Source organism: Echiichthys vipera (genome assembly GCF_963691815.1).
Source record: "Echiichthys vipera genome assembly, chromosome: 15".
NCBI lineage: Eukaryota > Metazoa > Chordata > Actinopteri > Perciformes > Trachinidae > Echiichthys > Echiichthys vipera.
The window spans coordinates 13792633-13936811 of record NC_139840.1 but is presented as its reverse complement, the minus strand read 5'-3'; the positions used below and the strand labels follow the sequence as shown (position 1 = coordinate 13936811).

At 40.6% G+C, this 144179-nt stretch overlaps 6 protein-coding genes across 8 annotated transcripts; 3 read left to right on the top strand and 3 right to left on the bottom strand.

Annotated features, from left to right (window-relative positions):
• Window positions 1-12944: 12944 nt before the first annotated feature.
• Window positions 12945-21265, bottom strand: dsc2l (desmocollin 2 like). The gene is made up of 16 exons (XM_083927954.1): window positions 21018-21265; window positions 20734-20824; window positions 20383-20591; window positions 20187-20285; window positions 19698-19853; window positions 19158-19302; window positions 18904-19058; window positions 18633-18767; window positions 18323-18508; window positions 17933-18180; window positions 17635-17777; window positions 16740-16961; window positions 15358-15579; window positions 14967-15082; window positions 14495-14818; window positions 12945-14094 (listed from the first exon to the last, which is right to left on the bottom strand). The coding sequence occupies exons 1-16, from the start codon at window positions 21072-21074 to the stop codon at window positions 13897-13899; spliced, it is 2706 nt and encodes a 901-aa protein (XP_083784080.1). The 5' UTR covers window positions 21075-21265; the 3' UTR covers window positions 12945-13896.
• Window positions 21266-25864: 4599 nt separating this feature from the next.
• dsg2l (desmoglein 2 like) lies at window positions 25865-36467 on the top strand. The gene is made up of 14 exons (XM_083928376.1): window positions 25865-26073; window positions 26625-26747; window positions 27896-28051; window positions 28161-28302; window positions 28396-28559; window positions 28835-28969; window positions 29077-29262; window positions 29388-29665; window positions 29785-29927; window positions 30014-30235; window positions 30815-31045; window positions 31353-31480; window positions 31600-31935; window positions 32029-36467. Exons 1-14 carry the CDS (start codon window positions 26020-26022, stop codon window positions 33049-33051), a joined length of 3321 nt encoding a protein of 1106 aa, XP_083784502.1. The 5' UTR covers window positions 25865-26019; the 3' UTR covers window positions 33052-36467.
• Window positions 36468-38363: 1896 nt separating this feature from the next.
• On the bottom strand, window positions 38364-42421 carry LOC310957796 (tubulin beta-2A chain). The gene is made up of 4 exons (XM_083928529.1): window positions 42281-42421; window positions 41792-41900; window positions 40492-40602; window positions 38364-39748 (listed from the first exon to the last, which is right to left on the bottom strand). Exons 1-4 carry the CDS (start codon window positions 42335-42337, stop codon window positions 38664-38666), a joined length of 1362 nt encoding a protein of 453 aa, XP_083784655.1. The 5' UTR covers window positions 42338-42421; the 3' UTR covers window positions 38364-38663.
• Window positions 42422-46631: 4210 nt separating this feature from the next.
• Window positions 46632-81266, bottom strand: LOC310957674 (solute carrier family 22 member 23-like). The gene is made up of 10 exons (XM_083928353.1): window positions 80625-81266; window positions 73742-73845; window positions 73456-73610; window positions 61488-61656; window positions 59690-59817; window positions 56193-56295; window positions 55152-55387; window positions 53266-53298; window positions 51863-51986; window positions 46632-51114 (listed from the first exon to the last, which is right to left on the bottom strand). The coding sequence occupies exons 1-10, from the start codon at window positions 81060-81062 to the stop codon at window positions 49554-49556; spliced, it is 3051 nt and encodes a 1016-aa protein (XP_083784479.1). The 5' UTR covers window positions 81063-81266; the 3' UTR covers window positions 46632-49553.
• A 7601-nt stretch (window positions 81267-88867) lies between these two features.
• On the top strand, window positions 88868-106832 carry dspa (desmoplakin a). Its single transcript, XM_083928930.1, has 24 exons — window positions 88868-89216; window positions 90454-90538; window positions 90766-90884; window positions 91158-91299; window positions 93622-93747; window positions 93918-93977; window positions 94078-94245; window positions 94794-94898; window positions 94991-95086; window positions 95181-95306; window positions 95557-95709; window positions 95893-96047; window positions 96296-96422; window positions 96604-96787; window positions 96897-97048; window positions 97219-97400; window positions 97579-97717; window positions 99175-99368; window positions 99507-99669; window positions 99972-100055; window positions 100183-100290; window positions 100531-100629; window positions 100814-102586; window positions 103066-106832. The coding sequence occupies exons 1-24, from the start codon at window positions 88981-88983 to the stop codon at window positions 106285-106287; spliced, it is 7998 nt and encodes a 2665-aa protein (XP_083785056.1). The 5' UTR covers window positions 88868-88980; the 3' UTR covers window positions 106288-106832.
• Window positions 106833-108258: 1426 nt separating this feature from the next.
• LOC310957736 (tensin-3-like) lies at window positions 108259-142175 on the top strand. 3 transcript variants are annotated; one of them, XM_083928436.1, is made up of 27 exons: window positions 108259-108560; window positions 116920-117087; window positions 117461-117511; window positions 117911-118033; window positions 118433-118497; window positions 119847-119930; window positions 120742-120854; window positions 121356-121416; window positions 121606-121681; window positions 121779-121908; window positions 122147-122212; window positions 123240-123335; window positions 128237-129442; window positions 132479-132636; window positions 132729-132861; window positions 132999-133082; window positions 135175-135307; window positions 136209-136768; window positions 136876-136962; window positions 137064-137195; window positions 138785-138880; window positions 139344-139421; window positions 139589-139666; window positions 139885-140053; window positions 140142-140210; window positions 140403-140432; window positions 140563-142175. In XM_083928436.1, exons 2-27 carry the CDS (start codon window positions 116935-116937, stop codon window positions 140705-140707), a joined length of 4176 nt encoding a protein of 1391 aa, XP_083784562.1. In that variant the 5' UTR covers window positions 108259-108560; window positions 116920-116934; the 3' UTR covers window positions 140708-142175. The 3 variants fall into 3 exon arrangements, with proteins under 3 accessions (XP_083784562.1, XP_083784561.1, XP_083784563.1); XM_083928435.1 differs by having other exon boundaries at window positions 123240-123341; XM_083928437.1 differs by lacking the exon at window positions 128237-129442 and having other exon boundaries at window positions 123240-123341.
• Window positions 142176-144179: the final 2004 nt, after the last annotated feature.

Sequence of the window (144179 nt, the reverse complement as noted above, 5' to 3'; positions counted from 1 at the left end):
GATGAAAAAGTCATACCCACAACGGCGCATTACAATGCAGCAGCATCTCAGCAGCCACAAGTTAAAGTGGTTTCAGGCTCTGATAATGTATGAGACAATAATGATAATGTTGGGATAATGTAATCATGAGGCCTATAGAAATGACAGAGACAGACTTCGATGTAGGGGAGTCGAAGACACACAGCGGACAACAAAACAATGATCAAAAACCTTGATAACCAGGCATAAAGGCATATGAATAACCTCCATGTTCCATGTAAACATCATATCCCCAAATTAGATTTCACTCATAACCAGAAGTGTGCATGAAAAAAAACATTTATTACACAAGTATGTTTCACCAAAAGCTCTCAGCTGGTTAGAGAGGCACTTTTCAGCAGCCCTCTGTATGCCCATCCTGATCTTGTGACTCATGCACATGAACTCCTGTTTTTGTTAGAAGATAGCATTCACACACACCTTCGCTCACTGGCAAACACACGCACACTATCACACAGTTCTCACTTAAGGGTGAACTTATTAAGCCTGAGGGTAGGTGTAATCACACTCAACCTTCATCTTCCCTATTCTCCATTGCTATGGCTACTTGCTGCCTATGGACTGAGTCACCGTATGCCAATGCTGCCATCACCCAGGGACTTCTCAATCCATTAGCTGGATAATTCCACAGAGACACAAACATAATTTATAAAGTTCCAAAGAGATACATGTGCAGGCTAGCATACTGCCTTGATTTTCCATTTACTCTTTCATGGAATTGTATATAAGCTCACATTAAGGTCTCTTCCCAAAGTTATGAAATAATAATTATTCAGATGAATAATTAACTCTTACTACCACCGGCACCCCAATCCCCTTGGTTTTTTTTTAGAGAATCAGGGGTAGATGCACCTCAGCAAGTTTTTCTAGTCATAAATCTGAAATACAAATTAATTAATTAATAGATAACTTTGTAAAAGTGTATAAAGGCTTCAGTTATTATGATGGAAATGTCTGATGCCTATTGCCATGCTCTATTACGTTCTTGCAGCAATTTTGTTTATTGTTGGTAACATTCATTACACAGATTTGGTGCTAGATTTTTACCACTCTAGAACTGATCAAAGCAATAATTGATAAAATCAATAAGATCTGAAATCCTCCCCAAATACCACATTAAGACACTTTCTACAAGATCTCCAAATTAAACTTTTTTTTGGGCGATTGGATGGTGAGCACTGGAAACTGCTCAGAAAACCCCTTGTTGTTGATATACTTAGGAACACCATACATCCTCTGAATGCCCTAGGTCTTAGTTTGGGGTTGTAAAGGTTCATGAGGCTGTGATTATCCTAGAGGTCACAAAATGTCATTTTATACAGTGAGGTCAAGTTTCAAAAAATGGTCTCACTGCAATGACTTGGCCACTATTGGGACATCACCACAAATTAATACAATTGAATTCACTCCGTTTTGGGACCCCAGCAAGCAGAAATATTCAAATACATAGTTTAAGAACAGGCAGAAAAAAATAACACATTTTCACTGCATTAGAAAAACTGGGTCCCTCGACAAAATTTTGCCAAAATTGGAGCGTCCCCTTCCCGACAAGCTAGATGGACATAGTTGGTAGCAATGGATTCTTCAGTCGAGTTATATATTATACCAATATCTTGGTATCTCTAGCTTTTGAATTTAAGCTGCTTTAGTCTCTGGAAAACAGTATGACAGCAAGGCCTGCTGTCTGAAGTCAGAGGTGAAGGTTATCCCGTGTTCTTTAGATGATCAGTATTTTCAAGGGGTACTATAGAGAATGCATTACGTGCTCTTCTAATTAAATATGGAATGTTATATTCAGGTATATAACTGTAGGTACACTTGCATGCTATCTGAAAGCTGAAAGCAGCAGAGCTATTAGGGCTTTATCTATTTTCTGCTGGCAACAGCTGGGACCATTAGTCTCCATGTTATTAATGGTAAAGGTTTTACCTCATGAATATACTGTCCGCAACTGGGAATATAATATTTGTCGCCATACAACCCTCAAGCTGTATTTATAGAAGCCGTTTCCACCGTAATGTTGATGACAAACATGTTTTATCTCTCTGGTATGCCAGCCTGTGATCGAGATAAGGACTTTACAAAATGCTTGTGTAAATATTTAAACTGCTAAGTTGTCTTTTCACCACTGAATTACTGTAGATGTATTTGAGTCATGTTTAGTTTCATTTATGTTGGCGTGAACAGCTCTAAATTAGCTTGAATGTGAACTAATTTGCAAAATTTGTTTCAATGTGGATTGTGACGTACATGTTTTGTTGGTCGCATTATCTCGCCCTCTTCAAGTCCACTGACCTGCTGGTGGCTCTATCCTTCTTCATTCATGTTGTGTGGACAAATGTTGCTCAGACCCGCAGGACTTCATTTCAATTCTAGTGGCTAGAGATCTAGAGATGTCAAGCTAAAATACTAGACATGAAATCTATAATATTTGAAACGGTCCTCACCAGAAATATGACGTTCAGTTTAACAAGGTAGAGTACCAAAGTACAATAGGTAGTACGGTGACATCCTTATAGTGTTGAGCTTTGGGTACATGGATGAGTGTATAAAACACTGAATTATACTGCTTTTCTTTAAACTAGATGGCTATTTAAACATTTTTAGTTGACCATTCTTAACTTTACATTATTTTGTCATAATCACAGTCGTTTCCTACGTTTAAAAAAGGACTATTATTTGCCTAACATTCTTCCACACTCATGCGTTGTTTTAGAAGGCACTTTTTTTCCTGATTAGGTATAAGGACTTTAAATATCTTCAGTTTGATGTAATGATGCATGAAAACATGGCATCTTAGGTTTAAACATGATAAGACCATTTGACTTTAAAAAGAATGACTCTGGAATACAGCTGTCTCTGTATCTTCAACAACGGTATGTGACTTACAACATATTTCCTTTTTTTAATTTTAACCTCTGCCTTTAACTATTTAATATGCACTAACAATAAAGCAATGCAATTGCAATTCTTCTCATGGATTCAATCATTTAACAGCATTATATCAGGGCTGTGTGATCTATGTGAGTTATGGAAGGGGTTATGGAGGTCGCTGATAAGAAATGTTATCACACTAGCTGTCATCTGTGGCAGCAATTTGCTGTGGGCCCTGTTAGCAATTAATCACAGACGTCCAGTAATGCATTCATTTGATCTAGGAGGGATTCATCATGCTGGAGAGTGACCCTTGAAAGACCAAACCCCCCAGGTGTTGGTCATTCTTGGATTTGCAGGATGTATGGGGGGCTCCTCCAGTCAATACCAATTAATCACTATGCACATATTAAATGAGTCAGTGCCAAGAGTGAATTTAAATGTTTTACCTTAACAATGTGAAGAAATAATTGTATCAAGGTGATGAATTGTGTAGCTGGAAATGCAACACATTACACATTATGTTAGATTTTGAGTCAAATATTTCAATTTGACATGACAGTATAGTACAACATTATTGGACAACTGAAATATTGATAGGGCTCCTCAAAAAAAGACAAGTCTTTTCAAATTCTGTAAAAAGGCCACACAGAGAGGTCCTGTTTATTGTCCGCTCTAGACACACTATCAAGTGGATTTTCTTTTGAACATTGCAACAATTCATTCCACATCTTTGGAATGGCTGATGATGTGGCTTTGATTTGACCTCTTGGAGAGGAGGAAAGGTCAGAGGAAAGGAATGACTGCCAAATGTACTTGCATCGATTTATCTTCCTCTGCCATTCCTTTACCTGCCACTCACAAAAGATGGAGTGATTTCTGGGATGTTGGGGTGGCAATCGATTAAGAGAAGAAGAAAAGGTTGTTTTGGCGGGGGTTCAGTTTGTACATTCTTGATTCCATTCCTCGCCTCGTCTCCTCGTGTCTAAGTCCCGCCCACAGGAGATGCGAGCAGAGGAGATGAGTTGAGGCAACAGACGTTTAACAAAATGAGACGGAGCTGTCACTCTAAAGCGACATCAGTTTAATATGACGTGTGTGTGCATGTGTGAGTGTGTGTGTGTGTGTGTGTGTGTGTGTGTGTGTGTGTGTGTGTGTGTGTGTGTGTGTGTGTGTGTGTATGTGTGTGTGGCCTATTATTGTGTGAAACACTACAAATGGTGGCATGAAATGTAGACCTACTTTACAAATAAAGCAAGCTATGTATATGTGAAATTATAATTGAGTGATATAGGGCCTATATAATATAGAAATAGGAAATGCCCCAGGAAAAAAGGAGCCTTTATTCAAAGGGAAAGGCATAGCGAGTAGAGTTATGTTTTCTCAACCCTTTAAAATGGACGTTGTTCTCCAATAGTTCTAACTCAATTTCAGGTTCTTCTGAACATTAATCCAGGAAGAGGGGCCAGCATATTTAAACTTATTTTTGCATCGGTCCTCATTAACCTTGGGGACCAACATCTGAAGACTATTGTGTGAGCGAAGGCCATACTAGTTTGGGTTTTTACGGGTTTTTTATGTATGTACTCAGAAAAGTACATTTTCAGTCATGTTTTTGTATTGATGGTCTTATTGACTAACTTAGTTGAATCAGATCGGATACCTATCTGATATATCACCTGATTGGCTGCCGGTTGCCTGCAAATGCAAGTCAAGTGAACTCAATGGAGAACAGCAGATATGTGTGCATTTATGCTACTTTTGAGATATCGTCTCAAACCCTGTGTTTTCCACAATCCACATCATCATTTGCTGGTCTTTTTGTGCTCATCTCGCTATCCACAGGCTGTGGTTTTATGTACCAAGCTTCCTGATAGGACCATGTTGATCCAAGTCTGACAGCAAATCAATAAATTGTATTCCCTTAGCATCAGTGTTGGTGGATATAAAAAATGTCTTTTGAGCTCAGTCTTAGAACATGAAAGGGATCAACATGTAAGGAGTGTCGGTGTGATTTAACTTCTCCAGACTTTGGTATAAATAAACAACAAAGTGGTCACAGGGCTTACTAGGAGATTTGCTCCTGTGCAGTATTGGATTATTCGCTGCCATCGTGTTTATATTTATTCAAAGATAATGAAGTTTTATTCTTTTGTGTGCTCTTACACTTGCAGTGTATTCATTTCTGACGTATTTTTTCCCTACTTGTCATGTTATTTGCAGAGACTATAGAATTAGCACATATTTAAAAGTATAGCCGAAAATAGTGCCCCCCTAAAAATGGTGATGTTTACGTTTAGTCCAATAATCCTTGTTTTTGATTTTTAATCTGAATGTTTACTCATGGCTTAAAAATTTAAGAAGTATCCTCATCAATGTTAAAATTTTCTGTTATGGCCATTGAGCTCAGGGGACTAAGAGGGCAGAGATTTGGTTGCACACTTTGTATCTAGAGCTTCAACCCTAACTCAGCTTGTTTTGACACTGTAGGTGTCAAAACATTCCCTGAAGTCGAATGTGCAGCGGGCCAATTAAATTCCTCACTAAGACTGTGTGGTTATCAGGGCATAACCCCTGTGTAAGGCTGAGTTTTGTAGTCTTCTCAAGTGTCTCTCTGCAGCCTAGCAAGAGGCTGGAAGTGAGGCAAAAGCAGTAGCTCACACAGAAGGTGGTCTGATCAGCCTTGTACTGAGGATCTTCACCACAGGGGTTACACACATTGGTTAAGAGCCAGACTGAGCCTCCGTCTTTGACTCCCAAACAAAATGTATGATCGTTCTACTTAATGTTGTGAAAGGCTGCAGTTTTGAATATGTGATTGTAACATGTAGGGTTCTCATGTGAACCGATAGCGGTATCTCGAATTCGGTACTGGCTCTGAATTGTACCTATTTTTTGGTACTTTAGGTATTCATCCAACAACATTTGTTCTTTATTTAGAACATTCTATATGCTACAAAAAATATAAGCTCTACCAACCTTCTTCTCCCTCCCCAAACCTGTCCCCACAGCTTCTAGCCTGTCAGTCTGTCACCAGGGCAGAGAAAACACTGTTGTGTGAGGAAGTGTAACCACATTACCACTAATTATATCGCCATTATATTATAGCAAGCGTTGCCCGCATAGAGGCACCATGTTCTTTTGGTATGTGTCCACATGGGGTTGTTGCATGTGAGCGGTTGCCCCGCAACATGCTCGATGGACTGGTCACTAGCAGTCATCAATTTCTTCTCAATGATCAATGACAAACTGAGAAATCACCTCCTACTACACCCTCCTGCACCCGATTGGAAAGACACTTCACTTGTTGGCTGCTTGCTCCTGGATTTCAAAACAGACCGACATGGCGACTGTTTTGGAAATTGTATCTGATATTACCATTCACCAAAATGTGTTTCTGAAAAAAAAAATAATTAAGAAATGAGCTATGCTGTTGCTGAATCTGTTTTAATTTTAGAACAACACTTAGTTTGAAATATTTTTGGACGTTTCATAAGGCGGCAGGTTTTGCTAGACATTTGTTAGTTGCATAAAGTAGCCTGGGCTTCAACAAATGAGGAGAGGGCAGCTCATCGCCAGGTCGCTCAAAACTCACTGCCACGGGGCGGCCGGTGGAACAGTGGTTAGGCATCATGCTTTGGCTTAAATTTAGTAAGTCGGTTTGGTTGAAGTCTGTGAGGGCTAGCTTAAAAAAAGTCAACGTTGACCTTTGGTTTCACGCAGGACCAGACAGCGGTCTTGTGGGTGAAAGTCCTTTTTGTATTTGACCCATCCACCACCCGGACTCCCTTCCTATATGCAGACTTTAGTACTTTATACCATGTCACCTGACTTCTTCCTTTACAAACGTAAATGTGGGTCGTAATAAGCCGCTTGCACTATTAAACTATATGGCTTTGGTGAGGATTGTCTGCACACCACCCTGAACTTCCTTCTCTCTTTTCCATCTACCTGTTAACGCCCTCCTCAGCCTCTCTAACACCGTCTATCTCTTTCTTTCTATTCAAGCAACTCACACTCTGCTGATCCTTGCATGTTCAGCTATCAAGTTCAAGCAGTTTGGCTGTTAAATTCTAGCAGTTTGTGAATCATGACAGTATGATTTTGCAGAGGGCTCACTTTGATTATGAGTAGTACAGAGAAAAACCCTTTGTCAGGTCTTCTGTTTCTGTTATGACGTTTAATGTAACGGGGCCACTGTGCTAATATGTGGCACTTCTGACGAGCAGCAATGTCACACTGAGGCTTTTAGTCAGACAGAAACTCAACGTTCTTTATTCTCCGAAGGTTGTCTGGCACCAACAGCACCCTTTTGAGATTGCAGCAATTGTCTGTAATCATTTTGGTTGCTGTTTTTTTTTAAGTGTTTTCATTAAACGGATTGCTGTGCAGTGCGTTTACATACAATAGTTGCAGAAGTGATTTCAACCAGCAAGACCACGATAAGCTGTGAATTTCTTTCAATACATTTTTCAAAGCATGACCACCTAACCCTTATTGCCATCTGTATTGTATGCCTCAGATGGATTAACAATGATGAATGGAAGCTGTGCTTTATGTATGATTTCCATGCGTTCGATGTCTGCTGTTGCCCCCTGACTGCTTATTCATTGCACTTCAACACTTCTGTTCAAAGGAGACAAACACAAACGGATCTAAAAATAAGTCAGTCTAATGTGGTTCAGAGGTGTGAATGTGGGGCATGAATGAACTCAGAAGTGGTCAACCTCAGCCATTTATTCGATACAGTAACGACTCTGAGGCTTTTCTCTTACTTGATAGTGAAGCTCAAGTTTGATGAATGTAGCTGGTGGTCCTCCGCCAATGTCACATTTTCAATAGGCGATGTAAGATAAACGTCAAACCTCCATCCTGCCATGTTTGGTGCTTTCCTATATTTTTTGCCATTACAGTAACAGGAGGGGAGGGGAGGGGGGGGTCTCCAACAGTTTCATGTTATTGTAATTTTAAAACAATTCACCAGTAAGTCTATGCTTAGACCATGTGTCACTCACGTCCTTATGTTCACACATTTCTACAAAAAAAACCTGTTAGTAACTAATCAAACAACCACAACAGTTCTAAATATACCATTTACATCCTGTGACATAATGCTTGGTATATGTAATGTAATGTTGTTTGTATTATTGTTTACCTGCATGAGTTTTTTAACTATACCTTCACTAGTATTCTAAAGTATGTTCGTTATATGTGGTCCCTGTCAAATAAATAAAATAATATCCACATGGACATGCCATTTAAATCCAGGGAGAATAACGATGTATTTATTCACCAGGGTCAGTCCACTCATGAGCCTTTTGGAGAAAAAAAATGATATCTCTGATATCTAAGAGATAACGATCTGATGTCGATGTTGGCAAAACTCACCATAAAATCATGATTTTAGAAAGTAGTAAATCAGCTTGAAAAGTAAAGAAAATGAAAACTCTATCCGCATCTTACAAAAAAAAATCGAAATAGGAAATATATTGCAAATTAATATTTAGACTGTGTGTTTTATATAATAGTCGTGGATGTGTTGCATGGAATGCCTTAATTCAACATTTGTACTGTATTCTTTAGACTGTTTATCACTTAAATCCTTTTGACTAATTAAGACCCAGATGTATCACTGAGGCTTCCCACTGCCAAACAGATTTCTCTAATTAATATGTAAGCTGCACATTTCAGTTGAGTGTGAAAGATATGGACGACAACTCCAGGAAGAAGCACAATACCTCAAACAAACGATGTAACAAGGAAGCTCTTGCATAGTTAATGTAAAGCACATTCTGTCAAATGGTACCTCAGGAGTAGGTGTTATAATGACAGTTCAAGAGGGCACTGATATGGTGAACAGAAATATATATAATGTTCATGGTAATAGCCTTAGAAATTAAATTATACTCTTTGTTATCCAGTGTCTGATTACTATGACTTACTTAACATACATTATATACACTATTCCATTTAAATGACAAAATGCGATGTAATTGTGGTGAAGCGTAAAGTATCACAAAGCTTTACAGATAAGGGTAAATGTTTGAATTATTAAAATTCAAAGAACAAGTTTTAAATAATCCATCATCTTGGCAGATTCAGCCCATAAATTAGCGCCCTATCCTTGAGATATGGTCAACTCCAATCTCACTTTAGTTATAATGAGCGCAGGGGTGCAATGGGAAGCCTGATCATGACGGATAAGGGACGCCAAATATCAGTAAAGGGGACTGAAAGAGCACACGATAACTGTCTGGCATATGCCACGTTGGAGCATAAAAAACAGCTCCTGCCACAAATTGTCTCATCACTTCACTTTAACTGGGATGTCGTGACTTCACAGCTTAATTCAAGTGATTTCAGGTGTTGGTTACACATGTGATGGGGAGAGGAAGTGTCTTGACTGAAATCAGCCACCTTCTATAAATACCCCCGCAGCCCCACCAGCAGCCCCGCCGGCAGCCTATGTTAAACTCAGAGGTAAGAGTGACACCTACTGGCACTGACCGTGATAACATCTTGTGTTTAGAACACGGAACATGCAAATGAATCATATGAAATTAGAGACATGTAAATCATTTGAAACAATGCATGATTGCAGTCAGTTTCATGAATACATAACAATAATTGTATTAAGTCATGTTGCATGCAGAAACACACATATACAGTGATTTAATTAAATACAAATGAACCTAATTTCCATACTGTATTTGACCTGGATGGTATTTTCCCAAGACACACATTGAAGAAATGACTTAGTCATGCGCATTCATAGCAACTAAAATATCTCGCACATATCATAAACCCTGGGGCTGAAGTCTACAGGGGGTTAAGAAGTTTCTCCGCTCCACGTTCTTGGCAGCTGAAGGCACTACTCCATATTGAACTCAGATGGAGCCAAGTGTCCTCAGACTCTGAAAACAGCCTATCTGGAGAGATTGTTTTCGCAGTATGCCTAGAACTAATTACAAGCAATAAATTAATTTCACGCTACTGCTTTAGAATTAATTGCATCTTTACAGAAGTGACTGGAAGTGGTGGCTCAAGCAGCTCTGATAACGGTGGACACACAAAGTGGTCTATTGAATTATGTGGCTTATCAGTGCCATAGCTTAGGGATGCACTTGATAATCCTCAAAGAAATGATCTAAAACTCATGTTTGTTGTTGTTTTAATTGCTGCGAAGGTATTTTTGTCATGCAGCTCCCATGGCACACACACACAGACACACACACCATATGTTAGGACAGCTGAGCATGTTTTGTACATTAGGCCTTTACAGAAATGTTTTTTTCTGTCTTTTTACTGTCAGTATACAGTAGAACTGCATGATAAATATATTTTTTAGCATTATTGCAATGTTGACTTACGCAATACACAAATTGTGAAAGATACGTTCTAATAGTTGAAAGAGAGTATCAGTATGAAAACAGAACTCTAAAATCTAACTGGTGCCTTTTGTGTGGGGCTGAAAGGTTTGGAAAAAATATTAAATGCGATTATTTTTGGCTGATATTGCAATTATGCTGTATTTGAGGGAATGATCATTCTTGAATAATTATGTTATCGAAAAATATATTAAAATGATCATGGCGTTATTTTTTTCAATTATTCTTTAAGGATTTGTACCAAACAAAGCGTTTGTAGAACAACAATGCCACAATACTTTTACCTAATACCTAATACCTTTAACAAATATTGCGCCTAGTCACTAATCTATACTGTGATGTTAAATAAATTCTACTAAATTGCTCAGCCATCCTTTTGTGTCAATCTGTTCAATAAAATGAATAAATAAAATAATAAGAAAATCATTATATTTTAGCAGTATACAGAAAGCAGCAGAAACACACTAAAAATACTTTAATATCTGTTTTATTTTTCACTAGTAATATCATTATCGCATACTGTCCTCAGCCCCTGTATACAGCAGCGAAAGAGTAGGGCCAAATAAAGCATCTGCTACCAGCATGTCAAACTCTTTCCTCCCTAGTACTCAGTTTGGACGTCCATGATACATTTCACACCTGTTGAATGGTACACGTCTATAAATAAACGGTTTCAAAGGAGTTTTGCCGTTCAAGTAAGGTTTTAATGCTGTGTCATCACTGTGACCAGGTTGTTGGTAACAACACAAGAGAGAGCTTATACTCTATTACTGCACTATAGTTCTGTTTACGTCTGCTCATTACACACATGTATCATGTCTGACCTCATCTGAATCCGATCACTGTCCACTTATATCTTTTCTGCACTACAGTTCTGTTTATACCTGTTTCAACAGTCTACTGCATGTTTACATTGTTTACATCATATACACCCGCTCACATGTCTGCTTACATCTGATACACACATGTCTTTCTACATCTCACGCCGACGATGTTCTCCGTATCTAACCTGTACTAACACACTAACATCCTGACACTTATTCTACCTGTACTAACACACTAACATCCTGATACTTATTCTACCTGTACTAACACACTAACATCCTGACACTTATTCTAACCTGTACTAACACACTAACATCCTGACACTTATTCTAACCTGTACTAACACACTAACATCCTGACACTTACTCTTCTCTTACACTTTATTCTTGTGTTAGGTTAAAATGTTTTTGTATAATTGCACTGTCGTTATTTGCTGCTCTGTGTGCCCTGAATTGCCCCCCGGGGACAAATAATGTTTTTTGAATTGAATTGAATTGAAGAGCATGAACTCTCATATCTACAACATGTTAAAATATCTGGTCCATGGTAACCAATCATGAATACATTACATGAAACGCTTCAGCAATGTGTTTCCAGCTTGTCATTGCAGATTTCTGGAATACCAGTTATACACAGAAGCTTTTATTTCTGCAGAGGCTAGTAATTAAAAAGAAAAGAAAACTGTTTAATGGTAAAATTGGGTTCATATGCTACTGTCTGTGCTTGGAGCGCCTTATTCCGATATTTGGGCTGAACTGCTTATGTTCATTATTTTGAGTTAAGTGACTTTTCAGGATTCTCCTAATTGGCCCCGGTGGGATTTTGAGCAAAATCCCTTGATGTTCCCATCTCGTTCACAACCTCCCATAATTGTGACAGTATTGTTGTAATCTGTGCAGATAATATTGTTGTATTTTTTACAAGATCCCAGTGTTTGATCATACTGAGAGACCAGTTTCATTCCAAGATTTAATTTCCTTATTTTTTCCCTGCTCTCTGCTGTCATCTTTGATAATCATCACCACAATCACATGCCATGTGGTCCTTTCTACACATTCTAATTATTTTTTCCAGTTGCAGATCTGTAATTCATCATACTGATGAATAATCTGCATGTTATTTCCTCAAAATCGGGTTAATTGATTACGGGTATCAATGCTTTTTTTGTATTATCTAGCCTGTAAATTAAAAATCCATAACCAGCCTAAGCACAATAACATCAATAACTCATGGTTTTAATACATTTGTTATACTGTATTATTTATTCATGGAGGTCTGTGCATAATGTAGCTAAGCTTGTTATCTACATAATCTCAACATTTTAAATATGTTATCAATAATTCATTAATAGTGAAGTTGAATAGGAGACTATAGTAAATTTCCTGTTCTTCTGGAAAATCTGCATCAAAGATGAATGTATTTAACTGTAACTGTAAAAAAATAATAATAGATCAGTCGTTGTGTAGCTAAACTACAGGGAAAACAGTACTGATGGCATGGATACATTTTCGTAATTACAGGAAAGGCAGTGATAGTGTTTGTGTGCAACAACTTATCTGCAGAAGACTAAATGTTAGCTAAGTGCCACACCCAGTAAATCATTCACCAGAGTACACAGAGACTAGGCACAATGAACAACTGTTTGGCAGAAAGCTAGAACAGAATGTTACAACACAAAGTACATTCAAAACAGTACGAGGATGCATTTTTAGTTAACTTTAAAATACCTGTTCAATAGCACTTTCATTTAAAATCACATTGAATTAGACTGATACTTATAAGTATCATATAAATATAAGTGTATATAAAAACACCAAGTTCACCAAGAGAAACATCTTTAATGACCATGCAAAATTACAGCTTCAACAACTTAATATATACATACAAAGGAATGTCAAGATTCCCTTTTTAATTAGCAGGTTTTTCCGATCCGTTCAGCTTTTCTTGTGTCTGGTCAGTCTTGTATTCAAACAGTTGCAGGCAGTGTCAGCAACAATTCACTCATCACATTCACGCCCTTGTGCTGGCTTTCACAGGATTACTGGCAGTATGTTGCAACAACCTCAATGACACACAGGGCTGAAAATACGCCCAATCAACAGTCAATAGCTGCACAGGAATGTGTTTGCACAGATAATTACTGTGTTATTTGGAAAACCAGTGGAAGACATTCTAAACATGTATTTTGAAACAAAGTATTTTCATGGGAAATATTAAAAAAGGCAGTTTTATTATTGTCTTATTTCATTAAGGTATTGTTTTTTTCTTCAAAAATATATCAAAACCTTTTAAATTTAACAAGCAATTTGAACTCAGCCACACAAATGCAAAATTGTATCATTTACGGTAAACACAGTAACACCACAAATTCCCAAAGCTGTTACTCATACAGTAGATAAAAAAAAACCTGCAGCCCTTACTGCATATATCAATACAACTACCATTATGGACCAGCAATACCAGCCCCCTGTGACCTTCTACAAGGAGGAGCTGGTATAGCTGATGGATGAATGAAAAACCAAGGCTCTAAAGGCAAACAAAACACAACACAAAGCATGTACAACTGGCTGCATCTGCATAGTTTTCAGTGCAAAAGACGTTAACCAAAAAGTAGCAAAGAAAAAAAAACTAACAAAAATACAGCAATTACAGACATGCATACACACACATTGACATCACCTGCTTTTTCTTTTTCTCATTCCTGTTCAGGGGCATGCCATGCATCATGTACAGTGAAAATTAAACGCCATTATTTTTTTAGCATCATTGTTCATGTCTTCCTGCAGACATCACCCAGAGTTTTGAACTTTGGTCCGAGCGTGTTTAGAAAGTCAAGGTTATCGTTGTCACCAAAGTCACTGCAGCATCCCACAGAGCCAGCTGCAGAGCCCACCCCCTCAAACCCGTAGGCGTGGATTACATCATCGGCGTACCGTCCGTCTTCCTCTGTTCCAAAATAGGCCAGCTTCTGCAAGACAAAGTGGAAGGGAGACGAAGCGCGTTATTACTCGTTGTGGACTAAGCCTGAGCGATAGGAGGGGAGATACTACACCACAAGGCTGCTCAGGACATGACTGGCAGTCAGATATTACAGAGAAATAATAACTCTTACCAAGAAGTTGAGCAATAATAAAGTTTACAAAGGATACTATCACGGCATAGAGAACAAGATTATATTACACATGAGAGTTACCTAAGCTCTTACAGATAAAGAAGTTATTAAACCACAGAGAATAGAAGGTGTACACAGCTGGACACATTTAATTCTGCCACTTCCTCCCATTGTTTCTGGCTTCCTTCCACTCCCCATGTTTTTTTTTTAAGTATACAAGCATATAAACTTTTTTTAAACTACAAAACATCATTACCTGGTTTAGATAGTGGCCATTTGTATTCCAGTTGTGAAGGAAGGTGGAGTCCTGGACCATGTATCTGCTGTCATAGCCTGCACTGCTACCCACAAATTGACCTCCCATCTGAGTACCATACTGGTTATTGTACTGGCTAGAATAGTAATCATTTATATCAGTTGTGATGACACCGGATTTTTGCATCCCATTCTCATGTGTGCTTTGGCCTCCGATTGTGCTGGTACTCTTAGTCCCCATCCATCCTTGGTTCACCGTCTGACCCTTAACTGAGCCCTTTGTTGCTTGTTCATTCTCAGTAGGAATAATGATGAGGCTTGAATCCTGTAGAGAAAAACAATAAAACAAAAATGAGCAATCAAGTAACAATTAAATAAATGAAGCACAAGAAAAAAAAGGTTTAAGGATATAAAAATAAGGTCTCTTTACAAGAGTGTGAACCCAGGCAATGCTTTCATTGTTATGTCCTTACCACTTCTTCCCCTGGGGCCTCTGTGTTTGATTTGAGCAAGATTCCACCACTGTCTCCTCCATCGTCAAGTTCCATCTTTTCTCTCTTTGTCGCACAGAAACATGCAAGCAGTATTCCTGCAATAACAAAGCAAGCATGTTGGAAATGCACAAGGAGTGCTCCACATGTGGGAGGCATCACGAGAATGAGCATAATGGCATTATGCACTGTATAATACTACCACATATCTCTGTGCCCAATGTACAATGCATAATTCAGTGACAGGATCTCTAACTTTCAGTTACTCTTCTTGCACTTTTACACATGCATGAGCACAAGATTCCTGTTTCATTATCTACACAGTGTAGCCAACACAATTGTGCTGGCAAGAGTATAGCAGTGGGGGACTCACCGAGCAGTAGGAGGAGGGCCAGAGGCAACAGCATGGCCAGTAAAGCCATTGGCCCCAATGATATAGACCTTGGCTTCGTCAAGCAGACTCCATTCCTACACTGGCAGATCCTCACTGTCGCAGTCTGTGTTTGACCGAAACCCTGCAGATCTGTAATGTCCACGGGAACGTTGTGTATCCCTGTAGGAAGGTCTTTGGCTTGCCGCAACGTAGCTGCTGTGTCTGAGGTGGAAACACATGTAAAAAATAACAATTAATTAAGATTTTCTAAGTTTCTCCAAGAAATAGCAATAATAAATTTGCAGAACACTTTAGACTTAAAGTTAAATTTTCAGGCCTGATTGGAGTACGTGTATGATGTTTTTTAAACAAATACTTTACCTAAATTGTAATTTTGTATCAAAATATTCCCTCTATAATGTAGACTTCCAGCCAAAACAGCCGAAAGCAGCATGAAAAAAATATCGGCTGCCATCACAAATCGAATGCAATTACTTTTACATCCACTTACACAACAGCAAAACAATATCAAAACAGTTGGTATGCAGAATCCTAATTTGAGTATTCATGCACCGCACATGTAGCAAACTCAGCCTCAAGAATCAAAGTGTATATCCCAAACACATACTAGAGCCCATACATCGGTCAGTGAATATTATTGTCTAATATTCAGATATCATACATATCAGCTCATGTCCTAATGACCTTATAAGAAATTGCAGAACAAAAGATACGTTGTAAACACTTTAGAAACAGCATTACATAGTTTGTCCACCAGGGAGCACAAGTAGGGTTTTAAGGGTTTTTCAAAAATAGTACATTTGGCTGAAGTAAGATTTTGAATGTAGGACTGTAGGTAAAATTGGATTTGTAGGGTATATTTATACAGTGCCATTACTTCTTTTACTAAATAAATTATCTCAACAATATATTGGTATTGGCCTCAAAAATGACAAGCTTGTTGCCATGGCCATTGTATGTCAGGTTAGTTTTTGTGTTTGTGGTTTATCTAAAATAGCTTACACTTACACACACACACACACACACACACACATTTTGTCTAAAATATCGGTTCTCAGCCTTTTTTCGTGACCCCTAAATTGATACACATCAGGTCATGGTCATATTTGATAGAAGATATCACTTCACTTCAGATTTTGGTTCTTAGAGATGATTAAGACCAGAATTGTCAACTTGAGGAGGCACACATGATCAGAATAGTCATTCTTATGACTCTTACTCACATGGGGCTCACTTCCTACAAGGTGACAAACTATTCCCCATTTTTCTGGGGACCCCTGGGGGACTCCTGGTTGGGAAGAAGATCGATCTAAAAGACACTCTATAACAAATGTAGATCAAATACAAATACATCCACTTACCATTAAATCTTGTCAAAGACCATTTTCCATCATGATCGGGCGGCAAACTAAAGCTGAAGGGGGAGGAAAAGGGGTCCAGGTCGTTGTCTTCAGCCACAACCAGCACAGAGCCGAGCTCTCCCTCCTTCTCACACACAACCAGTTCGCTGGTGGGGAGCGTTGGTACGTTGTCGTTGACATCCTCCACCACAATAATGACTGTTCCTGTTCCTGTCTTGGAGCCTGAAATACATTTTTAATACATTAGTATTTATGAAAAACGAAAGTGGGTATGACGACACTGAGATAAAACTAGATAAACCAAGTTAGTCACATTCATCACTCAGGTGTGAATTATCAGAAAATTAAAAAACTACTGGATCTTGGATCTTGTATGTAAGCCCAATTTTCACCCTCACAGCAGAAGACTGTGAGTCATTATTAATGACTTGTCACATCACATTGGGACTGCTGTTCTCAGCTGAGACATGCTCTTTGTTCAGACAGATACTGGTGAGGGTGGAGCTGGTGTTCTTCATAACTTTCGTCAAGTGTGTAGTCTGTTGATTCACCATCCAGCCTACACACTTTCCCAAACCAGTTCTTGGTGACAGTCTGATGTTAACTGTATTTGCCAAACCCAATGGAGCCAAAATTAGTTTATAAAACAAGTGATAAATGTGAGTAAATAATTAGTCAAGAGTGCAGTGTTTAAGCTAATGAGTTCAGTCAAAATGGTTATAAGATTCAGTAGAATTATGAAAGCACAGATCTACTTGAGCTTAAGCTACTATACCTGTGCAATAAAAGTATGTTTGTATGAGTCATAATAGCATCTTGGGGTCTGTATGGAGTCCATGGCTTATAAATGTCATGGAAAAGGAAATCTGCATCATATACAGTCCAAGAAACTTACTAGCATCAACAGCCTTCATGGTGATGTTGTAAATTCCATCCTGGACGAACTGTGACTCTCTATCAATTGTGTTTGCCACCCTCAGCTCTCCATTATTTCTGTCGACATTGATCCAGGAGGCTGGATCTGTGAGCTTGGTATACCTGAGAGAGGGTAGAAGAAGTGCTTGTGTATTAGGAGCTAAATCTTCAGTTCAGCAGTGAAAGTCTGCCCTCCAGTGTTTAAGAGAAGTAACAGTAAAGTTGTGATGGGGTCTTGAGCATAAGCTGCTGTGTCTAAAAACAGTATGATTGCTTACTTGATGCCGTTGCTGCTCTTTGTTTCAGGATCCAGAGCTATGTAACTTCCTATCAGCGTGCCATTCGGTGTGTTCTCTTTGACCGTGAAACGGATGGTAGGAGCGGAGAATTCTGGACCCTCATCTTCATTGATGACATTGACATCCACAGGAATTGAAAGCCATTGGGCCTTGGCACCAATCAGCTCAGCCTTATTCTGTGCCATAACCTGAAGCTTCACATTTTGGTTCTTCTCATAATCTAAGGGCTGGAAAATCAGGGAGGGAGTGTTTTCTAAATACAAATCTGCTGACCAGATATAGGCTTTGACTTTCTGTAAGTCTCTTTATCATATAATAATAATAACAATAATAATAATAATAATAATAATGATGAAAAATCTCACGCACCTTTGAGACATACAGAAGTCCATCGTTTGTTTTGGGGTCTGCATCGATTCTGAAATTTCCATTCTCATTTCCTTTAGTGATAACAAATTTTGAAATCCAATTTGGTGTGTTCACTAAATCCTTATCTTCAACTGGAATTCGGAGGATAAGTTTTTCATTTTCGTTTTCTTTGACATCGACTGCATACTACAGGAAATAAAGTGTTACTTAAATCAGACAACCAATCTTTTAGCAAAACAAGACTTGATGGAAATACATCTGTGGTTTTCACAGAATTTCACAAAACATTAAGTAATTATTTATGACTTACAGATGTTTTTGTGAAAGTTGGTGCGTTGTCGTTGATATCACCCACAGCGATGGTTGCCGTTCCTGTGTTGTGGAGACCACTTACTGCACCGTCCATGTCTTTGATTTGTACTGTCACCAAGTACTTGTCTTTTACCTAAAGAAAAAATGTGAAGAAAAAAAAAAAGGTACATAACATGTAAAGATGAGGAAAGAGACAAAGATGACGCATTTGTGAGATCTAATTGTCATATTTCGGAGTAAATAATGAATACAATGGCACTAGTGCTCACCTCTCTGTCCAGGGTGTTGGTTACCGTGGTGATGACACCTGTGTTTGGGTTGATGGCAAACAGGTCTAATCCTGTCAAGAGACTATACTTGATCTTGACATGGAGGCTTCCTACTTGGTCTCTGTCTGTACCATTAACCTTCCCCACCGCTGTCCCTGTGGTGTGAGACATAATCACCAAGTTTTAATATCACCCACACTGAAGACCAAATATCGCAGGATTACTGGTGTGTATTTTGCGTTTATGTAATTCACCTGCAATGCTTTGCTCGGGCACAGTATATTGTAGTCGGTCTTTGAATGTTGGCGCATTGTCGTTCACATCATCTACATCTATTTGGATGTCCAAAGGGTCGTCTGTCTCTCTGTTTGTGTTTCTGTCGAAAACTCTGGTCGTCAACTATGATGAAAAAAGTCCATTTAACACTCAAAAATACAAAGCAGTGCAAAGCGTATCATAAGGTTTCATTTCTTTTCAATGTCAGATTAGTCATTTAGAAGCCTTTCAAACGATGTACTGCAAAGTCTACTATGAATTACTCCATTTAAGGGGTTAAATCTGTATAATGAACTTTTTGTATCACACAAGAGCCAGATCTGATATTCAATTAATCGCTTAAATCGATTTCCAAGCAAAAATTCCAAATATTACTGCACCTAGTTCGAAGTTCTCAATGAATACTTTGAGCTTTAGAAAATTTATGACATTTAAAAAGAAAAGTTCCTGACATTAGGGCGATTGATCTGTTCTTGGAGAAAAAAAAAATCATAATTGCTGCCCGGTTTCACACTCACAACAAACTTTGGGAACTCCTCACGATCGACTGGCTTGTGCACAATCAACATCCCAGAATCACTGTCAAGAGAGAACACTCCCACCGGATGCTGATTGACACCAGGTCCACTGAGGGTGTAGTACACTTTGTGTTTTGCTTCAGAGTCCGATACAATCTACAACAGGAAAAAGGATGAAAAAATTAACCATGATAACACTATTAGACAGATTTCAACAGACAACATCATAGCGCAAGTATATCAACATGAAAAGAAAGGAATCCCTGCATAAAGTCAGATGGCAGTACTGTAATTAATAGGTGTGTCTGGGTGTGTGAATCACATAGCTAATCTGTGGGGGGGGGGGACCGTGAGAAAAGAGGCAATTGCAACAAGAGGGAAAGCAATTTAATTTATATTGCAAATTCTGCGATAAAGACTGCAAATTCACCTGTAAACCTTATTTACACTAAAATGCTATAGTAGCATATACAGTAGTTTCAAGATTACCTTTTCAATCTCTTTCGGATAAGGCCCATTATCATTTTCCAATATGTTGAAGGGTGGAGGACTCCAACGTCTCTTAAAGCGCTTTAAGATGTCGGTGGGCTGTGACATGCAAACAGATCAGGAATGTAAAAATAAAAAAAACATTCTGACATGTACAAACCTGCTATAAATACTTTACAATCATACATGAGCGTACCTTTTTTTCTGATATTGTAGTGTGGACAAGGTGAACTACCATCTCACTTTCCGGTCCACTGTTGTCCCGAGCCCAAACAGAAAATGTCCGCTCTCCCGTTGCCACGGACACATCCGTTAACGCTTCTAGTTCTCCATTGCTCGTTACTGTGAAACTTGGGTCTTCCGAAGTGAAGGTGATCGCCTTAGTGACGCAGTCAGCGACTTCAACTGAAAACCGATAAAGAGGGGGAAAAAAGGTGAACAGGCGCCTATAGAACAAAAGTCAATACTGGAGGTAATTGGAGCTGTAATGAAAAAAAAAGTTCGATAAAGACTTGATAAAGACATTGTGAGTGTGGTAGGCATATACCTGTTGTGATTTTGTATCCAGGTGGAATAGACTGTGGCACTTTTATATACACAGAGCTCGGGAAAAAGCACGAATCCACACGGGACAGGGTCTACGGGAGAAAGTCAAATAGCCTTACCGGACCAAAGGTTGTTACCTCTTTCATGTTAATGACATTTAAAAAAAAACTCATGCAGGCTACAGACAAAAAGTTAACACGCTAACACGGTTGACTACGTTTGTGTCGATAAATAGTGTTGTATTTCTAAAGAGCAAAACAGCAAACAAAAACTGGAAGTACTTACCAGCCCCAAGAAGACGGCGAAAATTAAAACATTCGCCATTTTTTGAAAAGTTCTCATGGACTACTTGTCAGTAGGGACAAGCTGAAGTCCGCCGACACCAAGTAGTCACAAGGAGCGACGGGAGGTGGACTCGCGTCGGCGTTAAAAGTTCAAAAGAATAAACGGGTCTGTTCGTGCACTTGTGCTCTGCATGGGGGACGGACAGGCTTTACTCCGAGCCGCGCTCTCTGTCGCTACTGGCAGTGAGTCAACACGGACACACCTTAGCTGCCACACCCGAGCCTCCCCGGTAAGATCCGCAGGCGAAACCACCTTCGGGTTGTGCTCAGTGCTATTGTACTGAACACGCCAACTTGTAAAAAGTTTGCATTTATATTTATATATATATATATTTGTTCCGCCAGCAGGGGGGAATATTGCTTTCACATGAGTTCATCTGAAGTCATTCTGTCGTGAACGTTAGAATGTTGCAAGACATCAGAGCAAAGCTATAATTTCTCATGGGATTACATTGTTGTACCATACGGCAGAGTTCTTCAACAGGGGGTCCGGACCCTCCCAGGGGGTCATCAGAGTTTATACATGGGTCCGCCAAATTGTTTGATAATCTTTCTTTCTTTCTTTCTTCTTTTTTTTTTATTATGTCTTAAAATATGCAACTTATTATTAGCAAAGATGCATTTGTGGGGGGAAAAATACAATTATACAACCTTGATGATAGGCTTACTGGCTGGTCGTCACTAAGGTAGCCATGCACAGATACACTTTTGCTGAAGGATTCAATGTGCCTTCCTAATGTATGTTTTGCATTAACATATGATCATTTTAATATCTTAGTATTGTATGCGCTGTAAAAAGGTGTGTGTGTGTGCGTGCGTGTGTGTTGGCTTTAGGCCATGCTGTAAGGCCCGATTGAACATGCAAGTCAATTCATACAATTTTTGCATAGGGGTCTCTGCTTCATCTCTTTAAAACAAAAACGTTGAAGACCCCTACCATACAAGATACAAATGCCTAAAAAGCATTATAGGCTATTTTCTTGCTAATATATTGATTTTAATGTGGAGCAGGTGCTTCTAGTAGTGTAAGCTACAGAGGTTTAGGTAAAGTGTTCATGTTTTGGATTTTTTTTTTTTCATTATCCTTGTTATGATTACTTGTTTGTTTGTCTCCTTGTTTTTCTCATCTACACAGAGATTGACCCCTGCATGCCCCTCCTTTTTCCTCTGTGGCTCCACTGAAGCATTCTGGTAGGAGGAATAGAAACTGCGCTCCTCACTCAACGCCACAGGAATGTGCTGAATGAAGCCTGGCATGTGGGAGGCTCTGCTCCCACAGCGATGCTCTCACTATCTCTGTAAACTGCTGATAAAAGTGAGAGTGGTCAGACCCAGCAACACTGGGCCTGTGTCCTTTAAAAAATGTCCCATTGAGGGTCAACTGTAATGGTGTAGACATTGTTTATAAGTGCATAGGGAAGTCAGACTATGTGAGGCTGCAACAGGAAAGGTGAGAAAAATGTCAGGAAGACAGTGCTGCTGTGAGTCATGGGCGTGGACATAAAGGGCTTGGTGCTGGGAGTCTTACAACAGTAAATGCAAAACAGACTCAGCAGAATACCCTCCTGTGTTGCTCCCAAAATGAAAGTGAATTATGGTTGTACCCAGGCTTCACTGTGTGTATAGAGTACACAGACTTAAGTATGTATGAACGGATAAACTCATTATGTTTCTGCATATTCTATTGGTGCCAGGATGTCTGACCTCTTCCTCCCGCACTTTCCACTCATTGTGGGCTACTTTGTTAAAAATCTGTCACTACAGTCGGAATTAGGTTCTGTAAATACCCAAAGCATTACTCAGTGGACTTTCTGCTAAATAGCACTGTTTTAGGAAAGCAAAAGTCGCTGTTTGACTTTCAAAGATAGCAGTCTGTTTTTGGTCTTTTGAACACGTCTATTTATCATTGCCATTTTCTTCCCAGGTATTATTAATACATATTGTATACATCAATATGATGTTGCAAAATCTAGTTTTGGAAAAAAAAAACACCTGAATGATGACAAAAAAACCCGTCTGTGCTGCCAGGATGCAACCTAAATGCCAGACAGGCTCATACAATGTTTTCAGATTACAAATCTAGGAGTTGCAAAGGCAAAGACGTTCCAGTTGTTCATCAGCGTGACATGTATATGTATGTGTGTGTGTATATATATATATACTTTTTTTTTTCACCTCATACAACTACTCCACCCTTCTCTCCGCACCTATTGAACGAGTGCCAGTGAGAGTCAGGGTGGAGCACTCACGTCATATTCAATGGTTAGTATTCGGGTGTGACAAGTTGCTCAGTGGTGTTTCTAGAGAATGAGGTGATTAATAGCTGTCTGATTATTAGTGTGTCATTTTTAATACTGGTCACATTGAAACGTATGACATTTTTTCTACTACGACGGCCCTGCAATAACTACATGAAGGTTATGTGTTCAAGTCTTTTATATTCACCTTCATTGCTTTTGAATTGCACTGAGATATAACGAGAGGTGTTTTTACCCTCCTTTATATTAATGGAGTTGACAAGATATAAGAAGAGCTCTCACTATTACACAATACAATTTGCATACATTTACATTATAACCTTCATGAAGGTAAGATTTAATACAGAGCAGTGATATTAGATCAGTTTTAGGGAGGTGTACTTAAACATGAAACTAGGTGTAATTTACCATATAGAAATCTGGATTCTGTACATTATATTTTATTTATTTAGCTCTCAAGAAAATGTGCATGTATCTACTGAAAGTTGTCATAAGGTAATGTTTTAATATAGACTGTTACATTGCATGATTTCCTTGCTAATATACTACGCCTTTACCCTTAACATATACAGCTATTGGTCAGTCAAAATGACCATTACATACCCACCAATGACAAGCAGGTTTTTAGGGGCAATGTTGTTGTTGAATGAGTGTTTCTCAGGACACCTGAAATGTGGTTTGGTCAGTCAAAGTGGACAGACATGACACACCCAGCTCATGTGACATGACTCGCTGAGCTGCATTATCTTGATCCTAATCACGCAAGGGATTATTCAAAATTCTTTAGTCTTTTAATATTGTAATTACCTCTATTACATCTGTGTTAAACTGATAACTTCTAGACTGTGGTTAAGAAAGTTGGTACACACACAGTGCAAGGGAGCTAGAGTATCTATTTTTCTTAGGTCTAACTTTTTATCATGAGTTTGTCTTACGTAATATGGTACTATCGAAACCACCCATTCACCTACCGCGATTAAGAAAGCCGACAAAGAATAAATTATCACTCCAAAAGCTCACTGTGAGTAAAAACATTGGAGAATTACAGTGAAATATGAACTTTTCTGTCGGACAGATACATCATAATTCCTTTGAAACTAATGGCTTAAGTAGACAAGATAAACCCAAGGCTGTGTTTTCTCCCCTACACACCTTTTGACCCTGAGACGCATAGGTTTAATGGATCCTGGCAACAGTCCCACCCCCTTCTCTGTTTCTCTGTTAAACAAACTCACCAACGCCTACATGCACACACTCGCCCACAGTTCAGTGTGCAGGTGAATGCCTCTTAGTGCTGCACTCTTTGAGAATTTCACAGGCACAGGTGAAGTTTTACAGATGAGTGAGAAAGTTAGTCTTAAGGGACTCCAATTTGATTTGATTTTTTTCGTCACATTTTAACTACATATCAAAATCATAAATAGAATCAAATAACATGCTGCAAAGTCAATGTGGTAACTTATAGTTAAGCATTGTTTTTATACATAAAAACATTATTTCACACATTGCCACTCCAGGTATTATTAAAAGCATGTCTGTTGGGTTTGGAGGCATTTTTTCGCCTATTTTGAGTAATTTTCTCCCAGGCCAGGCTGCCTTTATGTCTTGTTTGGGCAAAAAACAGGGTGTACACAGTGGTGTAAAGTAAGAAAGTACTTTAAAGCTCATTGAACACTTGTAAACATTATAAATGTGTCCCAGTTCATTTTCCTCTTGCAGTATATGTTACAACAGCATGGCTTCATTGTAGGCGGGGACGTCATCACTTAACAAAGTATGATGTCCAGACAACAACACGAGGGGGGCCGGTTTCAAATCTCCCCACTCTGGGACCCCGTTTCAGAAGATACCGCTTTCAGGCTCCGATAACGCCACCGCCGTATGAATGGTCAGCCCAAAACAATCCAAAGGTTGCGCACTTACAGGAAAACACGTCTCTGTGTGGATGGGCCCTTAGTGTCCTCAGTTCCCAAACGCTAGAGTTGTTAAAAGGAAAGTTGATGTAACACTGATAGACATGCTGCTGTCACAGCTTCTTTGGAACGTGTTGCAGGCGTTTAATTCAAAATGAGTAAATATTTGCAAAAAAACAAACAAGTTTTTCAGTTTGAACGTTAAACATTTTGTCTTTGTAGGTTGGAAAGGATTTGCAAATCATTGTATTGTGTTTTTATTTTCGTTTTACACAACGTCCCAACTTCATTGGAATTTGGGGTTGTAGAATCCCAGAACAATAATAAAATGTAAATTATTCTGAAATGGACCATTCTGCATAACAAGTTATTTTACTTTTGGTACTTGAAGTAGACCATGATTCCAATCATTTTGTAGGCTGCTTAAATACATTTTGGACTTCTACTTGTTACAGAGTACTTCTACACTTTGTGATTGCTACTTTTGCTTAAGTACAAGGTCTGAGCAGGCCTACTTCTTACCTCTGACTGCACGCACATTAGTCTACAGCTATGCACACAATAGACATCACCACCTCCTTTCTCCGCCTGCCTGTTATCAACAGCCTGCGAGCAATGAAACGGAGAGGGGAACCGCCTATCGCTGTAAAAGTTCTTCCTCCCCTCAGAAGGGTCAAAGTCTGTCCGTGCGAAACCAACGCTAGACCACAGACAGACTCAACTCCATTCCACTTCATCAGGATCGTTAACAACGCTTTTATTTTTCAAGCCGATGGCTCCACTGCTTAAATCCTGCCTTTTTATTTTACTGGCGTACTTCCTAACGGTAAGTAAACGATCCAACATACAGTTAGATGTTCATTGTCGTGTGTGGAATGTCGGGTTTTCAACAGGTGTGGCCCTTTCCCCCTATAACTAAAGTAAAGTCGGAAGTGCTGCCAAAGATGCGAAAGAAAACAATGAAAAATGCGTGTTTACAAGGACACTTTGTGACACAATTGTGCTGGATGTTCACGGAAACGCTCTTTCTTTATTCCCTCTCGCTGAAAGCAGCGTCCCATCTTGATTTCCCTGAAACACGGAACATCGGAGGAGGTTCTTCGCGTTTTGGAAGTTTAGATTGTAGTCAACTATGGATGATGACATTAAACATGATCCAATTATGTGGACTTTTCAAAGTCTATTACTGTATCTATTACATGTATTTAAAACATGTTTGACACACCACGTTTTACTGACATGATAAAATGATCCACTTGCTTTGAGCACACGTTTATCTTTGGAGCTTCAGGAGCAACAATAACATGATCTATGCTTTTGTAAGTATTACACATTAATAATGTTCAGGGTTTTCCCTCCCTGTTGGGTTACCTGCAGCTTGTTCCTGTGGGGGCAGAAGGAAAAGGGCCTGTGTTACAGAGACAGAAGAGAGAATGGATCGTAGCTCCCAGGCAGCTGAAGGAGAACCATGATTACACTGGCTTGCCATTTATTGCTAAGGTGTGTATTTTTTTTTTCAATTTCTAAAACACTGTGTTAAAACTGAATATCCATATTCTTCATTTAAATCGTGTTTCCACAGTCATGCATATTTCATGCAGGCACTGCTAAATTTAATCCCTTACAATAATTGCACCATTGTCAAATAAATTGATTGTATTTCCCACATCACTGGTTTTATCCTCAGGCAACCTTTTGTTGTTTTGCTCACAGCCTAGACTTGAGTATGTGTGAGAACAGCTCCACAGACACTGGCAAACTTCCATGTTCATCATGAGTCACTTCAAAAAGTGATGATGAATTCCGCCTTGATGTTTAGCCACACACTCACCTGTTTGTTTTTAAATCTCATCTAGTTTCATGTCACAGCTAGATATTGTTTAATGTTTTAGGATAGGAGCCATGCTGTGACCGTTGGATATCATTTAATGAGCTTGCTGTTTCGGTTGTTCTGATCAGAGCTAAAACTTTTTGAATGCCATATTTCAGTTAAGTATACAAATCATCGGTGGCGGAAGAAGCATTCAAATCATTTAAAGTAGCAATATCACAGTATAAAAAAAGTATCAAAGGTAAGTACTCCTAATACATGAGTAACTACTGTCTGTGTTATAGTTTTATATTCATGTATCATTATTACCCATGTATTTTTATGTAAGTGGTGCATTAGTGTTGTACTGCAGGTGGTCTATGGAGCTAATTGTAACTACTTCACATCTTTGTGATAGTTTAATCCATAACACAATCATATTTTAAAAAACTGATCATATATTTAGTGTAAAATCTAGTAACTGTAGCTCCTAAATAAATGAAGTGAAATGAAATGTATATTATTTACGTCTGAAATGTAGTGAAGCCTAAGTATAAAGTAAAATACAATGGAAACTGTCAAGTGTAGTACAAATACTTCAAAGTGAGGACCTGAGTAAATATACTCAGTTACTTCCCGCCACTGTATATCAGGCCACATGCTGACATTCACACGAGCTGAATAGCATTCATTTAAAATGGCGGCTCATATCATCTCATATTTAGTTTGTAATAAAAACTTAAATGAATAAGCTACCTTTACACTTTTCTGTATAATTTGAAGGTCTTCGATTTTCAGGTCCGGTGGATTAATATTTTTTTTTGTTTGTTTTTTTCAGATTCGCTCTGATAAGGAGAACTTTACAAAGATATTGTATTATCTAACGGGGCCTGGTGTTGACCAGCCCCCTGTAGGAATATTTGGTGTCGATCGTAACACTGGCTTTGTGAAAATATTTTCCATTCTTGACCGAGAGACGACCCCCTTCTATCATGTAAGAGAGAACATCCTGTTTGTAAAATCAGAAGCATTTACAGTCATACCCCCACGTTTTGCATTTTGGAAATGGTAGATAATGATAGTTTTGATGTTTCTTTTTGTAGTTACTAGGTGTGGCAAAAAACACAGACGGGACCAACGCTGAAAAGGATATTGACCTTAAAATTACTGTTTTGGATGAGAATGACTGCCCACCAATCATTAAAGTACAGCAAGTCGGATATGTCAATGAATCAAGTGCTGCAGGTATTTCAAGACAAGTATATTTGTGGAGGGAAAATGTATTTACCTGCACTCAATGAACTGATATATTATTCCATTCCCTTTGGTGATTTCTAGGTACTGTTGTGATGAAAATCATAGCTACGGATGCCGATGAAGAGAACACAATCCGATCCCAGATTTACTACCGCATTGTGGAGCACAGTAGCACAGCAGGGATGTTCTTCATCAACTCTCAGACTGGAGAGGTCATGGTTCGACAGAACACTCTAGATAGGGAGGTGAGGCACTTTACTGACCTGAAGTTCGTCTCTTGTTGTCAACCAGTTCTATTTGTTTAAAAAACGTTCTCAGTTTAAATCAGTTTGAGTCCGTTTAGAATTATAATTATATATTTTCCAGCATAAACATAATTCCCTGTCACGGTTGAATCACAGTCAATGAGAAATAAGAATTATGTGTATTTTTTTTAAAGTTATGTTAGTCAACCAGTTTTACTTTTTAAACCTAGAATGTATTAATCAGTGCATTATATATCTGATTCATTTTTCTTCAGAGACAAGATACATATACTTTGACTATACAAGCCTCAGACATGGGTGGACAATCCGGAGGATTGTCAGGAACTGGAGATATTCAGATCAAACTTCTGGACATAAATGACAATATTCCAACACTGGAAAAAGAATCGGTGGGTGTGACACAGTTGCAACAACGGAAACCTCTACTTTTTTTTTTTAATTGGCTTTCATAATTATGTTATTCTAAAGCAACTTTTTGTGTGTGTTTTGTTTGCAGTACGAAGGGAGTGTACAGGAAAACACTGTCAATGTGGAAGTAATGAGGATCAGTGCCGTTGACATGGATCTGATTCACACTGAAAACTGGATGGCCGTGTACCAAATCATTTCAGGGAATGAGGCAGGCTATTTTAGTATCACTACTGATTCCAAGACCAATGAAGGAATTATCATGATTAACAAGGTAAAAGAGTGTGTTTTCATTCTGATGGACTACATTTATGAACAGTGTGATTCAATGAGCAGAAAAAACACAACTACGAAAGCTAATGTGAACTGCATATCCTGTGCATTGTCCTTGAATCTCAGGCCTTGGACTATGAGGAACTTAAGATGCTCAACCTGGAAGTGGCTGTTTCCAACAAAGCAGCGTACAATTTTGGCAGTGGGGTCCAGACCAAGCCCATAATCCCAAAAGGCTACCCTGTTAAAATCAATGTGATCAATCAGAAGGAAGGCCCCCGATTCCAGCCAAATGTTAAGGTGGTGACTCTCTCGGAGGACCACACTTCTGTCTCCATTAACAAAGTAATTGCCACCTATGCTGCTATTGACAGTGACACGCTGAAGACAGCCACTAACGTAAGGTAAGACCACATAGTGAAAGATGTCACTAATCAGCAGATGTATAGATATATGTATTTTATTTCATTTTACATATACCTTGTTTTTTTGTCCTCACATATATGGATATTTATATTTACAGGTATGCTAAAATCAAAGACGATGACAACTGGTTGATTATTGATGAAAAGACAGCAGAAATCAAGCTGAATAAACTGCCTGACAGAGAGTCTACGTTCTTGATCAATGGAACATATTATGCCAAAATTATTTGCATCAGCAATGGTGAGTTCTGTAAATGTGACCGTAATCATTATTCTCCAGTGGACTGTGCAGGTTTCATTTTAATCTATCTTTCGATTGGCTTTCAGACATTCCCTCAAAAACCGCCACAGGAACCATAGCCATCCAAGTGGAGGACTTCAATGATCACTGTCCGAAACTGACCACTACAACTCATACCATGTGCCTCGAGGATAATGTGATTTACGCCACAGCCGTAGACGGAGACGAGTTCCCAAATTCTGCACCATTTGAGTTCACTGTGATTGAGGGGAGCAGCAAGGGGAAATGGACAGTGGAACATCTTAATGGTTAGAAAAATTACGACTTGGCAAACTTCCAGCAAATTAGCTTTAAATGGGTGTTCAGCCTTAGTGTTCTTTACATCAAAGGTTTACATTAAACAGGGAAGATTTAAAAAACATTCTGCATTAAGCTCTAGTTTTAACTCCAAAATGTTTGATTTCTAAAAACTTGCAAGCAGATTGTGATCATTTGAGTGCTGTTTATATTTAATTTGCTTCAGAATACATTTCTGTAAACAACAAAAACCTGTTATGTTGTTGCAAATACAATGTATACAAGCTCCAAAAAAATTAGACATGCTTTTATACTGTACTCCGCATAGATGTTCTAGTTTCAGGGCACTTCTATTGTGCATGTTTAATCCCTGGCAAGGTTTACTGAGATAGTCAAATCAAATGGAACCATCGTTGATTTTATTGGCCTCGTCTCTGCTTTTCCTGCCATGACAAGTCAGCCATAAAAAAACAGGCCCATCTTGGTTTCATCACTTCTGTATAAAGAAAGGAAGCATTACTAATACATTCAAAAGAAATTTTATGAGTCGTGTATCACTTTTTTAAAATGTGGGTCTCATCTTTCTTCAGAAACCACCGCCATTCTGCGAGACCAAGCCAACTTGTGGCCAGGCACGTACAAAGTGGCAGTGGAGGTCAAAGACCAGCAGGGGAAGTCATGTGATGAGGTTCAGATGATGGACATAGTTGTGTGTACTTGCAATGAGGTCACTAAAACTTGTACGGCGCGTAATGTAAAGACTGCCGATTTTGGAGCTTCAGGTATCCTGCTAATGCTCCTGGGACTGCTGCTGCTGCTGTGTGAGTGTTATTTATTTCCTGTCTCTTCGTTGTTGGTTATTTTGATAAGAATCAGTATCCTTTTTACAAGGTTGCCGAATCAAACATGACATGTTGTGTCATGCTTGGAAAAAAAGAGTGGGTGGATCAAACTGACCGTTTTGAAAGAGTAATGACGCTATCATACATTAATAAATTATTTGTTATGTTTACCCATGAGTTTAACCCCTCTGTTGAATGAATGCTTAATTGATTGATGGTTAGACTTTATTTCACCTCTCCACAAAAATACTTTCTGTTGACGTATTGTAAAACGTGTATATTTCAGTGCTACCCCTTCTGCTGCTGTTCTGCCTTTGTGGAGGTGTAGCAGCCATTGGAGATTTCAAGGCCATTCCATTTGATACGAAACAACAACTCATCTCCTATCACACTGAGGGACAGGGAGAAGACAAGGTACTTTGATCAGGATACAGTAACAATGCAGTTATTAGATACATTTCTTTTTCAAAATGTGTAAACCAAATTGGCCTTAAATGCTGCATCCCTGATGGGATCTGACATTTTTCACGCAGGAAGTTCCTCTGCTACATGCCCCAACGGAAGTTGATGGTGGCGCAACACATATAAAAAACATCAACACCTATGAGGGAAAGGGCTACCTGGGAGGAGAAGTCGGAGGTGGAGCAGCTGGAGGAGCAGGCTTTGCCGGTGGTCTAAACACCTCCACTTTTACAGCTGAGGACATGCACCTATACAACCACTATAATCAATCCAGTGGACAGCTAGGGATGGGCTACATGGATGCTGGGATGATGACAGGACAAGAACATCTCTTCTCCCGATACAGGGATGGGGTCTTTGATGGGATGGCTCTATCTGATCAGTTTCTTGGGGAGTATTATTTAAGTGTAAGTACAAAAACACCACATCCAGCATCAAAGTCTAATGATTTACAAAGAAAGGATAACATTTTGAATAATTCTGGTTCTATTTATTTGCAGAAGTCTGACCATGCTGCCCAACAATCCCAGCAGAAGGATGCATTGCTGGTCTATGACTATGAGGGTCAGGAGTCCCTGGCAGGTTCTGTAGGTTGCTGCAGCCTTCTTGAAAGTGATAATGACCTTGCATTCCTCAATGACCTTGGGCCTAAATTCAAAACCCTGGCAGAGATTTGTCATGGGTCAACCTTGGTGACAGCATCTGTGGATGCAGGGGTTTCTATCTCTCCACCCAGACCAGTGTCTCCTGTCTGGCCCTCTACCTCCACCCACACACACGTCCGTACTAACACAGAAACAATCAGGGACAGGGACCACGTCAATATCAACACCTTCAACACCCTCAACACCTCCAATGTAGGGTCTGGATCCTCTACCATAGTACAGGAGGAGCAAATCACAGAGAGAGCCCAGGGTTCAGCCACCATTCCCATGGTACATGTCCAAGACAAGGTTGTGATTCCCAGTCAGACGATGCTCATTCAGCAGCCCACTATGTACTATGCTGCCACACCCATGTATGTAGTCGAGCCCAACTCCCAAATGGTGCTTGTGGCAGGGGGCACCCAGCAGGCAGTGGGTCAAGTAGGCCAAGTTGGGTTAGGTCAGGGGCTGGTGCAGGTTGGTGGCCTACAAGGTTCTCAGGGGTTGGTCCTTGTAGATAGGCAAGTAGGAATGGGTGGAGTGACAGGGCAGGTAGCACAAGGCTTTTCACAAGGAACCCTCTCCAGACAAGTGTTGGTGGTGGAGAACGGGTCCTCAGGTGGAGCGCAGGGTGCACACTTAGCACAGGGCATTGTTCAGACAGGACGTGGGTCGGCAGAGAAGGGTTTAGAGGTCAGAGGCCCTGGTTTGAAGGTTCAAACTCAGAGCTTTTCACTGGCATCTAGTGGTTCTACACCTTCAAATGAGGACTTTGCTCTGACAGCCACACCCAAAGTGCAAGGAAGCCAGAGAGTTGTTGTGCAACGTAAGAAAGTCTCAGTCACTGAAAGAAATGTTGAATCTAGTACAAGAGCGTAGAGCAGCACTGTCACACTTGTTTTGATATATACTGAAATACATTTCAGAATACTAATATAAACTGCAGTATATAAATACATATACGTTTATATGATCACTAGATTGTGATATATTGTGGTAAAACTGTTAAAAAAGATTAAGAGATTAACTAAGTCTGCTTGGCTAAGATTACAATACTGTGTCCTCATCTAGTGATAACACTACTGTACATGACTATCATGGCCATAAAAGGCATTGGATTTCCATATCAATGCTATATAGGAAATTGTACTTGCTAAAATGAGGCTCTGTCAACATTAGTTGAAAGTGTATACTTTCTGGGGAAAAGCTGACGATTCTAAGGCATTATATGACTTCTGTCGTTACACCCCAGCCAAAAGAAAACCATGGCAACTGTAATTTTGCTTTTTCTCTAGTTCCAGGAATGACTAATAGGCACCAAGTGACAGCCCTAAAAGCACTATATTTATTTCAGGTACAAAACTAGAATGGCTTCTGGGCAGGAACACTAAAAGTAAACGTAACAGAACTAAATAAAAATACAACTCTCTGACTTTATCTTCAAACCAAACAGAAACTGGAGAAGGCAGAGAACAAACAAAAACCGCCCCTACTGTACATCTCTGATTGCAGCTATGTAAGTGTCAGCTAGGGATAAAACAGTTAGTTTGATCAACCCTGGTAAAATTCCAGATGGTTACGTTTCCAAATTTTAATTATCATTAAAGCCATATTTGATTACCACACTTTGAAAAACTCATGGTAAATACTGTCCAGCATCAGCCAAACTTAGTAACAGTCTCCCAGAAGCAGGCTCAGCAACAAATGGATTGTTTTGCTTCAATGAGAATATGGCAGACATGGTGACAGTGCTTGACTACAGAGAATGCTAAGCCTCCTTTAAAAGGATACAGTAAACTCACTGCTGACGCGTCCTATTTCTTCCCTGATAATGCCGAAATTATGTTGTGTTGAAATTGGCAGAAGGAGAGGTAGTTAGCTGTTACCTATTAGCAGCTGGTGGGCACTGGGCCACAGAGTCCTCAGCTGATTTGTCGATTTTGTTGAGGTGGTCATTTTTCCTTGATATTTGTGCTGATAGAGCTAACAGCTAACGCAGCTAAATTCACAGCGGTACTGAAAGTACATGACGTATTAAATACATCAGTGTTTATATTTGACCAAATTTCTGTGAGAAAGATGAAAGTAAACTGATACATTTACTGCAGTTCTGTTCTGAAGTACACTGCTATGTATTGTACACAAACAATATAAAACTTGGTGACATGATTTCAACTTGTGTTGAACATTCCAGCTTATTTAAACAATACCGTGATAATACTGATAAACCGTGATCATTTTATCACTGTACCGGTGAAATTAATTTTTTTACATCCCTTCTAACATCTCTAGTGTCAGATAGATTATTATCTATTTATGTGCGCCTAGCATCTCACAGAATTATCATAATGGATGCAGAAAATTAGTTTTAAAAGCCAAATATCACCTGGAAAGTAATCGTGTCATCGTTAGGTATTAATACTTTTATTAAACCCTTGCAGTTATGCTTTGATCACTATGTGCTGGGGAGAAGTTACATCTTACTTATTGCGCTTCTAGCTTAAAACAAAACAATGCATAGAGCAGAGTAGAATCCTGATCTGTATTCACATCTCAATAGTCATGTCTAAATGACTCTAATATACCTTAGTCATTAGTCTTGAGGAGCACAATTGTTTGCAGAGGTAGCTGCTGACCTTCTTACTTAGTTATACTGTAACTAATCAGGACATGTTATATGGGTGGCCACTGCTTGAAACATAGATAAATGCTGTTTGTACTGCAGAACTGATGAAAGCACCGCCTGCAGATGAGGCATTTGAATGATTTACTATAGTGAAGGGAGTATATTGTTTTTCATCAATTGACAATATTATCAGCACAGACTATAAATCAGAGAATACTATTTTTTGTTTCACTGTTTCACTCTTTTCTACCGAATATCTACTTCAAAAGATCTATGTGCCAAATCTGTAAAAAAAAAAAAAAAGGTGTACAATATTTTTTTTCCAAATGTATATTTTGCCATAATTATCAGATATGCTTTTAATATGTTGTTGTTTTTTTTATTGCATGTGTGCATGTGTTTGGCAAAGGTAACATAATTTGTGTATGTGGATAGACAGAGTAATAAAGCATGACCTTGCCAAGCACTGAAAACATTTGGTGGAGTGACACTGTTTGATATTGCTGTTCTTTCTATTGATCTGTCCCTTTTTTATGCTTTCAAATGTGTTGTAACAAATGCATGAGAGGGGCAGATGACTACATGTTTGGATGATTCCCATCACATTGTTATAGTTTGAAAGGGCAATTTTTACTGATGCAATGTTTTCAGGAAGGGCATCATTACAATAAAACTGAAATACGTGCCAAAGTATACTTGTAAAGTGCACTTTTTTAAAGGGTTTGATAAATTGATATGGTATTTTGTTAGCAAATACTGTAAAGGTAGCATCCATATTTGTATTTAATATAATACTAATATTAAGAGTACTCTAGACTCTGATGTGTAATATCAGTGAAAGTTGAATTGAAAATGTTGTCTTGGTGGAATGTGAATGTATACAACAACCCTTCCGGCCCACTGAATGTGGAGTTGACAGGTTAAAATACCTAAAATCCTCTAAACCCACAGCACATTTCTGCATGTCATTTAAGGCCTTCAGTCAGTGAGGTTTCAAGAGGATTTTGCTTCAAGCTTTTCCAAGCAGACAATTGCATGCCTCTGTTGAACGGCTACAACTGGTTTCTTTGTAGCTGAAGAAAAGATTAGAAAGGCCAGGAAAGAGTCAGTCATGCTTAATGCAAACAAAGAAGAGAAAGTAGAAGATCAGGTTTTATAATGGATTAGTATACAGGTCATTTACGATGTAGGTAAAGTCTGAAAATGGCCAAAGAGTGACCTAAAAGGCAAATTTTCCAACTTAGTTTAGGTACTTTTTTTTTTTTTTGCATTCAGGGATAAAGTCAACAGAAGAGGCTTCTGAGTGCTGTGATGTTATCTGCAGGATGACCCACAAGAGTCTAAAAACATGTTCTACCACTATCTCAGATATCAAACAACCAGCCATATGGTGCGAAGAAGGGGGTGAGGTACGGGTTTGATGATGCATAGGTGGAGTTGTGTGCTGTATGTAAACAGTATTTACTGCAGTATTTTCACACATCTTCATAATATCTACGGAAAGAAAAAATGCCACTGTTGTAATCAAGGTGTTAGTGTATCTTGGGCTTAGTATTTGATAAAGCAAGAAAGAGGAGGTAGATTGTTATCTTACTGTCACAAAGGTATGTATCCTTGTTGGCAAATACATTCAAAGATACCGTAGTTGTCCTTTGAGTTGGGAAAAGTTAATAATGAGTCTGGATGCACTAGGACCTGGTTCTCACGATGCTTATTAAAAAATAAAAGAAGATTCAATCTGTTTGTCTGGTTGCTCTCTCTTATCTTCTTTTTCTAATTCAGAATAACCCCGTTGTCTCTGCTGTACCAGTACCACTTTTTTCCTTTCCCTAAGCTTTATAGACTGATTCAACAATTTAAAGTTTTGCTTGTGTCAGTTAAGAATATGCAGAAATACGTTGCATAGCCTCATTGAGGTGGTCTGACTGACAGCTTGTAACTGATCAGACCTGTAACTCTTACTTCTACCTTGCTCTTTACTTCCAATTTACTCTTACCAAAATACCCAAACTCTGTTTGTCATGAGTTTTTCTCTTTGGCTCAAGGCAAAAATTCACAGCTCCACTACTCTGTCTGGATTTTGCTCTTTTGGCCATCAGTCATGTCAAAGCAGATGTTTCTCATCAGATGTCGAATGGAAAATTCTTTCTTTGACGGCTGTGACTGGGGTGTGGCTAGAAGTGTAACATATTTCAAACTCAAAATCCTGTCAGAGTATTTCAACCGCCAGTTTCTGCCCTAACTAGCTGAAATGCAGCTTGTAATCATGCGTCTTGTCAAGAAGCCAAAACATCATATCAGCAAGTTTCATCATGCTATGGTGTGCGTTCATTCTTAGTAAGGTCACTGATTAATGCATGTTGGGAAATTCTGCTGTACGTTCTCTGCATGCTCGGTAAAGACTTATTTATTTACTGTTCCCTGGCACCTCCTTGGGTGCTTGGCAGCAAAAAAACATGATCTTGAGAAAATGAAATGTATGTTTGGCCATAGAGCTAAATGTGTGTCACAAGTCAGGGCGTTAAAGGCACTGTTCTTATATATTCAGAACATTAATATGGCAGCAAACAAATATCTGTTATGTAGAGATAAAGTGAAGTAATGGAATCCTGAACAGAGAATTCAGCCACTCTCCCTCCCTTTTTTTGTTTTGATATCCGGTCTGGCTGCGCGTGCATGTGAGTGCATTGTGCATAGGTCTCAAATTGTTGGTATTTGATGAGATGGGAAACAGTCAATGAGAACCGTGAGAAGGCCACTGTATTTCCTGTAGAGCACCTTTAAAGATCCCCTCCAGACACGTATTAAGACATATCCTACATAGTCTGCTTGGAATAATGATGTGTTTTTTTTCTGCATAAAAAAAGTATATTTTCCATGATAAAATCCTTGAAAAGGCACCAACTCCCTCTACTAATCCTAATCTATGCATATGCAAATTTAGTTCATTTTGGAAAGTTTTACTGCTAGAAACAAAATGTCTTCTACTTCACTGCAAGCACCTTCTCACTGCAATCCCACTTGTATAACATATTTTTGAGTAGAGGGGGACTTAAAAAAATTAAATGTATTTATCACAATTATATTCCTCTTATCTTTATTTCCTAATAATTTTGTATTTACTGCATGGACAATTGTATGTGGGATTGACTAAAAAAAATACAGTTCTCTTGTTTATTGAAATGAAGGAGCATGTCAGTGCAGCTGTGAGGTTCATTGATGGGGTTTTCATAGTTTCTGGATGACAATGGAGGTCTATAGCACAAATGAATGAGCTATATCAGGCTTTGGCTACACATACCTGATAGTACAGGTAGCATCCCTTTTTTGTTGGTTTTATCTGTTCATGGGATTTGTTGACAATTGGAAAATTATAGAACATCACTCACTGTAACAAAAGGATGCCTCATGCATAGCATATTTATGTGGTATTAGGTCACATATTACAACTAAAACAAGGACCTAAATTGCATTAAATGAAGAGAAAGTTTGCCCTTCACCACCTGTGTAACTAATAAAAACATGACATGAAGTATTGACCGGACTGGATATTTTATTTGAGACTTGAGACAGTGAATGCATGTTGAAGTAAATGTTACAAAATTGTTTCACAAGACTTCTTAGTTTTTGACACTTGCAAAGCATGATTTTGAAAACCAATTAATATAGTACTTGCACACTTTTACCACACCCCTCATGATCTTTGTCAGTGTAAGCCACATCTATATGCAATACAATTTGAGCTAAACAGCTATATTTCATCATGATCTGCACAATGCAATATGTAGTTGAACACCTGCAGCATACTTCTTGCACCGTCCAACAATAATAAATATTTTAGGAGTGTCATGTCAGTGATTAACGATCAGTGGCGAACATCATGACGGACATCTTCCTCATCCTCTATTTCATCTTCTTCATATTCGCCCATCTCATCGGCGGTGGCATCCTGGTACTGCTGATACTCAGACACAAGGTCGTTCATGTTGCTCTCGGCCTCAGTGAACTCCATCTCATCCATTCCCTCGCCGGTGTACCAGTGGAGGAAGGCCTTGCGGCGGAACATGGCTGTGAACTGCTCAGAGATCCTCCTGAACAGCTCCTGGATGGCCGTGCTGTTGCCAATAAAGGTGGCGGACATTTTGAGGCCACGGGGAGGGATGTCGCAAACGGCGGTCTTGACGTTGTTGGGAATCCATTCGACAAAGTAGCTGCTGTTTTTGTTCTGCACACTCAACATCTGCTCATCCACTTCCTTCATTGACATACGGCCACGGAAGATGGCTGCCACAGTGAGGTAGCGTCCGTGACGGGGGTCGCAGGCTGCCATCATGTTCTTGGCGTCAAACATTTGCTGTGTGAGCTCTGGCACGGAAAGGGCACGGTACTGCTGACTACCCCTGCTTGTTAGGGGAGCAAAGCCCGGCATGAAGAAATGCAAACGGGGGAAGGGCACCATGTTAACAGCCAGCTTACGGAGGTCAGCGTTGAGTTGGCCAGGGAAGCGGAGACAGGTAGTCACCCCACTCATGGTGGCTGACACCAAGTGGTTAAGGTCTCCATAGGTAGGTGTAGTTAGCTTCAGGGTGCGGAAGCAAATATCATACAGGGCCTCATTGTCAATGCTGAAGGTCTCATCTGTGTTCTCCACGAGCTGGTGGACAGAGAGAGTGGCGTTGTAGGGCTCCACCACAGTGTCCGACACCTTTGGGGAAGGCATGACGCTGAAGGTGTTCATGATACGGTCAGGGTACTCCTCGCGGATTTTGCTAATGAGTAGCGTACCCATTCCTGAACCTGTGCCTCCACCCAGTGAGTGGGTGAGCTGAAAACCTTGGAGGCAGTCGCAGTTCTCAGACTCCTTCCTCACTACGTCCAGTACCGAGTCCACCAGCTCAGCTCCCTCGGTGTAGTGACCCTTGGCCCAGTTGTTTCCCGCTCCACTTTGACCTGCATGATGCATGTAATGTTAGGAGAAAAATCATGTAGGACATTGGTGCATTTAGCTCAAAGCATTCGTATTCCTAAGTAAAGCCTGACAGAGCCGCTAGCATGGCTGTGGAGTCTTAGTGTTTACAACCTGGCAACCCTAAAGTTGTTCTTCTTCATGTCTCATTACTGATCTATAAAGCATTAATAAACCATGTATTAACCATTAATAAAGCCATTTGTTACAGCATATTCATGACAACCTTTGAAAAGTATTCCTTGTTAGAAACAGCTGCTCAAATACCTTAAGTTATTTATTATAAAAGAGAAATCCAAAAATTCAACACATGAAACCCTTGGTAAATGCGCATTAGTTCTTTAGCTCTTTTAAGATCGCAGAATGTAGATGCTATCAAACTTAAATTCTATAACGGAGAGTCAGGCTGTGATGGAGTTTATTGGCCTCTTTATCTTCACTTGGGAGTAGCACTGCAGCATCGGCTCCTGGTAGATTTCTTTTTTGCTGAGTCACCACGAGAGCTGTCTCTGTCTGACTCAGCTGCACATGGACAATGCATCAGACTACTGGCACATTGCTGAGACGCTGCAGAAGCTTCGTGCTGGAAATGCACATTACTGTACATTGCTCTCAGGTGAAACTGAGCACAGCTTGACAGGAAATGACAGCAGCTGCTGACAGACACACATTGTATGTTTAGTCGGTTCAGGGTGAGTGGTGACAACATGATTAATTATCCACTCACCAAAGACAAAGTTGTCAGGCCTGAATAGCTGTCCAAATGGACCGGAGCGAACAGAATCCATGGTTCCTGGCTCCAGATCGACCAGAATGGCACGAGGGACGTATTTGCTGCCTTTGGACGAAAAAAAAAGAGTGTAGAGAGACGAAGGGAGGTAATGGATGGAAGGGTGGAGTAGGATATCGACAGTCTCATTGTGCATGATGTCAAAACATTTGTAGTGTATCTTGTAACCTGTATGATTATTTTATCCAAGTATTCTGATCTAAAAGGATATTAATACAGCAGCACCATATGCCGATGCAATCTTTTAGGTAAACAGGATACTACAGCCTGTCCATCAAGCTGGTCTAAATATTTAAGGACAGCACACCTTCTATTTTTACTTTATCCCTCCCTCTTCATCTGTAACCCTTCTTGCAAGGTGCAATGCTGCACTGCTTATTCTGGACCTGTGGGATTTTCAAATTGATGAGCTCTGCAGAGCACATTGAAACAAAACCTCCCCTAACCTGCTTTTTCTCTTGTTTTGCCTACGTATGTCTTGAAGTTACTTGCTCCTGTTAACATTTGCCAGTCTATTCTCTGTATTTTTTTTTAAGAGAAATTTATTCATGGGATGCCAAGTCAATAAACCATCAATAGAGACCCAGTAGGTGACACTGCCAGCATGCAATATGGAAACAAAGGATCAATAAGGCTTGTAGCTAGGAAATAGATTAGTGGTAGACAGTAATAGTGAATATGCTGTTCAGGCCTATACGCGCCTCCTGCACTGCAGACTTTTTCATTTATGCAAATCCACTGAGCGATCTCAATCCTGTCTTGAGACCTGCACTGACGTGTCCTTCTCTGACATATAGCTGCATGATTCCTGAACATCCTGTTTTATGCACAGCAGCTGTGGGGAATGACACACATTTGGAATGACCTTCAACATGCCATGGCGAGAAAAATCAGAGATGAGGTGCAATGTGGGTTTAGGGTCAGCTATACAAAGACTGCAGATACCTGTGCTCCCTATAGAGAAAGAAAGAGAGAAGGTGAGAAACAGAGGGGGAGAGAGAGAGATATTTTAGCAGATTCACTGTGCTATTTTTCCCTTCCCTCTGCATAGTGGAACCTACTTTGCCCTTACAGCTAGTGACATGAGCATACTGTAGCATTTAAATGAAGTCTGTCTGTGTAGCATATGGTCATGCAAGAACACTAAGCAACAGAAACAAAGCTTTGTGTAGTGGTGAATTATTCAGATGCAAACATGGTCTATTTAAAACAAACTTTTTTTTTCTTTTTTTTTTACCTGATGCTTCATTGTAGTAGACATTTATCCTCTCCAGCTGCAGGTCACTGTCACCTTGGTAACTCCCGGTGGGGTCGATGCCATGCTCATCACTTATCACCTCCCAGAACTAAAGATGGGACGAACATAATCATATGAACTTCAGTTGTAGAGGTCATTTAGCAACATAGCATGGTGTGAAAACGAGTTAAAGGGCGTGCGTCAGGCCTCATTGCGCATCTGTTTGGTGACAAAAGGACACGCAGCAGCATGGAGGCCACAGCACTGCACTGCCCTGCTGAACTGCACCCATATAAACAATTAATAATCTCAACATTAAAAAAAAAGAAATATATATATATATATTTGTATATGCACAGAATATGCTAAACTAATTATTAGAATGACTCAAAAAATACATCCCTGAAAAAAGAACACAAGGCTTGTGCGCATTAAAATTACAACGACGTTCATTCCCTCCTTTCCTAAATTGAAGGGCAATATTCATACCTTCGCCCCAATCTGATTCCCACACTGTCCAGCCTGAATGTGAACGATTTCCCTCATGGTGCGCTGCGGATGCGGGCAGAGAGCGTCCTATCTCGACTTCACCGGCGTTCAGTCTTCAGTCTCTTGCCGCTGTGTTTCTCAAAAATCAGCACTTGCCTCATTTCTAGGGAGAGTGTTGAGCCGGCGAGATAGATAAACGTGCTGCTGGTCAGATGACGTCACACACAGCGCAGCATCCCCAATATCCCAGTCAGCCAATGCGAGCGCTCAGGTTTGATGCAGTGGGCTAGAGGATCATGCCGCATCATCCTTTCTGACATCACCCTGGCCCATGCAGGGGAAATGTGTCGAACTTAATACCGAAGGCTGCAGTTCTACATGTACTGCCGATTCAATGAGGACTGTGTAAATACAATGTTCAGCAGCAACTATACGTGTATTTGCCTGTTGTTTAAAGCTCCAGATTGAATAATTAAATATTTTGATTAGGGATTTTATAAAATATATACTGAGAGATGTTCATGTTGTAGTCTGAGTAATGCAGATGCTCCTATAAATTAAGAAAATGTTTCAGACAGGGCCGGATTAACTCGCTGGGGGGCCTAGGGGGCAAAAATGAGCCTTGGGCCTCCATTGAGCCCCCGGTCTCACTCATTACATTATTGATACATTAGTGATGCGCAAGCTGAGGAAGCTGTAAAATACACACACACAGACACACACGCACACACACACACAGGGAAAACCTGGGAGAAAAACCGAGCTGCTGCCCGCTGCACGGGCGAATAGCAGTAGCTGGGTAAAATTGGCATGTTACAAAACTGTCTTCTTGTGGCTCCTGGCTCTACACTGTGGCTAGACTGTTTGTTTGTCTCTTATTTTATGGGGATAAAATCTGTTTCTGATCGTCTATCCCACATCTCCCCTTCATGTAACATTCACTTGCACTCAGACATAAGAGTTCTGCTATTGTAAATATTCGACCAGCCACAAATCTTTAGGCTATTTAATAGATTGTCCACTGCAGCATATTTTAGGGGTGGTAGCTCCCACCTTATGTCACCCTGGTAGATCTGCCACTGCAGCAAAAAAAAAAAGTTTACATTTTCTTTTTCCTCCAGAGGGGCAGCTAAGGCGAAGAGGGCTGTTGCTGTGGCAACTTTAGCCCAACCTTGTGCATGTCCCTGCAACCACACATTCCCCAGCCCATTTTGTCCGGAGTCGCAGAAACCAACCAGTATTTCAATCAGGGGAGACAAGTGAATGGAGAAAACACAACTGTTTATTATAACAGATGCTATGTAACTCTAAAGGGAGATCTGTAATCAAGGAGTGTCTGCACTGAGCAGCAGCAAGATAAATCCCCCCATGGAGTCTAGACACTGGGGGTGGTGGCTGATGATTCTACTGAGATTCATGAAGCTGTGATGTGACTCTGAAATGACAGTTGACATAACATTAAAATAAACATATGAGATAGGGATACTGTTACAATCTGGCCTGAAAATGCACTCTCTAAAGTACAGGACTGCTTCACACCGACAAACTGGGACATATTCGAACACCAGGACCTGGAAACATTCACAGGAACGGTACTGGACTATATCAAGTTCTGCATCTTAAACTTACTGTGGACAAAAACATTTGTGTTTTCTCAAAAATGTAACCCTGGATGTCCAGCCAGGACGCAAGCTCCTCAGAGCCCGCGATGCTGCCTTCAGGTCAGATGAAAGAGCTCTGTACAGGGCTGCTCGAGCCAATCTGAAGAGAGGAATTAGAAAAGCCAAGACAGACCATAAGAAGAGCATGGAGTCACACCAGTCCAGCAATAACACACGGGAGGTATGGCGGGGCAATCAAGGTATAACAAACTACAGAGGCTTTGCGGCGAAGACAGAAGACCAAAGTGCACCGCTGGCAGAGGAGCTAAACTGCTTCTTTTCCCACTTTAAGTCATCAAAACAGCAGCATTCATCCGCTTCAGCCCTGCTCCCACCCTCACCTGGCTCCTGCACTACTCCACTCACTGTAAGGAAGCACAATGTCAGACGGGGCACACAGCACCAACTTAGCCCCCCTGTACATCAATTGTGAATGTGTTGAGAGGGTCCACACTTTCCAGATTCTCGGAACCTCATCTCTGCTGACATCTCCTGGACGGACAACATCACAGTGGTCATCAAGAAGGCTCAGCAGCGGTTGCACTTCCTGAGGGTACTCAGGAAGCATAACCTGGACTCCAACCTGCTGCTGACCTTCTACCCCTCGTCCATTGATAGACTGCTGACATACTGCATTAAAGAGAGAGGCTTCAGAGGGTAAGGCAGCACAGAAGATCTTTGGTGTCCTCTCCCCTCCCTAATGAACGTTTACTCCTCCCGCTGCCTCAGCAGGGCAAAAAAACATAATCAAGGACAGCTCCCATCCTGCATCTGTCCTGTGTAACCTGCTGCCCTCAGGGAGGCGCTACAGATGCGGCAGCACAAAGACAAACAGACTCAAGAACAGTTTCTTTCCCAAAGCCATAACCACCCTAAACTCACACATGCACTGACTTCATAGCCTAACCCTGTTCCTCCGGGCTTCCCTCTATCCACCTACTTTGCAATTTGTCTTCAATATGAGCAATATTCAATATTGTTTTTCAAAATTTTCAATTTTCAATATGTGCAATATATTGTATATAGGAATATTTTATTCTTTTAATATACTTGTATACAGCACCACATAACTCTGCACCTTTGCTCAATTTTATGTCTTATTTTTTATTTTTTTATACCTCCATACATGTCTGTACCGAGTAGGAGCTGATTTTAATCTCATTGTACTGTGTATAGTGACAATAAAAGGCATTCTGATTCTGATTCTGAAATAATAAGATTTCAACAGATGCGGCAGCAGGATGATAGGCTAACAACGTAGGTGTCAAGGTGCTATTGGGTAGATGTGAACAGGTGTGACCATGACTGACAACCCTAGACAATGGCAGTAAAGAAATGCTGAGTGAGCATGCATGAGAGGAATGAATGACATGATTTATGAGAAAGAAACTACAGGTCTAAGGCTGACCTCATGCTATAGGTTCATTTCTACACTGCTACGCTGCTCCAGATTTGCTGTATGTTAGTTGTGATCCTTTGATCAACCCATTTGACCTTACAAATGTGTAGTTATGTACCAACCACATACAGCAGTGGTTGGTGCATAAAGGATGCCCCTGAGGTCTGGGGCTCTGCTCTGTTGGTAATCCAGCCTATAAAACCATATTGGATGACTAAAATAAAAGTTAAATAGAAAACAGTCATAACAGTTTTTTATTCTATCAAAGTTACTTCTTTTTTATAGATATACGCCCTACATCAATGGCGAATGTGTTGAGAGGGTCCACACCTTCCGGATTCATGTACTTTGTACTTTGCACATCTCAAGAACTATTTATCTGATCTACTTTAAACTTGGCGGGTCTTTTGCTGGAGACCCAAAGAAATGCATCGTCGTATGTGGTGCAATTTGGCCACATGGTGGTTCTATGAAAATTAACTTTATGGCATGTAACTTTTGAACCGTAAGTCCCAGAGAGTCCACACAGATCTTTCCATATAAGCCATCAATTTTCCAACATTCTGAATTGTGTCCAAATAGTTTTTTTTGGCTACTACTCCTACAAATTTTCAGCAACTGTCACTAAATTTGGTACAGAACATGTCTGAACCGAACCAGAAAATGTTGCTTTTTCAGGTTGTTGATGTTCCATATCATTTTGTTATAGCTGGTCCTCAAAGTTTGCTCAAATGCTGTGGGCAGGGCTTATATTACAAAAATGTCACATCTCCTGAACACTTTGTGCTATTGCAACCATGTATAGTGGGCATGTGTAGATGCTATGTCTGCTTAACCATGACAAATTTGGTGCGATTTGGCAAACTGAAAAGGATGAAATCTCTGGCTGTTAATGTACACAGTAGATGTATGACTTTCAGATTTCAGAAGAAATTTTCATCCAAAAGTTCACACTGGGCAGGTGTATTGCAGTGTACCCAAAGGAGTGCGAAGTCCATTCAGATGAGCTGTTCTCAAGAACACTGCAAGCAGCATTTCTGGATCCAAGCAATCGGTCCGCTCCAAACAGGCACACATTCTGGACGGCCAAGTGCTCCAAACAGGCAAGCCCTTTGACAACGCTGCAAGCAGAGACAGGGAGCTGAGCAATCGGCCCCTTCCGAATAGACACACGTTCTGAGCAGGCACGCCTTTAATGGGCACTGCAGTAGTGTTATAAAACAAAGCACTCACTGGTATCCATAGTTGATCAATAAATAGTGGTTTATTTCAACAACAGGTATGGCTTATATACAAGTGCATTATGTCTGTTAAAACAAAACAAAATGACACCAAACAATCGGAAATTATAAATGGTACAATCCATGTTTTTTACATTCATTCAAATCTCCCATGAGGAAATTTTGAGTCGCACAGTTGAGAGAAGCAAAACCTGAAATGTGTACACTGGGGACTTCATGTCTCTGAAAACTGTATCTCAGTTCAAAACTATTCATCAGTCCACGTTATGATCTATGATCCTTAATCTTAGTGATGCTGCTGGGCATTGCTCCACACATTTGCTATTTACAAAGGCATAGCCCAGTTGTTGTTTTTTTGTGTTGTTTTTTGCTTTATCACCAATCACTGTCTTCTAGTCCACCCATCGCTGGTGCTAACATTGCTTTGGATTGCTCTGACTGATTATTACTTCAATTTTGACTCCAGATAAATTACTCCCATCAGCACCGTGAAATAGCTGCATGGGAGTTGTGAAAATGGAAGCTACTGATCTTCGAGAAGACACTGATTATATTGTGCTGTCACTGCCCTTACACTGGTGTTGCATGGGGTTTTGGCAATACATTTCTGCAATACGCACACTGAGACAGAGAGACCAACACTCAGACAACGAAGATTCAGAGTAATGTGAACCTACTGATCACTGCAGTCAACCCACTCTTTACTGCAGATATGCAAAGAATTATGTTCAGTGTCAACACCCTTTTCCACAAAGAAGATTACGTGTGGGTCTATTGCAAAACTGAACGTGTCACAAGTATTCAAAATCACACTCCTTTTTCCCTTTTTTTTTTACTGTCGAGACGCCAAGTTCCACCCAGTTTGACATCACATGATTGCAGGGCATTGTGCTTTGAGGCTTAGCAGCATGGCATGTTAGACATTAAATGTTCATAGGAATCTTTGACTAAACAGAAGTCTCTTAACTGGTCAATTAAAAGGTAAATATATCAATCGGATTTCCTACCTAGATTCGAGCTCCATTTGAGGAAAAAAAAAACACAGGCAGGTTTGCTCAACCATTCAGATACCTAAAGATATGTAGCGCCTTTTTCAGTGCACATTTGACTTAGATGAAAGCAAAAGGAGGATTTTGGTGTGTAAAGTACCTGTAAGATTCTTGTACCACAGGATAGTGTGAATAACACAAGTCCGGTTATGTCCTTGACTCCTTAATGAGACCTTAATAGATCACCAGTACCCTCTGGAGAAATGTGCCGAGAGGGTTTTATCACATTTGAAATGACAAGACATCATTATGTTTTACAGTAAAATGTAATCATTATTATTTATCATTGTTATTGTAAACAGTGGTGTATCCGTAATCATACATCTTTCTCCGACAAAGCATGAAGTGTAAAACTACAACAAGTTACACACAAGTCAAGTATAACACTGTCCACGGATGGAAACAGGCTTTGGAAGAGAAAGTGCCTCCATAAGCAAGAGTGTGGCAATTTTGGATAATGAATAGGTTAAATAACAATTTGACCTATATATTCTAAAATATATATATGACGTATTGCATTGTTTTTAAGGTAAACTTAGTTGTGCATGTGAAAGTAGGAACGTACTGACATACATAAACTATTTTAATGCCAGAACATGATTTGGAAAAACACACTGAAGGTTATCGATGCTGTGACAGTTGGCAATCACATTGAACATTTTGTCAACCATTGGTTTCATTTCAAAAATAGATTTTATGTCTTTTTAAGGTTTGCTTTTAAGATTTGTTTTACTGACACGTTCACAATTATTTTCATGCTTTGTCCCAACTGTAGAGAATAAAGTGGCACCACGCTGAGGGGCCACAAATACTGGGAGAATGTAGTATAGCTTTGTACAATAAGGGCACGCCATGGGAGATTATTTAAAATAATACTTTTTAAATTTGAAAAGAAAGACTGAATCAAGCTCAACTACTAATTATGCATTTACTTACAATATCACATTTACAAAGAAGAGCATCTGCATACCATAAATTCCATTGATTGAAATGATTGGAAAAATAAGTTTCTTCAGACCGACAAAATATGGGTCATTCTTTTCTCCAATATCGTTGTCCATACAATGAACCACGTGTTGATGAAAGCAATTTACTGATCTCAATCCCATCTCTCAATCCTAATTCATCAAATGGTGATATAGCTTTTCAGTCTTTTGTTAAATTGAATATATAATTTACTATATTTTGTATTTCTGAACTGTGGAAAAGGATTTATCCGATTCATTTTAATGCATAAACAGTCTATGGCAGGGGACTGCAATAAACAGCACTTCCCCACACAGGCATATTATGTATTCATACTAATTTTTTTGGCACTATGTCTACATGTAATTTTGGTCAGAGTAGTTTTTGGCATAGTGTTAAGAAAAATCACTCCAATTTGGATTGTTAACCTCTGTAACTGCAAAAAGATATGTTGTAACATTCAGGGTTTCTTTGTCCATACAGGTAAGGCGATATTTTTATACAAATATGTTAGACAGACACTACATTTTGAGCAAAAGTACCAGTGATTTGATTTTTTTGTTTTGTTTTTAGCATCATTTTATTTCTCACAAGTCCCCTCAGTGATTGTGGGTTTAATCGTCTCTTTAAAAGAACAGACAGTGATTTCCCATTCATTTACATCAAAGTAGTTTATAGGCTGGTGATTTCCAGTGACATTCAAAAAAAGCAGAAGATTCTGTCACATTGTCACAAACCAGCCTCTGGCCCTCTCTCTCTCTTGCGTGGTCTCATTTATTGGCTAAATGCAGGAAGAGAGGGGGACATTGAGAAACATAGCATCTCTATAAGACTTGTCTACTCAGCTCCAGGTGGGGGAAATCTTCAGCAAGTGCCTGAAGTCTGAGTAGGACAGTTCGTGCCCCCCCTCCCTACCCCCTCCTTGGTTATTCATATGTAGGCTGCTTCCTCACAGGATCATAACGACGCCTTGCCATTGACAGTGTTGTTTTCTGTGCTGGCACTGTCCCTGATAGAAAGGACGCCTGAGTCTATGGGGGAGGAGACGGTGCAGTCAATTAGAGAGGGGGGAGTTGCTTCTGTAGAGCCTGAATCTGTGATCGAAGTTGGTGCTGAACCTACGGCAAGGGAAGCAGCTGAATCTTGCGTAGGCTGAACAGTCAGAGTGTTATATTCCGGAGTGGAGGTGTGCACAATGTCTGTGACAGGGAGAATGGTAGGAATTGGTGCAGTGGTGTTGACAGCATCTATGACGAGGGGAGAGCAAGAGGCCGTTGAGGGTGTCTGGCCTGAGTCAGTGGGTGGAGGAGGAGTGGGCGCAGGGCAAACAGTGACTGGGCTAGGGGGAGTAGGAGAACGAGGGGATATATCATTTACACAGGGAGAGGTAGGATCTAACTGTGGTGGTGGGGGGTCTATGACAGGAATTATGGGGGAGTGTCTAGTGGGAGGAGTAGATGTAGAGTCTTCTACTATTTCTAACTGGATGGGAATGTCAGAGTTTTCGCTAATGGGTGGAGGAGGGTCAGTGGAAATGTTGCAATCTGTTATTGGAACAGGAGAGGGGGTAGGGGGTGGTGGGAGGCTGTCATGCAAAGATGGACTAGGGGAGTCCGCTAAAGTGGCATGAATGTCCTCTAGCAAAGGCGTGTCGAATTCTGGGGCAATACCGTTGAGCTTATTTCCCACAGGGTTGGGGGATTCTAATGTTGAGCTAGGTGGGGGTTCGATGATGGGTGTGGTACAGATTAATAAGGAGGCAGGCACAGTTTGAGGGATGGGGGGAGTGGAACGGTTTATTAAGGGTGAAGGGGTAATGGCTGACTCTTCTGAAGGGGAAGACCCAATGTCATTCATTTCAGGAATGGCAGGATCCATCAGCGGCTCAACAGAATCCAGGACTATTGCTGGAAGTTCTTCGGCATTGGATAAAAGTGGGTCTGTGACGCTTGGGGGTTTGTGTACAGGAGTGGAAGACAGCAGGTGCTCTTTACTGGCATGTAAGATGCCGTCTTTACCCAGCACTGTGATGGGGGCTGTGGACAAAGAGGGAACTGAGACACCGTTGGGGTCTTTAAGCTCAGGCTTGCCAGGGTGCACCTCCATGAACATGGAAGCGGACATGTCTCCAACCGATGGAGCGGTCAAATCAACGGCTGAAGACGCGGTGGAGTCCATGGTGGACACCGCAGTGGCAGCTGCTTCATGGAGCGGCGTGTCATGCACCCTGGTGTAGTCCCTGCTGCTCTCAGATTGAGCCAGCAAGAGGCGCTGTTCTCCAGGTTTCCTCGGGGGAAGGAGCGGTTGACGGGTGTAGCTCTCACCATCAGCCAGGGTCTCGGGGAGGGGCTGGTAGCGCGTCTCAGGCAGCAGGAGAATGCAAATGATGCAGATGAGAGTGCAGCAGGCAAAGATTATGTGGTGAAGAAAATAGCCCTTCTGATTGTGGAGCTCCATGATGGGTGCAGTCAGCATGCCGAAGCCAGCGCTGGCTAGGACCAGGCCCAGCCCACCACCCCTACGATGAGACGGAAAATGTTATCACATGGTAGGATATAGAATTTATCCTCACTCATACCTAAAAACCTCATAAACCTCATATAAACCACCCAAAGAGCAAGCAGTTCGCCACAATTTATGTAAATCAGGATGAACATATTGTCCTGGCCTATCACCGAATAAATTGATGAACAGGGAAGATATCTCTTTTTTTCTTCTTTCGTCTGTTGATGTGTCACTGTCATTTTAGCAAACAGCAGCAGAGAGTGCTGCAGCACCATCAAACGCCCTCTTCTACATTCAGTCCCATCCCTCTCCAGTAATTGCCTCAGTTCACCACCAGAGGCCGCAGGTGGAGCACTATCGGCAGACACACCCCTTACATAACCCCAGATAATGAACATCCAGTGCTGTGTCATATATTCTCAAAGGGGATGGCTAATTTGTACAAGATGTGGATTACATTGACACTGAACCATGAGAGTCTGTTTGATGATTTCAACCATTCCTTGAACAGAAGGTGGAGCAGCTAATCCATCTTGTAGGAACATGTGATGCTATGGTCTGTATTAACTGAATTATAAACTAATCAGAACATTGGAATATGTGTAGAAAGTACACTTCAAATATCTGCAATACTTGTCAACTGTTTGACAATGCACAAACTAGAGCAAACATGAACACAAATAATGTCCCGTATATTGATTCATTCCTCAAGAGTAAAGCACATTTAGAGACATTAAGGCTCAGTGTTTTAGTGGGCCTACCTGATCACAGTGGGAGTGATCTCAGCACAAAAGAAGATGCTCAGGTTGCTGACTGCGTGGGAAGAGAACATGCCGATGATGGAGAAGGCAATGGAGAAGTTCTTATTCAGTGTACCTGAGCTATCTGCAAACAAAGCAGGAGATGCACATATGGAAATTTGTACTTTAGACAACATACATAGAAACGTCAATGGGTTGCCGTGAATTCAAATGGTGAAATTATTAGGATATATGGAAGCCAAGAAAGGCCATAAAATGTGTAATGTTCTTATAAGCAATTGTATACCTAATTGTGAAATTTAACTACCACTGAGTGCTTCATGTTGAAATCTAAATACATCATATAATTTTACAAGTTGTGCAATTTCTAAAAGTGATTTCTGGTTTCATAGATTCAGAATACTCCAGTGTCCAAGTCTTTCAGTCAATCATCTGACTTTCTTTCTTGGATCGTGTGACTGAGAGGATGTAACCTGATAGGAGAGAGGTCTGATTGATTAATTCAGGTTAATTATACTTGGCAGCCCAGCTGTCGAAGTTTGAAATTTTGAATTCTTTTGTCTTAAAGCAATCTGTTTTTTTACCTAAGCTCATTTATTTTGGAATGAAGAGAATGCGAAAGTTGTTGAAATTGTACTCAAACCACATAAAGATGAATTTCAGTGGTAAGGCGTGGCATTTCTGTGCTTCCGTAGAATAACACATAATGTATCACCTCTGTTAAAAATAACATTATATAATATATATATTTAATCTGATTCTGCAGCTGAATGGAGAACAAATGTAAATAAATTATTGACACAAGACACAGATTGTCTGTGCATGTGTATGTATTTCTTCTTCTTCTTCTTCTTTAGAATAAATCATCACAACTAATTGCAAACTGTGAATTTAAAAATATTGACACTATAGACACACACTATATAAGGCATCTAGAAGATGGCATTTAGGGAATCATCGGGAGACTGCTCTGTGATCAGCTCTTGCTTCCCACAGGGAGATTAGTGAGGAGAGAATAAAGAGATGAGAGCAGTGAATGAAGGCTGGTTGTGAGATACCCAGCTCATTAACAAAGAAACAGCTCACCTTCAACACAAAGAGGAAGTGAAAAAGCTAATTACATATAAGACTTCATTATGTGTCTCTGCAGGGCTTGTATACACCCAATAAAAAGCTGCAGGATGACTGTATGCAGCACATTTTCTCAAAACCTCATCAAGAGAATACAACACCCTAAGCGATGAGTGGTGTAAGGCAGTTCAAATCACACTTTTAAAACAATGTGAAACTGATGAATATGATGGTGGAAAAACATCTGAGCAAAAGTACTCAATTATTAATCAGTTTATCTACCCAACTCAAATACAGGACTTAAGAAGAATATAAATAAACAGATTACATACCTATATTTAGATGGCCACTGTACTTCCCCAGCACTAGAGGAGGAGGAGAGAGATAAACAGATATGTATCAGTGTGAGACACAAAACAGAACAATGATCACATGTGCTTAGACAATTCATTTAATCTGGCCTCTAACATTAAAACCAAAAACAACACATGCTGTGCTTGTCAACACACGCTGACATAAACAGTTTCAAAGGGGAACATGAAACATGAGCATAACCTTGATATGTTGACTCAGGTTAAACATTATGGCTTGTTCATTTGTAACTGAATAAACTGACTTGTGCAGGGTATTGAGCACTTTTTGGTACACATTGACTAAAACAGCAGTTTGTAATCATGTTCTACGACTCCATTAGAAACAACTACAGGAAAGAAATCTTGTACATAGTGCACCCACCACACTGAGTGTTGTCATTTACAGCATGTGTGGAGGAGAGAAACAAGACCACTGCAATCAATTAAAACAAATGTTTTTACAATATCAACATATATCATTAAATGGAAGACGTATTACAAAATAACATATGAGGGCAGTGGTTCCCACTGGGAACCAGTTCTGCACGGCAAGCAGAGCACAGACAAGTCTGTGAGATTACTGCCAGGTGCACGACAAGCAGAATCATGAATCTACACCAAACATCACAACGACCAAAACTAAGACAAGGAAATATCACAAGGCATATCCAGCCCTGGGCTTTACCAAGTACAACTGTGGGTAATGAAGAAAGAAGGAGGTCTTGATTTTTTTTTTCTTTAATCTACAAAAGGGGTTCCCTGCAGAAAATGTTTGGGAACCACTGTATGAGGGGGTCAAACTGGTATTTGGATGCAATGAAAATTACCATAACTTACTCTATTACTTTTTTAGGTGGAAGTAGCAGTAAGTTTGGTATTCTAAGTGGCTACACCCATGGTGGTTAACTTCCACCGCTCTCTACAACGACAGTGAAAGTAAGTTGCCTTCAATTTAGCAAATAATGCCTTGTATTTTTAACAGACAATTAAAGGGATTTAGGTTAGGGTAAGGAGGTTTAGTTTTTTTAAGTTAGGTATGAGGTACTTATCCATAGTCAGTGTTTTAACTTCTGGAGAAGAAGACAGGAGTACCACCATGGAAGCTAAGCAAACTATTGCTGTGGATGGGGGGTAGCAACTAAATGCATTTTAGCCACCTTAAAAAGGCCACCTAATAAATCAACCTGAGTTTAAGTGTAGGCTATTGTATTAATACCTTACTGTCAGAAAGGGCTTTCTGGCAAGGAACTGAAGCATTGTATTCATCTATGGTCTCATGGAAGCCACCATACTGCATTAACAAAAACAGTCATTTTGCCCTCACAGAACACGGGAGTTGCTGGGATACCACTTTGTTTGTTTATTCATTTTGTTAGTTCCTAATCCTTTAAAGCCCCGAAGGCCAAGGATAACCCAAACAAGCAACTCTCGTTTTTTTTCGCAAGGTAAAACTATTGTTTTTGTCAATAGAGTCCAGTAATTTTGACGAGAGCGATAAAAACGTTTTCTCCCATGTAACCAAACAGGGCTGTTGATGGCAAGATAAAAGTGATGAAATTATTCTAAAAATAGCATAGTCTTAAACTGATATTTATTTTTTTGGAGGCTTAAATACATTGTCACAATACAATATAGGTGATGCCTGCTTCTCCGAACTGGAATCGCCATCTACTGTATAGTCTATGGTCTGTATTCAATAAACTGTGAAAGAGGATTAGCGTATCATGGGAAACACTGGTTCCAGTTTGCACTGGAAATCGCGCCCATAATTCATAATTCACGCAAGCTATATATATTCAAAGCCAATAAACATGGCCACTGTGGTATCATCTTAAATGGACATGTGTTCCTCGTAAAGTACTCACAATTGAGCAGGCCCAGCTGCAGCAGTGATGCCAGGGCGGTGATGATCATAAACATGAGAAGGCCACCCCGTCGGCCCATTAGGCCCACCGCGGGGCACAGCGCCATGCAGGACGCCACCGCGATGCCTGCCATGGTGTAATAATCTGCATAGAAGTTGTGGAACATGGTCGTCTCCTGCGCTTCAGGGTCCATCATGCTGCGGGCAAAGCAGTGGTGGATCCCGTAGCCTGTAAGCCTGGGTAAAGAACATAACATAGGGCTAGGTTGGGGGATACTAGCAGTGAAAGTATGTTCAGTAGGAGAGAAATAAGTGAAGGGTGAAAATAATCAAAACAGAGGAAAGGACAACATGGTAAGCACAAGGGAAGCAGATACAGAGAACACAGAGCCAAGCAAATCTAAAAGATGAAGAGGTTCGGAGGAAACGGAAGAGGGATAATAAAAGGTTTATCACGTTTTCTTTCATCTCAACTGATCTCCAAGAAACTGCACACATGTAAACACTGACTTATTGATGCACAAGCACCCACATCCCTCAAGCATACACAAAGAGAGTCTCTCTCTCTCTCTCTCTCTCTCTCTCTCTCTCTCTTTCTCTCCTGTCTGATGTTTCATAAGGACACAGCTCATGTAAAATGTATGCTGACTTGGAGAGTTAGGGATACCATTCACTGAAGCAGAGCTAAAGCTGGGTCAGCCTAGCTAGAGATGAGGTCTCAGATGGAGAGCAGAGGAGAGATCCCACCGGAGATGAAAAGAGAGAGCAGCACAAATATGGGAGGGCAAAAGCTTTGAGGGCTACTGATCAATGCTGTATCGAGCCTCCAGGTTAATAGTGCCATCTCGACTGCACAAAATGGCGCTTCTGACTGGCATTGCCTCGCCCATCACAAACATACAAGCACACACACGCATTTCCCTTTTTCTTCCCTCTCTCTCTCTGGTTGTCAAATCCTTCCGCACACATAAGCACCTTGACACATGAATGTTCAACCCTTTTTTTTTTATCTAAGTACTAATTGTCAAAGAAAAACACTTACGAATTCACGCAGAGCACAACAATATTCTTCCACAGGTTTCTCGTCCCGACCATTTTCACAATGCAGGTCTTCTTGGGTTTCTTTTGAAGAGCTCCCTGCAGTTCTGGAAACAAGCAAAAGTGTTCATCTTAAAAGTAATTTGTAGTTATTTAATAACTCAGAAATGCAAAAGGGCAGTCATTTGTACAAGTGTAATGACCTGCCAACATTTCTGCCTAAGTTTCTCTTGGACACATGGTCACTGCATAAATTAGTTACTGTTTTTTGGTCTTTATTAGTCCTATGTTGTATCATTACTAAATATAAAATAAAAGAACTGTTTATTTTCATGAGCCATAAATGTCACTAGAAATTATCCAATTTAAAAAGTAATTCAAATAATAAACACAAATATCTTACAAAAAATGGTAAAAAACACCTAAAAGCCTTTAAAATATCGATGTACTCCAATTCTCTTCTTCTATTTGCATATGTACCAACATATACACTGATTCCAATACGTCTGTAATAAGGTGATATCAGCCGATATTATCAGCCTGCTTATAAATCTATCAGGCTCTAGTTAATATCAACATCAAATGGAAAATTTGCCGGCAGTCTGGGTTCTCGAAAGACGCACACAAGGACGCCCCTGATTCATTGCAACCACAGAAAACTCCACATGTATTTTTAATGAGCACGTTTCATCCCATGTGACTCGTCTCCCACTGCTCTTTGAGATAGGTATGACGACGCTCACAGAAACCAGTAACAGTTCATGAGAGAGCAACAGCGAGACACCGTAGTTGGTGTGTGTCATCAACGGCGGATGTTTTGATTTCAGAGTGCGGGGTTACCACAGAAACGCACCTTTTGCTTTTCGGTACTGTGCATTCCACGCTGCCGCCTTAAGGTTATCTCAGGCTGTACCACTCAGGCTTTAATGGTGATCCCCTGGCCTAGCTACACACCTCCTAGTAAGACTATCCCGCCTGAGATCTCTGCAAATCATTCCGCTCACATTCCAAAGAAGACCTAATCAGCAGTTACACATGCGTCTGTCATGTCTGAGTGCTTAAAAAAAAAGAGAAAAAGAAGCTGCTCAACTGCTCTGCTATCTCAACTACTCTGTGGCTGTTAGTTCAGTACATTCAGTGCCCAACATTAGTGCTGAGCAGCTAAAAGTTGGAAATATTACTGTAAGGATTGGGGACAGCCAGTTAGTATAAAAACAAGAGTAGATAAATTAATGTCTATGGCCGTGTACTTTTCTCAATGCTGCATCAGCACACAGTCTCCCAGAGTTCTAAAAAAGTGCAGTCAATTTCACGGTGAGTGGTTTCTCTTTGAGCCAGTGGCACTGTTTTTTCTAAAATGGATTGATAAATAGTTAGCAATGCCAGTACAAAATGGAAAAAGTACACCACAGTAAACAGTGTCGTTAAAGTTCAATACAAATGAAATCTGCTATGACATTTAAGAACTAGAGGCCATTTCACCAGGTGTAATGCCGAATGGGCTGGGGGGGGGGGGCAAACAACACATTCTCTAGTTCCTACCCCCTTACTTCCAGTACCGTTGCTCAGACCACACCCATCTTCGACCAATTGGTCTTCATTACAATCTCGACTACACACCTGTTAATGTTTGTAACTGTGTCGTGCACTGTCTGCTATGCTATCACAGTGAAAAAAAATCTGGTCACAGACAGACAAACGCACATATAAACACCTGCCAATGTCGTAGTACAGCAGCAGCTTTGCTTATGGTTACGCAAGACACCGTAGCACAGGCCTCAGCAGATGGCCCATGAGCCACGAGCATGCACAGAGACGTTTATGCTCACCTCTTTGTTCGTGTTCTTCAAAAGGCCAGAGGGCGTAATAAGCAAGTAAAAGACGAGGCGAGTAGAGAGCGAAAGTAAAGGACAGTATGCTGCCTGGCAACAGTAGTCAAACATCTACATACTGCCTAATATTGCATTTGTAAAGTTGTGTAGGCTACAGTACTTATTTATATTATTGTCATTATTATAAAACACGATTTCTGTCCCTCTTTCGATGTGTAATGAACTGGACCGCCTCATCATCATAGCTTTGACAAAGCAGACAAATTTTTCCACACCCTCCAGAAAAATGCCTTTTTTTTGACTGTGGTCAAGAATCGGTCAGGTGTTTGTTCAGGCAAACCTGCTTGACCAGTCTTCCCAGCCAAACTACACCAGCATCGCTGTGCTCTTTGCCTCTGGTGCATAGCCTGCGTCCATCAAGCCTTCCGTCCACCATCGTGTCATGTTTAATGTTTATGTCAATTTCTAACACCCACAGCTACCTCTGAAGTGGTCTGTTACTATGGTAACCAGACAGGAAGCAGAGCTAACCTTGTCTCTCTCTTATTGGGGAAAGCGCAGCTAGGGATACTACCACACACCCAGCTCTTTAGACACTGCAGCAAAATATAAAATGTAACTATATCGACAAATACATACACAATATAGAAAAGGACAAGGCAGCCTTTAAATGCTGATTTTTTTTTTTTGAATTAGTGTTGGTATATACACTCACCGGTCACTTTATTAGGTGCACCTGTCCAACTGCTCGTTAACGCAAATTTCAGCCAATCACATGGCAGCAACTCAACTCAGTTAGGCATGTAGACATGGTCAAGCCGATCTGCTGCAGTTCAAACCGAGCATCAGAATGGGGAAGAAAGGTGATTTAAGGTCGCACTAACACTGTCCATCGGTACCGTGCCCAAAAAGGTTTTACGGGTAAAGCCTAGTTCGTTTGACCAGTGTGAGTGCAACTGCACCGCACCTAGCTGCAGCCCGCTTGCCGGCCACGGACTGTTTGGGAGAGGTGGGCTGTTTTAGAGCGTGTTTGCACATGTACGAGCACAAGCACGAGGCTCTGACATCATTTTATGTGCGCCTGTTCGGACATAGAAAAAAAAAAAAGAAAAAAAAGACGGACCATGCGCGAACATTTAACAACAAGAATGGCGGCGAAAGGTTCACGTTGGTGTGATGCGGAGGTGGAGTGTTTACTGCAGATTTGGTCGGATGAAAATATTCAAAAACAGTCGACAAGACGCACAAAAACATGAACGTTGCATGGTTGTTGGTGCCAGAGGGGTTGGTCTGGGTATTTCAAAAACTGCTGATGTACTGGGATTTTCACGCACAACCATCTCTAGGGTTTACAGAGAATGGTCCGAAAAAAGAGAAAATATCCAGTGAGCGGCAGTTTTGTGGGCGCAAATGCCTTGTTGATGCCAGAGGTCAGAGGAGAATGGCCAGACTGGTTCAAGCTGATAGAAAGGCAACAGTAACTCAAATATCCACTGGTTACAACAGAGGAATGCAGGAGAGCATCTGTGAAAACACACCACCACCTACTTTCTAGCAGATAGGGAACAGCAGCAGAAGACCACACAGACACTTTATTAAGCACCAGGTGCACCTATAAAGTGACCGGTGAGTGTATATATATATATATATATATATTAATATATATTACCTGTTAGGATGTTATCGGTGTCAAGCTCCATGTTCGCTTGGTTCTTCTTGGCTATGTGTCCCATGATCCACTTGGAGCGGCAGTACTGCTGAGTGGCCAGCAGCCAACGCAGTGACTCAGGAAAGATCCTATCAAAAAGATGGGGGATGTCCTTGTCAATAAGGCAGGAAAAATGAAGCGAAATGAAATGAATCCTCCTTTTAAAAGACTCGTTCAAATCTCTTTTAATCCGGGTTAGAAGTATCAAAGCTTGTTGTTTTGTTAACCAGTGTGCCATTCCAATACATTCCGAATTAAATGCAGAAAAGGAAACTGTAATGGTAAACCAAGATTAGAAATTGTATCCTGAAAGGAAATCCAGCTTCACACACAAACATTTTTCACTCACTCGCACACAACAACCCCATTTACAGGTAGCCGGGCCTCAGATTAGCCTCACCAGATGTCTTCACAGTGAGAACAACAGGTAAACACATGACTGCCAGCCATTGTTATCCCCCTTTTTGTGCTTTCATTTGTTATCCTCTATTAGCTGGTAGGTTGTATTGCTTTATATGGCACACATTTGTTTGTTCAGATGTATGGTGATTTGAAGTCCGTCAGCGAAAAAAACAATGCCACATTTGTTGGCCTGATATCTCTGCAGCAGATGTCCACACAAGTAAAAGTGCAGGAATAATGATATTGCGCTGGTGTGGTTTTGAAGTTGTTCAAAATCAGCATACATAGCTCACATGCAGTGTTGAACTCTTCAGCCCAATCAGCTGTACTTCTATATCTGCAGAGTCAGCAACTTTGCCAGTGATGGATCCAATCAGTGCCCGTAAATGCTGTCTGGCTTAATAAAGAGAGTCAACATGGGTCTATACTTTCCCAGAATCCTCTTGCGTAGCCTGACTCAAGCTTGCTGATGCATTTGTGTATCTTAGTAGTGTGTGCTGCGTGGACAGCTCTATTGTATGTGTAAAAAGAGGCCTGGTTGCCCAACAAAGGCTCCCCTTGACTTCACTGTCCAATGTCAAGTAATATGTGTGAGAAATGTCAGTTTCATAACTTTCATTTCCTTGTCCTTTCACAGTTTTGCCACTTGACTGCTGAGTTATTGTTTGTTTCCACTCATTCATCAGGATACCAGTCCTACCCTGATATATGCCTAAGGTTACTGACTCATTTTCTGTATCACTGTGGAAAGCCTCGTCTATCTGTTCTGCTCTCTCTGTCCTAACATGATTGAAGAGCATCATATCACCAGTATTGATGTTTGATCAGATAAGTGCTTTGGTGCGCTTTTGACTGTTTCTGAGTGGAAACACCTTTCATTCTTCAGGTACACCATTGAAGAAAGCAAAGTCCTTTGATACCATGTGATCAAAATCTATATTCCTGGATTTTCCTTTGCTGGCTTTTTACCCAACAGCAGCGCTGCGAACCACTGTGCATCAAGACAGAATAAATGGAAGTGAATACACGAGTATTTATTGCCTGAGCTTTAGCAAAAGAGGATCCAGTCACCGTAGAGGTCACCAAAAATGAGTCAACAAAAAGACATTAGGTTTCTATTATTTCATTTAGCTGGAGATTGACTTTCTCAGTCTTTGTGTATATCTGCTAAAGCATATTTGACTTAACATTTTGACTATTATTGCTTAGGATCAAACTCAGAATTCTATTGCAGACTGCACCACATATTTCAGTCTTGTGTAGAATTTAAACTGAAAAACACCTTTTAAACTCCAACAGAATAACAAAACACGGGTCGGTGCCAAAGTGCAGCAGGCGCTCGGGTCTTTTTCCTCACCAGATGTAGGACAGCATTAGCAGCAGAGGGCAGATGATGACAGCTTGGAGTACCTGCCAGTCACGACAGAGGTACGCCACCCCGGGCATCAGAAGCTGACCACCCAAGACCACAAAACTGGCCACCATGGTCATGGAAAAACGCCATCCTGGCAGGCACAGCTCAATCCCTGGCAGAGAAAACAAAGAGTGAAGAAAAAGAAAGACGGAGCAAGTGTTATTAGGTTTTCTGGGCATGTACAGCAACATTGCAAATACCACCGTCTCAAGAGTTCTTATCAATTTGCAACTAGCCTTTAGTAGGTTAAAACTTAGCCCAGTAACAGTTACTAAGTGGAGATTTAGGCATCCCTGAATCAAAACAGATTGCGCCATATAAAATAGTGCTTAGGAAGAGATTAGCTGTTGTTATTAGGATGAAATTATATCTCATTTCACAAAAATAACACAAAAAATAACTTACAAAATGTTATGACAATATTAGGCAATGATATAAAAATGTCAGTTAGGTCAGCATTCTGACCTGCATGATTACCACTGATCTGAAAGAGGTATTACTTCATGGATCCATACACTAAGACATATACTAAATAAAACAAAGTAATAGTGGCAGTTTAGTTTAGTTTTCCCCTGTAATCTTTGGGAAGTTATGCTACAGCTGAAGCTACAGGGACTTCAAGTTTACATAGCTGATCGTTTTTTAAATCATTTTATCTACAGAGGTTTCCTAGCAACCTATTTAGACTTTACATTCGTTCCATTAATTTCCTATGGAAGAGAGATAGAGCCCAATGTAGCGGCGTGCACCGCTCAGATTTGCCTCTGTGCCGCTGCGCTCAAACTTCAAATCAGATAAACTTTGACCTAGTTGTCGCTGACCTTTCAAAAGCGCACCCAATGAGATAGAAGCTTATTATTGTTTGTGTGTCCGAGTTTCCTACTATTTAAAGTTACATTAAAGTCTTTTCATGATCTCGGAAGAAAACGTAATGCTTGGAAGTTTACAAGCTAATGTTTGTTTTAATACTAACGTTGATTGAGCCGTTTACTGGGTCTCTGTGCCCAACCTAATGGTGAGCGCAGCGCAGAACACTTATCATGTGTAGGCCCCTTAAGGCATTTCTTAAGTTTTAAGGGTGAGAGCCCATTTAGACTACTACTATGATGATCAAGAAGAGCGGTTCACAATGTACACAGGCATAATTCCCAGGCCATTGTGCATTATGACTTCTGTTTTAATACTGCTTACACATCCATGCTATAAATGCTGTGGCATTAAATAAAGGTGATACATACATCACCATGTACAGTTGTTGTTCAGTAGACGGACCAAGACAGTAGGCTGCTTTGAGAGTGAACTGACTAGAAAGAGGTTCCTTGTACTCAATTCTCCTCTATCAGAATGGCACCAATTCATTCACTGAGCCATTAGCATTCACACCACACTGGCAGCCAGCAAGCACAGATAGCCCAGCCCTTTAGTTACTGCAGTGTAGACGCTGGCTTCACATCAAACCATAGAACAGTGAACAGTTCTGTTATGTCGCCATTCTTGTAATGCCCAGATCTTTTGTCCTGCTTCATTCATCTGTTTTTGTTATATGTCACTATTTTTTTCAACTGTGTCTTTCCCAACAGTCTCCAGATGGGCCTTTTGAGGTGACAGGGCCAGCATAATACAGTGGGTGTCGGTGGCCCCGCTTCATTCCAGTGGAAAAGACCGGAATTTCAATTAGGACTTGCCCCCTTCTGAGGACATGAATAATGTTCTCTGTTCACAGACACTATCGCAGCTGGAATGACAAAGCCAATGAGCTGAGAGCAGGGCGATGGGTGCAAGACCTGCTGAGTTTGAACCAACTAACCCCAAGACCCCAACTCTGTACACTGCTGGGAGAAAAGTGACGGTTCACTGGTTAGGGACCCCATGGGATTTGAATTCTTCGGTTATGTATAAGGCATCACGTGCAATGAACAGGCTACTGCATTGTGACCGGAAAAAAGTACATCCTGTGGTGAGCTATAGAAAAGTGCTCACACGCACACACACATATGACAGCACTATATCGTGAATATAAAGATATGTGTAAATGTATATATATATATATATATATATATACATATTTACACGTATCTTTATATTCACGATATAGTACTGTCATATGGCTGTGTGTGCGTCTGAGCACTTTTCCATATATATATATATATATATATTATTATATTGTTATATATATTGTTATATACGGTATATCAAATATGGCACATGTTCTGTAGAGACAGCTGCAGAATGGAGGACCAGTTTGTGGAAAGGAAAGGAAGGCTGAGCTCCTTACTTCTGCTGACCCTAATCCTCCACAACCCACTAGATCAGCATTTCCACAATGCCCTGCTGTAGTCTGTGTTCTATTGACATAAATCTACCACTAACTAATCTGATGACACATACAAGAAACTCGCCGAATATGCTGAGGATCTCTGGGGTGGCAAATCAAGTGAGAATATACAAGCTATTAAAAAATAGAGCCATTAAGAGCATTTTGCACACATACTGTAAAATATGGAAATGACATCATCGATGATCAAGCCAATAGCCTATTAATAATGATGATAATCCCCAAAGAAGCTTTGGTGGTTTGCTGATTCAAAGAAAACAAGAATATGAATCACACTCTCTGGTACACGCCACAGTAGCTCGCTAGCCTTCTGTCAAGTACACTGCTCAGTCAAGGAAGACCATTGTTTTACAAGTGAAAGAGATTGGTTGACCACTAAATGCACTCAGTACTCCCAGAACCCACAGGCTAATGTCATGACCTTTACTGGTCACATGAGGTCCATATGGCCCAGTGCCATGATTTCACTGCCTACTCAAGCTTTAACTCAATCTATAACATGGTTATACAGTATTTATTATATACAGTAATGATGGGTAGAGTCTGAGGCATTTCTCTATACTGAAATATAACAGAGATCTGCTTGCCGTGATTTACTTTTAAGGCATAACTATGACTTATTATCAATTTAAAAGCAATAGGGCCGACATGCAGGTGTCACAGATGAACAGCAAAATGCAGCTGTATTATAGTTGTATTGCCTCTTCTCCTTTCACATCTTTTACTATACCGCTGTGAAGGCTCATGCCTCAGGGTCAATGGTACCAGATGGTTCCAGACCTCTGAATCACTGCCCGCATTTCTGATTGGTTCAGCAGTTATTATGTCTGGTGTTGTGCTCATTAGCCGCTGTCGACCAATCAAAGCTTTGTCGATGGAATAAAAAAGGGGACGTCACCTTCCTGAATAGCTACCTACCTACTGTAGCCACAAACATTAAATATAAAAAATAGTGACAGAAAAATGGCCACACTCTGAGTAAAAAGCCTACCGCCCAAAATCTGCACTCTAAAGCATAATTATGTACTTATTGCCTTTAAGCTCACAGGCCTGGTTCACTTTCATCCAGACATCCCTGGGTAGGTTTTCCCCCACCGCTGTTGTTTCATCAATATATTGTTTAGGCTCCACAGCTTACGGAAATGATTGGCGAGACCAAACTCAATTCAGGCACGTGCAAAGCTGCTGATGAGTTTTTCAAGTGCTTTCTGTGAGTGACAGGCCAGTGCAGCATTGCCAGCAAACATTACTTCCCTGATTAGGACTCAATGAACCTTGGTCTGGAGTTACTGCAGATCGAAGAGATTTTTGTGTGAAGGCAAATTGCATCCTCAGTGGAACATAGTGACCACACAAGAGAAGAAATCCAACAGTGTGGGGGAGAGTGCACTGCGTTGTTTAACCCATGGTTAACCGGGACAGTCTGTAAAAAAAGGTCACATTTCTCTTAAGATTTACAACAAGACGAGCTCAAACTTGCAACCACTTGTAAAGCGTTTGTCTGCAACGTTCTGAAAACTGACCAACCAAAGGTGTATCATCTCCATAGCAATGACTCTGCACTTCAATTCTAACTTCTGACTTTTCAGGCATTTTTGTAGCTGGATATAATTTAAGAGAACCTAAAATATGAATGAGGACAGTGATAGTGACATGCTACAGCTGCATTTTTTGTAGTGATTAAACAAAAACAACATTTCATTTCTCCAATTCACCGCTTTTTCCTCGATAATGGCGCTCCCTTTCCTCATTCTCTAGCTCACTCGACACTATCAACCATCAGCGAGTTAGAGCCGAGATGAGACAGGCCGTTTCGCGCCATCGAAGGTTTTCCTGCTATTTCTAAAACATTCTCATCTTGTTGCAACTCTTTGGTCTAAACTGGGCTTTTAAAAAGGTACCCTTTATATCTTAATAGAACAAAAAATCTATAATGGTACGACAGAAAGACAATCTGATTGTTCTGATGCATATGTACCCAGAATCTCAAACTGCAGTTTATTTACAATTATTCTGGCAAATAACTTCCAAAGAATGCTCAAAGGGGAAATCCACAGTATTTTGTTCTTACTTTGTTTATATATAGGGTGATTGTGTTAGCACACACATATCATGTGGTCTCCTCCTTTCTTCCAAGCACTGAAAAGGGGCTATTGACTAAGAATAAGGCCATATTCATTGATTAGCCCCTTATCTGGGAGGTGCAAAGAATGCCATCTAGCCACAATAAGCCACGAGCACTTTCCTTTGTTCTGTGTGTGCTGAAATTCTAACCAATCAACACCACAAGAAGAGTATTTTCATTTAATGTTTGTGCATGAGTGTGTTTTCTACGTCCTAACTACCCTCACTACTGCACCACTGCCATCCGCTTCCTCACACACACTACAGAAAGATGAGCACAAAACTAAGCTACTGGCTCTCCGGGAAATACAGAACAGAATGACTGGTACAGCTTGCACTCAAATATAAGTCCCAAACTGCACTAACACGACATATTACCCAGCCTGACTAACAAAGAAGTGAACGAGCATGTATTTAACACTCCTCAATAGAAAGTGCAAAGGTTGCCCCATGCTGATTTTGACAATCACTGGACTTCACCCTGGAATTTGCTACAAGATAGCTTGAGGTTATGTCATGCAATGTCTCTCACAAACAACAAAGGTTAAAAAATAGACCAAAGCCATTAGGGAACCCAGTGTGCCTGTAGACAGGGAAGCAATCTACTCAAATGAAGACAGAAAAAAAACAGATGTTGGATATACTACATGTAGCATGTGTTAAGAGAGGAAGTCTGTTGAGCAACAAGAAATGCAAACTCTGCACAAAAGGGAACTTTAACCCTACTAAAAAAACTGTCTGCACCTTAACCCATTTATCAGGAGACCACGGATTGTGTGGACGGATGAGGATGGGTCAGCCCATGTATTATGGAAACTATCTTTTCTTTGGCCAAAACGCACTCACTGTCTGAATCGGATATATATATAGAATGACTAAAATGCCTTAATAAGGTCTATTAAATGCCAGCACAACATCTCTGCAGTGATGTGAGGCGAACCCGGCTGTTATCCTTAGGAAGGCATAGCCATATGATGGAAACGCACACTCAGGTCAGGCCAGACTGAATGATACACATCGATGGCAAACACACAGTTTAAACACAGAGAGCAAGACAGGCAAGCGATGGAAGGCAAGCAAACAAAGCACGCTGTCTGTGTGAGTCTATACTTACAAACAGGAATCTGACATTGCCACAAAGGAAGGCATTTACACAGATAAATACACACATAGAGCTTCCATCTCTCTGTTGTGCCCCTTTGTGCCTCACCTGTGTGCAGAGACATTAATGCCTGTGGTGGTAACAGGAGGACACCACAGAGATTAAAGAACCTCATTACAGGCAACTCAGGAACAGTGAAGAGGACAGGACTGGCCTGGCTAACCTGACAACCCACAGCACAGCACTGCAGCAGGAAGCATGCATCACACACCATTGCATTTTGGGCTGTGCCGGAGGGGTTGCAGGCTCTTAGAGCAGTGTATGTGTCAAACTCAATCGAATTTGTTCTGAAGCATCACATGAGCAGATCAAAACCAGTAGTCAGATAAGTATAACTAACACACTATTTGATGTTTAATATAAACTGTTATGGAAAATTGCAGCTAAATGCGTTTGAAGTGAGTGTTTGAAGTAAATTGTTGTCTTCTGTGTGCATGCATGTACTTGATCACTTTTCATACTAGTCCAGTACGTGTTCAAAAGGAGTGAATGCAAACACTACTCCAATCAATACAGTCTGAGTGTCTCCTGGTGCATCATCAGAAATATAACCATATTAACCCAAATACAAGGCCATACAATGCCATGACATTGCTAAAGTTAAATTTATTTGGGTCTGATGGGAATACAAACAATATTTATCAGAGTCATACTGGGTGACTGAACCCAAAATGTCATTTAAATTTGGAGGTGGAAGTGTCAGATCTAGATCCAGATCTAAACCCCATAGAGAATCTCTGGAAAATCCTTGGCAACAAATTAATGGCTAAGAAACCCACTAGTTACCAAACTGTGGAAGAGACTGAAGAAGAATGGACCAAGATCAAACCAGAGCAGTGTGAGAAACTAGTGATTTCCTGTGGGCACAGATGTGCTGAAGTCATTCAAGGCAAGGGCCTCGGCACTTCCTATTCATTTTTTAATTCTACAGCCCGAAGAAATTAGTGTTTAAATTTTCTCTTCGGACACAATGGTTACTGTTCTCTAATTTTGCACACTGCTTTTTTCACAAAATAAAGGTTTTTGTTGAAATGCCTTGGGTATTTTTTTAAAAACATGACAGTACAGCAGTGGTATAGCCACAGAGGATATGAACTATAAAAAATAACATTATTTAAGAGTAGATCCAGTATTAATGGTTTGTTCTCTAATTTTGATCTTCAGTGTAGATGATGAGAAACCAAACCTGGAAGAAAGTCTAAACATAAGACATAGGCATATATCTAGTGTAAGTAAGACATCAGAAATAATTAATGGGTAAATATCAAGAGAAAGGGAATCAAAGAGTTTGTTCCAGAACATCCTCCATTAAAAATAACTCTTTTCTTGTACATAATTACACACAGAGCAGTCATGAGCATGTATGTCAAAGGTCACTGACAGGAAAATCATAAAGCACTTTTTATGATGCATGACCCGACACTGTGACAAAATCATTGGTCTGTCTGTCGTCTTTCTGCATCTCCCTCTGATTACTGTATCTCACTCCGCAGTCAGTAAGAACTTCACGTAAGATGAGTTTAAATACATTTGCTCTTTACTGTAAGGCCATTATACAGACTTCTCAAAGTAAACATCCTGCCTCTTAATAACATTTAATAGTTGCTTTCAGGAGAGGAACGTCATGTAAACTCTAAATTCACTCTAAATTATTTAACCAAGTTATATAGTACCGTAAGTCTATTTTTACACTAAATAAATAATATTTGGTGTGAAGTAATATTTTAGGAGGGGAAAAAGCAATGTTATGTCTAGAAAAGCATCTGATGTTCGCCTAACACAGCTGATTTGGATGCATGATATGACCTGCAGGAGCTCTGGCCCAGTGCCCCAGGACGCAATCACTATGTCTCAAGCTAAACCCGGAATTATCTCACACCAGCAGCCAGCTAGCATGACTCAGCTAGCTGATGTGCAGCATATGTTTGTATGTGTTTGGGGGGGGGGGGGGGGTTAACAGGCGTGGGGCGTTTGTGGATTTTAACTGTAAAAACATATTAGTGAGCAGCACCAATGCTGAGCTAAAGTCACTGTGAGCACTGCCTGCTCTGCCTGGTGCAAAAACACACACTGATGGACCACTAAGGCATAAATGACAAGGCTGCATCAGATGAGGTTCTATAGCTATCAGCATTGCTATTCTGCTGTTATTCTTTGGAGCCAACATGCAATGTACTGGAACTATGCATTAGACCAGTTTATATGAACGGGCTTTAAAATTAGCATACAGAAACATTTCACTTTCGGGGCTGGTGGTCATTTTATCACTCCCCTCTTGTGCCGCTTGAACATTCGTCTCTACACTTTTCTTTCTACTTGTATTAGTTGCTACTTGCCATTCTCTCTCTTTGTCTAAAACCACCCGGCCAACAATTTGTCTTTTCCCTTTCCTTCTGTCTCTTTGTGGCAGTTAGCGTATAAGTGTCACATCATATCAGCCATGTTGGGCCCTGCATTCGGCATTACTGCGACAGGCCACCCTGGCGGGACGGATAGTAGCTGCTCGCAAATTGCTTTACACTCTTAAAAAGAAGCTAATCCATATCCTGAAAACTCTATGGATTTCCTCATTGATACCTCCGGGCTCAATGAGGTCATATACTGGAAGGTGTTGTCTTCTAATAACTGCATTACAATTTTCCCAAAAAAACAAAAACATTCAAACCAGAACACAAGGATTGCTAATTTCCAGATTAAAGTGGAAACGTACAATGTCCCCTACTCTTCAAGATCCATGAATTCAGAACTTAATTGCACATGGATTGATGAGAAAGAGGGGTAATGTCTTCAGAGCAAATGCAGTGGAAGCTGGGATTTGGCTCTGACTTTCCTTTGTAAGCAGAGTCAAAGCAAGCCACAAAGGAGTGTCATGTGGTTTACAAGGTTACATGCAAAAATATCATATGACTGACAGTGTCAGGACTATAATGAATGGTCTTTGCCAAACTTTGAGCATGTGGCCACCCGTCATGCAAATGCAAAAAACATACACCAAACAGAACACCTTGAAATAGGAGTGATTGATTCCCTCCAGTAATGTGCTATTGAACCACTGTGCTCCTCCTCTTGGAGCAGCTCTCGTTGAGTTTTGTCAATACAGAGTGGCTGCAGGGTAAATATCATGTGACACATAAGGCCACATATGACCAGAAACAAGGGCGGTACAGCAACACAAAACCTATACAAATATGTCTCAAACAAACAAACACCTGTCCAGCTAAGCCTTGCTCAAGCTGAGCTCACTATAGAGTACTTTAGCAAGCTGTTCATAGACAGACACATGGTTGATAATAAAAAAACATGATGAAACTTATGTGGGGAAATTAGTTTTATTATTATTTCATGAATAACTATCCAACTGAAATGGGAAAGCCTGCACTGAATTATATTTGACTAATTAGGTGACAGGTCTGTGGCTGACTGCTCGTTTTATGATTGTGAGATGGGGAACTGGTAGCCTGAACTAAAGCCACCTGTTTCAGCTTGTGCCAAAGAACCGTGAACTACATGCATTGGCTGTTGATGCAAATGGATCAACATGGGTTATCTAACCAGACTGCACGATCCTGGTCATGGGGGTAAATACCGAGCTTGTCAGGGCGAACAAGGTTAGATAAATACTACCTCTAGAATCACTTTCCTTTAAAGCTTCAGAAACATACATTTTAGATATTCTTGGCACTTCTAAGCCCTTCTGCAACCGCACAGGTACCTGAATATGAGTGCAGAGGGTAAGGTGTTGCATTAAACCGAATAAAGAAAATATTATTACAAAAGATAGTTTGCGACTGTTTGATCTACTTTGCAATCACTGTGTTGTTTTTGTAGATTGTAGACTATAGCCTCAATTTTTATAGCACCTTTTAAAGGGACCCGGTGACGCTTTGCATATATGAAGGTAAATGACAACACAAACAAGAAAAAAGTAGTTTACTTTTTTAGTAGTTAGAATGGTCAGATGGTTAACTGCCCTGGCAATTCTCCTTTTAGGGAATGGTTTGGCTATTTTGAAGTGGGGTTGTAAGAGTTTCTTAATAGTAATAGTAATAGTAATTTAAGTTGAAATGTGCGCTTTATTTCGAATATTTTTGCCACTTCACCTTGCTGTCGGATAGGCTTTCCCCTCTCTCGCTTTAATGTCCCTCTACAATTGTTCCTCCTCTGTATACACCGGCTCATAAAGGTATCATCTTGTCCGCACAGCGAATGGCATTTCGTTGTTGCTGTTATAACCACTCATTTTTACTTTCTTTAAATTGTTTATTCTATAAACCATGGAAAGTCTGACCTATACAGCTGGTCTGCAGAGTAATAGACTATAGGCTATACCTATTTACAACGTACTAATTCTGATTCTTTAATTTGATTATTGTAGTCTCAGACTAAAGATGAATGCTATTCTACATTTCACAAGGTATAATCAAAAAGTAGACAAAAAACATGCATGGTATATAAGCTTGTAATGTATATATTGACCCCACCACCTCCTGTGGTGGTTCCACCCACCAGGTTGAAATCCACAGATTTATTGAACCATAATAATGTGAAAACAATGGATGCAGATGTCAAATTTGTTTAAAATGTAATAGGGCACCATACTGTACAGCTTTACTCCACCCCTTTGCATCCCTCTGTCCCAATCTCTTTCCTTTGTCCTGGGAGCAGGCTAAACGGTCCTTCTATTTTGGGAGAGTGGTGAAGCTTTTTAAGGTATACAGTGTGGAGTAAACTAGAATGACAAGGACACCAAGGGCCCCTTCCTTCATCATCTCGCCCTTGCTCCCTACCGCTAATCTTCCCCTTCCCTTCACCTTTTCCACTTCCCTCTGCACTGGTCAATTACTGCAGCCAAAGAGGCTTTTAAGGATCCCTTGCAGAGAACAGTGTGCATCAACTGCATGGGCAAATATCAGGACGCTATCAAAAAGTCTCTTTCTCACATTCTTTGGGACAAAAGCTACATTCCCACATAACTGATTATTTAAAATGTAGCTAGGTCACATCAACAGAGAGGATTCTTCTCTGAGAAAAAAAATTACAGTCGCCTCCTGCAGTGATGAGTGAAACTATGTTACCACACATACACCAGCCCCCTTGTGCCATTATTGGATCATTTATTAGCAGTAACAAGGATTAAATTCACAGGAAAAGACACATGCTGGTAGACCTAAATGAAAATTAAAGAGTTCACTACAAGGGTAAGTTGGCTGGTACTGATTGCTGTTCCTTAATGAGAATTTATCCCGACAATGGCATTCAATTAAATAAATGTTAGGAGGTCACTGCAACGGAATGCTACCCTCAGCTAGAGACAAGAATTACAAGTATACAGGATTTTGATGAGGCGTATCTGATTGGAATGAGAACAGTATCAGTGGGAGGATAGTAAGGATTAAGAATGGGTGGTATGGGTTATTAAATAATATTGCAAAAATGATCACAGCATTATCCCAGTACAAATATGTTACAGTACCTAAGTAGTCAAAACCGCATGATACAAATGTGTGTTCATCAAAATGTTTTTTTGTCTTTTAGTGGGTAACAATCTTAAAATTTACATTGAAAGATTTAAGTTTTAGTTTTTTCAATAATAATGTTGACGTGTTTACTCAGGCCTAAAAACAAAAAACTGCTCCTTTCAACTTGCAGTGCAACAAAAGCTGTTCCTACTTCCTAGACACAGAGCCAAGCCCCAAACAAACCAGTTTGGCCTCAAGGCAAATTGTCAAGTTTCAATGGAATATGCCTGCATTTTTCTATATTATTATCGCTGCATAACTGCTGAGCCATTCCTCCTCAGCACTCATGTTTAGTGCAAAAGACAAAAGCAAGAATAGTCTGCAGACTTGGACCAAAGCAGCGACAAGCCTTTAAAAGGTTTCAAGTGCTACCTGCAGGCCTTAAGCAAAATAAAAAAGTGAGAGGAAATGAGAGGCTCCGGTCACCGCTGCTTGATACTTTTATGCAACATGCCAGACAAGCAGGCGTGCATGCACAATGCCGTATCAATTTTTGCAGTTAAATGGTAAGAAAGAATGATGAGCACCTATATTGAACAGCTGACTTTTCCCTGCCCTTTAGCTTTATCCTCAGTCTGTTAGCATTAGCTATATTAATACAATAAAAATAATAACATATAAACTATATCTACTAATATTATTTATATGTATATTATCAGTACAGCTTTTATTTCTACTATTCATATCATTTTACTATATTCACTGCCATAATAATTATTAGTCACATTTTTATTATTATTATTATTATTATTACTGCTTACTAAGACTTACTGAGGACGTAGAGTGAAAGGGTGATCCCTGCCAGGCAGAAGCCCTCAAAGAAACGCAGGGTGCTGAACATGGGGACGTTGACGGAGAAGGCCACAGTCAGACCAAAAACTAGCATGAACAGCACCGATATGATCAGCACCGGGTGGCGGCCAAACCTACGGAGCAAGGTAAAACATATTTTGACACACCATCAATGTGATTTTTTTATATATATATATATATATTACACACCTGCATTGGAAATAGGACTTTATGTTGTGCAAGAACTTTGTTTTGAAAATCTTACCAGTCAGCAAGAATTCCAAACGTCAGGTATCCAAATATGGATCCCACCAACAGAGAAAACTTGGCGATGTGGACTTTCCATGCTGAGTCACACACCAGACTCCACTGTAGAGACAAATAAACATAGGCATTAGCTCCAAGAAATGTATGCTGGGTAAATGATAATGGAAGTGAAAGCAACAAGTTTATGGCTGAGACATTTATATCTATTATCTAACTCTGCACTAGGTCTGTCTGATTTATGTGGCATTCTCAACACTCAAACGCATAACACTGAAATGTGAGAAAGGTAGATTCTGTAAAAGGGTTTACTGGTATTGCGTCCAATAGGACCAATAAGATATTCATTCAACAAGAATCTTTATTACTTTTCAAAATTAAGTTTGTTCATTTGATTTTTTAGAATTTCTCCAATGGATACTCACTTGTAATGAAACTGAAAATTGTGATTCTGCAAGTAAGTGCCAAAAACAATATGAATTGTCAAAAGGATGCATTGGGGCTTTCCTTCACTAGTGAATGTATGCATGTTGACACAAAGCCCACATCGAGTGTTTGCCTCACAATGCCACCAGAAAGGATGGAGAAGCTTATTTGTCTTTTTAGTCTTCAAATCAACAACAGGGATTGAATAATCTCTAATTATGTCGATAATTTCCTCAGTCAAAAATCACTGGTGGCACAGACACTCACATTTTGTTATTACTTTTCCATTTATTTAAGCCTTCACTACCGTGTGCTGGCATGGTGTACATTATTACAGTCAACTCTGCAACTCTGCGTCTCCTCATTTTCTTTGCTGACTGAATCTCACAACAGAGGGATTCCTAGAGTACAAACAATGCTGCGCGCCTGCTTTTGCATGAATCAAGCACGCCCCGATATCCCCCCAAGTTGTTGAAGCAAATATAAAGCCAAGAAACTCAATATCTAAACAAATCTACGGGAACCTAAAACTCCACAACCATTGATATTATTATTTAATGATCCTGGTGGAGTACTTGATCTTGAAAGGAACAGAAGTATAATTTCAGAGTGGGCTGTACATAAGGGGTCTTTTTGGCGACATATGATGCCCATGTGTCTGTGCTGACAGAAGTGGCAAAAAAGGAGCAGACAGGTGCGTGGTTGCCATAGCAGGTGCAATTCTGCCTCAGTTCTGCCTAATCTAGTCACCAAACCACTAAAAGGAATATGGGAACATATAATGCTAAATCATATATATTTCATCTGGCAGCTCAACCATGTCTTAAAATACAAAGTGCAGTTTGTTCTTACATTTTTCTCTGAGGGGCTCTAACCTCTCATAACCTCTACTATGGTGATCTGCTCAGAATGGAACGCTCCAGGATTACCCCGAGCCACCCGGCCGTCACATGACCCAGGCATGCCACTCATTCATGGTTTCAGTATCGATGTCAGCAGAGAAAAATACAGAGGGAGGCAAACATGTCCCTGTTGTGCAATCACTGCACAACCAAGGGTGTTTAAAAATGCAAAGCTGCCCTCCTCCAAGACTGTAAAAAAAACGGCATATTCACTGAAAGGAAACCCTGAGTCTGCGATTACACAGGAACCGGCACCACACAGCTGGGTGAGTTTGGTGACTGTGCAGAACAGACGTCTGCGAGGGCCCACAGACAAATGAACAATGCTGTAAGATACCAACATATCCCAAGTCACATACCAGAGACAAAGCAGCAAGTGTTAAGTGCTGTTGAAATGTGTAGCAAAATGGGCAGAGCATGGTAGATTTTGATGGTTAACGTATCATTATGTGTTTGATTTCAACATCTGCCAATCTGCATGTTATTTACCAGGATTCTCTGCAGGCCCACACTCTGACCGAGCTCATGCACAATCACTTATAAAAAAATAAGGACAAGCCGAGAAATCCCAGAAAACTGCGATTCAGTCTCAGCAGAGTTGTGTTACACACATAAAAGTCTAAGAGGCGACAAAAAAAAAAAAATGCAGAAAAATGAAAGGGCCAAAAGCAAATTAGTTCAAATCCCCAGGGTGTCTGTTGACCTCTCTCAGTCTCGAATGACCGGCCACCAACGATCGGTCTACACCAGTGAGTCTCATTAGCTCAGATGAAGACGCTCTCAACTACAGCTGCACAATTTTGCACTCGTTGAACTACAGAGCGGTGGGTGGGGAGGAGACCAAACAGGCGAGGGAGGGAGGCAGATGGAGGAAAGCACAGGAGGAAGGGAATAAAGATTATACAATGTAGAAGTAGAACATACAGAGAGATTGAGAGAAATGCAAAGAGCAAAGGAAAGTATGGGTAAGGATAGCAGGCTAAAGAGAGAGGGCTAGAGATGCTTAAAAGCAGTTGAGAGGAGGAAACTCATGATGAGACTGCTGCATAGTTACTGCCTAGCAACAGACCATCACCGTGGTTATCAGACTATATCCGTTGCCAAGTGAAAATTTTAGCACCACTGCCACTCCCTAAGTGTTTAAATCCTGTAAAATTGTGGTAACTTAGGTGAGAGTTAAAGAGAAAAACAAAAGAGAAATCTATACTAGTTCTATGGCAGTTTGGGGGTTAAAAGAGATCAAGAATAAAATAATACACAGATGTCTGGCAATGGATATGTAGCCTGAGGAACTTAGAGCCTGAGAGCAAGTTTACATTATCTAGGTGTGACTGTGTTTCATATAACTGTCATACTACTGAAGCATTCAGACTAAGCTACACATCAAATGAAAAACACAAACATGTTTGGCAAGTTAGCTGATGGCAACCAACAGTGACGGATGGTGAAACAACAAACCTTTTTCCGTCAATCTATTATTCATCGCCTCCCTTTGTTGACTGTTAAGAACCAAGAGTACACATCTCTGACAGCAAAGAGACCCGATATGTAGCCTGTCAACAACAGGACAACACTCCTACAACCTGAATTCCATCACACAACCCTAAAAACAAAGTTACACTACAGTCAAGGGTCAGATAGCCCACAATGCTCACCCCTCCCAGTTAAAAAAACAAACTTATCAGAAACAAGCCTGCACCACACTCTTGTCACCCACACACACATAGCGCCTCAACAAAGCTTTATCTTTGGGTCCCACAAGCATCTTTGCTCCCAGCTGACACTGTGAGTGGCTGTCATTGTGTGCTGACTGGGTATCTGCAGTTGGGTCATTGCCTTTCGACAGCTGAGACTGTTTCAAAGTGTCTCACACTGATCCTGGGTCTGTGGAAGGAGCCAGCCAGCTGGGTAAACAGTATGAAGGGATAGAGAGCAGAGAGGCCTGCATGAGTGTTCAAATACAGTATCATCTTTCAGATCTATGCATGTGCAACCTCTAGCACAGTGATACTGGGTCTGGGTGTACCCACCAATGTGCTTTTACAACATATCTTCCTTATCACTTTCATACAATGCTTTAACCTACAAGAAAAAAAAATACAAAACTGGCTGACTTAATGAAGTACTAAAACAATGCTTGATGAATCACTCAACTAAGGCTGTAACTTACAAGTATTTTGTTTACCAATTGCTCAATCCACCCAATATTAATATTCTTAATTATTCAATAACTGGTTAGGTCTATAAAATATAACAAAATACTTGTACATCACCAAACTAACAACCTCAAATATCTTGTTTTGTTTAACTTAAGGTTGAAAACCCAAAGATATTGAGGTATGACAAAGAAAAGTAGCAAATTTTCCCAATTTAGAAGGTGTAACCATAGAATATGACCTTTTTGCTTTTAAATTAATTGTTAATACTGGACTAATCAGTGCAACTTGCGGCTGCTTAGGAGGAAGAACGGGACGTCCATAAATATGATGATCGGCAGTTCAACCCCCTGCTTTTGTGTCCTTGGGCAGTCCCAAATTGATCCCAAAGTCTTTGAGTGATTGTGCCTCCGAATTGTTAGTTTAGATCCTGATGAGTTGGTGGCACCTTGCATGGCAGCCTCCACCATCAGACAATGGATGTGTGTGTATGAATTGATTAATTTGGCAGGCAGTGTAAAAGTGCTTTGAGTGGTTAGAAGACTAGACAGGTGCTATATAAATGCAAGTCCATTCAACTCCAACCAGCACTTCAACAAACAACAGAAAATGAATCAGCAACCATTGTGATAATGGATTCATCATTTTTGGTCATTTACCAAGCAAAAATGCAAAATATTGTCTGTTTCCAGCTTCTGAAATATGAGAATTTGCGTCTTTTCTTAGATTTATCTTCATCGCTTTAAATGGAATATCCTTTGGGTTTTAAACTGCTGATCGATCAAAATAAGCCAACACATTAACTTAAAGGAACTTGTGGCTGGCATCTATTTATTTTTCTCATTTCTGACTTTAGGAATAATTCTGAGTTCTAGATGCAAAATGCACAATGCTTTCGTAGTTTTGTACCAGTCTGAGCTCTATTCTACAGTGAAGTTTTACAAAAGATGCAGTTGTTAAAATCATCAATCCCTAAATGGCAAGTGTCTGATAATTATGTACAAGAACCCATCTATCCCAGGGGAACACAGAATAGAGGTTAATCTTTCTCTGGCCACTATTTCAGGCAGGCGTGTGCAGCTGCTACCTGTCTGAATGGGAGCTGAGTAGGATAGGTTGCAGAGAGACTGTCTCTGAGTAATGATACATTCTCATTTCTAAGGCTCAGTCCAATTAAGATGGACCCTGAGGAGAGCTTTGACTCAATTAGTATCGTTTCCCACATTAACCACTTTGGATCCTTCACCACCACGTCAACCTCCGCCTCCATCAAAGCCTCATTTCTGCGACGCATTAGAAAAAAAGTGAACGTGTGGCACAAGTTGAAAACATCTACATATATTTACGTGTTTTCCCCCCAAGTGATATAAAGGATTATCAGAGTAGCATGGGGTTAGAAGTTGTTGGTATACTTTGACAGAGAACCTATTGCATTTAGTCGGTACTGGCACTCTGCTCTGCTTTTGAGGGATCGAGTGTCACAGATAGCTAAGCCCAGTCATGTGCAGATATGCCTATACAATCCAAACAGAGGGAGAAATGCCAAGTCATCACTTCCTGCTGTAGTGTCACATCCTAGTTTCTGTGCTGCTGGTAGGGGTTAAAGAGGTCGTTAAAAAAAGATGAGGGCCAAAGACAAGTGGGGAAGTCAATTCTGCTTGAATTTTGGCTTCAAATCGGGATTCGTCCTCACACCATCCGATTCAATTTCTCCTGACGGTGACCTTGTCAGAATGTAGACTGCTTGTGTCAGGGGGGAAGACGAGACACTTTCACCGACTGCTCAGACTTTCACTGATCAGCAGTGCTGGTAGTGTCAACATGACATTCTCCATATGCATGCAAAGGCAACACAAATACTAGCATCTACAGGTTAACACCAGCATGAGACATAGCCGGCAGTGTTTAAGAACAAAACCCTTCATATCGGAAACTGCTCTCCATTTTTTTTTTTTTTACCCATGAGAGAACTGACATTTTTTTATTGTTAGTAATAATGATCCACCCAATTGATTTCCTTCACATATGACTTCATATTCAGCTGCGAGCCGGGAGCATTTTGAATGACTCCATCCATAAAAACAGTTCATCAGCCTGGCTTTAGTTCATGCAACCCCATCCCATCCCCCACCCCCACCCAACACCCCCAATCTACCCTGTGGACAGTAAATTTAATCAAGACTTAAACTGTCCCCCTGGCTGATTGAATTTATTTAGCTAAATTGGGACATTATCAGTGATAAGCAGATGGGCTGTTGGCAACCTCCCCACCACAGCAGAAAAGCTTCAAAGCCCGGCTTCAGATCTAAGTCTTCCTGATAAGCATTTCTGATTATGGCAAAATGCAATTCACTGTTCTCTACGAGAGTGTGTGGGGTTATCTGTGTGTATCAACATTTTAGACATTTTTTTTCCGAAAAACATTAACATCTACCGTATTTAACTAATTTCCCTGCAGATTCAATCACATTAACCCTTATCAGAGCCCTGTGGATCAAAGTCCCATGCTTTTCAAGAATAGAAATTGGATACATCTTGATATAAACAAGCGAGCAGCATCCACAGTGGTGAAAGAGATGATATGCATAATGACTAATGAGATGTAAAAAAAAAAACCCACAAAAACCCTTCCTACTCAAGCTAGCAGATCATGATGACTAAAGGCCTCTGCTGTCTCCTCAGCCTAGTCTGTGCAGATGTAAAAATTACAATACAGTGAGGTGAAAGAAATAAAAATACCCCACAGGCAGACTCAAAGTGACCACAATAAAAGCTAGAAGAATATCCCACTGGTGTTTAGTTATGGCTGCGATAGGGTGTGTGATGTTTGACCAGGGATGGGGTTGCATTATTCTAGAGTGTGCACTAATGACCTTTGCTCCAGATCAAAAGGCTTCACGTCTATTATGTCCATTACGACAACCGGCAAATTCCACCAGCCCTGGCAGTTTTGCCCAGTGTGCCAATGGTGGCTTATCTCTGCCGTAGGTCACACTTGTGTCAGCTGTTGCGATGACTCACTCACTGTCAGCACGGTGCATGCCCACACACAACAATCCGACTACTTTCAGGTTCAATGTGAGACGAAAGTGTGAATCTCTACAGAATAGAAATGACTCAGTGCTAGAAGGCCCACTGTGGAGAAATGCACGCCTTGGAGGACCTAATGGAGATGTAGGCTAAGCACAACCACTATGCAGAAGCTGTCAAATAATAGCTATATAATTTCATATTAACATGACTGCTCATGTTTTTTTAAGGATAAATGTCGTGTTGATAAGTACTAGACTTTCTACCTCTTAACGTAAATTGATCCTAATGGGATTAGGGCGGGTAGGGTATCACAGATGCATAACACAGTATGATGGGATGTCCACCCTTTAAAAGACGGACAGCTTACCTTGGTAACCACGTTCCGTACAAGTCCCGTGTGCAGCTCGAATGTCCACTCATTGCACCTACACTGCATGTTGGCCGTGTCATTGTGAGTGGCGTGATAATAACTTCCATTGGCGTAAAGTGGCCGCGCGCTGATGTTTTTTGGGCTGTCTAACAACGAGGAATGGCTTGTAGTCTGATTCGTAAGGTTCGCCAAAGGCTGGATACATGTGTTGTTCGGCTGAGCAAGGAGAAAATTATCAGAGTACTGGCTGAATCCAATAAATAACGCCGGGATCCATGTCAGCACGATCAGCTGTTTCTGGTACTTCCCAAATCCCCCGATAAATGGCAGAACGGAGCCGTCGATGCGTGTCAGCAACCCCGGCGACGTGGTTTCGGGGGACACGAAGCCGTTCTCAGGTTGATGGTCATCCGTGTCGAGCTGCACCACGGCCATCGCGGTTCCGCCGATAGATGCCTCCGTTGTGTAGCGAAGCCGGGGTTGCAGTGCTACCCCCCTGTCGACTCCACAATGCGTCAATGCCCCCAGCTCCGTGTGGTGAAAGCCGTGCGCAGTCAATCACTGGAATGGAAATAAGACGCACCTCTTTATTATCAGGAAGCACTTCCCTCCCGTCTGCCACCGCAATCCCGTGAGGACTGACTGCGGGCTTAAGTCCAGGAGACAAAGGCAGGATCGCAGTGAATTAAAGCAAAGACGAGGAAAACTATGTCATGATCTTTTCCGTCGTCTCATTCATCGGTGTCTCTTTCAACCGTGGCAGCAGAGCCCTAGGGAAGTGCTTCCTGAGAGAGCCACAGGTAACACACCTGCCCATAAAGACCGTGTGCTGTTGACTCTACCCCAACATGGCCACCTGTAAGCGCCATACACTCTATGGTAACCATTGGTAACCACTTTGAAAGGAAAATGCTCATTCTCTTTGCAACATTACTGAAAAATAATATAATTATTCCTTATAATATCTAATGCTTTTATTCAGTAAAAATACCTACTTCTGTTTGTATGTTTGTATAAAGGAACAAACACTGTGTTCTCATAGGCTACATATTTTGCAACCATGTTATGTATAGCCAATAGCCTATTATATACTGACAGGATTAAGTCAACCCAAAGCATGGCATCATTGTTCCACGAATTCTTAACTTTTTTTGGGGGGGGGGTTTCAAACATTTTGCAAGAAAGTCCCAATATCCAGTATTTGGAGTTCTCCTATGTGACATTGTCCCAAATATTGTAGATGAAAAATAATGAATAAACACACACACACACACACACACACACACACACACACACACACACACACACACACACATACACACACACACACACACACACATACACACACACACACACGCACACACGCACACACACATAAATACAACGATTTAAGCACACATCCTATCAACAGTGGGGTAGGAGGAGGAACTATGTTGTCTCTCCTACCAGGTAGCAAACAATAAAACACGCCATTTCTAGTTTAACTGCCTGCAAAGGTGAATCATATAAGAATGATCATTACTCTTTATTACAGATGTGAGCAGAAACCACTCACACAGGAGACGGTGTATGTCCGTTGTATAGTGACAAGTGTGGGGAAGGAGCATTTAAAGGGGATATGGTCCTGACAGAGTATCAACGTTGTATTTTACTGTAACTGTTCGTCCATATTGGGAGTGATTGGAAGAGAGAGAAAAGCCAATCAATCATTTGTTTTTGTCAGATTGTAAGCTTCATTGTGTTCTACTTTGTTGGTATAGTCATGGGGAAACTGGTGAGAGTCATAGTCAGTCATTCCTACTTCCTTATTATTTTTTTTATTTCATCTTGGTTTGGTGGCAGTGGTGTAAACAAAGTACATTTACTCAAGTACAATGTTGAGGTACATTTGCTAGTATTTCCATTTCTGCTACTTTATACTTCAAGGTATTCTGGAGGCAAATGTACTTTTTCACTTAATTCTATTTATTTTAAAGATGTAGTTAGTGACTTTGCAGATTTAGATTATTAATAATCCTAGCTACATAATATAAATCAACAAGCTTAATTAATGATGTATTTTTGAAGGTTAAGCTACCCAGTAGTGCATAAAGTTATTAAAATTAGCTCCACCTTTCCAAGATGCAACATTAAAGCGATGAACACATTTATGCATAAATCCTTATAATCACCTATGAGATTTTGAAACGGCCCATTCTGCACGATCAGTACATTTACCTTTTTCCTTTACTTTTGTATATTAGTATATTTGGATGTTTATACTTTTGTATTTTCACTTTGCCATACCTTTGAGTTCAGGTAGCTACACATTGGTATGGTACGGTATTCAGGCTCAGATTGGTCTGTTCAGCCATCTGCACACTCACCAAAACCCAACATAATAACATGTACCATGGCCATCATCAACCGTGATGGAAGAACAAGAAGACCACTGCCTCTTGGTGAAAATCAAATCAATTTTTCACTTTATAATGAGCCAACAGGTCTGCAGTTATAAATGTTGGTAAGTCATTAATAATGAGGTCCTATTGTAGTTTATCAAGTCCGGAATTGTAAACGTTTATTGGTACTTAATAAATACTTTAGATTTTATTCCAGATTATCGTCAGCTCTTCCCAGCAGCTGTGAACAACTAAAAAGAAAAGTTTTACTGGAGAGGGATAATTACAAGATAACTGATTTGATCACAACCTGGAAAAACCTAACTAATCTATAAAGCATTAATAGATTATTGATTACCCAGCAATAAAACCGGGGAGGCAGTGGCTCAGTCCAGGTGACTCGGCTGGGAACCGGAGGGTCGCCGGTTCGAGTCCCTGTGTGGACCATGAATGGAGTGTAGACTGGTGGCTGGAGAGGTGCCAATTCATCTCCTGGGCACTGCCGAGGTGCTGTTGAGCAAGGCACCAAACCCCCAACTGCTCCCATTGGCAGCCCCCTCGCTCTGACATCTCTCCATTAATTGCATGTAGGTCCTGTTTGTGCATGTGTGTATTTCGGGCCTGTGTGTTTAACCTGTATAACAATAATAACAGAGTGAAAAAATTGAATTTCCCTTGCGGGATAAATGAAAAGGAATTCTTCTCCTTCTTCTATAATTTATGAACCCTTTATCATAAATAAAGGATCAACATGCAGATTTCCTTCAAAAATTGTGTTTCAAATTTGAATCGACAAAATCCTTTTGATCAGTATCAGAGAAGATTATTAATTGTTTTAATATTTTATAATATGTTTCCCTTATTTTACTTAAATTTCCTCTCTTGATATTATATAATAATTAATTATTGTGACTGTAATAAAGACATTTGGTTGCAAAACTAAACTTCAATTTTAAAGTGGAACACCATCTTAATTAGGAATTATTATGTTATTACTATAGTATGGAGGCTTGGGAGAGTTCAAAGACTATGTGACATAAGCTATTCTCAGAATTTGCCAGAAACCAGAGAAGTAAGTTCCAAACTTGTGGTGTCATTAAGTACAGTATAAAGTCTGGAGCTTTTCGATAGACATAAAGGACTTTAAAGGGACGATCTACCCATTTAAATCCAGTTCTGTGTCATGGCAATGTGGGCACTGTGAATTAATGAACAATGTTTGGCTTCCCTCTGTTGCTAAGATCTCTGCAGAATGGAGCATCAGAGTTACGCGTTATTCAGATTTTGGCAGATCGGGATGATGCGAAATGTCACTTTGTGTGTTGTAAAACTCAATGTGAGTTATTTAAGGAAGCCTCCTGGGATAAACTGAACAATATTTATTATAATCAAGAGTTCTACAATGGTCATGTTTAATTTACACTCACCAGCTTAATAGCATATTTATCTGAGCATGTGCAGCCTACTACCTCATACAGGACATGTGTTCAGCAATGCTTCACCCTCCTGGCCATGATGTGCTATTGCATTTTGTACATTATTCACTTGTGTTGAATCATGCACATTTGATTTTTTTATTAGTTTTAAAGATCTGCATGTGAAGACATTTTTATTTTACTTACTCCAAACCATTTGTAATGGCATTCTTATACTTTTTAAATGACAGTTATAAAAACAAAATAGCCTACAATTGTCATATATTACATTGGAGTAGAACTTGATGTAACATCTGACTTTTAAAAATTAGGCTGCATGCATAGCAAACATTTTAGATCCTGAGCCGGCACAGGAATGATAGTAGAGGGCCCCTAGATGGTGTGTCTTGTGTCTTGTTACACACGGATGACCCCTGCAGGCAGACTGTATCAACAGCACTATGTTCTTTTGCATTTACAACATACTGTACATGAAACTAACCATAAAGATGATTAAACAAAGCTGCCTGTAGCCTATAAACTTTAAGGATATGTTTTGAAGATGGAAAGCAATTGCCCTGTTTTTTAACGAGATACATTAGTAGTCTAGGTCTACTTATAAATAACCAAAAAATAGTGGCAAAGTCTATAAAGTTAAAAACATGTTGTAATTAATAGAAATTAGACTGAAAAATCAATGATTGCAACATAACGAATGAAATGAAAGCCTAAGCACAAATCTTCCCACAGGCTAGTGGGTGCAGGGGTGTTTTGTAAACACAGCAAGGGTTATTTCCTTCATTCACACAATCATGCAACATAAACAGTTTTATATTTTGTTGAAATAGGGATTTTATGTTATTGTTGGAACCAGGTTTGAAATTCTCACAAAATAAAGAACAGGGTTCAAACTATAAACATTTACATTTCAATGTACTGTGACAGCTAATGAATTAGGAATGAATTTTCTTCTTTTTGCACTTTGCTCTATTGTATAAAAGGCAACAAATCTATTTTATCTGCATCCTTTGCAAATCTGTCATTTAGACAATGCTTTCAGTGTGTGCAGAAAATATCGCATGGCTGTGAGCCAACAGAAACCAGTCGACTGTTGTACCGGCATACTATCTCACTGTACTGTTTGTTATCATTCAAACCTGCTTGCCCCTCCCTAACAACTAATCCAGGTGTGTCCAGGACTAACCCCAGGCGATGCTGTGAGCGAGAAATTGTGTGTGTGTGTGTGTTTGTGTGTGTGCGTGTGTGTGAGTGTGTGTGTACACGTGTGTCTGTGTCAGTGTCTCATAAACCGGCTAGTTACACATGAGGTATAAAACAGAAAAAGGTGTGTCTGTGCTTTCACTCAGCATTGACTGATTCAAATCTGCTCTGTTGTGAAATTACAACTGTACTTTTCCTTTTCATTATCAGATGTATATTTGAATAAAATATTTATAGATTGAGACAGTATCATAACATAATGATTAAAAGAAAAAAATCCCACAGACAATATAGGCTAACCATAACATGCACATTGGTTTCAAAGTCCAAGAGATATTGTGCACCAGAGTGTGATTTATGACTTTGCGGTAGATAAGAAAATATTGTAAAAGAAAAGGTTAATACAATGTTTTTTTTGTTTATTTTTTTCTCAAATCATTGAGGAATGGCCTCTGATGTTGTATATTTGTTTCACATGGCGCTAATATTGTGGGGAATTTGAGAGGACCCGGGGAGGAGGTTACATTCTACAATTACTCATAATTATATAAAATTGCTTAATATAATCGATACAATTAAAAAAGATTACATGCCATTGAAACAGTATTTAGATAATCATGTAGGGAGGTAAAATTTACTGAAAGTATAATTAAACAAAATGTCAAAAAAGAACAGAAAGGAGTTTTTTACTCAAGTCAATTATTTCTTAAAGGCTAGGGTTTGTAGATTAATGAACTCAGTATATGTATACAGTCATGGCTATTGCACCCTCTTTTTTTTGCCATATCTCTTTATTTATTTAATGTGAAGACCTTGGTTCTATCCACCAGTGGTCCTGATCTATGAATCTCTGAAGCAGTGGAAAGCCTGAGGAACGTCTGTATGTTAATGAGCTGCTGGGGAAACTTAGATCATAGCGTTAATAAGCAAGACAATGTCAATTGTCTACGTAATTTAATAAACCAGCTGTCAGGGTTGTTTTTCCCTCACTGTTTATTCAGCTAATGATGTCACTGCCAGTGTCTGGAAATGATATCATGTGTCTACAAGCATCAGCAGGTCTCACAGTCACTGTGAATCACTAGACGTAATTGTGACAGTTAACCCCTGCATTGTTTTTGATGAATCATATTTTACTTCCCTTACACTTTGGTGTGAACAATTTTATATTCCAGATGTCAGTTTGGATGAAGTAACGCGTGCATGAGCGACACATTCCCCTTTGTAACAAATCTCATCATCACAGCCAGGAAATACGGCAGTGACCCACACTGGTTTTCTGCAGAGAAAGCAAACATTAGGTTAAATATTTACTCTCAAGCTGAAGAGACAGTCAGCAAAGATTCACTTTCTCCTCAAAAGGCCCGTGTCATGTGTCAGCCTACATCTGCATGCACTATGCAGACAGAAAGTGTAGGTTAAAGAGAGGCATTAAGGTTAAGTCAGAGGGCTGATCTAGTGAATGACAGACAGGTATTTCCTAATTGACACTATTTGTCACGCTACACTGTGACTGCTGTGACACTTAAATCCCCCAGAAAGATTCATATTGTGCAAAGAAAAATATTTATACATACAAATGCTGCAAAAACAAAAAAATCGCCGCGCAACTATTTAAGAAAAACTTTACCTCACTTGTACTGTATGTCTGAGACTTAATAACACTAAGTGCTTTCTGCTGCAGCTTTTAATTAATGGCGAGCGTCCAATTATTCTTCATCAACTCATTGCAGCAAAGTTCATCGTCCTACTGATCAGTCCGTCTCTCTTGACACGAAAGCTGTCATTAGACTAAAGTTTGTACGTGTTCAGGCTTGAAGTGTCTTTTGTTTGAAGGACGAGTATTAAGAGTGGAACAAAAAATGCAAACACGTAATGCAAACCCACCTGAGCCTATTGGGGAAAAAAATATAGGGTGTGTCTTTCAGTGTGTTCAGCATTTGACACTTGTCTTTCAAGAATTTTCCATTATAATAGACGAGACTGTGGTTTGAAAGTAAATATAATTACTCTATGAGGTACAGTAAAATCTCCAGCACAGACAAGTCATGCCATGTTCTTTAAATGCATGCATTTCAAAAGTATGAATGGTTTGAAAATTCCCTTTGAGGGTGTTGGTTTCATGACCATGCCTCCCTTTCCTCCTATGTCTCTCTGATTCTCTTTTTTCTCACACTCCTATGTGATAGTGTAGTTGTGTGCATCCAATGGCTAAGGCACAGGGCTTAAACACCAGAGGGCACGATGTGTCTGTCGGCACATTCAACCATTGTTTTCTCCACCGCATGAAGACTGTATCATGACCTATATATCATAAAGACCAAAGCGGTTCAGGCATTGTATGGTCATTTTTGTGGCAACACATTTTTTTAAACATTGACACTGACACAAGGTATGTGTAACCCTCCCCACTCTTTGTCTTTTTCACTCCCTTTCACTTTTCAAAGCAACAGTACGCCTACCTGTGGTGGGCAGTGGAATGGAGGGATGGTAGAGAAGTAAGAACAAAGTGACAGAAACAAAATGGAACCGTAAAAAAGAAAAATCTACTTGGTGAACCCTGTGTCACTTGCTTGTCAGCTTCAAGCAGCTATGCAAAACACTGAACTCCAAAATGGACTCCTTTTGACCTCAAGAATGTGAAACCCGGGATGACACATTCTTTCATTCTTTCTGCGCCACCACTATCTCTACTCACTCTACTGGGGATTAAATGTGTTGGCTGCTTCTTTAATTATTATCCATTGTGTTTATATAGCCTCCTCACTTGCCAAGCTTTAAATGAGCAGACATTGAACCTGAAGCTATAGCAGAGGGGAAAAGGAGCAAGCGACTGTATTAGGAACACAAATCTAAGAACAATCGCTTTTTTTTTCTTCAGAGGGCATATAAGCTAGGTCCAGTGAGCCCTAAGGATCAATAAAAGGCAGAAGATGGCAAACAGTTCCCTTTATTTCTAACACCATAGGGTAGCCTAGGTCTACTTGTAAATAACCAAGAAATAGTGGCAAAGTCTATAAGGTTACACACAACTTGTAATTCATAAAAATCAAGCTGAGAAATCAATGATTGAAACGTAACTTTTGAGCAGAATGAAATGACAGCCCAGGCACTAATCTTCCCACAGGCTAGTGGGTGCAGGAGTGTTTCGTAAACACAGCAAGGTGTGGTTTCTGTCCAAAAGCAGCCAGCTTCCGTCTATTCAGAGCAGAGCCGACCATTATCTGCGCAACAGGAGACGGGGAGGGGAGAGTTGCGCGGTCAGTCCTCCGGGCAACAGAACAGAAAACTAAAACTTTCTAAAACATAACAAACAAAAACAACAACTCAGCAAACATGAGTTTGTACGGCTCCAATTCGAGACTGGCCACTGTGGGCCAGAGAAGTAATTCGCGACAGGATTTGACGAACTCAAGTGTTAGAAACGAAGTTTTCGTCGCCGGTGGAAACGGCTTCCAGGGTGAATACCCAGTAGGGGACGGCGGATACACCTACAGCTCCTTCTCCAGGACTTCCATGCACGGCGGTGGGGGACAGAAAGTGCAAATAAGCGGAGGTGGTGGTGGTTTGAGGTAAGAGCTTTGAAATCACCTGTTGCTTAGAAATAGGCCTTACCGTCATTAAATTTCCATGTAAAAAAAAGCCCAGAAAATAACTTTTTTCTTTTTGTATAGCACGTTCGGATTTCTTTTTAACAATGGAAACTGCTTCACAAATAAAATGTATTATAAGTATTAAAAGCACAGGTTCTTCCTAGCTCACAAAATGCTATTTCTTAAATTCTAATAAACTACACATTCATGCAGCTTATGGGGAAATAGTCAGCTGTGTCCAAACAAAGTCATTAAACCCATTTGGGAATGTTTTAGGAGATTGGCATGTCCTCATTACTTTAACATTAAAGATATAAATGTAATATAATAAAATTGAATTGAATTAATCAAACAGGTTCCCATAAGGCCTCTGCTACTGTAGCTCAGCACAGACAGGTTAATGAATGCAGGTAGAAACATGAAACATCCTGGTTTTCTTAGGACACAGCTGTCCTTTCATCAGTCCAAACACATCCCAGGTCTCCCCTTTGCTAAACACGTCGAACTATTCTGTTTTCCTAATATGTTACAGCCTAATCTCAGCTGTATCCCTGGTTTTATGTTACCCAATACAGTACCAAGGAAATACGTGCACGCCCCTGGAATGTCCTCCCACTATTATCATTCATCATGATGTCATGGTGTCTGATCATAGTGATGTTTGTGCTACAGTTTTCAAAACCATTTCCTTAAGTACATATATAAAATGAAGCTCTTTAAAGAGAGAAGAGTTGGTTAGTTTTTTTGTATTGGTGACCCAGTTCTATGCCCCACAACCTACAGACAGACTAAAAGCAATGGAAGAGTTTGTGTTGAATTAAAATAAAAGTTTATGACTTTTACATGATTATTCCTCCCACATTATTGTTGTTGTTATGCCACGGTTTTCATTATCAGAAAGTTGGATTGGATATTACATGTTTGAAATGATGTCATCATTTGCAAGCATTTATACCAAGCTGTACTGCTTGGTATAAATGCTTGCAAATGATGACATCATTTCAAACATGTAATATCCAATCCAACTTTCTGATAATGAAAACCGTATCTGCCTTTGAAACTTAAAATTGTTAAAAACAAACCTAGCTGCACAATTTGGGTGCTTAAAACACACACTAGATTGTTTTTAACACACGTTAAAAAGTGATATTAATTAAAGCTGTATTACAAGCTCTGAAAATGGATTGTTTTGTTTGTGTCTTGCCCTCATGCGTAGTGCACAGGGAATTCAGCAAAGAGCTTTGTTCCTGACGAGCCAGTGTAATGAATACCTGCAAAGAGCGAAGATGATTGTCCAGGGTGTAAGTGTAGCACACAGACAACACCTAACACAACTCAAGTGTTTACTTTCACTATTAGTGCTAATTGGAATAATGTGGACTTCGATGATGTAATGTTTTCTGATCAGGCATCAACACGATGAGGCCATATCAGATATGATTTAAAAACAGATAATATTGTCAGCCACAGTTTAAGTGAAGCATATTTGGCAGGTGCAAATAATTTTCTTTTATTTATATATATATAGGGGGGGAACACCATGGAGGCAGAAAAACTGTTGATGATGTCTACAGAAATCATGGAGCAGATGAAGATCTGCGGCAGAGAGCTGCAGCAGTTCCGTATACCCAATGACATTGTTAAAAAGTAAGACATGATGCAGTGTGAGTGTGTTTACTGCTTTGGAATGTTTGCATTTGCATGTGTTCACAGGTGAATATAGTATGTGGGTTTGTAGAGTAGCGTTTTGTAGCTGAACCAAACCTTATAAAGACAAAGTGATTCCAGGGGGTTATATGCCCTCTGAACATTCTTCCCTGTTCAGCTGGATTTGCCTAGCTAAGCTCTTTGATGTTGAGCCGTCTGTGTGCCCTTGGAAGATTCACAATGCATTTTTCTTTTTTTCGTCCAACTCTGCAGCTTAGATCACTTCCAGTACTTGCATGGTGCTATCCAACAGCAATTAGTCGGTGGTATGACCATAAGACGGAAAAGCAGTATAGGTTCCCTTGAAGGGGGGAGGATCTTTAATGATGCCATGGCCTGGATCGCCCAACAGAAGGTGAGCTCCTCATACATTACAGACATTTAAACACGTGATTAAAAACTTTTCAACCAATATTGGTGATACTGTTGGAATCAATATTACAATAATCTACTTTTTTTTTCATCTCTTCATTATAGTAAATGTATGTACATATCACATACATTTCAATAATCTGTGTTTCCACTGTTATGGACAAAACTCTTCACACATCAAACAGTTAAAAACTTTTATCATACATTTTCTTTGTAATGACAATTTATTTGTAATTACTTACTTGGACAATCATGAAATGATAATACTGAATCTTTTCCTGCATCAGTCTACCCATCTAATGCATTAGGTGACAGCATCATCTGCAAACGACCCAAATGCCCCACAGTTTTCTAACTTGTTTGAGCAGTGAGAATAGTTGCACCTGCATGTGTGTGCATGCCTGGGTGAATTAGTGTGAAACGTTTTTTTTTTTTTTTATGTGAACTGAGGGGGAGGGGCATGCACTTACCCTATTACTTATTCTGACCTCCTGTAACTGAAACCATCTGGACACGCTGCCAAAACCTGATCCGTCAGTGAAAAAGACTTGGGGGGGATTGAAACAAAGAAGAGCAAAGAGCTCTGCCATTTTAGAAAGAGGCGGCTAGAGTGGAAGGCAGAAAGCTAGAGCGGGGATAGAGGGAGGCAGATAAATAATCTGCGGGAGCAAAAAGAAAAGTAGAGGTAAAGGGGTGTGAAATCTGACACTCTGCACTGAGTCAGTTGTTGTACGACAGGGCAGTTCAACAGAACTGTAACATGCTTATGGGAAAACGCCCTTCTACTCTCTACCTCCCCAACCCTCCCACCCAACCAGAAACACACCCTGTCATTCTGTCAGCACATCTAGCCTCACCCTTTTATGTTATCATAAATGTCCCTTCCGTCATCGGATAGAGAAGCATTTCTTTCTATATTTTGTAATGGCTCAGTCTTTGTAATCTACTTATCGCCTATTTTAAACTCCAAATTGAACCTACTGTCTCTATGTACTGTCGGTCAGACATTGTACAGTCCAACGTATACCTTTTGTTGACCTTTCTACTTTGGACATTAGCTGTACTACTGACAGTCGTTTTTAACAGCCAAGATGTGTGTTGCTTCAGCCAAGTAGTCCAACAGGAAGGAAAAGGGAGTGGTGAGAGAACAAAAGCCTTGAGAGAGAAAAATGCAAGTAAAGAGCAGGGATTGGCTGAGGTCACTTTACTGGCAGAGCTCTTATCAAGGCTGAGGGCCGCTAACAAGGGGGGGAATAGTTGGGATAGTTTCCTGCTTAACAACACACATAATGATTATATGCTGACACCTAGGGGGCAAAGAGTGGAATGTCAGGGAATTAATGGTTGACCTTCTGGGTGTACAGTGCTGGGATAAAGCCTGATGTCAGGCCCCTTTCTGCTACCTCGACTATCTATTTGACAAGGGGCGCCTTTGCTGCCTACGGGGTTTAGTACCAACCAAGATGACTGTGCTTGGTATAAAGAAATACAAACATGCTAGAGTGTTTCTTTACCTAACCCAGAATGGTAAGCTGGTAAAGGCAGACCATACTCTAAGACAAGGGAATCAATAGCAGGGAGAATAGTGTATCATTTGAGATTCAGAATGATGCTGCCTTAAAGAATAAGGAGGGCAAACTGTGTTTTTTTAATTGAAAAATGAAAAAAAGACTACAGCTGAGTTGATTCTACTAACAAGTATTGACTGCGTGGCCAAAGCCGATAAAGCGCAGTCCTCTTTCCTGAGAGCTTCATTGTTGTCCAAAAACTATTAAACGCGCAGATGAGCCACACCCTTTGCGGAGCGTGACATGTTTTTCTAGTTAATGACACTGTCCTGCTATTAATTCACAGCTGAAAATAGTCCCCAACAAAAACACAATTTACTCATGTTTGAGTAGCATTTGCTAAAAACTGCAGTGGCCAGGTGTTTTTACGAAAAAAATACAAAGCTTTAAAAAAGAAACAATATATTTTTTTAACCTATTTTTTTAATATTTAGGTGTTGAGTAAGAAGTAATGAACTTAGGACAGAGTGCCACAGAGGGTGAGGAGGTCAGATAGTATTGAGCGATGGATTTTGCATTGTTTTTCATGGAGTTTATTGACTATAAAATATAACCATTAATGCCTGCCTTATTCTTTAGAATTAGTTTATATACAGTATCTATTAATTCATATTAAATTATACAGTAATGTTCCAGAAAATATGTAGTTTCACTCCAATTGAGGTTAATTTTGACTTTGTAATATTGTGTAGCACTTTATTTTAAAAAGTAATAAACTGTGATTCTGCATTTTGTAGCGTATGATTGAGACAGCTCCATGGGGAGAAGACTCCGAAACTATAGAAAAACAAATCCTGAGCCACAGCAAAAACCACAGCTCTATCCAGAGGAGCCAGGAAGTAGACCGTGCCAGAGACGAACTGGTAAGTGGTCTTCCTGTTTTGAAGCTCATCTTCGTTGCTTTTTTATGGACTGGATTCCTTAGATATCTCATTTGTTAAGGAGGATGGTCATCTCGGCATCACATGTAAAAAAGGTTTTGTAATTTTATTTAAAAAAACCCAAAACAAAACAAAGTCTCTATTTGATTTAGAACATGAAGGGTGACAAGTACAACATCTCCATCCTGGAACAAGAATGGGAAAGCCTGCAGGTAGAACTCTTTTGCAAAATGTTTTTTTAAAGTTTGTCAAAATCAGTAGCACTATTGTTACTTTTTATTATATTCGTGATTTACCTTGTGTCCATCTCAGAAAATGTCCCACAGCCGTATGAGTCAGCTACGTGAGCTTCAGGGCATCATCGAAGAGATCTCCCGAGCCATTATGTGGGTGAATGAGAGAGAGGAGGAAGAGCTTATATTTGACTGGGGAGACAAGAACATCGACCAGTATATCCCAAGGAAGCAAGAGAGCTACTCGGTAAGGATCTCTGACTGAAGCCTTCTTTTTTCCTGGTTGGATGTTCTTATCTTCTGGGTGTCACTGCACCTTAAAAGTCCCATGTTATGTTTTTTTCAAGTTCATACTTTTATTTTTTTGTTTCCTACTAGAAAATGGTTGCATGCTACAAAAAACATAATTTTTTCACATACAGTCTGTCTAAACATATCTGCTTTCGCGCATTGTCTGAAATGATCTGCTTTAGCGCCTATCTCTTTAAGCCCCCCTTCAGAAAAAGCCCAGTTTGCTCTGATTGGTCAGCATTGCCACGTTTTCCGCATCTGCACTCTCTGTGTCCCTGCACCGTCATTACAGCAGGAGAATGACTATTGTTTAAAGGCATAGTTTCTGAATATGGGCTGTGTGTATTTCTCTGTGGATTGTGTTTTGATACTTTCACAGTATTAGACCTTTAATATTTGATGAGTTTTTATTTCTATATACCAATTCAAATCTTAGTTAAGATGTTGTCTCCCAGAGGCCAAAGTCTAGCCTTTTGTGTTCCTTATGTTCTGCTCTCCTGACAGAGGCTGATGAGGGACCTGGAGGAGAAAGAGAAGGAACTAAACAAGCTGAAGGTGAAAGCAGACGGACTCCTGAACAACAATCATCCTGCCTCGGATAAGATCGAAGTAAAGTGTCTTATTTTTCTGGGTGTTTTCCTTATCTTACACATCAAATTATTCATTTGGTTTTGTACTGATGATTCTGGGTGTACCCACAGGCCTACATGGACACCTTACAGACCCAGTGGAGCTGGCTGCTCCAGATCACAAAGTGTATCCATGTTCATTTGAAGGAGAATGCTAACTACAGCCAAGTAAGTGCTCAGTCCTGGTCTTGCTCTTGTGAAATTGGAGCCCTGTGTGTTGTTATATGAATACTAATCAAATTTTTGTGCCTCCCTCTTTTAGTTTTTCAAGGAGGCCAATGAGACTTATGCAAAGTTGCAGAAGGAGCATGAGACTATCCGAAGCAAGATCAAATGTGACAAGAACACCCCACTGGAAAGCCTTGTTGAACTTCTGAAAAACCTTGAGGTATCATTGTGATCTGTTAAATCCTGGACATGCGTATTTCACTGCAGGTTTGAGGTGCAAAATGTGCTCATTTGTTCCGCTGATGCCCGAAACAATTTACATGCCTGGTGAACAGGTTTGAACAGTTAGCGACTAAGTTGAATGCCTCTGCATGTCTGCATTCATTTTGTAGGGTTTTGAATTTTGAATGAATGTTGCAGTGTACAGTGGCTCAGTTGAAAACACTGATCTAAATTTTGAATGTTCACAGAAAGAGAAGGAGCGAGTCATGGAGAATAAGAGGCAGGTCCAAAGTCTGGTCAACAAATCTAAGACCGTTGTCAGGCTGAAACCTCGCAACCCCGAGGAGAAGAGCAGCGGCCCTGTCATGGTCCAGGCCATATGTGACTTTAAACAAGACCAGGTGATGTATTTTTTTTCTCTCTCACACACACACACACACACACACACACACACACACACACACACACACACACACATACACACACACACACACACACACACACACACACACACACACATGAGTATGAAGTGACGTATAGAATTCAGCATTTCCTCTGTTTGTGTGGTCTGTTTTGTGCTTCAGATAGGGATTTTGAAAGGGAACGAGGGCATCTTGAAGGATAACTCGCAGCGCAGCAAGTGGCTCGTGACGGGACCTGGAGGTCTGGACATGTTGGTCCCCTCTGTGTGTCTGCTGGTCCCCCCACCAAACCCGCTCAGCATCGGCCTCGCCAACAAGTAAGAACTCTTCAGTCAATGTAGACTAATGTAGGTCTGCGAAAAGGGCAAATTATTATTTATTAGTGAATCTACTGGATACATGACATTTATCGGGGCTAGAAAACAGCCTTCCTTTTTCGGGATGGTAAAAAATATTTTATTATATAAACTTAAAGTTTTTTATAAGCCTAAGAGGTAAGAAAACAACCCACAAAAAAGCAAGTATCATGTAATGTCTGCATAATAATGGCTTGTGCTCTTCCTAGGAATGAGCAGTATTATGAAGCCATCATGAGCATCTGGAATCAGCTCTACATCAACATCAAGAGTCTCATCTCGTGGCAATACTGCCTCAAAGACATCAATTACATCAACTCCCTCACTGCCAGCATGGTAAGATTTCATAAAGAATGCAATTAACTTCTGAGTTTTTAATGTTAGAGTAACTTACCGTTTAGTAAGCAAGCAAAGCCAAATTAGATTCAGTTTGCATCTTATCTGAAACACTGTCTGCAGGAGTTTCCTCACCCCCTATGTGTTTTGCTCATCCTGACCCCTCTCCATTGTTCCGCAGCTGTCTCAGATGCGTCCTGAGGAGTACCGCAGTGTCTTAAAAAGACTGGAGACTCGCTACCAAGAGTTCCTGCGTAACAGCCAAGGTTCTGAGATGTTTGGGGAAGAGGACAAGAAAGCTGTCCAGATTAACTTTGATAGAGCCCAGACCCACTATGATACACTGATTATCCAGATGCCTCACCGTGAGTATAAAATGTTGTCATCCCTAAATGGTCAGCCCACTAAATAAAAAAAAAAATACTGCTGTTTTAACACTATAAATTGATATTCTTCAAATTCTCCACAATGCAGAGGTGAAACCTGAACTACTTACCCTGATCACTAGTCTGCAAGAGATTCACCGCAGGCTGGATCTGGCTGAGTACGGTCTCACTAGTCATCTCCACGTTCCTCTGGGGGACAACAGTGTGCACACGTGCTCAACGCACATCCAGAAGCTGCAGGTGTGCAACTTTTCATTTATTGTTCTATCTAATTAAAAATTGAATTGAATTGAATTGAATTGAATTGAAAAGTGAGGTATAAAAACAACAACATTCATTTCTTGCTTCAAGCAAAGTGAGAAACAACTGGTTATGCTAAATGTAACTTATCATTACATATTGATATCCAGACTGTGCACCAAGACTTGGACTCCATTCACGATGAGTACCTGCAGCTAAGAGAAAAGATCATAAAGCAGCTGGAGGGGATACCTGCAGACTCCGAACAAGCCAGGTTACTCCGCTCTGAGCTGGAAATCATCACCCAAAAGCTGGGAGGCCTACAGGGTCTCTACCCGGCCTACTTTCAAAGGTACATGATTTAAAACTGATCATATAACCTTTTTATTCATCCCACTTTTGATTGAGAAAATACAAAAACAAAATAAAGTTCTGGCACCAGAACTTGCGGCAGCATACAGATTTCCTGATTATATAAGTAATTTGCAAAAAGAAGTGAATTCAATGTAATGACTTTGTGTCTTTAACAGATTGTCGGCTGTTAAGGCCTTGCTCCAGAGTCTTCTCCAGGCTGAAGATGTCATTAAAGTCCACGAGGCCCGGCTGACTGAGAAGGAGACCACCTCTCTGGACCTTCGAGAGGTGGAAAACTATCGAAGCACACTGAAGGTTTGACACTGTTTAGTTTGAACTGCCATCTCTTGCTTTCTAGTTTCAAGACATTCAAACAATTACAATTCAATTCAATTACATTAGTAGCATTACTTTGTCCTCAGTTGGACATAAGGCCACAATTATTATTATCATTATAGTACACCACCACCTATTTTATATATTACAGTATCATGTTATGCATACTACATTTTATGCTAAATTAATTTAAAAGAAATTATTCTTGACCTGTAAAAAAAATGATTTGTACTAAAAAGTTTCAACCCCATCTCAGTCTTTATGTCTCTAAAGTCCTCAGTGACTATGTTTAAATGTACGCTAATATTTCACTATTTTTCTGGATATGACCATTTTCTGAATTTGATATGGGTCATGAAAACAACATTAATTAATTAATTATTGAATATCACAATTGTAACATTTTCTGATTAAGACGTGGGATCTGTCAGTATTATTTGGGTTTTAGGATCATTCCTTGGACATGTATACAGCGTATTTAGAAGATGCGTCACAAGTGGAATTTCTTGTTAACAGTTTACAAGGCTGCGGTAGAGATGCATGCCCAAAAGAAAAGCCCACATTTCTGGTTGGAGAAACACACCTACTCTTTAAAATTCTAAAAGCTGTGTTTATGAACAGGGTTTTGAATAATGTGCAAATATTGCAACCTTTTCAAGAAGATGGTTAAAGGAATGAGATAGGGAGGCTGTGTTCACATTGGTCAAATAAGTCCCCTACTCATGGAAATGTTGGAAAAAAAATCCCCTTTTTATAAACTGCATGTAAATGGCAGCATTAGTAGAATATTCATTTTATCAGCCATGAAAACAGCTCAGTAGGAATATTATCTTTTTTTTGGAATAAGGGAAAAAAGTAGTTATTTTGTGCATATAAATACTGTATAGTCAGTGACTGGAATGGGTTATGATCCCCACACATGGCTGAAGTTCAACACTCGGGTTGCACGACCAAACCCAGTGTTGTGGATATAACAAAGTACATTAACTCAACTTGAGTACAAATTTGAGGTACTTGCAATTTACTTGAGTCTTTCCATTTTATGCTACTTTATATTTGTACTCCCCTGCAATGTAGTTAAAAATAAAAGTAATAATCCAATATATCATAGCATAACACTCACATAACACACACCTTTTTCTGTATTATTACTTTTGATACTGGAAGAACATTTTACTAATAACACCTACGTAATTTTACTCAAAAATGTCGATTAAGGACTTGTAATGGAGTATATTAACTATTGCATTCTTTCCTTAAGTAAAGGATCTTCTCCCATTGACAAAACTGTAGCCATTCTTTGATGAAGACCAATCATATCATGTGCATATTGTAATAGCATCCATCTCAAGATGTGAATAAGACTTAAATAGGATCTGTGGTTTTTATTTGAAATTTAGAATTTGATTGATTGATTTTTTGAATCTCTATTAAAGCAAATGAAGAGTGATCTGGAGCAGAAAAAACACCTGCTGACGGCTATGGAGTCTGACCTGGCTAAAGCAGTGCACTGGAATAGTCAAATCTCCGAGCCCTTCCACAAGTGTGACGTGGACTTGTCCAAGTACTCAGACCTGGTGGGTCAGATGTCTGACCGCTGGCGCCGCATCCAAACCCAGATTGACAGCAGGTAGGATAGTCTGCACATGTCCACACATTCCTTCCACACTGGTGAATTTTTCTCCACATCCGCAATTCGTCGTTGCTGGTAACAACGCTAAAAATATCCTTTCATCTCTTCCTCATCCTCCCACTCTTTCCTCCTCAGAGTGTGGGACTTGGAGAAGCAGGAGAAACAGCTGAATCATTATCAGCAGAGCAGCACTAACCTGGAACAGTGGATAGACAATGCCAGGAAGCGCCAGGACAACCTTCAAACGGTTAAGCTCGCCGACATCCAGACTCTAATGGACCACCTCAACCAACAAAAGGCACGTCTTTCTTGGTTTACATCAACATAATGTGATCAATAATAATAACTGAACTGCACTGATTTTAGTTTTGTTTTACATTATACAGCAGCATAAGTGGAAAAATGTTTTTCACATGATTTATGAAATTCGACTTACTAGTCCTCGATATAAGACAATTTGTTGAGTAATCATTCCAATTCTTGGCTACTATCACAGTAATATCTTGTCAATTAAGTAACAGATGTTTCAGTAGAAGCACAGACTGAACAGTGTTGGATGAAATCAGTGAATTTAATGTCCCCCTTCTGCTGACTGCACAGGCACTTCACACTGAAATCAAAGGAAGGAAGGAAAAAGTAGAGACTGTGCAGAAAAACGCAGACACTTGTGCTGCATCCATAAAGGTAGGTTGTCAATTCATGTGGACCGTTTCTTTCAGTTTTAAATACTTTTGTACATGTTAACAAGCTGATAAGCCCAAGCAAGTATGGTACAAAAAAATTAAGTCCGTATTGTGTTGTGGATTTTCAGGACTATGAGCTGCAGCTGGCTTCATACGGTTCAGGCCTTGAAACTCTGCTCAATATTCCTATCAAGAGGACAATGCTCCAGTCCCCAGCTTCTGTGGTCAGACAAGAGGTATGAGTATGGTCTTTTCATTAAGTCACACTAAAACACATTCAAGTAATTATTATATGTTAATAGTCTGATTGTTGTATATAAATTAAACAAGGGTTATTTCCTTTGTATTAGGAGTTTGTGTTATACAACCATGAAAGCTTATTCCTTAATTGCATCTGTCAATTAAATATCTGGCTATTTAATTAATACTTGAACATTTGACATCAGTATTCATCCACTAATTTGAACTCCCATCAGGCTTCTGACCTCCAGTCCCGCTACATAGAGCTACTCACCCGCTCTAGTGACTATTACAAGTTCCTTGGGGACCTGCTCAAGAACATGGAAGAGCTGAAGGTAGGTATTGGCATTGTATGATGGCATTTAATGCATAATTGTTCCTGTAAGTCAGTAATATTGTGTTAATAAAATAACTATTATGATAAAAAAAAATTACACAAATATAAACAAATAGGTTTGTTTGACAATATGTATCTAGGTGACTGAGGCTCTTTCTGTTTTTTGTCACTACTCTCTTAAGATGAGGAATACCAAGATCGATGTGTTGGAGGAGGAGCTGAGGCGTCTGAAGGAGGACATCCACGATCGTAACCAGAAAAACAAGTCTCTGGAGGATTCTTTGGGCCACTACAAGCTGGAGTTATCTCAAACAAACGAGCAGCTAATGACTTCCAAGGGGGGCCAGGACAGCATATACAGCCAGCTTCAAGAAATTAATTCCCAGCTGACCCGCATTAAATACCAGCTGGATGAAGAAAAGAATAAAAGAAAGTTGGCAGAGGAAAGATACACTAGCTTGCAAGAAAAGTATGATACGACTGTTCACCGCAGACAGACAGAACTGGATGAAGTTAACTGGATCAAGAATGACTTGGAAAAGTCCTTGAAGGACAGAGAACGTGAACTGGAGAGGATGAAGATACGGCTAGATGAGGAGGCCGAACTTCGACGAAAGGCTGAATCAGATATCTCAAAGGTAAGAACACAGTGCACCCAGGAGGTTAATCAACTTAAGCAGACATACGAGACTCAGATCCATGTTACCAAGACAACAATCCTGAAAGCCTCACAACAGAAAGAAGAAGACACAGCAGAACTGAGACTGCAAGTTGACAGACTCACTGCTGGGAAGAGAGACCTAGAGGAGGAGCTGGCGAGATTGAGGCAGTCCATTGTTCACATAGAAGAGCAGAAAAGCAGAGCAGAAGAAGAGGCTAGCCAGCAGAGGTCCCTAGTGATACAAGACACAAGGACGCGCAGTGAGTTGGATGCTAAGCTGAGAACACTCATGCAGCAAGGAGGAGAAAATGAGCTCAAACTAAAGGAGGCCATCAAAAGCAGTCAGGAGAAGTCCAGGCAGATCAGCGTGCTAACATTTAACCTGGAGGAGGAGGGGAAGAAGAGGAGAGCTCTGGAATTGGAAATCAATCACCTGAAACAGGCTGAGGCAGACCTTAAGGCAAAGAACACCTCCTATCTGGAGTCAATCAACAAGCTTAAAGTGTCTGAGCAGGAGATCCGCATTACCCGAGTAGAGCTGGAGAAGCAGAGCAGTGAGAAATCCAAGGTTGAGCAGAGTTCTGTCAGGCTGCAGAGCCGTGTCCGAGAACTTCAGTGCTCTCTGGATGGAATGGAAGCTGAGTTGGAGAAACAAAAGAAGGCCACCCAGGAAGAGTTCACACGTAGGAAGAGAGTGGAGGCAGAGTTGGAGAGGATGACACATACTTGCAGAGAGCACACCACCACAATAAGCACACTGAAGTCCATCCAGATAGAGACTTCCAGCCATGAACGAAAGTATGAGCAGGACCTCAGCGCCCTTCAAGACGCTCTGGACAAGAGTCTGAGGGAGCAGAAAGTCACCAAGCAGGAACTGGCAGCTGTTACAACTGAGCTGAGGAACCTCAAACAGAAGTTTCAGCAGGAACAGGCTCGAATCCATGAGCTCAACCAACGCAATGAGACCCTGTATAAGACCATTGAGGAGAAGAGCCGCCAGCTTAATGATTACACTACAGAGATCGAAAAGCTGAAGACTCTGACGCAGAACCTGACAAAGGAGAGACTGAGGTTGGAGGAGGAGCTGAGGACAGTTAGACAGGAGAGAGATGATCTGAAGTTTAGCAAAGACACTATTGATGGAGAAAGTGCCACTCAGATCTCAGCCTTGCATGTCCAGCTTCAGAGTAGCACCAGGAGGACAGCGGAGCTCCAGGCACTCATCAATGACCTGACCAAGGAGAGAGAAAAGCTTAAAGTGGAAATAGACAAATTCCAAAAGCAGTCCATTGAGGTATTTTTGATGGCAGTGAAGGATAATCTCCACACTTTTCTGCTTTTGCATGAGTGGCTATAGGTGCATAAAGGCTGAGCATGATTTCAAACGGTCTTTGTTGGACCAGTGACAAATGACTTATTTTGCATGAAATTCACTCACTTGCTAATATTTTTTCTTAGGCATGCATGTTGTTCACCCTTTTACTTGGCACACTATGTGACTGAACCTAACTCATATGATAATAAAAATCTTAATGAATTACTTAATACTATTTGATAATAAAAAAAACAATTGACTTGTGAAATCACAAATGAAATAGATATTAATGTAAAAGGTTGATATGTTGATAAGGTCTTACAACATGCTGCTAAGGAAAGCTACATGCAGTTAATCCATTAGAATTGTGGCTCTGCATTTGCTCTGCTTTTGCTCTGTTCATCATTTATTGGCATGTCTTTACAGATACAATAATGTGTTTACTTCTTTCTCCCCAGACATCCATGATGTTGCACGATTCCCAAAGCCAATACAGTGAGCTGTTGCTGGAGAGGGACAGTTTGCTATCGAAGTTTAAACTGCTGGAGCAGGGCAAGACTCATCAGCAGCGCATAGATGAGGAACTCAAACGAATCAAGATCACACTAGAGACTGAGCTCCGCAACAAACAGCGGCTGCAGGATGAAAAGAATACCATCTTCAAGGATTTCAACTATATGAAGAGCCAGTTTGAGCTAAAAGAGAGCCACATTAGGCAGGTCGAATCAGACAGGGACAAAGCCGATCGAGACAGGATCTCTCTGAAGAAGGAGATTGACAGGCTCATGAGGGAGCTAAAAAGTGTCGAGGAGAGGTACAAGAGTCGTCTGTTAATCTCTGAAAAGGAAGCATCAGATCTGGCTCTCAAGAGAGATGTCTTGGAGAGGGAGATACAGAGGCTGAAGCAGAGACCCTGCACTCTGGTCAAGCAGACCCAGACAGATGAGAAGGTACCAACAATCGATCCATCCAAGCTAATATTTGATGGGGTGCGACGCAAAATCACAGCTCACCAGCTATGTGACTGTGGTATAATCAGTAAAGCCACTCTAGACCAGCTCCTGAATGGGAAAAAGAGTGTGGATGAGGTAGCTGTGGACATTCAGCTTAGTCTAAAGGGTACCGGCATAATTGCTGGCATGTCATCAGGTGCTCAGAGAATGCCATTCACTGAAGCAAAAAACAAGAAACTCCTCAGCCAAGAGAGTGCCCTCATGCTCCTGGAAGCTCAAGCTGCAACAGGTTACATAGTGGACCCTGCGTTTAATGAAAAGATGCCTGTGGATACTGCCTGCTCAAGAGGGATTGTAGACACAGAAGACAGAGACACCTTGGTGACAGCTGAAGCAGCTAGCACAGGCTTCAGTGATCCATACACTGGCAAAGTGCTGTCTGTGGGTCAGGCTTGCAAACAGGGCCGCATAGACAAAGAGACCGCCATCCGCTTGCTCCAGGCTCAGGAGTCTGTTGGAGGCATACTGGACCCTGTTCTGAGTGTGTTCCTTCCAAAAGACCTAGCATTGGATCGCAATCTTATCAATGAGGAGCTCTACAGGGCTTTGGATAAAAAACCCACCTGCTACCTTGAGCCAGCTACAGGAAAGAAGATAAGCTATAATGACCTTAGGAAGAAGTGTATGGTGGAACCTGTTTCTGGCCTGCTTCTGCTCCATGGTCCAGAAAAGCCCATGACAGTACCGGGTATTCGTGACGATGTCAAAGTTACAGATCTCGTTGATTCTGGGCTGCTGGAAAAAGAAGATTTGAGGAAGCTCAAGGAGGGCAAGCTTACCCTCAAAGAGATTGAAGACAGGCTGAAGTCCTATCTCTCAGGCTCTACCTGCATTGCAGGGATCTATGATGAGGCCAATGATCGAATAATGCCTTTCTATCAGGCAATGAAGGAAGGTCTGCTCATGAGAGGAACAACCCTGGAGCTTCTTGAGGCCCAAGCTGCCTCTGGCTTCATTGTTGACCCAGTTAACAATTTGTTCTTTCCTGTAGAAGAGGCCTCAAAGAGAGGCTTGATAGGAAAAGAGTTTAAGAATAAGCTGTTGTCTGCAGAGAAAGCAGTAACTGGATACAAAGACCCATCCACAGGAAAGATAATCTCCCTCTTCCAGGCTATTGAGAAAGATCTTATTGAGAAAGGCCATGGGATCCGCCTTCTGGAGGCCCAAATTGCCAGCGGCGGGATTATTGACCCCAAAGAGAGTCACCGTATTGATGTCGCTGTTGCCTATAAAAGGGGATATTTTGATGAGGAGATGAATGAGATCCTAACTTATGAAGGAGATGACACAAAAGGGTTCTTTGACCCAAATACTAAGGATAACCTGACATATCTTCAACTTAAGGACAGGTGCATTACAGATCCCAAGACAGGTCTAGTACTCCTGCCCCTCAAAGACAAGAAGAAGCACCCAAAGTCAGAGGAGAGTCGTACCAATGTTCTTCGCAAGAGGCGGGTTGTAATCGTTGACCCAGACACTGGGCTGGAGATGTCAGTGAGGGAGGCCTATCACAAGGAGCTAATTGACTATGACACTTTCCTGGACTTGTCGGAACAGGAGTGCGAGTGGGAGGAAATAACTATAAAGGGGTCTGATGGCTCTGCACGTTTGGTAATAGTGGATAGGAAAACAGGAACCCAGTATGACATTCAGGACTGCCTGAAACGAGGTGTTGTCGAACAGACGTCTTTGGATCAGTATCGTGCCGGAACGCTAACATTGACCCAGTTTGCTGACCAAATTACCAGCAGAACCAGCAGCACAGAGATGACCATTGCAGCCCTCAATGTTGATGACATGGTCACCTGCAGCAGTCCCACCCAGGCCACACCATCTTCCCCAACCGTTCGTAAACGCTTCAACAGTATTTCTATCACTGTTTCTCCCCCTGAAATGTTCGATGACCAGAGCCCTGTTGGAGCTATATTTGACACAGAAACCCTGGAGAAAATTACTATGTCTGAAGCACTTCGAAGAGGCATAGTTGACACTATTACAGCACAGAGGCTACTGGAGGCCCAGGCATGCACAGGTGGCATCATCAATCCTGCCACTGGTGAGAGACTATCGCTGCAGGACGCTGTCCATCAGAGTATCATTGATGAAACCATGAGCGCTAAGCTGAAACCTGCCCAGAAAGCATATGTTGGTTTTGAAGATGTGAAGACTAAAAGAAAGATGTCAGCAGCAGAGGCAGTGAAAGAGACATGGTTGCCCTATGAAGCTGGCCAGAGATTTTTGGAGTTTCAGTACCTGACAGGAGGCCTGATAGAGCCTGGCACCGGACGTCGGATCACCATTGAAGAGGCTATCCGCAGAGGTTGGCTGGACGGTAAAGGGGCCCAGAAGCTTCAGGATACACGGAACCACCAAAAGAACCTGACCTGCCCCAAGACAAAACTGAAGATCACCTACAAGGAAGCCATGGACAGCTGCATGGTGGAAGAAAGCAATGGTATGAAGATGCTGCAGGCCTCCTCAATATCCTCCAAGGGAATCAGCAGTCCTTACAATGTCTCTAACCCAGGATCTCGCTCTGGCTCCAGGGCTGGTTCCCTAGCCGGCTCCAGGAATGGATCTCGTAGAGGCAGTGTGGATTACTCCTCTACTTACAGCTGTGCTTTCTCCTCCAGCAGTACCACTTATAGCTCTAACACTTTCTCTTAATATGCAGCATAGAAAAAAAGAAACAAACTAGACTAGTTATTACCAGCGGTTTGAGTACCTTTTGTAACCATTTGCTTTTCTAAATGCTTTTCTGCTACCCATGAGATAATGTATTTGGGAGGTTTGTTAAATACTGAATCTGATTCTAAATTCATTTAAGTGTTTTCATTGTTTGCAGTTTTTGGTGATTTTGGTGTTTAAATATTAAACTTAGCAGAGTATAATTAATGTTTTTATTCTAAAGCATAAATGTTGAATGGATATATTTGTCATAGCTCATTTAAAAATATGGTTTTATTTTTAGAATTTATTTTGTGTTATTTCAAAATATGCTTGCTAACTGCTTCAGCATAGGGCCAAAATTAACTTTGCTATTTTTATTCTCAGTTGTATTGCGTGTTGACTTGTGTATGTTTTCATTTAGATTTTTTTTTTTAAATGTTAAATGAAAATGCTGAGGTTCAGCTTAAAATACTGTAATGATCAACTACTCCAAATTCAAAATGTTATTCTCATGTGATTGAAAATAAAGTTGTTATAACATGTTTGATTCATCCGTTAACTTCATTTTATTAGATGGATATCTGTCTTGTGCATTAAAAGCTGAACCAGTTCACTGTATGAAAAGAAGCTGTGCAGTATCCATTTTAACCTATGGATGGCGCTAATTGTTATGCTAAAACTTTTTAAATGCAAGTCTGTTTAGCCCCATAAGCACAGTCTACCTTATACCAGAGAGGTGGAAAACAAAAGTGTACACTTTGGCTATAGTATAATGTTATTAGGACTGTAATGTAGGGATTTTTAATGAACTGAAACACTGGCAATGTATTATTTGTTTATTTATTTCACACATAAATGTGAATCATGAAATATATAAAAACATTCAAAGGAAATACAAAGAGTAAAATATAAACATACACAATCACCAGTATGTTTTAAATATAAGTGTTAAAAGATTACACGATATAAGTGGAGTATAGTTTAAAAATGCAGAGAAACAGAAGTAATTACTACATTTTTCTACAGTATGAACATGTTTCTAGTGTTTCATTGTTTCAAATCTCTTTCCATTAGGCTATCAATTTTCACTCCACAAAATTTGATAGAAAAGGGATGTTTTATACAAAGGAAGATGAAAGATGGGAGATGCTTAGCCTGAGGTGGACAGTTATGGAATTATGAATTATATTCTCAAAGACAGATGTCCAGGTTGGAAGAGTGTTGATGTCCAAAACAGACAGCTCCAATAAAAAAAAGTGGTTCACTTGGAATTACAGCTTTGGGAAAAAGTTGCTCATAAACTATTTCTGCTGCATTTTGTACATTGGAATATATATGTATATGTCCAGACACCATTGGAGATTGGGACATTTTACCACAATAGATAGAATATGATCATTTGAACCCATATTCTATTATTAATGACATCATTATAACAAATTAAACCCAACAGGGCAAACCCACCAACATTATTGCTTATATATCTGTATCTGAAAGTATCTATTTAGGCTTCTAAATTCTAAGTCAGTGTACCACTGAACCACACCGTTTGACGCAACATGAATAAAAGTGAACCCACACTTACTGTATAACACATGCATGTTTTGTTTTGGTGATGCACTGTAAGAAAACATCAAAACAAAACAAAAGCCTAAACGTGTATTGCGTCTGCGCCGGTTTGTTCTACTTGTAGCATGGAATGTCTTATAATTTTATATTTTATTATATAATGGACCACTCCAACAATTTACCTATCTCACGATCCGGAGAGGCTAGAGGAAGTCTCCGTCTGCGTGTGAAGGGTGAGGGTGAGAACAAATGGAGACAGGGAGAGGGAGGAGGACGAGGACGGGGGAGGTAGAGTGGGAGGGGGAGGGAATAAGGGAGACAGCCCTAGCGGCGCAGTGGGAGGACTATCCCATGCCAGGACTTGTGGCGGCTGCAGCGGCAGCCCGGACTGGAGGAAGTGTGCAGGGGGGCTGAGCAGCAACAGCAGGCAGCAATTCAGGAACCGTGCAAAGGCTTCCATTTTCTCACCGGCAGCCACAGAAAAAGGCCGAGGAGAGCATCGGATCCAGCTGAGAGCACATTCCAGCAGAGGGATATGAGCCTCTCTCCCTGCACTAAGCCTGTATGACGGGGCTGAGGGCTCTTTGATCAGGACTTTACCCCACTCTTTTTCTTTCTGCTCTGGCTGATTAAAGCGACACAGAGGAGATACAAACAAGAAAAAGAAGAATAATCAAAGTACTCGCTTTCGGTTTGATAAGGTAAGGGACTGTGTCTGGACTTTTCCGCGCTCAATCATTAGCAGGGATGGTTTCTAAAGTCGAGCTGGTCAGTAGCCTAAAAACAGGATTACACTGTAGTGCCTTAAGCTCTTTGCCCAGTCACATTTCAATGAGTTTGCTTATTTATTCAAAGTGCAAAACAGGGCACTGCTCTCTGTATTTACTTTGGCTCCGGGTTCTAGGTTAGGGGTGTGTGTGTGTGTGTGTGTGTGTGTGTGTGTGTGTGTGTGTGTGTGTGTGTGTGTGTGTGTGTGTGTGTGTGTGTGTGTGTGTGTGCTCCAGCTCCTCAAGCTGCACTATGAAGACAGAGAAGGGACTCATTCAAACTGACCCAGCAGCACTGATCTTTTCAATGTGAAAGAGTATTATTTTTGAGATTTTGAATTGAACTCGCAAAAGCTTGGCTCAAACTCTTTGGGTCTTTTTGTGCTCTTAAAAGTCTTCCTCAAGGAACTGTGTTTTTTTGGTTGTTGTTATAACTGCTATAATTTGGGGTTCCTTGCTGTTGTGGGCTCTGGTGTACTGGAGACCTTTGTAATGTGAAACATCTGGGGCCATTCTTCTGGAGGACTTGAGCACAGTAGAGTTCCTAAAGAAACCCTTCGTCGAATGTTTGGACTCTTGCAGTCAGTTGATAAATGATAACAGACAATCAGAACAAGAGAGTTTGGCTTTTTTTCCCTTCTTTGAGCTACAGCTCCTGCGTGGTATTTGCAGCCCAAGGGCTACGTTTCTCAGGCAGCCATTGTTGATGACATGTACAAGTGTCCTTACATCACAGTGGCTACAGCCCCCTTCACCTGAATATCAGTCCCTCCCTTTCTTGGGAATCAGACACACACCTGCATTTACACTCTCTCGGGCACCTTTTTTTTTCAAGCAACATAAACAATGCAGGTTGTTCTGAACATTTTGCAGGCTTTACTCTTTCAAGATTAGCTTTAATTACAGACCCAGTGAGACAGGAGAAACATTCTTGAACTGACAATTATAGTTTTTGTTGGTGGTTCTATTTTGAGGTCAGAGTCGTATGAACAATATCTTGCCCCCCGAAAGAAATGTGCGTCAGAAACCCAAAGTGTCAGGCGTTAATTACAAAGGACTGGCAGGGCGGCTGCTGACTGGGGGATCCTGATATTGTGGATTGGACAGGTAGGTTGGCAGAGGGTTAGGGCTGTGTACTGTAAGCAGAACACTGTGTTATAACCCTGAGAAGAACAGCACGGGACATTGCACTGGGGCATTTCACTTTGTCCCAGCAGTGCCACGGCCACTTGGCCGACATGTGTAAACCATTAGACGGAGAGAAGGAGACCTGCAGAAGGAAGGAGAATGAAAGCAATAAAGAGGAAAGAACAGCAAGAAAGAAGGGAAAGAAAGAGAGCGAGATGGAGGGAATGAGAGAGGGAGAGTCGGAACGTAATCCATTTTGGAACACATTCCACTATGACCTTGGGATAGAAAACGGTAATTAGGGAGTACTTTAGGAGCCTTAAGGGTGCACAAGTTTGCTCAGGGCTGTCATTTTTATTCCCTTCAACATATCTCATTAAAAATGTGGGACAAATACATGTTAGAGTTCCAGGGTTACTAAATAAACTTAGTAAAAATACTCTTTTCCTCCTTCTTGTGGCTTTTTTTCAATAGTTCTCATGGTTTTGTTTATTTCAGTTCTTCAGCTGTGAATGGGTGTCAAAGCCACAGCGTAAACATACAGAGCCCCTGACAGGAAAAGGCCAGAACAAACTGTGGCCTTGTCCCTCTCAGGGCCCTTCAACCAGCCTGTTATGTCACTGTGAACATGTTATCCCGCAGTATGAGGCGTGCACTTGTGCCAAGTATGAATACAAGGCGGTTTGGAACAGCAAAGCTGATGGTATCGAGGTTATTAGGTGACTATTAGATGTGAATTCTAAATACCAAGTGGGGACTACAGCCAGACGACAAGGGCAAAGAAACAAACGTGTTCTGGTTGTACAACTCGTGTCATCTGGTGGAGCGGTAAACAGGCACCAATAATTATTTTCATGTGCTGAGGAAATAAAGAAATAAAACTAACAGGAAGAAATCTAGCTACATTTATTTAAAAAAAACAAACAACAAAAACATTTCCATCCAGCGGTCCCCCTGCAGGCAGCCAGACTTCCTGAAGCATTTATGGCACTTTAGGTGTGACTCAGGTTTGCAGGCAAACAGTTTTAGGAGATCATTAATATGTCCAGTCTCCCAAAGAGACAGTAGTCTACTACATGTGCCGCTGCTTTTTCCATAGGTGCAAAACAGAGCCAGCTCTTACAAGCACGCTGGGTTGGATGAGCTTTATCACCCCTCTTTGACTTCGACCTCTTGGCAGCACTGCAGTCTGTTGCAGAGACAGTTTGTGTTGAGTTGGGGTTTGGTGCTCACATTTTTTTTAATCCTAGTGAGGGATATCAGCATACCCGTTTTTCAGACACATAATTTCAGTTTAATGGACCTATACAAATATTTGAGTTGTCACAAAATGACGGTTGTTGGTGATGCCACAACATGTCAGTCATAACCTCGAAGCTGGAGCTTACAGAAGCAATTAGGTTTGATTTCAGAGTGTGAATGGGGGAGGGAGAGATGACTTGATTGCTTTCATATGTGTGCTGGCGTAACGTGTGTGGACATTTTCGTGTTCTTTTATTAATTAAAATGTTGAAAAGTTGCTCATTAATTTGCAATCCGTCCATTTAAATATGGATTAGTCAATTTTTGTAGGCTTTCAGACATTTGTGGGGTGTACTTTGATAGTAATATTTTACAAACTAAACACTGAATCAAAAAATTATTGATACATTGCTTGATAACAAAAAGAAAGTTGCAGCGTAGATGTTAATTAAAGCTTTTTTATTTCATGTTCATTGCAGCAGTGTTAATATCTCCATCTCATAACTTATGCTGCCTTTAAGAATAAGTGCTTCCTTGACCTTAAACCTGTATTTTTCCTTCTCTCATTTAAGCAAGACTCTTTATATTGTATTTCCTCTTCAATGGTTTGTGCAAATATGTTAAAGAAATCTGCACGATGGAGGCCACGCTAAAACGGTTAATGGAAAATACCATCGGGGAGCTTGTAGACATATTGTATAGCAACCAGCCTAATCACATACAAACAAACAAAATCTCACATGGATTTGGTTGCTGTGGCTCTCCGGGGAAAATCTTTATTTTTTGTGACACAAGCATGCAAAGTTTTTGCCAACTTTCATCACCACAGTCGGCTCAGAAAGGAAAACAACTGAGGTCAATATTCGCAAGATGAGGTCATGATTTAACATTTATGGGGTCTGACTAACTGATGTCTGGATTTTTCACTTTTATGTCTTAATACATGATGCCGTCGTCTTGCATCTCTTGGTTCACCTGCTCCTACAAAATGGAAGATTCCATGAAGTGTGCCAGGTGAAGGGTGTGGCTCCTGAAATAGAAACAAGCATCACCCCAGCACTTTAATATGCCTTCCCTGCATTTCTTTTATGCATAATTGGAATGTTTGATTAAATTATTTTCAGCGTTGTTCTGGGTCATTCAAAGAAAGGCATTTGGAGCCAGTCCCAACTGATGGTCATGCATGTGTGAACATGGTTGACAGCACCCACGCAGCCTAGTCAAGCTCTTACCTGTAGGGGTTGGAGCTGGGGGAGCCAGACACACCCTAATCCCCCAACATCCTGACCTCAGAAAACCTGTCGCAGCTTGTTCACAGTAGACCTGGCAACCCGCTTTCTCGAATCTCACTGCTTACCCCGCTCCTCTACCATCCTTGCACTCCCAGTGCCATGGGTGGGCTCGGGATTTGAGTTCCTTGGCACTGCTTATTCTGCCTTTGTGAGCTAATGCTGCGCCTCAAACCAGGAACAAAAGCAGTCAGTGCAAATTAAAGACCAATTATCTTTAGTGCATGCTGGGGCAGGTCGTTCATGTTATCTTGAATGAGTGGGAGAAGTGAGAGGTCTAGTAGGAAAAGGATGTTGTTAACTTTAGCGTCGTGCATGAATACTTCATGAGGAAGGAATAAGCCAGAATTTTTATGATTGATTTTATAATGTGATATTAGCTACTTTTGTGCAATCAAAGTTTATTTGAGTTTAAAGGTTTAAACCTTTATTTCTCTAGTTACCTTGAAATTAGTAATGCAATCAGTGTTTTAATTGCTTGACTTTTTAGGCTTATTGCTTTCTTGATGAAAGTTAGATGAGAACATTGATACCACTCTCATGTCTGTCCGTTAAATATGAAGCTACCACCAGGCTCCATCCAAGGGTAAAAAAAATCAGCCTACAGCACGTCCAAAAACAAAAGTGTGGGTTTAGGGGGTGGTTATGTGCCTCACTATTTTTTGGTGTAAGTTGGAGGAGGAGTTGGAGTTGGTTACTGCACCTGGCTAAGAAAGAGTCCAGCATAAAAAAAACTGTCATATTTTACCGTTTGGTTTTTATGTAATGTGTGAGATAAAAGATGCTAAACTGTGAGCTTGTAAGCAGAGGCTTGGCTGTTTCCAGTCAATGCCTAACTAAGCTACCGGCTACTGGCAGTAACGTTAGCTTATTTTTTTACGCTTCATACACTTGAGATCAAAATTAGAGAACAAAGTATTAATTCTTGATTTATCCTGAAATACTGTTATTTTTTATCGTTCAGAATTTGATAGAATATCAGCTATAGCTATACCACTGCTGTACATCACTAGTTTCTCACACTGCTCTGGTTTGATCTTGGTCCATTCATCTTCAGTCTCTTACACAGTTCGGTAACTGTAGTGGGTTTCTTAGCCATTCATTTGTTGCCAAGGATTTTCCAGAGATTCTTTATCTTTTTTCACAAAAATGTGAAAACATCCGGGGTTGTAGCCCAGAAGTTAGAGTCCTTTTCAGACTGGGGTTCAGGGGTTTCTCCCCCGAGATTTTTTTAAAATTTGGCTGATGAACATGCAATTGTGATGTAGAGAAGGACAGGAAAGACAAATGGTCATGTGTAACTTCTGTCGGGGTAGGTCTCATAAACACTGTCATGCACCCAATGTCAAGTGGACCGGGTTGAATCCACTGCAGGTCTCCCGAAACTGCGAAACCTAGAAGCCATCACTGTGCCGACGGACGTTTTCTCTCCCGACCAGTGTTTGGGTTTAACGAGTGACCAGTTAACTGGCCACTTTCAGCTGAAAGTGCCTGCGGTCGCGATAGTGACGGCAGGTGTTAATAACGGGAAGAGAATGCGTAGCTGTCCTTGTGAATGCCTCCTTGTTTAGTTTTTCATCACAATGTTAAACATAATGTTACCTACCTGATCAGTCTTTATAGCTCTGTTTGAGTAAATGTGTCAGTCGCATGTTGTACGTTGCTTGTTGTTACGGTAAACAGGAAGAGAGCGAGTTGCTCTTCCTAATATTATCTATCTCTAATTAATTTTCTAATTTAATCTATTTGTCTTTGAAACCTGCTTGTGTCAAGACGTGTGAGTAGAATTTTATTCACCACAAAAAAAAATAGGAGATTGATGGTCATGCCCGTGTGAAAAAACAAATGGAAGTCAAGAGATTAACCTGGTGCACCACCAGCCACTTACCTGTCACTCTGGTGTAGTAAAACATATCTCAGAGTATTTACTTTTAATTAAGTCTATGAGTATTTTCTTAAAAACATAACCCTGTTTTCATCATCTGCAGTCACTACGGCAACCACAGAGGCACTCGGCTTGAAGTCGCTGGGTCGCTAGTATGGTTTTCACTGCTACAATATTGCATCTGTGGTTGCTGGTAATGCCACATAAATGTCTACTGTACGTATTTTTATTATCATAATGGGGTTTTTTATTCGACGGCACAAAGGTCCGGGGCTATTCCCAAGAGATCTGGGGCTACAGCCTCGAATGCCCAGGTCTAACGACGCACCTGGAGATAAATCTTTTAGTTTAACTCTCTGGAAGAGAGCAAATAAGTGTATTTCCCAAAATGTCAAACTTTAAAAAAAATAAAATTAAAAAAAAACTTTTCAAAACAGATCTTTATACACCAAATAAGCATTGTTAATGTGTTGTTTTCACACTCCTATGTCACATGAATCTTAAGTGTTGGTTAGATATTCTTCCCATTTCTAGTTGGCGTAATACTTTGACACCTTCAAAACATTACTAAGCCTTCTTCCTGTGCCCCTGCCCTGGAGAGACACAGAGCCTAAGTACTGGCCAACCTGTTCATTAATTTCCCATTAGTCAACAGTTTTCCCTTAGAGTCTCAGGGGAAATAGACTAACCCCGCCATTAGTTCCAACAATCCCAGAGGACCCCCCCCCCCCCAACACGCACACACACACACACACACACACACACACACACACACACACACACACACACACTTACAAAACACCCAGCCCCGTTTCCCCGAGTGATGACCTCTTCATACACATGGCCTCTTTCATTCCGCTCTGAGGGTTGGTTTAAGCCGCGGCTAGAGTCCCTGGTTTATGGCGCGCTGTCTTTCTCTCTCTCTTTCTCTCTCTCTCTCTCTCTCTCTCTCTCTCTCTCTCTCTCTCTCTCTCTCTCTCCCTCTCTCCCTCCCTCTCTGACCCCCTTCAAAGTGTTGGGCTGTAGCCTGCAGTCACTGCAGACTTAATTGACGGACACATTCTTGACTGTGGATCATTTAATCACAACAAACAATTGGAGTCATTCAAGGAGGATGATGATATCTCTGGCAACTTTGGAATGTGTTTCTGTTTGTGAGAGTGAGTGCTTGTGTTTGTGTGAAATCTGAAACATTTATCATGCTCTATAGACAGTTATCTCTTACAAATGCTACACACAAGTTATTGTTTAAGTCATCGACATACTGCATCTCTGGCTAAGGGACGATTTTGTTTGTTTTGCTTATTTATTATTATATTTTATTATTTTTAAACTGCAATAACAAGTACAGATAAAAGGAATAGGAACTTTAGAAGAGCAATTACACTCAAAACTACAAGGTAAGCTGTACACTCACAGAAGCCAGTGTTTTCTTAATAGTGTGTGAAGTGAAGTGACAGTTGTGTGATTAGTAGCCACAAAGTACAGTGTATATAATATGATACCATGCACTATAATGGCATACTATCAAATCATTTTTCTGTATGAATATAGAATGCTATGATATGATATAGCATACACAGTTATGTAATAAAACAGTGTAACATGTTAATATAATATACATAATAGTACATCAATATAGCATGTAATATATAATATAGTATAGTAGAGTCCATTGTCATGGGGGGGCTGGAGCCAATCCCAGCTGACATTGGGCATGAGCCTGGGTACACCGCCAGTACACCAGTCTATCGCAGAGCACATAGAGATATACAGAGACAGATACTATTCATGCTCACATTCACACCTACGGGCAATTTAGAGTTATCCATTAACACCTGCATGTCTTTGGATTGTGGGAAGAAGCCGGAGAACTCGGAGGGGAGAACATGCAAACTCCAGACAGAAGGGCTCCAGCCTAGACCCAAACCAAGAACCCTCTTGCTGTGAGGCCACAGTGCTACCATAGTGCTAGTATAATATATATAGAATGTAATACATTTTACATGTATTTGGGTTGTGATATTTGGAAAGCAGTCCAACAATAGATCTATATCAGGTTTTCTTTTAGAATAGTACTCTTTTTTATTCCATAAAATGTCAGATAATAGTAATTTAATTTAGGTAGTTAATTTAATGATTAGTCAAATAATTGTGTCAGCACTTACGATGGCTGCGCTTTGCTATTCTCTGGCTGACAACCAGCACAGAGCATACAGTGATGACTAGATAAGAGAATAAGGGATGTGTCTGTGGATGTGATTGGGTGAGACAGGCTCTCTCCAGACCGCCACGGCAGGAAATGCATGGCCATGAGGTCACAGGGACATGCCAGCATTCAGGGATTTACTGCAACTGGTTCTGACTGGAATTCTTTGAACGTTTTTTTTTTTTTTCATTTTTGCTTCGACTGACTGATATTGGATACTAGATTGCTGGTGTTCAATCTTTTGATAGGACTTCACTGTATCTTTTTGCAGTAAAGATAAGTGTCACTCATCTCTGACATGTTAAAAAAGCCCTTGATATTGTTTTAGTACATGTCTGACTCATGCTATTGACATTTTCTGTGCAAACAAGACCATCTCTAAAGATATCTGCGGCAAACGTAGACACAATGACTGAAGCGGAGGACTTTGACCACCAAATATTGACTTGAGCAGAGTCACCTGCTTCAAGTGGGAATTTTGTGTGCTTTTTGTGTGGTTAAAGGACCTTAACCACGTGTCTGCTTCGATATTTTCAACAGAAAGTCCCAAGATTCATGATGGAGGAGGGATATGAACTCGACCTGACGTACATCACAGAACGCATCATTGCTGTGTCCTTCCCTCTGGGATGCACAGAGGAGATCTACACTCACAACTTGAAGGATGTCACACGAATGCTCAAATCCAAGCATGCCGATAATTACCTGGTCAGTTTTCATCCTCTGTGCTGCTCATTGTCTCACCTTGAAATGAGCTGAGGTGTCGAAGTGCAAACAGTATTGATGTCATGACTGATAGGGTTTCATGGGATATTGTCATTAGAGTTATGGAATAAAATCTGTGTCATAGGATTTTGAAATGAAAAACCCACTAATTTTCTTCTACGGAAATTATGTATCTGAATGTTTTCACTCTGAATTTAACGCTGGATTTTTCCATGTTCAGAATTAAACCATCGAGAGTATTGCTCTCAGAGTGCATCTTTCATTCATGCTAATGTAAGAATCGGTGTTAAACCAGAATGCAGTGGTCTTAGAAGCCACATTTTAAGTCACAGGCTTTGTTGTGTTTTCTTTTTAGATTATCAACCTGTCAGAGAAAAGACATGATCTCACTAAAATGAACCCCAAGGTAAGTTTATGTGGCAATGTGTCATCGACATGAATTAAGCACAAGTTAATCAAATCCTAGCAGGTAGAGTAAGATAAGATACACCTTTATTGATCTTGAGCGAGGAATTGTGTTTGTTGCAGCAGTACAATAGAAACTACAGAAATAAATACAAATGGTATAGAAAGTAACAGAATACAAACATTTACTGCATATATATAGATACAGTACAAGACTATTTGGAAACAATATACATCTGTTTGGAAAAGACCAATAAGGATTTACTTCAATGGCAAAATAGATCTCTGTTTATCCTCTTTGATCAGCTGTATCTTACCAGCTACAGTATATTATTGATTGCTTATGCATACCTGTATAGAGCACCATTTTGTCTGTTTACAGTGAGTGATGTGTTTTCAGACTCTAGATACAGGCTGGCCAGACTTACATGCTCCCCCTCTGGATAAGATCTGCACCATCTGTAAGGCCATGGAGAGCTGGCTGAATGCTGACCCGCTTCATGTGGTGGTTATACACTGCAGGGTGAGTATCCAAAGGTTGTGTTGTATCAGCTGTGTCTCATGTTTGATTTGATCATTTAGCAATTACACTCCAGATTTAATTTCATTGTAATTATTTTGTAATTACACATTTCTGTACTTTTTCTCTATGCAATTGAATATTTATGGCATCTGATTAAACATTGATAAATCCTGATTGATGGACATAAATATATGACTGCCCTTTTCTAAATTAGCTGTACCCACTTTAAAGATACAGTTACGGATTTGTGTCATAACCAATTATGTTCTAACTAGGGGAAAAAATAGAGTGTTTATGTATAATCCCTTCCCTCACAGTTGGAAGATGATTGAGAAAATAAGTATTTAACTGGTACTGCCTGTATAGTGAATCATCTACTGTCTTCTCTTGTTTTTTCAGGGTGGCAAGGGTCGAATCGGTGTAGTCATCTCATCCTTTGTGCATTTCACCGACGTGTCAGCCAGGTAACCACTAATATGGCTCACATGTGTTGGGTTACTATGAATGTTGTTGTTGTAGTGCTCTGAAGTCGGGATTTATTATCATACTAGTGCGCCCACTAACCGATGGCAGCGAACGCCAACAATCCACAACAGTTCATGAATACTCATCCACAGACCACAGTAAATGTCACTGCCTTACCACGGCTGATTTATTCACCTGCTTTTATTTAGGATCAAGGTGATTCAGAGAGTGGGTCAAAGAAGAGTCACCTCTTTTGAATTCAAAGGAAAACAAGCAATTTAAGGCATGAATCACCCTGTATTGAATTATATGAATCAACATCAAAACATGTTAGTTACTGTAACAGCTTCTGGCCACAGTATCAGTTTCATGAAATCTATTCATCATGCAGAAAAACGATTAGAATGTTCTTGCTGTTGTCAAACCCTAAAGTAAAGAAATACAACAAACATTAGGAGAGGCGGCCTGGTGTATTGCCACTATGTGGATCCTTTCTGCACACGACAGTCATTCATTGTGGTGTGAGCACACATTGGCTTTCGATTTAGCCTCTGCTTCCCTCAGAGTCTGCATCCCGCTGGGGATGAAGAATGAGAAGAAGAATTTGTAAATCGAATGTGAAAGATAGAAAGAGCAAAAAGGGGGTAGAGAGAGGAAAACAATGAGGCAGTTTTACAATAAAATAGATTCACTCGGGGGGGGGCTGTAGAGGGAGTGGGCTGACGAGAGAGAAACAGAGCTGTGGTGAAAAGGCTCCAGCGCCTGTTGGTTTTAGGTCTGTCTGGATAGCAGAGCTGTGCACACACTCTGGCCTCTCTCTGTCCTCCTCTCCCCCTCCGTGTTTACTTAAGGCTGACATTCTCTTCCTCTCTGCTGGAATCCTCTGTCTCCTCGGTTACTTTCACTCTTGTCCATTGTGTGTGTGTGTGTGTGTGTGTGTGTGTGTGTGTGTGTGTGTGTGTGTGTGTGTGTGTGTGTGTGTGTGTGTGTGTGTGTGTGTGTGTGTGTGTGTGTGTGTGTGTGTGTGTGTGTGTGTGTGTGTGTGTGTGTGTGTGTGTGTGTGTGTGTGTGTGTGTGTGTGTGTGTGTGTGTGTGTGTGTGTGTGTGTGTGTGTGTGTGTGTGTGTGTGTGTGTGTGTGTGTGTGTGTGTGTGTGTGTGTGTGTGTGTGTGTGTGTGTGTGTGTGTGTGTGTGTGTGTGTGTGTGTGTGTGTGTGTGTGTGTGTGTGTGTGTGTGTGTGTCCTAATTTAAGGTAGAGTTAACACCATTCAATTATGGAGCAGCAGAGTGTAATCTCTCTCTTGAGTCATAATTACCTAAAGTGTTTAATCTCACTGTCTCCCTCAAAGTGCTGATCAGGCGTTGGACCGCTTTGCGATGAGGAAATACTACGATGATAAGGTCTCAGCTCTGATGACACCTTCACAGAAACGGTAAAACCCCATACTAGAACACGCCCTTTTATATAGCCAAGTGCATCTGTGTGTTTGTTGTGTAACTGGTGCTTTGTTGACCCACATCCAAACACATTCATGTCCCACACCCACCTGATACAATACAAAACTTTACATGTCCTGGTGCTATTTGTCGATTTTTTTCGCTGAAAAGCTCATTATTGTGGATTATTGTCATGAGAATGGGACGTCATGGTCACTTGGTGTAATCCTAACCCTGTGTATCATTGTGAATCAACATCGCTGACACTGAAGGCTCTTAGGCAGGACTTGTTCGTTCTGAGAAAATAACCCTGATGGTTTCATAGTGATGTCATCTGGGTTATCTCAGTGACAGGGCTTGAAGATTTCAAATTATTTTTATGAAAGGAGCTACAAACTACCTTCAGTTTGAAAGCCTTTCAACATTTTGTCCAGGCAGGGATTGTCCAATGAAAAAAAAAATTCATCAAATTGCATTATGGGAAGGGCAGGATCCAGTGTCTGTGGAGCTTGACACATAATAGAGATTAATATTCTGTATACAGTATCTCGCCACTTTGTTGCATTAATTGTGAGCAATTAGGTAATTTGGTGTACCCCACAAGAGCTTTGCTTAAATTTAAAGTTGTCCTTAATAAATATCTGATTTGTTTGTAAGTAAACAAGACAAAAAAGCAAAAAACAAAACAGCAACAAAATAACAAAAAAAAAAACATTTTCCTAGGATGTTTAGACTGATTTTGGTCATGGGAATACTAACTAGTCACCCTGTGTATTATTCACATCCACCTCTGTGCTTTCATCTCAGGTATGTTTGGATCCTCAACAGTCTTCTAAGTGGATCCATGAAGATCAATGCCTCACCCTTGTTCCTGCACTGTGTTATCCTTCACGGCATCCCAAACTTCGACGCCACTGGAGGTTCAACTCATATTGTTTACCACTATACACAGCTGCAAACTCCCAATGAAAATACAGTCCCTGTCGCCATGATAGCATAAAAGAACCCTTGACGCAACCACATCACAGCTGGAGCAGTTAACAAGATGGAGACTTATCTTTCTCTTTTTCCAACACACATGCATGCTCAGACAGATAGAGGCACATACATAAACAGAACTGAAGTGAAGAACTTCTTTATGGGTTCCCAGTAAACCCATGGCAATTCACACCCATGTTTGCATGTAAATTGCTGTTTTTACTCATTTCACTGAAACAACACAAGTCTCCGTCACATCGTGTAGTTGAAATTACTTTCTCACAACAACAGCTTATCACATTTGCTGTGAGAAAAACAATCTGAGAAGCTACTTGTGAATATCTCGCCTAACAGGCTACTTAAGGTTTGTTGTAGTTATATCTTAATAGTTGGTTGCATTATCAGCTAACTATTATTTATTTGAGAATTTCTTTTCCTTTCAGTATGTCGTCCGTACATCAGGGTTTACCAGGGAATGCAAGCAGTGTATTCATCTGGAATCTAGTAAGTAGCTAACACATGTGGTACAGTAATTTGTTTACTTCAAAGAATATTGGATTGGATCAAAGCAATCTTATGTTTAACTTACTTTAATGCCGACTTTAATTCTGAGTTACCACTTTCTGTAAATATCTGTGATTGATTTCAAAACTCTGGCTAAACTTTTACTCACTTTTGTTGTTTTTGTTTCAGTCACATTGGTCCAGGCCACAGAGGCCGTGTATGCATCACCCTGGAGCCTGCACAGCTTCTAAAAGGAGACATTATGGTAGGAAAAAACAAAGCAAATCAAGATGCCTTCTCAGATTTGCTGACATCTGTATTGATTGTGGTAAATTACGCTATTTTTGTATTTTCTTTTGCAGATTAAGTGCTATCACAACAGTGACGTAACTTCAAATCGGGAAGTTATTTTCCGGCTGCAGTTCCACACGGGAGCAGTGCAGGGCTACAACCTGATGTTTGAAAAAGAGGACATGGAGACTGCCAACAAAGGTAGTACTGAAAAGCCCTGAGAGCAGGTCTAAACGTGCCGCCGCTAGTTTTACAGCGACTGCTTTGCTCCTCGCGCATCTGTCTGGACTCAATTTAGACTTGGCACTTGAGACCAACAATCTTGTTTTCCTAAACATGTTACTTGTACTGAGAGAATCCTATTTTCACCACCAACACCATTCATCCTTCCTCTTCTGAATGGGCACACTAATGGCATTCCTGTGTGCTTAAATTCCAGATCCCAGATTTGCAGATTACGGTAAAGTGGAGCTGGTGTTCTCCGAGGGACCTGAGAAGATCCCAGGTAGATTCCTAACTCAAAAGTTGCTACAAGGAGAGGTAGTTCGAAAAGCAGACAGGGCTTTCTCCATTTTCCCCTTTGTGTTGTCCTGTGCTATGTTCCTCCCCCTCTGCCTCCTGGTGAGAAGGGATGTGGAATGCTGCAGAGGGGAAATGTAGTGTGAAGTGTGTGCTGACAGAGAGGTAAAGAAGCACAGCATGTGCTCCCCCAGTGCCCCATAGGAGTGAATCTTGTGTGGGTCTGTGTATATGTGTCCGATGTTCTGTCTGTGTTGTATATTTGATTACAGTTCTTCCAACTCGGTTGGACTTTATTTGTTGTTATTATTCAATGATAGAGTTAGATTAAAAGCTTGATATTGCTCTCATGTCTGTATGATAAATATTAAGCAACATCCGGGGACGGCTTAGCTTCGAATAGAGACTGTAGGTAGGGGGCCTGCCTGTTTCCGTCCAAAGATTTAAAAAAACAACAACTTTGTTTTCCATCACCTCTCAAGATCACCAATGAATAACATATTATATCTCGTTTGATTAAACCAAAATGTGTGAATTTTTTTTTTAAAAAACCTTTGGACCGAGCCAGGCTAACTGTTTCCCTATGTTTGTGCTAAGCTAAGCTAACTGCCTGCTGGCTGTGGTTTCATATTGAGCATACTGACATGTGAACTGTCTGGAACATCTCATCTCGCTTTGGGCAAGAAAGCAAATGTGTGTTAAACTACCCCTCAAAGGCTTTTATAGCTATAAAATCTAGTAAAAATATGAGGGAAACATCTAACCATTTATTTTTTTTGTTTGTATTTAAATAGTAAGATGAATTGTAAGTTGATGTATTTTGATATAATTGCCCATCCCTAAATATTCACACACAGATATCCTGCTAAGACAGATCCTTCTTCGTCCTCCCTCGAGTCATAACAGACGTTACAATAACATAATGATGAATAGTATCCTATGCTACTCCCTGTGTTGTAAAGGAAAAAAACACCTTGATACAGTATCAACAATAGTGTTATTTTTGGGTCCAGGTGCCGGCAGGTGGCAAAATGGGGCGGATGTTATTGTGGACTACAACACAGCAGATCCTCTTATCCGCTGGGACTCCTACCAGAACATCTGTGATGGTGAAGGTACAGTTACCAGACTGCATTAGTCACTACATGACTCTCAAGACTTTATAACAATACCCGGGGATGCCCTATGAATCAATTTTAAAAACTTCAGCTGCTGTTTTATGAATAGAAGAAGTATGCACAAGGTGTTATTTCAACATTAAATGGGGTTTTCCCCCTTTCCTCTCGCTGTTACTTTTCTGGTATTCGCTGTGTTCTCTCTGCTTCTCAAATGCACACACAAGCTCTCTTTCTCCCTGAGGGAATTAACACAGTGTGGCATCTCCCGTGTCTCTGTGTTACTGAGGGACTGCAGAGTGATTGCATTAACATTCAGAAACAGTCGTCACTAACTTGGTTAATGTTGCATGCGTTGCTGACTGAGTTTTTACTCATGAGTGTGACATGAAACCCATACAGGCCCTGTGGAAACAATATTTTTATTCTGGTGAGGAGGTGAAAAGAAAGCTGAACTGTGCCTTTAGGCTGCACTATGATGGGCATGACAAGTAGTGCTGTTTCTGTGTGAAGGATAGGGAGGAGTGTTGTTTTATGTAGGGAATGCTGGGTTCAGAGGAAGAGCAATTAGTTCTCAAGAGATTTCTATTTTGTTGTTTCATCAAATGAATAGGCATGCTTTAACCATCCCACACACATATATATACACACACTCTCACTAGCGCCTGCACAGACACACATAGACTCACACTCAGAGCCACGCTGGCGGGACGTCCTGTCCTAGCTGTGGTTGTTGCTCTCCACTCAACCGCAGAATTCACAACAACCTCCCAGAATAGAGCGAAGTGGTGGTAGCATTAAAACACAGATCCACCCTTTCCCAGTATTCATTCAGTTTTTTTATAAGCTAAATTCAGCTTGATGAAAATGAGCTGCCTTTTTTTTTTAATTTTCATTAAAAAATACCCCAACACGTCCATATATAATTTTATGCACACCTCTGGGAATGTAATGAAAGAGCACAACACTTAAATTTAAGAATTCATCAAAGCAAAGCAAAGACACTAAACTAGGAGCAATTTTTTCTCTTTGCTTTAATTCCAAAGCATTCATGTGGGATATTTACAGCCTTGTTTTCTCATGTAAACTCTATATCTGAGACGGGAGAATAGGAGCTTTGTTGGAATTCTGCATCTACTTACCACCAGTCCCCTGGCAGGCCCAATTTGACTCTTGGAGGCTATCACTCAGAGATTGGTCAGGAGGAGGAAGTCAAAAAAAACGCTTGACACTGTAGTGCTAAGGCTGTGAAAAGAAAACCTCATTTACTTCAATGGCTTTTTGTCAATCAACGGTGAGAGTGTGTACTTATCCCCACGTGTGAATGAGGAGTTGAATTTTAAAAGATTCTTTTTCCCGAAAGCTTGTTTACTTAAGTTTACTGTCAAAGTTGACTGTTGTCTCTGTATAGCTTGGCTAACGGCTGCTACTGCAGAATTTAATATCTGATACGGAATAGTCAAGTGAGAACTTCTGAATGGTAATTGCTCAAATTTATATAAACTCCTAACAATACAGCCATGTGGATAGTTCGTACTATCTGTTACACAGATTCCTGCTTCAACCTCGATACAATGTTGGTGGAGGGAATTTCTTTTGTTGGGTGCACAACAATGTTAAATTACATTTTAAAAAGAAACACCAACATCCCTTTCCAGACTATTTCTCTGGTAGAATGTAGTTCCAATAAAAACTGTTCATGGCAACAAACATCTAAAATCTCAATAAAATATCTACCAAAACTACAGTCCATATAAAACAGAAATAGCAGTTAATTTGACCTGGAGATAAACTGATGACAAATGTATTGGAATACCAGACTTTGAGCAATACTTGTTCTATGAGCGAGACCTCTGTTGGAAGATCATCTAGTATCTATCTCATCTAATCAAATATTTTGGGACCCCAAATTTGAAATTTCTAAAAAGGTGTGTCGGTGTGGTTAGAAAATATCTGATGATTTCTCATTTGTAATATTAAAAATACTAAGAATTGAAGTTGATTGTTCTTTTGTCAAAATCCCGGATCAGTTAATGCAAAACATTACTTACACATTACACGGAAATGGCTGCAGGCAAACCTTCTCACCAATGACTGGACTGCAATTGTCAATGAAATAAACTGTACTAAGCAAAGAACCGTAACCTATAATATAACAATATATAACATCTTGGGAAAAACGGACTACAGTATATGTGCTGATATGTTCCTTTCAAAGTATTGTGTTGTCAATGTCCTACCACACACTTATATCAATATCAATAAAAGAATTGCAAAAAAGTATAACTGAAACACTTATAAAAGGAAATGTTGCTCTTGTTTGTTTTTTAAAGTGTAGTTTTACAATGTTTACTTAAATTGATGGTATTGTTGAAAAGCAGAATACTAATAGATATCTCAAAACTGTCTAGATGGCAAGATACCACTAGGGGTATGTGACAAAATGTTAAATACAATTTTACTCTTCCATAATGGAGTTTCCTCTCCCTATGATTTCTATATGTACAGTGTCTTGTACAATTCGTACGCAAGGCTTTTGGAAGTACGTTTCCCAAAGGGCTGTCTTCTACACATCGGAGGCACATGTAGAAGCTTGGGTGGAAGAAAATGAGTGATGATCATCATTATACTTTCGACTCAGGGTTTTGGCATTCAGGAGGTGCGGAATGGTAGTAACTGTGAAGGAATGGGAAGGGTTGGGTAATTGCATATCCATACACAACCAGACCTCCTCCTGCGATATGAGAGCAGCTTGAGGAACAGTTCTGGTTTTCGCCCGCTCTCCGCACTGTAATTGCCAGATTATTCAGGGACTGACCATACCACAACAACCAACGTGATGAATGCTAGATATAAATGGTTTGACTGATTTTCTTAAGCAAAGAACATGCTTGGGTAACCATTCATGGATTTGTTAATGCCAGTGTTAATCCTGATAGCTACAGTAGTTAAAACAGTGGTTGAACCCCATAATTGAGCTTAGGGCGCATCTGTTTCTTGCAGATATTGTTCACAAGGAGGACAGGCATGCAATTTCACGACACACAAGAGTGAGAGAAAACAACTTGGCTTCTGCTTTTTAGAGCCCCAAGTAGAAGGCAAGGATTGGTTTAATTGAAAAGTGTCTTATAACAGAGTTAAAAAGTCTGGAGCTAAAGGAATGTTGTTTTCTTTCTCTGATCCTCTCTGGGCCGCCCTTTTTCTTTCTTTCTTTCTTTCTTTCTTTCTTTCTTTCTTTCTTTCTTTCTTTCTTTTTTTCTTTCTTTCCCTCTTTTCCCCCTCTCTCCCCAGTGGGGTAGTCCCCTGATGCAGGGCAAGAGGTCGGGTTACTATTTTCCTCCAGCCCGCCTCCACTCCCAAGTCCCGCCTCACTTGTTTACATTCCTCTGCCCTTATTTGGAGATCTCAAGGTCCCCCCCTTGTGTGGAGTGCAAACTCTCACCTTCTCAGCACAGAAAGAAAGCAATGGCCAACTTATTGGTACTCTCTTGATTTGACCCTGACCATTACCTGCTGGTCAAAAGCCAATTCCCGCTGTTGTGTGCCTGTGTTGTCTCCTCTCCTCCTAGTAGTGGCAGCTGCAAAGGTAAGATAATTTTCTTCTTGAGACAGATGGGTGGCCATGAGGGGGAGGGAAAAGAAAAGGGAGGCAGGATGATGACAGGGGTGACAGAGAGAAAGAGAGAGAGAATGAGAGATGGCCAGAATCGAGGGAAAGGGGAGACATCTGTCTTAAAACCTGCTTGCACCTTGCCAAAAGGAATGTTACGAGAGGGATGGTTTTTCTTTTTTTTGGAAAACTCCCGGCGGAACTGTCCTGCATGGGGGCTGAAGGCCTGCTCAAGGCCGGATGCAGGTTCAACTAGTGTGTTTATGTGAGCCAAGGGGGGGCTCTTACATACAGGCGCTTTTGGAGAGGAGGAGGAGGGGGAGCTTTTATCATGCGTGTCTGGTATTCAGATCCTCCAGTCATGGTTTGACTGAAAGGCATGTACTTAAAGCGGCAGATTGAGGGAGAAGCGTAGGAGTCATGTTCCAGCTCTCTATTGTTGAGGAGAGACTGACAGAGAAACAGCAAGTTTTACTCACTTGGCAACGCTGCTCACACGCACTTCTTCTCCAGCCATCATTTTGCGTAAGTCTGGGCTTAACTTCTTTTTTGATGGCTGTGACACTGCCTTGCGAAATGACGGATTTCTGTGTTTTTTTTATTTCACTTCTGAGGATTAAGGATGTTGTTTGGACATATGCTGGGGGTCAAGGGTCAGGTAAGAGGGGAGTAAGTGGCTTAATCACAGCAGGGTGAGGAATGCAGGGGTCAGACGCTGAAGATCCACAGCCGCCAGACTCTTGTAGCGACATACAGTAGCCTTAACATCTATTATATAGTCTGTGAATGAGGAACACCATTGTCTGCTGGGCACGCTGCATACACTTACACCTTGGCAGTTCACCTTGAGGCCTGGTGGAAGTTGTTATGGCAAGATGTGCGGACTACCTTTGCTTGAAATGAACTCTGATTATAATATCAAAAAGAGGCATTTGAATAATTGGGGTGATTTTTTTCTTTTTCTCTAACACATCTAATTAGGTGATCTGATTCACATGCTGCTTCACATATTTTTCTCTGTCAATGTATTAATGACCTAGTTTATTTGTAGTCTGATGTTTGCCCTGTATTGTCTGGACTGTTGTCTTTGTCAGGTTAAGTGTGATTGTAAGTGTGGAAATTTGTCCGTAACAGATTCTGAATGATGGAGATTGTGGGGTTCAGGTGCGTCTGTAGTTTTGTGCTATTTCAGTCTGCCTGAATGTCTGCTGTCTGTGTGTCTCTGTGTGTGCGTTTGCCCATACCAACTGACCGTATGAAGCGCTGCATCTCTTCTATTTTGCAGCACCACGCTCTCAAGGCCTAACCCAGGACAAAGCGGCTAACAAGAGGAGCCCCGGTGGAGGAGAGGGGACACTGGGCAGAGGGGCCCGCACGACCTCTGCCACCTCCAGCCCCGATCACAGCGACCACGCCCTCTCTGTCAGCAGTGACTCTGGCCTGTCTAGCACTTCTCTGTGGGCCGACAGACCTACCACCACCACCACCACCACTACCGCCCTCCCCAGCACCACCGTCAGGCCTAACCAGGGCCCCAGCCAACAGGAAAAGGTCCAGCTGAAGCGACTTTTAAGTGGCTTTGGTCTTGAGGAGCCCTCGCTGGGGGAGATGGGTGATCAAGGCCCCAGAGTGGGCATCCAGCACATAGTACCAGCGCAAGTGCACATCAACGGAGACCCCAGACCTCGAGAGAGGGAAACGGACATTCTGGACGATGAGGTCATTACAGGTCATGATCTGCACAGTGTGGACAGCTTAGGGACCCTGTCGTCCTCCTGCCACAAGAGCAGCCAGAACTCCTTGCTGTCAGATGGCTTCGGGAGTCCCGGAGGAGAGGAACAGCAAAGCCAAAGCCAGCACCACCTCCACCAACCCGCTCCCCCTCCCATGGAGGAATATGAGAGAGCCTATGCTGAGACTAGAAGGGGCTGTCTGAGCTCCAGGAACAACTCTGTGGCCTCCGCTAATCCCAGCAGTGTTTCCATGCCCAAACAGCACGTCTACAGACAGGGAAGCTACTCCACACAGTCTTGGGTTCGCCAGCAGCAGATGGTTGCTGCACAACAGTTTATCTACATGCCCGACGATGGTAACCATACAGAAAGATACCCTGGGAACAAGCAAGGGAGCAGTCCACCCAAAGCAGACCTGCCCACCGAACCACAGGGCCCTACCAGGGATACGTCGACAGATGCTTTGAGAAACACGGCGGCACACAAAGAACCGGCAACGATAAACAACAACAACAACAACAACAAACGCGACGAGGAATTCAAATCGCTAACGATGGACATTGACAACTCCATCGACCAGCTCAACCAGCTGATCATGGACCTAGATCCCACATTCATGCCAGTTTCGAGCCACAGCAGCTCCATTAAGAGGAACGGCGGGGCGCACGTGAATGGCTCAGTCTCGAAATGCTCGAATGGCATCAATCTCAGATTCAACGATAATAACACAGCGACCCTGAAAAACACACAGCAGACAGGTAAGACAGTCAGACAGTCTGGATGTGGAGGTGATCATGTGGTGTGGTCTGGAAGTGTGGTCATAAATAGAAATGTGTGTCAGTCATTATGAAAACGGAGATGTTGTTTTGCTAAAAAATGTCTTATAAACATAGCAAAGATATAAGTAATAAAACCACTTTAATTAACATGCTAGGAATATTTCTAAACAGAGTAGTTCCTCTCCAACAGCGTCAGCTTTTCTTCTCCCTTCACTACAGAGTTTACTTAACAAAGCACTCCTGCCCTCCCTCTCCCACCTGGCGTTTTTTTAGTGGCAGAAATAGCAGGGTTGTTGCCAGGTTTTCAGATGTTTTCAGTATGAATCTGAGGAAAGAGCGCCGTCCAGACTTGTCTGTATAGCTATCTGACTAGAGGATCAGTATGCTACATGTAGAGCAGCTGTCATCGTCCTCTCTGAACATTGCTGTCTCTGTGTGTTTGATTATAGAGATTGCATACTGGGGAATACAGATATTTACATCCTCAACAACACTCTGTTTCCCTCAGACCTTCCCACTGCTTATCGGTGTGTGAAGAATATGTTTTAAGCCTTCTGTAAAAAAACAAAACAAAAACACACACACCATTTCTTTGAATGAATGTTAGTCCTCTCTAATAGATGTGTCATGTTCATCACACTTCCATCCGCCCAGACTCTTGAGACTCTTTGAGTTCCTGTCAGTTATTTGTTACCATAAGCTTGAAATGTATCCTCTTGATTATTGTTGTTGTTAGGTTTGTTGTGCAGACAGACAGCAAAATAGTGACTCTGTAGTATATATCCACCAGTTAGTATTGGTCTATGATGTTAAAACACTGCAAAATAATTTGCTGTATGTGTTTCAGTAACTGTATGTGTGCTTCACCGACAACTTGTAAAATTTCATAGAAATTTACAAAAACTCTGCCATGCTACAAAGAGTAGAACTGTTTTTTTATTATCAGATTAGGCTCACCCCTAGAGGCTATCAAGTTTGGTGCTATTGACTTGAGAATATTCACATTAGCCTCAAGGGCACTCTTTTTTTCTTTCCTTAGCTAAAAACCAGTGAGGCAGAGAAAAGGCAAAAAGCTGTCTGCGTGTTGGCAGTGTATGAATCCCACTCCAGCATGTACATGTGGTTGCAGGGGGGTACAAGACGGGGAGGCCTGAGGAATTTCCAAAGGAGGAACAAAAGTGAGGCTGGAGGCAATGTTTTTTTCCATTTGAATCCAAAGGAATACCTTACTGTGCAAATCAACTACACTCAAGTGTCATTCCAAGAAACAAATGCAGAAGGACATACTGTTTGATCATTTGCAAATAACCTGCAGGAAGTAATGGATTGAGTATTTTATTTTATGTAGTCTTTTATCTGTTTGGACTGGTGACAGGATTCATGGTTCAGAGTCATTCTGCGCTGCTGTGTTAGAACATGAAGATGGAGCAAGAAGTTACAGTATTTATCATAAAGGAATAATGGTGGTATTATATTGCTTTTATGAATGATTCATTTTAACTGTTCAAGCAATTCAAGCTCCAATAGTATATACTATACCAGTCATGAGTTCCCTGCTGGGCTCGTCACATCATAATACTTCCATGTTGTTATTGTTTTTACTGTGAAGAAAAATAGAAGATTGAGACGGTGGAGGAAGGTTACATAAGTACATTATAAGAAAATTCAAGTGAGAAATCCTTCATTGCTAAAATAATAACAGTTGTGAGTGATATGGGTGAATCAAAAGAATGAAATACCTGACACATTAAAGAAATATGTAGTTCTTTGGAGCTCTGTGTCATGGCAGTGTGTGTAGTATGTGTAGATGAACAGGGTTTGGCTTCCCTCCCTGGCCACAGAGTTCGGAGCATTGGAGGTACTCCGCTATTTCACTTCATAGGGATCTCTGCCACAGAGGGAATTCGAACACCATTCACCTGCACACACTGCCCACACTGACATGACACAGAGCTGGTTTCAAAATCGACAAAGTATCCCTGTAAGGAGTTAATCTCACTGATGAAAAAGCAGTCCTGCTCAATGATTTGTAAATGCCTGATACAACTAGGGACCTCACATGAGAGTGGAAATAGCCAAATCTATATCCTCATACTGCCCAACCCAACTGTTGATGGTATATTAGGTTACAGAAATGATCACACTGAAAGTGAGTCATTGGAGATAGATAGAGAAAGATAGTTTGTCTCGACCATTTGGCTCCACAACTGTTTCTTGTATTTCTGATGTAAAATCCTGATGTATATAATGAATTAGAAAAAACATCTGTATCAGTGTGATGCATGAATAGAGATACACTGCCAAGCATGCGTGACACTTATCTGTGTCATCCATGCCCGCTCCAGACAAAGTGAGTAATGATACCAGGCATTAGCACTTCTGCACCATTAGCATTCTTCAGGGCTGAGAGGTCGGAGCTCGATGGGAGGGCTCAAATTAACACCCTGGTGCTGAGTGGCAGCACTCTTCAGAGTAGTCATAACATTGACCCCCCCCCCCCCACACACACACACACACACATTCTGGCCACCAGTGAGACCACTGGCATACCTCAGCTGTCCTTTCAAAACATGACAGTTACCTCACAGGGTTAGCAGTGTGGGCCTGTCACTTTATGAATGAACTACATTTAAATGTCATCGATCCCAAACTTTTTAATAGGCGTGGCCATGAAAGTCAGTTAACAATGCTGCCTCCTTTAACATGTGACGACAGAATTTTTACTGGATTTTGATGTCCATACATGTGACTTTGAATACATTTTGCATAGTGATTATAACAGAAAATGCCATAATTAACATTGTGATCATTCTTTCAACCATGTTGCCCAACTCTAGTCTAGCAAACATTTCAATAGCACCTTGACTAGAGGAAGATTTCTAAATACTTTCCTAAAAGGTACCAAAGATTAAAGCGTTGTTATCTTTCCTTTCAGTATTATGTACTTTACTTACCTAAAGTCAGCGATGCTTTTGAATCTGACCTACTTGCTGCTCTCCTCCTGTGTCTATCCAGCTGTTCAGTCCAGTGAGGGACGCATGGGTGTCACAAGGAGTCTGAGTCGCCAAGGAAGTGATGTCACGGATCATCCAGGCTTCTGTAACTCAGGGTGGAGTGGGACAGAGGAGTACAGGGGTCAGCGGACATATTCTCCCTGTGTGCCACAGTCCCAGGTAAATAAGACTGTGTGCATAGTGTCTCTTTCCCACTTCATGAATCATTCTATTTTGTGTGATTGGTTACATGTATGTGTTGTTTGTTACAGCACCCCATGTTGTACAGGACTGACAGTGCTGACTACAGGGCCCAGGGCCCAGACATGGACAGCGGGGTCGAGGCCGGGAGTGACATGACTCCCCCCACCCCCGCCTTCCCCATCTCTCCACCAACACCTTATGGTAAGTACTGTATGTTTCCTGTGTCATTGTAAATAGGTTTCTTTAATCTGAGAATTTGATTTTGCATGTACTTGTGACCGGCTCTCTTTGTTAGCTTTAATTAAATGTCCCCATCCTTGTTTCCTTTTTGTTTTCAGTGAAAAGTATGTCGGAATTGAATCACCTCAGGCAAACGCCATCTCCTAGCATGCAGTCTTACGGAGGTTACAGAACAGATCATGGTAAGTTAAAATCTCTTCAAAATGCAAACTGAATGCATCACATGAATCTGTTAGGGAAAACCTTCAGTCTGAAGGAAGAAAGAGGCCTTTCTCTGTGAACTTAAAAGCAGTGTTTAAGAATAAACACTGAAAAACAGAGCAGTGGTATAGAAAACAATTCTACATGTAATTTGATGGTATATACTTAAAATGCAGAAATATCATTCCATTGTGAACTAAAATGATGGATCCTTTGACCTTTTTCTAAGCCTATGGATTAGAGGCACCTTATCATCGGAAGTTAAAAAGCTGACCATGTTGTGGTGAAGAACAAAAAAAAATCCTTAAGAGTTTTCTTTGTGCAAATGCTCTTAAAGGGGAACACCGCCTGAGAATTCCAGTGTGTCAATTCCATGTCCTAGCAGAGTTCAATCAATATTTGTATATATATTACAAGAGCTGCTCTCTCTCTCAAAGCCAGAAACCAGAGAAGTAAGTCTCAAACTTGTGAGGCTACCAAGTATAAAGTCTGGATCTGCTCCATAGACAATGAATGGGAGACTGACTTTGTTAGTTTTCAGTTTATACCCAAATTAACTTCTTATTCGATTGTAGTGTTGTCAGTTCTGAAACAGAAAATGTGCCCAGAATCTCCCAATTCATTGTCAATGGAGCAGCTCCACACTTTATACTTGATGACATCACAAATTTGAGTTTAAGCACTCTAGTTTTTTAGATTTGTTGTTCATTGTTGTAATGCTACAAATATGTTGTGTCTGTAAGACCAGAGGAATAATATATACGAATCTTGAAAATGCTTGAAGCTTAGATCCACTTTAACATTTCCTCTATACTTCTGTTCACTTGTGTTTTTCCATTCAACCAATCAAAGCAAGTGACAAAAAGACACGCAGTGAGATGGAGGTGATTGCAAGAGCCTTCTTTTATGTCTGCCCTGTGACTGCATGTTTGGACCCACTGTCTCATTAGAATTGAGCTTTCTCAGGTACCCTCTTGCTTTACCATATAATGGTGGTATTGTTGTTTGTGAAAGTCTTAGCGGTTTTGAGACAGAGGCTGAAAACAAAGACGTTTCAAAAATGTGAACGCTGGGAGATTCCTAACCAGTCTCTGCCCTTCATGTTTGGTTTTTGGAAAACGTCTGCATGGTCACGGCCTGAAGAAAAAAAACTAAAGACTTTAACTGAGCCCTTTTGTTTCTTTTTGTGCTGATGTTTTTTGTGGTCCTTATGTGAGGTGGAAAACACCCTGAATGTCAAATGAAATTTAGTGTAAATTTCCAAATCCTTTGTTGTTTTTTTGTAAATGTTGCACCTCAAGCTCAATTAAGTTAACTTGTGTTTTATTTGGCATGTTTTTGGATCAGTGTTGACATCTTATGGACTTGTTTCCATAGTGATTTACAGTATGTCTAAAAGGTTATAGGGCCTGGGAGCAGATGTGTGCCCCTGCTGTGCCTCTTACTACCTCAGACACCCAGGCAAGACTCGCTACATCTCCATGGTTACTGTGGGTCAGGAGGCAATACACAAAAAACTTTTCTGTGTCTTTGTGTACACAGAGGGGAAATAGGGACAAGATGTTTCATTCATATAAAAGTAACCCAGAGAGAACTTTGCTTTCAAGCTGGAGTTGGAACATGAGCTTTTAGATTCAGAGCTGTCAGGGACTCCAGGCTATGACTGAGTGATATTAAAGCTTTTAGATAATTATATCAGCAGGCTTTTAATTTCTAGCTGTTGACTCTGTGGGTTTTGGCAGGGGTAATTGGTGATTGGTTTTATGTAGATTGATGGCCCGATTCAAGGCCATGTGGATAGTTTTCATTTCATTTCAGATCCATTATTGATACTGTTGTTACTGGAAACAATCCAGGCCACTCCCGCTCATCCTGCTCATTATAGCCAGCTTATTTATGCTTATTTTAACTATTTAAGTTTTTTTGGGGCAGATGTTCTGTCAGTTATTGTTGTATGGCTATGTTTTAGATTCAATTTTTTTGTATTTGCTTTCATTCAACAGTCAACCGACTGTGAATGTGATCAATAAATGTGCATGAATTTATATTTCCGATTTTCTTGCTCACACACAGAACCCCGGGGATATTCAGAGATGATCAATCATGTTGGAGTCGACAGTTTACCAGACTCTTCCATCAACTGCCACAGGACGCTAAGTGCTACACACTCTGCCTCTATTGTTGGGACCCTTCAGTGGACAGACAGGTACAGATCGGTCCTATCCAGAACCTCAAAGACTCTTTGTCAGTTTTGTCACATGTACGGAATATATGGTGGATCGAAATTCCACTTCTCTCAGACCACGTGTGTTGGTATGTACATATCAGAACAAAGCAACAAGGGTTGTAGTGTTCTGTGCAACGTGGCTAGTGCTGAGTGTAGGTGTGTGTACATAAAGTTCCTATGTCTGGTGATGTTGGTCTGTTTGGGATGGGTAACACAGTCCAGACTTCTTTGAAGCAGAGAGGAAAGAGTTCAGCATCCTGACCTCCTCCCATTTTGTATTGCTAGAGGGTAACAGCCGAACCTTTACATGAATTAAGAATCTAGTAGTCATCTGCTTCAGTTCTAACTGCAGTGATTTAAACAATAAGGTCGTGTCCACCCACCTGTTTCGATTCACATTTTCAATATGCACATTAGATATAAATGAAATATAAAATGTTTTTACACTTGGCTGAGGTGGAACAGTTTGTATAACAACATTTGACACACTTAACGAAAGTAATGTTGTACATGAAGCTTGTGACTTAAAGGCCATGGTGGCAGATGAAAACAAATGTGTGGAGTGAAGAGGCGACCATAACATTCTTAAAATAAATACATGGAATAAACATAAATCCAATGTTTCCATCACAATTTCAAGCTTTTTGTATTTTTGTGTGCCACTTTTCATTATCTTCTTTGACGGTTTAATGGCACCAGAGGAAAAAATTAGTGCCACCAACTGTTTACTTGGATGCACCCAACTCCTTTATATTCACATAACAGTGGTGGATGGAAACACAGATTTATTTGCAATTTCTTTTGCAGCCTTTCTGGAAATTTGGTTAAAATGTGTTCTCCCTGTCTATTAATGCCCTTTTATTTTTTCTGTTAACTTAAGATCATCCACGAACCAGTCCTGGCCTGAGCATCCCGTCCTGAGCCGCCACACGTCTCTGAGCAGCTACCCTTCTACCAGGCAACCACTGCCGCACTCCGTGTCACTGGACTATGGCCACCCTTCTCCTCCGCTGCACAATCCCCACATCCACCCGGCCCCCAATGGCCACAGCTCTCCCCGAAGCAGCCAGCGAGGCCACATGGCTCGCTACGCTCTCAGCCACAGTCCTGCTCAAAGCTTCGACGAGCAGGATGACTCTGGTCTCGGCTATGGCACAGACTGTGCAAACGCAACATCTAATCTGCTTGGAAATGGCGGCATGGACAGGGAATTTTTGACCTCCATGGATGGGCAGAATCAGTTACACCTGCCCCAGATGCAGCCCCCACTTCTGCCTGAAAAGAAGAGGGCGTCAGATGGGGAGCATTCGCTGGGAACAGCGTCTCCAGCCCTCAGTGGGTTCTCGAGTCCCCACAGTGGGAGCTCCCTGAGTATTCCCTTCCCCAACGTTTTGCCTGATCTCTCAGTTCAGACGCTGGGCACAGCCTCACCTCTGCCAGGTAAGCTACGGTCCCCTTATGAAGCTAATGTCGTCATCTGTGTTGCATGGCTTGATAACCACACACAAATGAATACTGATTATTTGACTGATAATTATGTTTTCCAGATGTACTTGCTAGCAAGCAGGTTACTGTAAAATTTGTGCAGGACACGTCAAAATTCTGGTACAAGCCAGATATATCAAGGGATCAAGGTAGGCTTCCAGTGTCCACTTTTTGTTCCAGAGCAATGGAAGAAAGAAATATTTGCACAGAACTATAGAGCCACCTCACAACTGTGCTTCTCTTCACTCAGCCATTTCAGTTTTGAAAGACAAGGAGCCTGGTTGCTTTATCGTGCGGGACAGCCATTCCTTCAGAGGGGCTTATGGACTGGCAATGAAGGTGGCTACTCCCCCACCCTCAGTTCTCCAACTGACCAAGAAAGGTACAGTAGACATGGATGATGAACTGTGGTCGTTTTATACGAATTTGGTTGGTTGTTTTGAAAATAAGATCCAGTTTAAGAAAAATATAACATTCAAAGTGTCACAGAAGCCTTACTGTTTGCATATCTTAGAGCAAATTCTAAAATCGTTCTTTTTCAATCGATATTAGTCGATATCTCTCTCATCGTCTGTGCGTTCAGTATAGAGGTGGGGTTAGCCGATCTCAGCTGACATCGGGCGTGAGGCGGGGTACACGCTGGACAGGACGCAAGTCTATCGCAGTGTTCATAGACCCAGACAAAGACAGACAACAATTCACACTCACATTCACACCTAAGGGCAATTCAGAGTCATCAATTAACCTACACACGCATGTCTTTGGATCATGGGAGGAAGCCGGAGAACCCGGAGAAAAGCCATGCAGACATGGGGAGAACAAACTCCACACAGAAGGGCCCCATCCCGAAAACAAATTGTATTTCTCAGTTAGTATAATTATTCTTTCAATTATCATAGTGGCGAGATCAGAGATTGGTCTGGTAGTACAGATTTCCTGGGAAACGTCCATCACACAGTCACACACAAAGCCATCTACAGTTACAACCCACTGTACTCGCCTTCATGCTGGAATATGAGAGTGTGTTGTGTGTGTGAGAGCTCTTCGCCGTGTTTCTCTCCTGGGCATCATCACGATGAAGCCAAAAAGACCCCTTTTGCGTGATAGTCTAAGATGTACAGCTAATGTTTCACCCCTTAACAAAGGATGTGCCGGGTCCATAAGCCAACTCTGATCCCAGGGCCTTCTCCTGGGAAGCTGTCTGCCCCACATAACTGTCATTGATGTAATATCCAGGGACCGGGGTCAAAACAGGCTGCTTGGTTATTTACTTTCTAGTGTGTTTGTTAAGCGTATTCAGGAAATACAGGGAGGGATCTTTTGGAAAGAAAACAAAGTATCTAGGGGAATCTTGCCAAACATTCTCTGGCCATGTTTCAGCATGAAAACAAAGGCTGATTGAGTGATGCTAGAGATTCACACTTTTTGTTTTTCTCATTCAAAAAAGGAACAGAAGACATTAAATCACACACTCTTTGTATTAGAAACAAGTTGGACTATAATCTAATCCTTTAATTTTATCTCCTGCTCACACCTGTCCTTTTGTTTGCCCTTACCCGTACGCACTCCAAAGGCACCTGTGGTGACATCATTACGTGGTCCTTCTCCACATTTTCAGCTCAGGGCATTGTGGTTCCTTATAAGTGTGAAACCCAACCCACCTTAAGAAGCGGGCCTTTCTCAGAGCCTTTTGTGTCAAGAAATTCCTCACATAGACTCCTCCTGCCCCCTCAGAGGCGCTTCTGTTGAATCATAATCCCATTAATCTCTGGAGAGATTCAATATAGTCATTTAATATGTTTTATGTAACTCTTCAAGGCTGGGATTTACGTGTTGTACTGAGATAAACACTTGGAGATATTAGTTAGGTCGGAGTAAATCTAGGGTGTCAGATAGAGGACAGACTGATGAGGAATTCATTATCTGTTGTAACTCTTTCTGTATCTTTTATCTGTCCTTTTTTTCTTACAGGAGGCGATCTTTCTAATGAATTGGTGCGCCACTTCTTGATTGAGTGTACACAGAAGGGAGTGCGGTTGAAGGGTTGCCCCAATGAGCCCTATTTCGGTGGGTTTATGAACCTCTCTCTTCACAGCTGGTTAGCAACAGTGACACATCCTGGCAGTTTGGCTACATTGTGCAAAGTGAAAGCCTCCACACACCATACTGCCCTCTGTTGGTCTGTGGCGCATTGTATCACTGTGCTGATGGGTTATTTTGTCTTCAGCAACATGACACCTGGCACTTTATCCACACCATGCTGTTCTATGTTTCCATCCGTCCTTTTTTAGCCAGAATAATGTTATTTCCCTCTCCCCTGACTTGTAGTTTTTATTCCTTTATTTGTAATATATTTTGCATTGTATGTTCCTTCCTTTCTTTTCTAGATGTACAGTAATATAATAATGTATGAAAGTTGCAGAAATTATGCAGTTTTAACAGTCAGTAATGTACACCAAAACAAGAGATTGGTGTGGCGATAAAGAATCAAATATCACTGTAATATTTATTTGATATTTTTGTTTTCCAGGAAGCTTAACTGCATTGGTCTGCCAACATTCAATCACCCCCTTGGCCCTGCCCTGCAAACTTATCATACCAGACAGAGGTAAGTATTCAACACACCGACACACCTCATGTTACAGTCATTACGTTATTTAGGTTTTGTGGTTACCCATATGTGTCTGTCTGTTTAGCTGTCTGGCCATTTAGTCATTTTTCTTTTTGGTTGTTGTCCCAGAATCCCACAGATGTTTATGCTTTTCTTGTTCATAGATCCTCTTGAAGATGTTGTGGAGTCTACCTCACAATCAGTCACCAACTCGGCTGCTGAGCTGCTAAAACAGGGTGCAGGTAATCAGGCGTCTACGATCATTTGCTTTTAATAGATATTATGACAAAGCGATGATGGCACTGTACATAAACACCGACGCAATCCTTGTGTGCAATTCTGTGACATGCATTTTTCCTTATCCTGTTATTATGGACTGTGGGACTTTGTCGCTGAATACACTATATACGCTTAGCAGTTGTGGCTTCGAGTGTGAATTTGAATCTGTGTGTTCCTGCAGCCTGTAATGTGTGGTACCTGGGCTCCGTGGAGATGGAGTCACTAACGGGCGTCCAAGCGGTGCAGAAAGCCACCAGCATGTCTCTGAGCGCCAACCCTCCACCGACCTCCACTGTAGTTCACTTCAAGGTGTCTTCCCAGGGAATCACCCTCACTGACAACCAGAGGAAGTGAGCGCCACTCGGCATATATTGACACCATACACACACATGCAGAGACCTTTTATCTCTCAATAACCACCCCTTTCTCTCCTTCTAGGCTGTTCTTCAGGAGGCATTACAATGTCAATACGGTCATATTTTGTGCATTGGACCCTCAAGATAGAAAGTGAGTAGCAGTAGTAGTGATTTCAAGTTTAAGCACACATCATTTAAGGTTTTCCTGAGTGCTAGTGTTGGCTATTGTTACAAACCTGTTATTATTCCAACCAGATGTAGTATGTCAACACACTTTTAAGTTTGAATGTGCAGTTGGAAAAATCTACTTTACCAATAACAATCTTCCTTTCACCGCTCACAGGTGGAAAAAAGATGGCTGTCCTTCAACAAAGTAAGTCAATTATTCTTGTTTTTCCATCTCTTCAGCATGAGCATCATTAAAGCAGTTCTTTTTAAAGGAACATGGTCAGTTTGAGGCAGATGACAGCTGTGCTATTAAGTATTTGTCTCCACCTCTGCAGAATCTTTGGCTTTGTGGCGAGGAAAACTGGCACTTCCACGGACAATGTGTGTCACCTGTTTGCAGAGCATGACCCTGAGCAGCCAGCAAGTGCCATTGTCAACTTTGTTTCCAAGGTGATGATTGGCTCGCAGAAGAGTAAGTAGGCCTGCCTTGGACTGAGTTGATCACCTGGACAGACTTTAACTAAAGTAAGAAAGAAGAAATAATGACTGAAAGGCTGAACAGGACAAGATGTAAAGGACTGAAGATGGTTCATTTACCCTGGATATTAACTGGATATTGCGTACATAATGATCACTTACCAGCACCAGGACTTTTAATTACATCTTTCAAAAGAAAAATATAAATCCCTTCTATGCTGTTAATTTTGTTTCCTGTAAAATGAACTGTAAAGTAGCCAAGTAAGAAAACATCATAATCATAAGAGATGTGCATCCATTACAACTATAATGTCTTATAGAGTTGGATATATTAATTCTCAACATATTTAAGAACATAACATACAAAAGCTGCTTTTTCTTATTTGTAGAACATTTTTATGGATAAGTCTAGAAAATTGTACATTGTTGCATGCCATTTAATAAAAAAATTTAACCAAAAGAAACTTCATTTAAGCTATTAACATTATGTAAATGTATAACTAATGTAGAAGCACCTCTGTGCTGCATCTGTCCAGCATGCAGTATTTTGTTGTGGAGTTCTAAATGTGGAAAAGCAGTGCAGTAAATATGTAAACTTTGGACCTCGGGACAGGCTACATTGCATACAGGATTATCTTATTTTATCTATGCAATGTAAAATTTTTATTTTTTTAAACCCCGGCGCAGCATGTATGTGGCTTCTCTGAACCTTAAGATGTATGTGAATACGACTACTTCTAAAGCTGTCTGCAACATTTTAATGAAAGTGTGTGTTTGTGTGTGTGTGTTGAAATGAGATAAACCATTAAAAGATATTTTAATTAAGCCCTAATATATATATTAATTTGACATGAGTTGGTTAAATACACTCAAGTACTTTGCGTAGAAGATAGTACAAGTGGCATTCCATTCACAGCTGCCAAATTTTGACTTTATTTTGCCCTCTTTTGGGAGGCTTGTTGCCACTAACAGCACTGCAGTGTTTCAGTAGCAAAAACATATCAGTATCCTCAATTTTGTACATTTAAAACATTTTAAGAAAAAGAAGACATATAGGCTGCTATATGAAGCGATCAAATGCTGCAAATGTGTTAGTGCTGTGAAAGTTCTTAGAATAAAGAAAAGCGCTCAGTGTTGGAATTGCACAGATACATTTAGGATTTGACAAATACAATAACTTGCTCTGGGCCCAAGCTAAAGCTTGGCTAAAACAGTGTGTTACCCCAGTTGAGTGCTTGTTGACATTGTAGAGATGATGATCATTTATTCCTTTCAACTTTTTGTGTTGGGTTGCCATTTTATCTAGAGGGGGACCTACGGCTACAGTTACAGCTCTGTTGATATTATTACATTGATTAATGTACAACTTTGTTATCTTGTTATCTATTATCTGTACCTCATACTTATCTCATACGATAATGTGCCTCTGTGTATAACATGCTTCATGTGAGCAGTTTATTTGTATATTGATAATGCATTGTTTGATGTTTTCTGTGAATAAACAAAATGAAACATGCATTTAATCTCGGTGATCTGTTAACCCTGAAAGAAAAAGTTTGACTTCGCCAAAAGGCTACAATGATCCCGACAAACAGTGATTCGTCAGTGATTTTGCAGGAATTAACCAAACAAGATACATCTTGTTAATTATGGAACTTTAGAGGTACTAGTATGTGGATTTTGTCACCTTTGGAAAGAGCCTGTAAGCAAAAGAGTTGTAAGCAGTAACCTCATATTTAGCAAACAGATGTGAGTGGTGCTTAGCAGCCCTCCTATCTAGTGTTTGCCTACGTTAACAAGATTGCGTTATGTTGCCAAAACGTAAACTGTTTTTGTCTGGTTGGTTATCTGGAACGCCTGGAGGGAATTTCTTCAAATTTGGCACAGATGTCCAATCGGCAATGATGAAAAGATTCAATTTTGGTGGTCAAAGGTCAAGATTACTGTGACGTTTCTGCCCTAACTTAAGAATGAATGCGCTTATTATGACAATATTTTTAACAAATGTATCTGGACATAAGACAATAGGATAGAATGATGAATTGATGACATTTTATATCCAAAAGGTCAAAGATCAACAATCATCAAATTTCTGACAATTATTCAACACCATGATACAACACCTTATGATTAAGATTGTTTCCTGAATTGATGACACTAATCTTGAAAGTTGTTGTTCAGATCCTCTGTGCTGCCGCACTGATTGTGTTTGAAGCAAATATGTTTGATGTAGGTGTAGCTACTTTGCACCAACATCCATGTTTGCAGCATTGACTGCTGTCATGGCCCACAACAATGTTCTCTCCTCTAACTTTGGTAGATAGTTAGTTTTCCTGATATTAAGCTTCAGGAGATTTTCGCTGCACCATGTCACAGCAGGTTTTTTCACTGGAAATTATTCACTGGAATCATACAGGTCAATTAAGTGATAGCTTTCATTTTGACAAAAAATACACTTACTAGCCTACCTTTTATTAAATTGCCTTCAAAGTCTTCAATACATATACTGTATGATTCCGGGCAGACAGTGATATAAAGTTCTACTCGATGGTTGGCGGAGGCATAGAACTGCGAGGCAGTAATTTGTTTAAAAAAAAATCTTATTCCACTCAATCTGACAGTGTTTCATTTGCTATATATTCAAGTTTTTCCCACCTTTGTAATGAAGCTCTCTAATGTTCACAATGAGTGAAATATTTCAAAAGCAACTGGACTTGGATATTTGTCTACGAAGACGTTTCACCTCTCATCCAAGAGGCTTCATCAGTTCATGTACAAGTCTGGGACTCCTGGTCAGTCTTTTGACTGAAAATTGCTTTGGGGAGGAATATTCAAAGCAACTTTCTGTTTAACAGAAATTGAAATGTATTCTGTGTAATTTTATGCTCACATTTCCTTGAATGAAGGATCGTATTTAGTAACTTTATAAACGTTTGGGTCTCCACTGTAATTTTTAAATAAAGCTATGTGGTTTTGAAAAAAGTTTAGCTGCACACTATGTGTTAGTGAAGCCTGACAGGCTGCTTGCTATTCAAGGGGCAAAGTGAACCAAAGACATCACGCACAGTCTTGCCTTGTCTCAAGTCTCAGTCCCAACAACAACAGGAGTATTAGCCACAGGCCTGATATGGGGTCTTCCGTTGGTAATCTCACAATACAAAGGAGGATTCAAAAAGTATGCAGATCATGGCACTATTGCCCAGGGGCCTGTAATGAGGAAACTCTGAGAAATGAATAAGTTCAGTTCAGTATGCAGCCAGCAGATGACGCTACCAACACAATACTTTTGAACCTGAACATGTGGAGTTAAGTGAAGTGGTTTTGTGACCTGGCTTATTTCCCCCATCAAAATGTACTTTCTTAGCTATAGCTTGAAGGTGAAACAGTAATGGCAGTAATGTCTTTTAATAAGGCTGACACACAAGTTCTGTTTATATGTGTGCCTCTTTCTCAAGACATATGCACACACACATGT

What these genes read in the sequence shown, in the direction of transcription:
- dsc2l (XM_083927954.1), bottom strand. Translation starts at nt 21,074, where the DNA reads ATGAGAACTTTTCAAAAAATGGCGAATGTTTTAATTTTCGCCGTCTTC. An exon ending in ATCCGAAAGAGATTGAAAAG is followed by an intron (nt 19,854 to 20,186) that starts GTAATCTTGAAA and finishes TTCCTGTTGTAG; the next exon opens with ATTGTATCGGACTCTGAAGC. An exon ending in CATGAAGGCTGTTGATGCTA is followed by an intron (nt 16,962 to 17,634) that starts GTAAGTTTCTTG and finishes AATGTATTTCAG; the next exon opens with GCTCCAAGACAGGAACAGGA.
- dsg2l (XM_083928376.1), top strand. Translation starts at nt 26,020, where the DNA reads ATGGCTCCACTGCTTAAATCCTGCCTTTTTATTTTACTGGCGTACTTC. An exon ending in GCTTGCCATTTATTGCTAAG is followed by an intron (nt 26,748 to 27,895) that starts GTGTGTATTTTT and finishes TGTTTTTTTCAG; the next exon opens with ATTCGCTCTGATAAGGAGAA. An exon ending in AGGGACAGGGAGAAGACAAG is followed by an intron (nt 31,481 to 31,599) that starts GTACTTTGATCA and finishes TTTTTCACGCAG; the next exon opens with GAAGTTCCTCTGCTACATGC.
- LOC310957796 (XM_083928529.1), bottom strand. Translation starts at nt 42,337, where the DNA reads ATGAGGGAAATCGTTCACATTCAGGCTGGACAGTGTGGGAATCAGATT. An exon ending in CTACTACAATGAAGCATCAG is followed by an intron (nt 40,603 to 41,791) that starts GTAAAAAAAAAA and finishes TTTCGTCCAAAG; the next exon opens with GCAGCAAATACGTCCCTCGT. An exon ending in GCCTGACAACTTTGTCTTTG is followed by an intron (nt 39,749 to 40,491) that starts GTGAGTGGATAA and finishes TGCATCATGCAG; the next exon opens with GTCAAAGTGGAGCGGGAAAC.
- LOC310957674 (XM_083928353.1), bottom strand. Translation starts at nt 81,062, where the DNA reads ATGGCCGTGGTGCAGCTCGACACGGATGACCATCAACCTGAGAACGGC. An exon ending in GTTGTGCTCTGCGTGAATTC is followed by an intron (nt 55,388 to 56,192) that starts GTAAGTGTTTTT and finishes TTCTTTACCCAG; the next exon opens with GCTTACAGGCTACGGGATCC. An exon ending in GCAGCTGGGCCTGCTCAATT is followed by an intron (nt 53,299 to 55,151) that starts GTGAGTACTTTA and finishes CTCCTCCTCTAG; the next exon opens with TGCTGGGGAAGTACAGTGGC.
- dspa (XM_083928930.1), top strand. Translation starts at nt 88,981, where the DNA reads ATGAGTTTGTACGGCTCCAATTCGAGACTGGCCACTGTGGGCCAGAGA. An exon ending in CAAACCCAGATTGACAGCAG is followed by an intron (nt 99,369 to 99,506) that starts GTAGGATAGTCT and finishes TTTCCTCCTCAG; the next exon opens with AGTGTGGGACTTGGAGAAGC. An exon ending in CTTGTGCTGCATCCATAAAG is followed by an intron (nt 100,056 to 100,182) that starts GTAGGTTGTCAA and finishes GTGGATTTTCAG; the next exon opens with GACTATGAGCTGCAGCTGGC.
- LOC310957736 (XM_083928435.1), top strand. Translation starts at nt 116,935, where the DNA reads ATGATGGAGGAGGGATATGAACTCGACCTGACGTACATCACAGAACGC. An exon ending in TGGTGGTTATACACTGCAGG is followed by an intron (nt 118,034 to 118,432) that starts GTGAGTATCCAA and finishes TTGTTTTTTCAG; the next exon opens with GGTGGCAAGGGTCGAATCGG. An exon ending in GTGTATTCATCTGGAATCTA is followed by an intron (nt 121,417 to 121,605) that starts GTAAGTAGCTAA and finishes TTTTTGTTTCAG; the next exon opens with TCACATTGGTCCAGGCCACA.